Below are 144,179 nucleotides of genomic sequence, written 5' to 3' on the forward strand. Positions count from 1 at the left end.
AGAGCATGGGATGCCTTTTTGTTTCCTGATATCCTCTTTAATTTCTTTCATTAGGCTTTTATAGTTTTCATTAAGTAATTCATTTACATCTTTGGTTAAGTAATTCCTAAGTATTTTTTTCTTTTGGGGGCTATTACAAATGGGATCATTTTCTTGATTTGGCCTTCTGTTTGTGTATTGTTGACATATAAGAAGGCTACTGACTTTTGCAAGTTAATTTTGTATCCTGCCACTTTGCTAAAGTGGTTTATTATAAGTTCTAGAAGTTTGGGAGTGGAGTTTATTGGGTCATTCAGGTATAGGATCATGTCATCTGCAAATAGGGATAGTTTAATTTCTTCTTTCCCTATGTGGATCCCTTTGATGTCCTTTTCTTGCCTTATTGCTCTGGCTAAGGGTTCCAGCACTATATTGAAGAGAAATGGAGAGAGTGGGCATCCCTGTCTAGTTCCTGATTTTAAGGTAAATGGTTCCAGTCTTTCACCCTTTAGTATAATACTGGCTGTAGATTTGTCATACATGGATTTAATTATTTTGAGGAATATACCTCTTATTCATGTTTTTTTCTAGTGCTTTCAACATGAATAGATGTTGTATTTTGTCAAATGCCTTCTCTGTGTCCAGAGAAATTATCATATGATTCTTATCCTTAGCTCTATTGATGTGATGTATTACACTGATTGATTTGCGAATGTTAAACGAGCCTTGCATCTGTGGGGTGAAGCCTCCTTGATCATAGTGTATAATTTTTAAAATTTGTTTCTGGATTCTGTTGGCTAGTGTTTTATTGAAGAGTTTTGCGTCTCTGTTTATTAGAGAGATAGGTCTGTAGTTTTTTTTTTTTTTTTTTTTTTTTTTTTTGGTTGTTGTTGGGTCTTTCCCTGGTTTGGGGATGAGTATAATGTTAGCTTCATAAAAATCAGTTGGGGGCTGGAAGTTTGGCCTAGTGGTAGAGTGCTTGCCTAGCATGCACGAAGACCCGGGTTCGATTCCTTGGAACCACATACTTAGAAAAAGCCAGAAGTTATGCTGAGGCTCAAGTGGTAGAGCTCTAGCCTTGAGAAAAATCCAAGGACAGTGCTCAGGCCCTGAGCTTAAGCCCAGGACTGGCAAAAAAAAAAAAAAAAAAAAAAAGTTCGCTTTGCTCCTTCTGCTTCTATTTCTTGGAAGAGTATAGTTACTGCTTCATCCTTTAAACGTCTTGTAGAATTCCACAGTGAAACTGTCTGGACCTAGTCTCTTTTTGGTTGGCATTTTCCTGATTGCTTCCACTATTTCGTTGTATGAAATTGGTTTGTTCAGTTGGCTTATTTCTTCTTGGTTCAGTGTGGGTAGCCTATATTCATTTAAGAAATCATCCATTTCTGCTAAATTTTCTTGTTTCTTTGAATATATGCCCTGGAAGTACTTATTCATAATGGACTGAATTTCTTATCAGTCATGATTGTTCCCGTGAGGTCTCTAATCTTGTTTATTTGAGTCTCCCTTCTTCTTTTTTTGATTAATCATGCCAGGGGTCTGTCTATTTTGTCGACTCTTTAAAAGAACCAACTTTTTGATTTATTAATTTTATGTGTAGTAGATCTTATTTCAATCTTTATTTCTGATTTTATTTTTGTTATTTCTGTCCTAGTTGTTTTAGAATTAACTTTTTCTTGTTCCTCTAGGCCAGCAAGAATAACTTTTACAGTGAATTTAAACTGTATGTAATAACATGGATTCATCTCTGTTCAACAGTAATCAGTTGCACAGACAAATTTTTTTTTAATCCTCTTTTCCTCTTGATCTGTACCTCGTGTTGAGGACTTCCACTTACAATCCTACATACTGAGGAGGCTGAGACCTGAAGATCACGGTTTAAAGGAAAGTCCATGAAAGTCTTTTTTTTTTTTTTTTTTTTTTTATTTTCATGAAAGTCTTATCTTGAGTTAATTACAAAAAAGCTGGAAGTAGAGCTCTGGCTCAAGTGCATCAGTTCTGGGGCTTGAACCTAGGGCCTGGGCACTGCTCTTGGACACATTTTTGTTCAAGGCTGGCATTCTGCCACTTTAGCTAAAGCACCACTTCCAGCTTTTTCTGTGTATGTGACATTATAGCATTGAACCCAGGGCTTCGTGCATGGTAGGCAAGGACTCTAGCACTAGGCCACACTCCTGGCCCTAGTTGTATACTTTTATATGTATATATGTATAAGGGTAGGGTGCTCATTTCATATTCTGATTAACACTGAGCTTATGTATCAGTCTTCTTTGTGTTTGTTGCTTGACTTTTTTGCTTTGTCACTTGAGCCATACCTCTTATTTTTTTTGCTAGTTAACTGCTGTTAAGAGTATCATGGACTTTTTCCTGTGTGGGCTTTCCTGTGATTCTCAGATCTCAGCCTTGTGAGTACCTAGAATTATAGGTGAGTCACCTGCACCTGGCCCAGACTTTATTTTTGTCAGAGGATGTTAAAGTACTTCATTGTGGTTTTGTGTTTACCTGTTCATTTTTACCTGCCTCTTGGGGAAGGTTTTTTCTTTCTTTCTTTTGTGGGAGATCTTGGTGTTTCTAATAATAGATAGTTATTAAACATGAGCTGAAAATCCCATGAAATTGCAGGCATTATTGGAGCTGGCAAATCCACTCCAGGCTGTTCTGATGGTTAACTATCCTGACTGGGTGTTGGCCAGAGATAGCAGTTCCTTACCACTTAGACCTCTCCTGTAGGGATCTCACCATCTTCCTTCCCTTCGGGTGGTCCAGGAGAAAGGAAACTCAGTAGCGTGTAGTGCTTGTCTAACGTGCTCTGCACCATGCTCTTGGTCACCCTCACCAGCCTTTGTGCACGGCAAGGAGACAAGCACCGGATGGGAGCGCCAGGATGCCCAGAGCGTGGGGGCTTATTTTGGGGGTCACCCTGTGGTGTCACTTATGTTTCTGCAGTATCTGTACATAAGTAGAAGTTCTTCGTTTCAACGCACATTATCTAGATCTAGTTTCTTATAACTATTCCTTTTTATCTCATTGAATCTCATGGAAAATGACTTTTTTGCCTTTCGCATGTAGGTTCTTAATTCATCTATGTTGTGTTGTGATGTTACAAGGTAAGGAGCCTTGTTTTTGAACTTGGGGCCTCACATGGGCACTTAAACTTCCAGCTCAGGAGCCATCCCTGCGCCCACCCTTTCCATTTGCTTAATCACTTCAAGAATTATTTTATGAATCTTTTTTTTTCTTTTTTTATTGTCAGTCATGGGACTTGAACGCTGGGTCCGGGTGCTGTCCCTAAAGCTCTTTAGCTGAAGGCTACCACCCTACCCCTTGAGCCACAGCTCCACTTCAAGAATTATTTTAAAAGTCATCTTTGGGTTGGGAATGTGGCTTAGTAGTAGAATACTTGTCTAGCATGCATGAAGCCCTGGGTTTGATTCTTCAGTACTACATAAAAGGAAAAGCCAGAAGAGACAGGTCAGCAATACTTTTTTTTTTTTGTGGGTTGTGGAGCTTGAACTCAGGGTGTGGGCCTGAGCACTGTTCTTGAGCCTCTTTGTGCTGAAGGGTAGTGTCCTACCACTTGTATCACTTTTGGGTTTTGAGTGGTTAATTAGAAGAGTCAATCTCACAGGGATGTTTTTTGCCCAGGTTGGCTTCGAACCATAATCATCAGATCTCAGCCTTCTGAGTAGTTTACAGGCTAGTCGATTATAGGCGTGAGCCACCAGCACCTGGCTAGTAATACCATTTTGTCATTAAGTTTCTGAGTTTCTTAACTCGAATGAGTTTTTATATCTTGTAGGAGAGACATGTTATCACTCAAAGACCACTCCAAATCAATTATTCATTTTGACTTTGGCGAATCTTGCTCCAGACCCTGTCTGAAGTTCCAAGTTGTCGCCACAGACAATTACAGTAATTTTGTTCTTGAAAGCTATATGTGAAGCCAGATATGTTTTGTGGTGTGATGGTTCATTTTAGGTGTCAGGGTTAAGGGATAGCTGAAGCACTGGTAAAGCCTTTAATTCCAGTTAGCTAGCAAAAAACTAGAAATGGAGCCGTGGCTCATGTGGTAGAGGACCAGTCTTGAGTGGGAAAGCTGTGGGACTGCACCCAAGCCCCAAATTCAATGCCCAGTTCTAGCATAAAAACAAGACAAAAATCTTGGTCAGTCAAGGTTGTGTTATGGTTTTGTCTTCACGATGTCACCCTGACTGGACTTACAAGTATTGGTAACTACTGAAGGGTTATTTCTGGTTGTGTCTGTGAGGGTACTGCCAGAGGTTTGGGAAGGGAATGTCTTCAGAGTTCACTTAAGATGAGTTCAGTTTAGAGAGACTGGATACAAGTGTTTCACAAAAGATATATTTTCATTCATGACTATTTACAATCTTTCATATTTAAAGAATATCATACAACTGATACCCTCTGAAATGTTTCATGCTTTTTTTAAAAAAAACTCTTATTTACAGTTATCTGACATGAAATTACAACTAAACTAGCCAGATGCTCTATAGTAAATCGATCTCTTATATTGGCTGATCAACATTATAATAGCTATCCTTAATAATAAATTACTAATTTAAAAATCAGTAGTAATTTTAAACAGTTCATAAATAAGTGTGCTCTGTGCAGTGTACACATTTAACATCCACGGCTATCAAAAGCCTGTATATTCAGATTTACATGGTATCTGTTTATCAGATAAGCAAGTGGCAAAGCTTGACCTTCCGGTTCTGGACAGTGCTCAGAGCTCTGCCTGCTTCCCAGGAGGTTCCAGTTTTCGGGAGAGGGCAGTTAGAATCTGGTTGAACTTCTCGTATCTCTCCACCTGAGCAACCTCGGCACCCTTGCTGCCCCACAGCAACCGCATCTGGAACTCAGTCTTGAGGATCTCGCTCATTTCTTCATCTGGTTGAAAACCTAATCAAAATGAAAGGAAACAGGTAACCGGTTCTGCCAAAAACAGTGCTATACATGATGATTTGTTTAAAGTAGAATGGATATGAATTTACTTTTCCAGGTTTACTTGTCCACCTTCAAGAACCTGAGCAGCTTCAAAGAAAGACTAACAAGCCACTGAGACAAGCAGAAATGAAATTTGTGTAGAAGCCCTACGGGTGGACCAGTATGTATTTACTGTTTGGGCTGTGGAGGTTAAGGCAGTAAATGTACACAGTTTAGAACACTGCCTAGAAAGTTCTCTAATACTTCTTCATAGCCAATTCTTGTTTCTTCCCTAGGCCTGAACCAACCTCAGACCTGTTTTGTCTTCTCTACAAACTTGATATAAATGGAACTGGACAGTTGGCATTTTGTCAGGTTTCTCTGTTTGCTGGTCTGTTGCTGTATATTCCATATTATCCACTATGCATTGTTTTTGCTGAGGAGTATTTATTTTATGGCCGTAACAGGTTTTGTCTGGGGATAAAAAAATCAGGTGTTTCCAGGTTCTGCCTACTGTGAATAATGTTAGAAACTGGGCATACTTCCTTGTGGGGACATATGTCTTCATTTTTCTAGGAACACAATTACTGGATCATGTGATAAGTTCGTAAGAGTCATAAAGCCAGACACTGGTGGCTCATGCCCTATAACCCTAGCTACGCTGGAGGCTGATGGTTCAAAGCCTGCCTGGGTAGATAAGTCCGATTCACATCTTCAGTAAACTAAAAAGCCAGAAGAGAAGCTGTGATTCAAGTGTAGAACACTAGCCTTGAGCACAAAAACTTAGGGACAGCACCTGGGTCCTGAGTCCAAAATGTTAGTTTCATGTTACTTACTCTGGCAACAAATATAGTGTCTATTTCCTCCATGTACAGCCAATGTTTTTTGGTTTCATAGCCATTCTACATAGAATAGGGTAGCATCTCATTGTGACTCAAATTTACATTTCCCTAATGACTTATGAATTGTTTCATGTGGTTACCATTTGTCTATCTTCTCTCATCAGGTGTCCAAGTTTCTACGTTTTTCTGTTTAACTACTGTTTCCTCGATTTGTAAAAGGGCTGTGTATTTTGAGGATAAGTCATGTATCAGATAGACATTTACCAAATATTTTCCCCTAGTGTGTATCTCACTTTTCCACTTCATTTGTTTTGAAGAGAAAACTTTTTTTTTGGCCAGTCCTGGGACTTGAATTCAGGGAGGGCCTAAGCACTGTCCTTGGGCTTTCCCCAAGGCTGGGACTCTACCACTTGAGCCACAGCACCACTTTCAACTTTTTCTATGCATGTGATACCGAACCTTGGTCTTCGTGCATGCTAGGTAAGCACTCTACCACTAGGCCAAATCCTGTTCCAAGGGAAAACTTTTTGTGTGTGCCAGTCATTTTTGCCTAAACCAAAAGTACAAATTATGATTTTATTCAGAGGTTTTATACTTTAGTTTTTTTTTTTTTTTCCCTTGTGGGCCATGGGGCTTGAGCTTGGCCTGGGCACTGTCACTGGGCTCTTCAACTCAAGGCTACTGCCCTACCCTTGAGCCAAGCCCCACTTCCCATTTTCTAGAGGTTAATTGGAGATAAAAGTCTCAGGTCCTTTAGTGCCCGGGCTGGCTTTGAACCTTGATCCTCATATCTTACACTCCTGGTAGCTAGGATTTCAGGCGTGAGCCACTGGGCCCATCTACTTTAGCTTTTCTATTTTGTGTTGGATTGTTGTGTATTGTATGATGTAAGGATTCAGATGCTTTTGTGTGTGTGCTGGTACTGGGCCTTAAACTCAGGACTGTATGCTGTCCCTGAATTTGTGTGTTCTATGCTAGCTCCACTTCCAGCTTTTTGGTAATTTAACAGTCTCATGGATTTTCCTGCTTGGCTGGCTTTAAAACTCAATCTCATCTTTGTCTTGAGTACCTAAGATTATAGGTGTTGTGAGTCACTAGTACCTGGGTAGAAAAATTGTATTTTATCAGTGAATTATCTTGGCGCCTTTGTCAAAATCGATCAAGAACATTTACATATGCTTCTTTCTTGATCCACAGTCTGGCCTTAAGATCCTCAGGCAGGTCTGCTCAGGGAGGGACAAGTATGTGCTTCTCCTCCTTTACTAGTGTTAGAATATAACTATACCCTTGCCCCCCAGATCGAAGCATCTGGAGGTGGGTGAGAAAACCACGTCTACGGCACTGTTACCTACAGCATACTGTGCAGTCCCAAATTATGGTTCTTCAGCAGCAACCTTCTTTTAAAAGAAAATGATAGGCTTACTCTGTCCCACACAGCTCTGCAAGTTGTGGATCAAAGGGTAGGTCTTGGAAGAGTTTTTTCAATTAGCACCTGACCATTGTCATGGTTAGAGCCTATCCCCTCCACAGAAGCAGAGTGCCTCTCCCAGATGGAATCCTTCCTAAGCCACCATCCTGCATGGAGAGTGCTGGATTCCCATGGCTTAGGTTCCAAGCTGTCTTATGAATCTGTGTTTGCCTTCTGAAACGGAATCTCCCCTCTGTTTTATGGCTGACTATTGTGCTTATAAATCATTGGAATATTTTTCCTTTTTTTCAGTTTTCTCCACATGAGTCTGTGTTATTACACTGTCCTTCCCTTTTTTATTTTTTGCCGGGCCTGCGCAGTGTCCTCAAGCTACAGCCACAGTGTTACTTCTGGCTTTTTTGGTAATTTATTGGGGATGAGGGTCTCAGTCTTTCCTGCCCAGGCTGGCCTTGAATTGTGATCCTCACATCTTAGCCTCCTGAGTAGCTAGGATTACAGGCGTGAAGGCCCATGATAAATGTTTATGTTCACCAAGTGCTTACGAAAGCTCCCTTTACACAGCCTTCTCCCGGGCCAGATGCTCAGGGAAGCGCAGCTTACTGTCCAGTGTGGCTGCGAAGGAAGAGGAATACAGATGAAGTCTAGCTAAAACCCCTCTCTCCTTTTCTCAGTACTACCAACGAGGTTGGTGCCAGTGCTGGCTGCTCTTCCTTGCCCATCTTTTCAGGTTCTCCACCAGACACTACACACAGAACAGGACACCTGGGTCTTTGTATAGGGGAAAGTGGTCATTTCTTATAGATTTCTATTTTCCTCTTTTTTGTTTAGTTCCCAACCCTGGGACAAACAACAAAGGGTCTGGGTCTGGTAGCTTTTTCTAATTGTTCTGTCATTCATCCCAACTACAACAGCCAGCTCGTACCTGCCAGGACCCTCTCCGCATTCCTCCGGTAGCTGTCTGCAGCCTCAGCCATCGAACGGGCCGCGGCCAAGTGGTTCAGCATGATTTCACAGCTTTGATCGTTTTTTTCCCACATGTCAGTTCCTTCAAAAGTGACAGCCTGGCGCTCCATTAAGGTGACAAGAGGCATCAGCAGTGGAATGGATATGTTGTTAGGGGGGACACATGTAGTCGCTGAGGAACAAGGAGTACAAGGAGTAAAGTTTTCTGTTAGGTCTTGTTGAACATTAATCATAGAACAAAGTGACTCTCAGAGGCTTGTGTCGTCTTATGGCAACTGCAGACATTTCCTCTGATGGTGCTGTCATCTGCTCCCAACGCCTCCGGGAACCTCCCACAGCCCCGCACCGGACACAGCGCAAGGCCTCCCTGTGCCCCCCTCCCCTCCCCCACACTCACCTCGGCCCTCATGTAGAATCTTGCTGAAGGGCTTCAGCTGCTTTTCATAGAGAATGGCAGTCTGGGTGAAATGGTGCCTCAGTGCCATCCAAGTTTTTTCTAATCTGGTGATCTAGAAGCAAGAAAGGTGCTCCTAATTTAGAAAAGGCTATTTTATAAAAAAAACTATGTGGAATGGCCTTGTGCATGCTAAGCAAGCACTCCACCGCTAAGCCACATTCCTACTCCCCAAAAGCTCTATTTTTAAAAGTACCTTCCTGCTGGATGCCAGTGGCTGTAAAGACAGCTGCTCAGGAGGAGGGTAAGACCTGAGGACCAAGGTTCCTGGGCCGCCAGGAAGAGAAATCAGAGATTCATATCTTGGGTTTGTTAAGCTCAAGTGGTAGAGTGCTAGGTATGAGTGAAAAAAAGCTAAGGGACAACACAAGTTCTTGATTTCAAGCCCCAGTACTGGCACATACACACACAGTTAATAATAACATATGCATGGCAAAAATGTCCCAAGCAGTTGTAAATGAAAGAAATTACCTCACCATTTTGCTCTGATGACCCAGCCCAATAAACGAGCTCTTTGCCTGCTTGTGTGTGTGCACACACCTCTACACTGCCCCTCTTTTTGTTTTTGGTTTTTTTTGCCAGTCCTGGGCTTGAGCTCAGGGCCTGAGCACTGTCCTTGGACTTTCTCAAGGCTAGAGCTCTACCACTTGAGCCTCAGCACCACTTCCAGCTTTTTTCTATGTATGTGGTACGAAGGAATCGAACCCGGGTCTTCGTGCATGCTAGGCAAGCATTTTACCACTAGGCCAAACTCCTGACCCTACACTGCCCCTCTTTAAACACATCACACTGTAAACTGAGTTGTTCCTTGCTTGGAAATGATTCCACATCTATAGGTTGCATGTAAAGTAACTTTGTTTTCTTAAACTTGTGTATAATGCTACAACATATGGATAAACTGTAGTTAAGTGTAGATAGCTAAATGACCTTATGAGTTTTACAAATGTGTACCAGTGTGAAAATCTATAAGGTATATTTCCAGGAACTGCTGATGTGTTTTTAATACTAAGGCCAGCACTCTTAACAGTTGAGCTGTAGTTCTGTGGCTTTTTCATGATTAACTGGAATTAAGTCTCATGGACTTTCCTGCCCAGACTGGCTTTGAACCATATCTTCTGATCTCAGTCTCCACACAAACCAGCAAGTCTTACGATTCTACATGAGACTAGGGAACATGGTATTTGAAGCATTTCCTAATCCTCACAATACTATGATGCAGGTGAAGAGATCAGGCAGCAGCTCAGGATTTCCCAGCTGGTAAGTGGTAGAGGCTGATTCTTTTTCCTTGACCTCTATGTCCCCCTTTTCCTTCAAGATGAAGGGTTCACACCAGCAGATCTGTCCAACCATGGGCTCTCTTCTTGTGGCCCTGCCTTGCTTATGAACTCCTGACCACAGGTGTCTTTCCAAGAGAGGGCAGAGGCTGTCATAGTAGGGAGGTTTTTTTTTTTGCCAGTCCTGGGGTTTGAGCTCAGGGCCTGGATAGCATCCTGAGCTTGTTTTGCTCAAAAGGCTAGCACTGAATCACTTCAGCCACAGTACCACTTCTGGCTTTTTCTGTTTACGTGGTACTGAGGAACGGAACCCAGGGCTTCGTGCATGCTAGACAAGCACTCTCCCAGGCTTTCCCCCAGTTTGACACCTTCTTCATGGCTCACACGGAGGTGGGTATCCCTTCCTCTTACCCCTGTAACCAGTGAGAGTCTGCAGGAAAAAAAGGTTTGACATCGCTGGAGAGGAACCCTCCCACAGGCACTGGGCTTGGTTTGGTCCCTAACTGCTGCACACACAGAGTTCTTCCACACAGAGGAAGCTCTGGCCTGAGCTTTTACCCAGGGCTCTGCTGTCAAAATAAGCAGTTCTGGAGGAAGGAAAAGATGTAAATTTAAAATACTTAAATGTGGGTCTATAATTCTTAGCATGGTAGGAATCATGGAAATCAGGCAGCCCCTATGGATTGCTCATTTCAAATTAAAAACATCTCGAAAGCTCTTGTAACAACTGCAGTTGTTGAAGGAGCGGGTACTCTTGTTCAGCTTCTTGCTTTTTTAAGTTGATATTGCTTTAACTGGGGAAGTTAAGTTCCTTCCATGTTTTAACTTGCAGCACTTGTGATTATAGCTGTCTCTTTCAGTGCAACGGTGAGTTTTTAGTGAACTCCTGGCAAGATTTCACAGACTGTTTTTGACTCTGAAACTAAACCAGTAGCAGACTTGGCTTACACGACTGTCATTTCAAACGAGTTCCTCTACGAGGCTGGACACCAGTGGTTCACACCTGATATCCTAGCTAATCAAGGTTGAAAGCTAGCCTGGGCAGAAAAGTCCATGATATTTTTGTCTAATACAGATCAATTTCAAGGCCCCATTTTAGAAAATCTGTTAGGGAGCAAAATGGCAAGTGAGCAAGGGATCTGCCTCGGTTTCACCACACGCTGCAGCCAGGTGCCTCATTCCATCTGGTTCTCAGGAGCACGGATTGTTCCTGAGGGTAACTATTGTTAGTGTGCAACAACAAAGACAAAGCCCGCACTGTCAGCAGTTGCCCGCTGTTTTCATAAACACAACCAAAGGGCCTGGGCGCATGCTCTTGGTTGCTGCTAATGCACACAGCTTTTGCAAAGGTTCAGTTTAGCTTCTGAGGTTGACAAAACAGCCTGTCATTTGCCAGGCATGAGTGTGAAGACCTCTGTGGAGCCCGAAAGGCTGCACAATGCAGGTAGGTGCCTTACCTGAGGCATCTCCAGAGCCTTCATGATGGCTGAGAAAGAATAGAGATCTCCCATGGCCTCCTTCAGCTCCACGGCCACCTGGATGATCCTGTTGAGGGTGGCTGCTCGGTCCTCCAGGGAGCTGGTGCAGCCCAGGACGTCCACTGCAACGCCAATGGCCATCGTGCTGTGTCTGAGAGGGAGGAGGGCGTGCTCAGCCTCAGCTCAGTGAGACTGGGAGAAACAGGGCCAGAAACAGGGCTATGTGTGTGCCTACGGGCAGCTCAATCTGATCTCCGTAGAGGCCATCCTCAAGTGGTAGTGTGCCAGGGCCCAGGACTGGCTGAAGAGTGTGCTAGACAGTCAAAAGCTGCAGCTGCTTGACCTCCACTTCCACCATCAGAGGGGACCCCTACACACACAGCATCTCACCCTGAGGAGGCCACAAGCACTGAACCATGTGGGATTGGAAAGGCAGAAACATAAGACATGCTTGATCCAGGAGAGGGGTGCGAATGGAGCCAGGGATCTGCTACACATTCAGACTAATAAAGTTGTATCTCCACAAGCCTCCCTTTTCACATCTGAAACTCTTGGGGTCAACCTCACAGACCCTGGCAGGAAGCAGGGCGATCTCTTCTATAGTGACAACAAAACTATAAAGGGGGCCAGCCAGCGGCAGGAAACATGCATAGGCTGTAAATCCAGGCCCTGGGCTGGAATTGTCTGAATTCAACTGTCTCAGGCTGTGGGTGAGTGCTGGGGTGACTTTATGGCATGCTACTTAAATACAACAGGCCTTTGGAACCACATTGGCCTGAAAGTTCACAGCTGAACGTGTGGCTCCTCTGCCTTGTTCTGTCCCAGGTGAGGAGCAACCCTTGGCTGGTACCTAACTGCTCTGCCAGCCTTGGGAAGAGATGGCTAATGGGGAGGGGCATACCTGGCTCCCTCCAATCATTTCTTCTGCCTCCTTTTGTTTATATGTCCCCTTCTCTCTCCCTGGACTAGTCTTGTCTTTCTCCATTGAAGATGGACATGTTAGGTCTTACATAAGTCATTGGTAGTAGTCGCTGAAGAGCTGTTTTGTCGTGTTAACACTCCATGCAGTGTTACAGCAGATTCTATGTCCCTGGCCTAGGTGCAGCAGGTACTCCCCACAAACAGCAATTAGGGAGAAGAAAAGGCCAAGGGTGTTGACAGGAGTGAAGTCAGGAAACAGCCAAGAGAAAAGCTCTGAACCTGGCCACAGCCTGGCCCAGAGCCCATGCACACCCCCCCAATAATCCTGTTAAATAAGGCCTGGCACCTGGGACATTCAGGCTGAGCTGTGTCTAGGGAGAAGTGGGAGTGCAGGGATGACCATGCAGTCCAGAGACCAGACAGGAAGTTGGTGGAACTGAGAAGCCAGGTCATTGGGCTCCCTTAGGAAAAGTAGGGCAATTTAGAAGTCAGGTCTATAATTTCCTGCAGCATTACACCATGGGTGTGCCTCAAAGTCTGTTGGCCTCTCCCTCCCTCCCTCCCTTACCAACCTTATATAGTTGACCAGAGGCATCTGTGGCTAGGAGGTCAAAGCACCTCCAAAATGCCTGGGTCACTTTAGTTTTCAGTCATGGGGCTTGAACCTGGGGCCTGGGCTCGGTCCCTGAGCATTTTGCCCATGGCCAGCACTCGATTACTCTGAGCTACATTGCCACTTTGGGGTGTCTGGTAATGAACTGGAAGTAAGAATCTCATGGGATTTTCCTTCCTGGGCTGGCTTTGAACTAAGATTCTCAGATCTCAGCCTCTTGAGTATCTAGGATTACAGGCGTGAGCCACTGCACTCAGCTCTCTGAGCCTTTTCACTCAAGGCTGTGTGCTATGACTTTGAGCCACAGTGCCACTACAAGTTTTTTAGTGGTTAACTGAAGATAAAAATCTCAGAGACTTTCCTCCTGGTCTGGCTTTGAGCCTCCGATGCTCATATCTTAGCTTGGATTGTAAGTGTGAGCCACTGGTACCTGGCTAAATCTTGTACCTTTAAAACACTTACCTTGCTCAGATACTAAGGGCCTTGGCTTTTCCTAAGAAGCAGGTGAAGAATATTCTGACGCCTGGCACCCCTCACCCCCATCTATCCCTTAACGAAATGGTTGAAAACTTCCCAGCTTTTCCCATCTCCCACCTAATTACTCAACCTTAAACTCCAAAGTGACAAAGGCTTGCAGCTCAAGAGTCTGCTGTACAGCAGGGAACCACTGACCTCAGCCAATCTCCCCATCCACCCTGGTGTTCTTGTCGCAGACTTGTCTCCAGGAATTCTCTGGCTCAGCTCTCTGAGAAGAGCCTCCGGGTACCAACCATGCAGAGCCCTGGGGCAGGGTGACTGCCTCAAGGAGTGGAAAGGGTAGGAAATACGACCGTGCTGCTCACCTTTCCATGATGTCCAGGCGCAGCTGGTGCCCATGAGGCAAGGTGAGGAGTTCCAGCCCGGAGCTCACGCCCATGTTTCTTTTCACCTCTTCTGAGACTTCAAGTATCCTGACAACCTGTGGGAGGCCAAGTTCAAATTCAGGAAGAAAGGACTGGAAATGCTCTTTAAGTGTTGAATTAATGTGAAAAAATGATTCTTACATATTTGTGTTAGTACACACACACACAGACGTAACAAAGTCTAGGGGAAACTCCTAAACTGGCCTGCAGACCTGCTATGTGTTCTTGTCCAGCAAAAGAACAATTTACTTGCATGAGGCTTTGGTCTGACACAGGCTGGATCCTGCCGGCAGCAGGAAGACCCTCCCCTGCAGAGAGGCAGCAGAACCCCACCCCTGCTCGCCTCAGCCCCAGGCTTTGACATTCATGTTTTCACTTCACAGCCAGCGCTGGCTGCTGTTGCCCAGAATGACGCCTCTCCTGGGTGCAGCTCATACAATGTACGTCTGGAAACTATTAAAACCATCTAGTGATTAAAAACCTTATTGTCTCAAACATACCCGTGGCTGCCTCCTGAGAGCGTTTCCTTGAAAGAAAATCTTTGTGTTCTAAGCAGTCCTTACCACATCTCAATTCTATATTGTAATCAGTTTCTCAAAATAAGGCATTTAGCTAGCTATTCACAGATTACTGTGCGTTCAGTTGACACCCTACACCAGAGTCAGTATGTCTCTGAAACAAACTGGACAGTTCCTCTCCTGCATCTGGTGGGCTGTCATTATCCCAGGCGTATGACTGGTACAGATATCCTCATAATAGACCTCAAACAAGCATCTGGAATGCAGCTGCTGTTATTAACCCTGACCTGTAACTGCTGTGGTTGAGCAAAGGAAAACTACTGTCAGCCCTGGGAGAGAAGCTTGCAGGACAGGCTGTCCAGCAGCAGACCCCAGAACAGGATGCAGAATCCTCAGTGCATTCTCAATTCTGCTCACTGGCCTAAATTTCCCCATTTGTAACACAACTACTAAGTTTGTCTTTCTCGAGGACTTTGCCAATTATTTTTTAAGACTAAACCCCCAAAAGCTATTTGAAAATCTAAGTTGTGAGTCACCAGACCCCGTGTAAGGGGAAGATTCTAGCTAGATTTTGGCAGAGACAGTACCTTAACCACCTTGCCAAGAGGCAGCTCAGAAAGCAGGCCTTGCATGTGGAAAAAAAAAGCCCCTAAACTTGGGGGACAGGGTCAGTTGTGGAGCTTGAATTCAGGGCCTAGACATTGTCCTTGAGCTCTTTTGCTCAATTCTAGTTCTCTATCACTTTGAGCCATAGTTCCACTTTCCAGTTTTCTGGTGGTTAATTGGAAGGAAGAGTCTCACTGAATAACCTCCTCAAGTGTTAAGGCAGGTGCTACTGGTGCCCGGCTTGCATTTCCTTATGAGCATCCATGCTTGAAAGTAGGATTCTTATATGGTATTTGTATACACACACACACACACACCCAGTGTAGACAGCGAGCCTGTCAGAGGTTTCAAGCCTGTGTCTTTTGAACGAGTTCTAATCTGTAGACTCCAAGGATTAGACATGGATTCAGTTTTGTCCTGAAATTATTACCAGGCATTCTAGAATCCCATTTTTTCCCCCCAGTCCTGGGCTCTTTTAGCTCAGGGCCTGGGCACCATCTTTGGGCTTTCTCAAGGCTACCGCTCTACCACTTGAACCACAGCACCACTTCTGCCTTTTCTATGTATGTGGCATCCAAGAATGGAACCCGGGTCTTCATGCATGCTAGGCAAGCACTCTACCAGTAGGCCAAACTCCCAGCCCTGGGATCCCAATTTTGAAATCAAGAGGGTTCCAGTGTCTCTTGTGTCACTATGTCTCTGGGTCCCTTTCCTGGGGCTGTACCTGCTTGCCTGGACTGAGCTATAATCCAAGGCGACCCACAGCCTGACTGGAGGACCTAGGTTAGGTCTCAGGACATACCAAGGAAGGAGCACTCACCTATGGCAGGCTGAATCCACAGGACAGGGTAGCACAGGTGCCTAACAAGGTGTTTCAGCCTCTCCCTGCTCTCCATCTTGTCACCCTAGCTGCTGAATTTCTGGGTTCTCTCATTTATTTCGCCCAGTGGCCTCAGAGGCTGCTGTGGTGATCCAGGGCCAGCCTTCCTCTCTAGTGTCACTGGGCCTTCTAGAATGCAATGACATTGTCCGGCTTGCGAATGGTCTCTGCTGCCCCTGCACAGAGAACTCAGATCTACACCCCTACTTTCATGGGTCTGCCCCTCAGTTACTGGTAGTGTTTTGCCCACAGAGACGCAGTGTGAGCCTCAAGGTAGAAACTTAGAAACTTCAAAGGAAAGGCTCTCCCTATTCTACCCCAGTCCCATCCCCTCTACCCTGCACATGGAATCCTGTTGAGTCGGCCTCTTTCCCCATGGCTTCCGCATCTCCACATACATATCCCGTTGCTAGCTGCCGTACTTTCTCCATTTACCTGTCATCTATGCAGACTGCCAACTCATCCTGGAACCCCTCTCTGCCCTCAGACCTCACCGAGGGACCACCACCTGTGCAGAGACTTCCCAGAGGGTCTGTGGCTCAAGTTCCCAAATTGCCCTCTCCCTCACCTTCCTTCTCCCTCTCTTCCTCCTCTTCCTCCCCTTCCCCCCCTGCCCCCATGCCAGTCCTGGGGCTCGAACTCAGGGTCTGGATGCTGTCTCTGGGCTTTTTTGCTCAAGGTTAGAGCTCTACAACTTACACCACAGCTCTACTTCTTGCTTTCTGGTGGTTAATTGGAACTAAGAGTTCCATGGCCAGACTCATGGCCTGGCTGGCTGTGACCACAATCCTCAGATCTCAGCCTCCTAAGTAGCTAAGATTACAGGCGTGGGCCACCTGTACATGGCCACTGTCCTCCTTTACCTCCAGTGTGGTCCCCTTCAAGGAAGAGGCTATGTGCTAGCCTGGCATACTACAGAAGCACACCTAATAAATGTTTACACACACGGTAGAACAGGCAAGCTGCCCAGGGTGATGGTGGCTCACGCCTGTAATCCTAGCTACTGAGGAGGCTGGGATCTGAGGATCAAGGTTCAAAGCCAGCTGGGGCACAAAAGGACCTGAGACTCTCATCTCCAATTAACCTCTAGAAAATGGGAAGTGGGGCTTGGCTCAAGGGTAGGGTGGTAGCCTTGAGCTGAAGAGCTCTGGGACAGTGCCCAGACCCAGAGTTCAAGTCCCATGACACACACACACACAAAGAAAAGAAAGAGCCCGTCATGGAGCGGATGTATCAACTGTGGGATTTAGACTCAGGCAGTTCGTGTGCAGAGGCCAAGCTCCAAAACTACATAGCCTCACTTCCAGGGGCAAAGACAAGAAGGTGGGAGAATAGCTGTGTTCTAGAAGCATTGGTGTGGAAGGCGCCTCTGTACAGGCTTGGAGGGGCTCTCAGCTCCTCACCTGGCCCGCTTGGACTCTGTCAGGCAGAGCCCCCAGCCTTCATGACCCCCCTCACTGTTCTAGGGGCCTTAATGAGAATCAGCACCCAGGCTGTGGGCATATGGGCCTCAGATGCTGCCCAGCGCCAGTGCCTGGCACCTGGTGGCCCTGTCTGGCTGTGTTTGAGGAGGGGGAAGTCAGGGACACTGGTTCTAGGGGGAGAATAGGAAGTAGTGGAGGAAGGGGATTGCACATAGCCCCAGGCTCCGGTGGGGCTGGGAAAGTCCAATCTGGCTCCTCCTTACTTTTGAGGGACCCAAGCCCCTCTCAGAGATGCCCAAAGGCAGACAGCACAATCTCCAGTTGAGATCAAGTAAGTTCCCACTCAAGCTCTCATTTCTTGGCTGTCAAAGGCTATGGAAGGTTGTAGACTTCCTGCAGCGAGCAGGCATCTCCTCCCCCTGACTGTCAACAAGCCCTGTCCAAGACACAGAATTCCTTTCCTGGGGGAATGCAGCTGTTGTCAGCCAGGTCCAGGTTTCCACCAAGAGCTTCCTGTACAGAGGTCAGACAGGTTCCCAGCAGGTTATGACAAATGTCCCTGCATGGCCCTTCCCTCAGATCTGGAGCCCAGCGGGATGGACTTGCTGAGTCAGAAATCTTCAGGCCAGGGGCCAGGGGCCAGAAGCGTGGCCTAGTAGAAGAGTGCTTGCCTAGCATGCAGAAAGCTCTGGGTTTGATTCCTCGTACCACATAATAAAAAGCTGGAAATGGTGCTGTGGCTCAAGTGGTAGTGTAGTACCTTGAGAAGGTCCAAGGACAGTGCCCAAGCTGTGAGTTCAAGCCCCAGAACAGGAAGGAAGGAAGGAAGGAAGGAAGGAAGGAAGGAAGGAAGGAAGGAAGGAAGGAAGGAAGGAAGGAAGGAAAAGAAACTATCCGTCTTTTTACCTCCTGACAGGTTTAGTTTGCTTTCAAGTAAGGTGTGTGACAAAGCAAATTATCACTGCCAAGGCCACCTGGCAGCAAGCCTTGCTTTTCCAGAGCAGCCATTTCCTGGCTTCATTCTCAGGGCTTGCTGAGCAGCACCTCCTCCCAGCCTAAGCAGTGGGGTTCACTGGTTACTAAGTCTCCAGAGCACTTCTTGCTTTCAGGGCAATCAGCAGTTACTTAATGTCCCCTGTGGCTGCGTGGTCAATTCCTTAATCAACTCCAGAACTTCTGGGGAGTTCTCAGGGGCTGGATTTCTAGACACGATTCCTGACTTGGGAAGAAAATCCAGTTCTTAAATAAGCCTTGACCTCTGAAGCTGGAGTTCCCTTACCTGTAAATTAAATGGGGCTTTAAATATATTTTTTAAAGGATTTAAATTTCACTGAGGCCTTATCAAATACCAAGGGACAAACTGGGCTCCAGTGGCTCATGCCTATAATCCAGCCTGGGCAGGAAAAGCTATGAGATTCTTTTGTGTGTGTGTGTGTGGGGGGGGTGTCAGGGGGCTTGAACTCGGCCTGGGCGTTGTCCCTGAGCTCTTCAGTTTAAGGCTACCCCTACCCTTGAGCCAATCCTCACTTCCCATTTTTTAGAAGTTAACTGGATATGAGTCTCAGGTCCTTACGTGCCTGGGCTGGTTTTGAACCTTGATCCTCAGATCTCAGCCTCCTGAGTAGCTAGGATTACAGGTGTGAACCACTGGTTGAGATCCTTATCTCCACTCAACCAGCACCACCAAAAAAAAAAAAAAAAAAGCTGGAAATGGAGCTGTGATTCAAGTGGTAGAGCATTAGTCTTGAGCAAAAGAAGCGCAGGACTGAGGACTGAGTGCAGACCCTGAGTTTAACCCAGGACTGGCAAACACAAAACAACTCGCCCAGGAACAGGCAATTAAAACTGAGGAGGTAGGCTGAGGTCTCTCACCCCAGCCTGTGACACTGGTGATCTAGACTTTTCTCTCTGAAGGATAAGGCTTCTTAGAAGCTACTTTGAACAAAATGCCACCAAACCTGAAACAACTATTTCCTTTCAAAAGTAATGAAATTCAGGTAGTGGAGGCTCATACTTGTAAGGCTAGCTTACTCCCAGGAGGATGAGATCGTGGTTCAAAGCCAACCTGGGCAGAAAAGTTCAGAGGACTATCTCTAGGGCTGGGAATGGGGGTTAGTGGTAGAGTGCTTGCCCAGCATGCATTAAGCCCTGGGTTTGATTCCTCCGTACCATCTAAACAGAAAAAGCTGGAAGTGGTGCTCCGGCTCAAGTGGTAGAAGTGCTAGCGTTGAGTGGAAGCAGCTCAAGGACAGTGCCCAGGCCCTAAGGTCAAGCCCAGGGACTCGGGCGGTGGAGTGGGGAGAGAGACATCTCCAATTAACACAGGAAATGTCAGAAGTGCAGGTGTGATTCAAGTGGTAGAGCCCTAGGCTTGAGCCCAACAATGAAGCAAGGGCATGAGGCCCTGAGTTCAAGCTCCAGTACTGGCATTCCATATACAAACACACAGTCAATGATGTTAGCACACCGATTCCGTGTTACAGAATGTCTGCTACGATGCGTTGTGCAATAAAAGACTGAGTGCAATATAGAATCTCCAGGCAACGGCAGTGTGTGCTAAACAAGTGATGCTTACATGTGTGTGTTTGTGAGTGGAGCGAATGGTAATGTAGCATTGTCACATATACCAAGTGCTGTCAATGGCGATTACTAGTTAACTAGATTTTGTGATCTGTCTTTTCGCCTAATCTACATCTTATAATTTTTCTACATTGAAAACACACACAAAACAACACAACCCACAAACCCATTAAGGTAAAGATCCTAAGGACCATTTTAGTGGCAACAAATATGTAATGTATACGAATAATATATAATAAAAATTTTTAAAAGCAAGGCCTGGCTGCCTCAGAAATGATATTTTGCCCACGGAATCTGCTCTCCTTTGCCTCCAGCTTTACCTGTTCTGAATGGAGTTGAGGCCAAGGGAGAATTTTTGTTGTTGTTGCTGTTGGTGGTTTGGCTTGAACTTGAGACCTAGACACTGTCCCTAAGCCTCTTTATGCTCAAGGCTAGCATTCTACCACTTGAGTCACAGTGCCACTTCCACATTTTGCACAGTTAATGGGAACCATAATCCTCAGATCTCAGATCCTGAGTAGCTAGGATTACAGGTGAGAGCCTACAGCGCCCCGCTCCGAGGGAGAATTTTTAAACACCTACACGGGAGAAGGAGGATTCTGCAGTAGCTCCGGTCACCAGCAGGACTGGACTCGGGCCCAGTCCGGGGCTCCATCTGTCCAGGGTGAAGTTTATAAGCTGCTGTTGGACAAAGATTACCCATTATGGTTCCCACTCTGTAAACCAGTCCCACACCTGTGCTATATCAGACAAATTCTCAGAGCAAAGCACCTAAGCGGGAAAGCACAGCAAGGTCAGAGAGGTCAGAGAGGCAGCCAGACAGACTCCCTCAGAAGGCGGCAGGGAAGGGATCACGCACCTTGCAGTCCATGTGCAGCATGTGCTGGGCAATGAGCGTGGGGTCGTGGTGGGTGAACAGCTCTTTCGCATGCTTCAGCATGGCCGTTTCCAGGGGTTTGTTCTCCGGAGGGAGGAGCTTAGACTGGAAGTCATTGGGCCGGAATGAGGACACAGTCTCCATGAGGGGCTTCACAAACTCTGTCTTGTCTTCCTGCTCCTTGTCCATCTGGGTCACCACTGGCTCCCAAGGCCTGGCTCCATCGTCCCCATCAAGAATCAAGTAGTTGATGCCAGAGTTCCGGGGACCCGGTGCCCCATTCTGCCTGGCAGTCAGCAGCTCTGCATGGCTGTCTGGGGCACCTGAGGACAGCTTTGCCCCCCGGTCGCATCTGGTGGCAAATGCTGGGTTCAGCTCACAGTAGTTGGCCTCTGAGTTGAGCCAGGCAGACGGAGAAGGTGGCGCCTTGAGGAAGGGCACCTTGCAGGGCTTCGGGGGTGGCTTGGGGCACAGCTGGCTGTCGGATCCCCGCAGAGCCTCCCCTGCCCGAGTGTCTGAGGAGACCCTCCGGACCAGCGCGGGGCTCAACGTGGGCTCGCTTCCAGTCCTGAACACGGGTGAGTTTGTGTCCATGCCTGGGCATGGGGGAGGGAGCTTGCCGCCTACGGAGAAGAGAAGGTCACAGAAACATTAGCTGAATGGAGAACAGGAAGCAAATGAAACTCGAGAGACAGCTGCCTGTCCTGCCTCACTCGCTCTGTGCTCTTGGAAAACAGCGGACTCCCCACACCCAGCCTACAACTACCAGAGGGTTAATAAGGCCCCACCCTACATTTCTGGGCCAATTCTAAATTTCTGAAGCTGTGTGTGCAGGTGTAGGTATAGGGGTGTGTGCGTGTGTGTGTGTCTGTGTCTGTGTGTGTGTCCTGGGGCTCTGTCTGGGAGCTGTCTCTGAGCTTTCATGTTCAAGGCTGCCACTCTACCACTTGAGCCAAAGCTCGACTTTTGGCTTATAGGTGACTCATTGCACATAAGAGTCTCATGGACTTTTCTGGCCTGGCTAGCTTCAAACTGTAATCCTCAGAACTCAGACTCCTAAACAGCTAGAATTCCAGGTGTGCCTGGCATCCACCCAGCTACATCATTTTATGGTCACTGAGGTTGGGAAACACAGTTCAGGAAAACACGAAGGACAATGGTGAGTAATACAAGAGTTTCTCACCCTAAGAAACAGAAGTCTCAGAGGGCCCTGAGTCATTCTCAGGCAGAGCCAGAGCAGATCCCAGCCAGCATTAAGGACAGCTTACTAGCGGGGCCACTGGGACACAGGGCCACTGGGACAACTCCTTAGGTGACAGAAATACTTCACAAAGGGGGCACTGGGAAAAGTTCAATTTGTGGCTCCCAGGAAAGTTACTTGTAAAAAGAACAAAAGCAGGGCTGGGAGTTTGGCCTAGTGGTTAAAGTGCTTGCCTAGCATGCATGAAGACCTGGGTTCCATTCCTTGGTACCACATACATAGAAAAAGCCGGAAGTGGTGCTGTGGCTCAAGTGGTAGAGCACTAGCCTTGAGAAAGTCCAAGGACAGTGCTCAGGCCCCAGGATTGGAAAAAAAACAAAACAAAACCCTCTTCCTCCATTAACGTAACTGCTTACTGGATTTCCACACCCTCTTCCTTATCATTCTCTCTTGGAAGGAGACCAGAGAAGGGCAGTTCCCATGGACAACTGCTGTGCCCCGGCCAGTCCAACCCAAAAACCTTAAGAGGGGACTGAAGGAGTGAGCACTTTTTTTTTTTTTAAAGACTGCTAGTTATCCAATGGGAACCATAAAACTTGATGCGGATTCTCCTTCATTAACCTCTTTGTGCCTCAGTTTCCAGAAATAATCATGCCTGCTTACAGTAAGCATGAAGTACCCAGCTGAGTGTGTGGAAAGCAGAGCCTCCCCAGTCCTTTCCCCTCCAGGCTGCCATCATGGAGGTTTAAGACACAGTGACTTGATGACACGAGGCAGGCACCTGAAGAAAACGGGGCTCCCACCGCCCCCTCCTCCCTGGCATTCCCACAGACCTACCGATGGGCAGGTGACTCTCGGACTGGTGAGCTTTGAGGACCAATGCCCGCCGGTCCTGCATGTGATCGAGGCAGGCAGGCTGGCTGCCACTCTTCTCTTTATTCCTGACGCCAAAGACAAACAGGGCAGAAACGTGTCATTAAGTAGTAAAACCTTTAGGCAACGTCATGGAAACTAAAGAAAAAAAAAACCCAAAACCCAAAAAAACCCAAACCCAGCAAAGCAAAGCAACACCACTTGCCCAGAACCCGCACAGGCAAGCAATGTCCACGGAGGAGGACTGGCTGGCAAGGCCATTCATAAAGGCCGGCTGTGTGCTCCATCCCACAGCCCGTGACTGGGGCAGCTAAGTCCTAGGCTGCCTCCTCTGAGCCCCTCCATCCTCATCAACAGAGCAGAGTAAGAGCTTCATGATATGCCAGGGAGGATCGGGTGGGATGTATACTTTTAACAGAGCCTAAAATGACTTTCAGACCCCTGGGGGAAGGACTTGGGGAAGGAATGTGAACACGCACGTTCCACCATGCTCTTGTGTCAGCTGGAAGGAAGTTGGGGGTTTTTCTTTCCCGCCATCACCTTGGACTCCTGGATGCTGGCCTACTGACTGATTGCTCCCCCCCCCTCCCTTAGAAAAGCCACCCATTACTGTGCACAGCTACTTCGGGGAGGAATGAAGGTGATTTTTGACACATTTGCCAGCATTCTTTCTGCAACTTTTCTAACTCCACTTGGGAACTGCTCTAACGAGCGCTGGCAATGGCTCGGCCTTGCTGGAGGAAAAGGCACGGCACCAGGCAAGTTGGCCTGAACTTTAGCTGGCCCTCCCAGAAACACAGATCATTCTACATTACAGAAATGGTGAAGGTCTTCTCCTACCTTTGCCAGCATCAGACAAACCAAACCAATAAAACCCCTAAACTCCAAACAGAGATAGTCCAGCAACCGATAAGGCAAGACCCAGGGCAAATTCCAAAAGGAAATGGCTTCTGAGAAATTATATTTGAGCAGTGATCACAGAGGTCAGACTCCAGGAGCCCAGGGCTGGGAAGGCAGAACACAACCTGGCTGGCAAGGCACACCTTTGCTGAGGCCTGGCCAGCCAACCAGAGGGCCTGACGTCAGGGTGGGGTGGCCCTGCGCCAGAGCTGACGTGTGGGAGCCACTGAAGAAGGGCAGGACAGGGGTACGGCAGGAAGGGGATGGGCCATCAAGGCCATCATTCATGCCCAGCCCACCCCTAGCTCCACCTGGGTTTCTGGGCCTGCTGCCTGTGCCAGGTGATAATGGGCTCCACATACCAGAAAGCAGCAGCGTGTCATGCCACTTCATTCACTTAGAGATTTCTACTTAGTGATTTCTACTTCGTTGTTGTTGTTGGTGGTCGTGGGGCTTGAACTTTGGGCCTTGGAGCTGTCCCTGAACTCTTCAGCTCAAGGCTAGTACTCTACCACTTTGAACCACAGCACCACATCTGCTTTTCTGGTGATTAACTGGAGATAAGAGTCTCAGGGAGTTTTGTGCCTGGTCTGGCTTTGAACCTCGATCGCAGATCTCAACCTCTTAAGTAGCTACGATTGCAGACATGAGCCACCAGTGCCCAGTTGATCCCAGTTCAAAGTGAGGCTAGCCAGAAAAGTCCATGGGACTCATCTCCAATTAGCCACTAAAAAGCAGGAAGGGGAGCTATGGCTGAAGAGACAGAATACCAGCCTTGAGCAGAAAAGCTAATGGAGAGCACCCAGGCCCTGAGTTCAAGCTCCCAAACCAGCACAAAAAAATAAATAAAAAGAAGACTATTTTTAAATCCAAACCCTGGTAATGCAGTGGGCAAGCTTTGAAGGCACAAGTGGAGGGGTGAGAATTTGAGGACAGCCTGGGTTTTATGATGAAACTGCCTCAAAACAACCAAGATCAACCAAAAATCAACAAGAAACACCTTTTTTTTGAACATGGACTATTGGGAGCTTCCACGTCACTGATGAAATGAGTAAACTCTCATCCCAATGACCACCCGACTCCCTATCCCCAGCAGGCAGTAAAGTACACCTCCCCCCAACCAAAAAGTTCACAAGTCTCTTTATATTTTTTGTTGTTGTTGCTGGTCTTGGGTCTTGAACTCGGCCTGGGCACTGTCCCTGAGCTCTTTCACTGAAGTCTAGCTTTCTACCACATTGAGCCACAGGTCCACTTCTGGTTTTATGGTGGTTGACTGGAGATAAAGTGTCTCACGGACTTTCCTGCCTAGACTGACTTTGAACCATGATCCTCAGATCTCAGCTTCTTGAATAGCTAGGATTTGCAGGCAGGAGCCACCAGTGCCCAGCTTCCCTTTGTGTTTGAAGGGATCTCACCTCCAAGTCTACTAAGAAGTAGAGGGTTTCTAAATAACTGCCTTCCACTCCTGGGGGTAATAATAACAGGATCACTGGCTCTTACCTGCACTTACTGTGTCTGCATTGTACTAAGTGCATAGCCCACATTTAACCCTCACAGCTGCATCTTTCTGCAGAAAGATGGAGAGGCCCAGAGAAGTAGAGGCATTTGCTTGGGTTTGCACAGCTGGCCAGGAGGGAGCCAGCATGGCAACCGTGGTGTTCCTCAACCAGAGGCTGACTAACAGGCCCCCGCCTCTGGGAGAACACAGTTGTAATTTGCATGACTCACAGAGTCCTATATTTTGCAAAAAAAAAATTTTTTGCAGTATATAAATTACAGTTTATGGCTGTTTCCCCCTCCAGATCCAAAAAGAAAGCTAGTGAGTAGAATAAACATGTCTGTTTACGAATGGAAGCTCAGAAGTAGGGAGCCAGGGCCGTCCTCCCTCATCCCACCTCTCTCTCCAGCAGCCCAGGGCGCTCAGCTCCGAGACAGACAGGTCTTACACAAATCCAGGAGCACGGCCTGGTATTGAGGCCCTCGTTTCCAACCTCAACTCATTGTTCTATCTCTCCCCACAAGCGGCACATCCCAGTCCTCCAGATCTCACCAGTTCGGAGACAGCCGTCCCTCTGAGCCACGCCTTCAAGTCCTGACTCTTGGCCACAGCCACACCAGGAGCGAGCCCCCAGTCCCTGACCACTCTCCATCCCTTCTCTGGATCCCTTGTCTCCAGGCTCCTCTGTCTTTTGCTGTGTCCCTCCTGCCTCCACCCCTGGGCTGGGAAATCACTGTGCACAGCCATGTGACAGCTGCTGCACTCACAATGGCACTCTTACATCTCCTATCGTGCCTCTAGCATCAGCCTGTGCCCCCCTTGCCTCCCCACTCAAGTCTTGATACCCCCAAAGAGGTTCTAACCCACCTGAGGAGGTTCCCCTTGGATAGGCTCTGCTCTCGGGCCTGGATGCCTCCCACAGTGAGACTTAGCCTTCTGGCCATGTCGAGTCTTCCTTCAGTGAGGCTGCTCTCCTGGGCCCGGCTCGGGGAGGTGCCATAGCGCTCCTCCAGGCACCGCAGGGGCGCCGTCCTGTTGATGGGTTGGAAGATGATGGCGCCGCTCTGCTGGGAGACAGGCCGCCGGTTGCCCACGTAGGAGCGCACCAGGCCCGGGATGGAGTCGAAGCTCTCCATCTCGAACTGGTACTGCACTCGGCTGTAGGCCTCACTGAGCCGCAGAACTGTCCGGTGGATCTTGAAGTGCTGAGCAAGGTTTTTCCACTGACAGGTCAGGACAAAGTTTCCAGGGCTGGACAGGGAGTCCCGAACTAAGAAATCACCGTCTCTCTGCACGAGGTTTTCAGACACCTGTGGACCAAAGACAGCATGACCATCTCTTCTTTAGCTAACCGAGGGTCACGTTCAAAGACCACAACTGACAGGCACAGAGGTGCCACCCACCATCCCAGCCCTGGACAGGCTCAAACAGGTGGATCCCAAGTTCAAAGCCAGACTGGGCCATGTAATGAAAAAAAGAACCATTGAGTGACCTCTGTGAATGTGGCGGCAGCGCTGTGGGTGTGAGACACAGCGGTGACGACGCAGACACCCCCAGGGACCTTCTATTTTTAGTGCAGTGCCTCAATCCTAGGATAAACAGCAACGGGCATTGTATGTCAGACATTGAGAAAGAAAACTGTGACGTGTTTGTGAGGGCTGTGCCTCAGAAGTGGGTGGTCAGGGCAGGGCCCCCAAATGACACAAACTTCAAGGACGGAAAACAACAGAAAGAGAAGAGAAAATATGTGCTTGGTGGGTCTGATCCTCTCTCCTAAGCAGTGGAGGGAGGATGAGGGTCTTTTAGTCTCCAGAAGTCCTCCACTGAGTCCTCTCCTAAGAGGCGGGTCTCTGGAGGGAGGAAGCTCCCACAGGAGGGCTGGGACATCAGGAATGGTGTGGATTCTGGACATGGCCGGCAACCTGGTAAGAAGGCTGGAACAAGGCCAGGTTGGGGTCCCTCATCTCAGTTACTGTGAGGACTGTGGATCTGCATATGGAGCATATGCAAATCACGAGCGCAGTGGCTACTGAAGGATGCTGTGATGATGTTGGCTGCACGGGAAGTGTTTATGCTGTGCCTGGGTTTGTAGTCTGACATGACTGTAGTCAGCGACATGACTGGACAAGTTACATCATTGCTCTGTGGCTCTGTTTTATCATCCATAAAATGGGGAGAATGCTATCACCTACAGAGGCGCCATAAAGGTGCAAAGGGATAAAGTATTATTATCATTACAGTGCTCAGTTATGCAGGCTGGAGGGACAGATTACTGCATACACAGGGTGGTGGGCTGACTGGGAGCTGAACACACTTGGACAATTTTTTTCTGGGATTATTTTCCCCCCAACATTCAATCAGTGGTATGCTTCTGTTAGCTTAGAATAATATGCTGCCATGGTTACCTTAAAATTGCATCTTTGCCTTAAAAATATTTTTTGTAGGGCTGGGAGTTTGGCCTAGTGGCAGAGTACTTGCCTAGCATGCATAAAGACCCAGGTTAAATTCCTCAGTACCACATATATAGAAAAAGCCAGAAGTGGTGCTATGGCTCAAGCGATAGAGCTCTAGCCTTGAGAAAAATTCAAGGACAGTGCTCAGTCCGTGAGCTCAAGCCCACGACTGGCCAAAAAAAAAAAAAAGAAAAAAAAAGTTTTTTGCAGAGAAATTTCATTTCTTGGAATGGAGCCTGTGGAAATAATTATAGGTTCGAACATAGTAGTTATCTTAAAGGGAGTTGGTCAGTGCAATAAAAATCCCCAAGTGTCCAATAATGCATCATGCTATAGACACATGTACAGACTTCACAGCACGGGAGAATTCCTATACTTATCCGGGAATAAAGGAACCAGGTTACAAAGAACCTGCGTATGATCTCCATAATTAAGGAGAGTGTGTGTGTGTAGAGAGAGAATGTATATGCTTGTAATGGAGATCTCCAGGACAGTTTCGTGTGTGTGTGTATTCTTTTTTTGCTGGGGGGTATTAGAGATTGACCCCTAGGCATCAAATACTCTACTACCTCAGCCATGTGCCTCCACCCTGATAATATTTTCTACTATCAATTTTAAACTTAAATAAAAAAGCAAGGTCAAGATCAGAAAAGGAAAAAGCTTCCTTTTCTCTCCACCCTCCCTATCTCCCCACTTCCAGTCATGCTATTTTTTGGTTAATGAATGGCCAGCTCAAGTTAACAAAAAAAAAAACTCAAGGAAAATATTCTATTTCAAGCTCTGCAGAATATCATGTGTCAATTTTTGATAGTATTAAGTAAAAACATTCACGGCAATCACACAGATGAGAAATACCCAAAGGAAGGGTCTAGGGTTGTTGGTTTAATTTCTTGCCTTACCCATTTCTGGATCATGGGTCATAGTTCATGGGTCATCGGTGTGTGAATACTTGCTGGTCCCAATAAAGCAGAGAGGGCCTCAAAGACTGTCCCACTATCCTGTCACCTGAAGGCAAACCACTGCCTTAAAAAGGAATCAGTTCCAAGAAGGAGTGCTGGCTGCTAGCCAGGAGCTCAATTATCTCCAACCCCAGGAACCCTGGCTTTTCCTGTGTGGCTCACTAGACTTGTGGAAGTGGATCTGGGCCCCCAACCTTCCCTCTTCCCAAGGTCTCCTGAGAGATGCTTAGGGAGCCACACAGTCCTCGCTGGATTAATCAGGACTTGCTCCCCAAAGCCCTGGACAGAGACACTGAAGGGCCCTCCTTCTGGCCTTGTCCAGGGACACTCAGGTACCTGGCGGGGAATGCGGCCATGGTACCAGGCGTGACTGCGCAGGTCCTCGCTGCTCAGCAACAGCTCCTCCTCCAGCTCCTTCTTCAGCCTCTCAGGGGTCCGGTCCATCACATGCCTCTCCTTGGAAAACTGCAACACAGAGTCCACAGTGACCTCACCCCATCCAGGCTGAGATGATGCCCACCTGGCCAGGCCCCTGCTGCGCTAAGCAGACCAGTGCATGCCTAGGGGTGCCCTCAGGGAGGGGAGCCAGATAAAGACAGCAATTGGCTGTGACTTTTCACTTCACAGGCTGCAGCTCTGATGACAGTCTATGCCAGCAGTAGAGCTGGGAAGAAGAGTGGTGGCACAGAGCCCGGCTAGCCTGCTGGGTTCCACGAACGTTCCTTCTCCCCCTCCAGAACAGGGGGCAGGGAAGGATGGCAGTTCTTGATGGGGCCTTTGACTTTGGTGCTATTTTTGAGGCTGGCAATAATGGCTGTGAGTTTAAGTTCAGGAATTAATTTTATCTTTAGAAAATTTTAGAATACTTGGACATAGCAATTTATGCCTCTTGAACTAATATTAGGAGTCTAAATTTATATTTTGTATAACCACGCCCCCCCCGCATCGCCCTTTTCTTGATCTCCTCTCTCTTTTCTAGAACTCATGCAATTCTCCTGCCTCAGTCTCCTGAATGCTGAAATTTCAGACATGCACTAACATAACTGTAATTTTTTTTAAGTATTTCTGCTGGGTGCTGGTAGTTCACACCTGTAGTCCTACATACTGAGGAGCCTGAGATGTGAGGGTCATAGTGCGAGGCCAGCCCAGGCAGGAAATTCTGTTGAGACTTTTATTTCCAATAAACTACTCAGAAAAAGCCAGAAATGGTGCTGTGGTCCAAGTGGTTGAACACTAGCCTTGAGCAAAAGAAGCTCCAAGCCCAGAGATCAAGCCCCAGGACCAGAAAGAAAGAAAGAAACAAACAAACAAAAAAACCCGAAGTATTTCTAATACATTATTTTATTGTGACAAACTAGAAACAGGATCTTAAAATGAAAACCTGGTCCCTTCCCTCTGGTTTGATAACACCTCACAGCAGCCATGCAGGGGGTTCCGGGTAGGTAACACGGCTTCAAGTTTTATTAAAATCACATCTACTTAATCCTAGCTACTTAGGAATCCGAGATCTGAGGATTGCCAGTTAGGGCTAACAAAGCTGAGAGACTTATCTCCAATTAGCCAGCAAAAAAGCAGAACTGGGGCTGGGAATATAGCTTAGTGATAGAGTACTGGCCTAGCATGCATGAAGCCCTGGGTTCTATTCGTCAGTACTATATAAACAGAAAAAGCCGTAAGTGGTGCTGTGGCTCAAGTGGTAGAATGTTAGCCTTGACCAAAAGAAGGTTAAGGGCAGTGTCCAGACCCTGAGTTCAAGCCCCAGGACACATGGACACAGACACACACATACACTCACTCTATGAGCTTTGAAAATAACATGCTTTCTGAGCTTTGGGACAGTATGAGATTTTTTTTTGACAGTCCCAGGGCTTAAACTCAGGGCCTGAGCACTGTCCTTGGGCTTTCTCAAGGCTAGCGCTCTACCACTTGAACCATAACACCATTTCTGGATTTTTCTATGTATGTGGTACCAAGGAATGGAACCCTGGTCTTCATGTATGCTAGGCGAGCACTCTACCACTAAGCCAAACTCCCAGCCACTATGAGATTTTTGTCATAGTGTTATCCACCTTAGAAATCCCAGTTAGAGCATACATTTAAAAACTACCAAACCAAGCCAGCATGGTGGCTCACACCTGTAATTCTAGCTACTCAGGAGGCTGAGATCTGAGGATCCCGATTCAAAGCCAACCTGAGCACTAAAGTCGTGGGACTTGTATCTCCAATTAACCACTAGAAAACTGGAAGTGCCCCTGTGGCTCAAGGGTACGGTGGTAGCCTTGAGCTAAAAAGTTCAGGGACAATACCCAGGCCCAGAGTTCAAGTCCCATGACTGGGTAAAACAAACAAAACAAAACAACAACAACAACAAAAAACCTACCAAACCAAAACCTTTTTATTTTGGTGATGGTCCTGAACTCAGGGCCTTGGTGCTGTCCCTGAGCTTTTGTGCTCAAGGCTAGCATTCCACTATTTTGAGCCACAGCTCCATTTCTGGCTTTTTTTGGGGGGTGGGGTAGGGGGGAAGAGTTAATTGTAGATAAGAATCTCACAGACTTTCCCTGCCAGGACTGGCTTTGAGTTGCTATCCTCAGATCTCAGCCTCCTGAGAGCTAGGATTACAGGTAAGAGCCACTGGTGCCTGCATTTTGAAAGGGAAGAAGACAAAGGAGGAGGAAAGAGAGGGTAACTCAAGGGAGAGTAGGTGAGAGCAAAGAGCTTTCATTCAGGCCAGGGAGGGCTGGCTCTGCCAGGTGGGGTCTGCTGGGGGCCCCAGAGGTGCTGTGGGCACGGTCTGATGCAAGTGAAGGAGAGCCTGAGGCAAGCCGCCTCATACGGCAGCCTCATGATTAAACAGTGGTTATTTGGAGGGTGTGGTTGTCTTCTAGAACTTTCACTTACTGTCTAATCACATATATTAATGCAACCTTTTACATTCTCCCCCCAACTGCATACATTTGTAAGACCTTGATCTTGCCACCTGCGATCCCACCACTATACTTGAGTGCACTGATGGCTGCAAACCACCTGGTAGGGTGAACACTGAAGAAAATTTAGCAAGCTGGGTGTGGCAGAGCACGTCTACAATCCCAATATTTAGGAGGCTGAGGCGGGAGGATTGAAAGCTTGGGGCCAACCTGAACTACTAACAAGATTGTATCTCAATTTCTTTTCTCAAAATGCATCCACTTAATACTTTGAGAATTTTATGATTGATATTTATGCTCCTTTGGAAATCAAAGATGAGATTCTTGTTGGGTGCTGGTGGTTCATGTCTTGAGCTACTCAGGAGACTGAGAGCTAAGGATCATGGTTCAGTAAGTCTGTGACTCTTAGCTCATCAATTAACCACAAAAAAAAATCCACAAATGGTGCTATAGCTCAAGTGGTAGAGTACTATCCTTGAACAAAAGAGCTCAGGGCCAGTATCTAGGCTTTTGAGTTCAAGCCTCAGAACTAGCACAAAAAGAAAACAGTAAGGGCCAGAATGAGTGAAACCCTGGTAGATAATTGGCATGAGTGTTAACTGTCACAGCAGACAGATCAGGAGTGGTGGCCCTGGTTCTGTAACTACAGGTTGAAGGCAGGAGAGGCACAGGGCTGGGGTGGGAAGCCATCTGGGAAAGCAGCTTCACCAGTGCTTTATACAGGGCTGGCAGGGTCCAGCTCCACAGGCTGAACTGCTGTCAGCTGGCTGGACCTGCTCTGAGTACCAGGAAGATCACTGCGAATCTGGAAGAACATCTCTGCGGCCTCACATCCCCCGGCAAGTCCGAACTTGACAGGCTAGAATACATGGCCCCAGGAGAGGCTGAAAAACACGTTCTGGAGGCACAGAGCCAGCTCAGCGGACGTGCTGAGAAACCTGATTAACTCTGAAACTCACGCTCACAGCTCTCTGAGGACCAAAAAAACCCTGTTTCAGCCTCAGAAGAATGGAAAGCAGGGTGTCCTGCAACATCCGAGCCTGCATTTCAGATCAGGCACAAAGGCGGCCTGGGCATGCCAGGACACATGCTTCTAAACCAGGGGATGAGTGGAGATGCCAGGCACTGTGAAAGCCCTGCAAGGACCCTCAGAAGGGCTGACGCTGTCTGCATGTCAGAGACAGTTCAGAGAATTTGAGAACGATGCCATCTGCATTGTGAGGAATACTTGTTTAACTCTACCCTGGTCAGTAAGAACAGCAGAGTTCCCACAGAATTTTAAGTTGTACAGATCCCGCCCCATCATTGCAACCAAGCAATTCACCAGGCAGGGAGAGCTGTGCAGTAGGCAGCTCGCATTTCCATCTCATCCCTGCCCCTCCTAGATTTCCCCACTCTCTATTCTGTGGCTTTTTCTCCTGTGTTAAAATGAGAAGAATCTAGGAAAGTTCTGGGAAGAGCTCTGGGAGGTCTTGAGGAGGTGGGTGGGGCTGCAAAAAGACAAGAATAGGACAATTTGTTTGCTGTTTTAATTATCTCATGGCTTGGGGTAGGGGTAGGGAGAAGCCAGGCTATCCTGGAAGTCCCCATCCTCCGGCCTCTACTTCCCATGAGCTGGGATGACACACCTGGATGAGTCTGGTTAATTTTCTTTTCCCCAGTCATAGGCCTTGAACTTGAGGCCTGGGCCCTGTCCCTGAATTTTGTGGGTAGCACTCTACCACATAAGCCACAGCTCCATTTCCAGTTTTTTGGTCATTAATTGGACATAAGAGTCTCATCGACTTTTGAACCACAATCCTCAGATCTCAACATCCTGAGTAGCTAGGATTACAGGTGGGAGCCACCAGCCTGGCTCTAGTTTAATTTTATTATTGTTATTATTATTATTATTTTGTCGGTAGTGGGACTTGAACTCTGCCCTGGGCACTGTTCCTGAGCAGTTCAGCTCAAGGCTACTGCCCTATCCCTTGGCCCAGGCATTGTCTCTGAGCTCTTCCTCTACCCCTTGAGCCACAGGGGCACTTCCAGTTTTCTAGTGGTTAACTGGAGATAAGAGTCTCATGGACTTTTTAGTGCCTTGGCTGGCTTTGAAGTGCAATCCTCAGATCTCAACCTCTTGAGTAGCTAGGATTACAGGTGTGAGACACTGTGTCCAGCTTTAGTTTCATTTTAAGTAATAAAAAAATGAACCAATGAATGTTATATGATGAAGATAGGGCTGAAGTATGCAATGGTACAATAAAGGATACATTTTTGTTTTGCTTTTGTGCCAGACCTGGGGTTTTAATTCGGGGACTGGGTGCTGTTTCTGAGCTGTTTTTTGCTCAAAGATAGTACTCTATCACTTGAGTGACAGTGGCCACTTCTGGCATTTTCTGGCATTTTCTATTGGGTACAAGTTTCAGACATTCTTTCTCTGGCTGGCTTTGAGCAGTGATCCTCAGATCACCGCCTCCTGAGTAGCTAGGATTACAGGCCTGAGCCACCAGTGCCTGCCTAAGAGTCATGTTTTATATATGTGCACTCATCTACCTCAGAATCCAGAGGTCAAAACTTGTCCCCTCTACAAAGCCTGCTTTCTTCTGTTATTTCACCTGACCTCATTTTTCAAACAGAACCCTAGAATCAGCTTGTGTGAGTGAAGACACTTCTGACTCCACCTCTTTTCCTGAGATTGACATGAGATGAAGACTTTCTTTAGGCCCCCCCCCCCATCTTGTACTGGCCCTGTTCACCCTTCCACTTGAAGCATGCTCTCTGTAAGTCCCAGGGAGCAGAACCAGATCCTTCCTGTAAACTAAACGTGCCCACACCCTGAGCTCTGGCTCAGATGTGGGGACATATGGATATGAGGCACCCGGGCTTAACTGGCAGAAGAATGAATGATGGGATGGCGTGCTCAAGGTGACAGAAGGGGGTCCGTGCCTAAAACTCTGAGGGCATCTCAGTTTCTTTCTATGTGAAGACTGCCAAAGCCTGTCTGAGGCTGCCAAAGCCTGGACCTGTTCCCACAGACACCTAGCCCACACCTCCCGCACTCTGTACCCTCGGCTGTGGAGGTTTGTTTTTACTGAATTTGAAAATTTGAGATAAATTTCTAGCCATTTATTTTATGACCAAGGCTGGAAATGAACTGGTTGGAAATGAAGCAAAAGCAGGGGAAAGGAGAGGAAGAAGGACGAGGAGTGTGGGGCACTGGAGTTTCCAGGATGCTCAGCTCAGGAGTATCTGGCCACAGCACCAGAATGCCATTAGTGCCCTCAAACAAAAGCCTCCTTTCTTCAGCCGTGGAGAGTTTAACAGATTAAGGGAGAAGTCAGCAGCAGTTCAAGCTTCTCCTCGGGGTGTTGTAGCTCACCATTGCACAGCTCAGATTTTTAAAGAAATCTCATCCATAAGTTACAATCACAAGCAGAAGTATAAAAAGGGCATACTGGAGCCAGCAGCTTGTAGCTCTTGCTTATAATCCTATCTACTCACATGGCTGAGATCAGAGGATGTGGTTCAAAGCTAGCTCAGACAGGAAAAGCCATGACACGCGCATCTCCAAATTACGCCCAAAAGCCAGAAGTGGACCTGTGGCTCAAAGTGATGAGTGCTAGCCTTGAACAAAAAAAAGCTTGGGGACAGCGTCTAGGCCCTGAGTTCGAGTCCCATGACCACCCCCACCCTTCTCTACCCCTCAAAAAAGTCTGGAGCTCTAGATCAGGCTGTAAAGTTGGCTTAATTTGTAAGCATGGCCCACGTGCGCAGCTCAGGCTGGGAATTCACTGTGGTGCCCAAGGCGGAGGGAGAATGCAGGCGTCCAAAACGACAGACACTCCACTCTGAGCCTCTGAACTCTAGTGAGACTTACAGTAACATAAAGCCTGGCTCAGTGTTCCTAACAAATGCTCTAATTATTTAGAGATATTTGAACTCCACTCTCTGAAGGGTCTTCAAAAACCAAGACACAGAGCCTTCTGCAGGCTGCTACTTTGAGGCTGTTCTGAAAGAACCCAACCAAAATGAAGTTCTATCGCTTGCTTCTGTCTTCTCTTGAATATCAAGCCATGGCCAAGTTTATAGCCAAACTCCAAAGTATAAATGAAGGACTTTCTAGGACATGATGGGAGAGTGGCTCAGTGGTTAGAGTGTTAGATAATGAGCAAAAGCCTTAGAGTTCAGATTTTGGCCGCCTCCTGCCTCCCGCCCCGAAAAAAGACTGATAGGAATTTTCCAGTAAAACAAAAAAAAAAAAAACAAAAAACAAACCTGCCTAAGCTGATCATGAACTTTCACTCCAAATGAGTAAGTCACAAGGACTTACCCTATCCAAAAACCAAAACATTTAAACCCAGTTCTCAACAAGCTTTAAGCCCAGTAACTTTTAGTATAAACCCTTCAATATGTTAATCAGGCAGAGGGATGGAGCTGGGAATGGTAGTACATGCCTGCCACCCCAGTTCTCAGGAGACTGAGGCAGAAGGATCACAATTTTGAAGCCAGCCAGGACTATCTAGAAAGCTCTGGGCTAGCCTGGAATGCATAGGAAGACTATGTTTGTTTAAAAAAAAGAAAGGAAAAAATCCTAACTACTCAGGAGGCTTTGATCTGAGGATTGTGTTTCCAAACCAGCTGTGGCAAGAAAGTCTATGAGACTCCTATCTCCAATTAACGACCAAAGAGGTATGGTACAAATGGGAGAGTACTAGCCTTGAGCAAAAAAGCTTAAAGACAGCACCCAGGCTCAGAGTTCAAGCCCCAGGACTGGCACATACACAAAAAGTAAAACAGAGATGTTATTCATGGCAATTCTAAATCCCTGTAATGTAATGATGAGTGACAGCATTGTTTCACCTTTTATGGACACTACCCACTTTGTGGCTAACTAAAAATACCTTACTTGAATCCAAAGGTAGGTGAAGGAAAATATGAACTCCCACTGGGGTGAGAAGGCTATTCAAACAGTTCCTTGTGCTAGCAGATGCCCAAAAGCCAAAGTCTTTCCTTAAATCAACAATTAGCTTCGTAAATAAAAGTCAAATGTTATATCCCTATTTGGTAAACAGAGCCAAACGGGAGCATTGGCACTTCTTCCAGCCAGGTGGACGAGGACAGCCCAGTGCACGACAGCAATGCAGGAAGGTCACCGTGGCTGTGGGATTCCTGTGCATTGGTTACAAGTTGCCCGGCAGATGGCAATAAAACGTCATAGAAAGGGGTGACTTGGAGAAGCATGAGCCATGGTCCCTTTGTCTTCATGGTGTTGGGCTCACCCAGAAGAACATTCTGGCCTCATCTGGGTGCCAGGCTCGGAGCCTGCTCAACCAGGTCCTTTCGCCTCCATAGGTAGCCTCCTCATCCCATTCCCCACCCTGCTGGGCCATGGTTCTGCAGAAACAAGCAGGAGTGTGATAGTCTCTGAACCCTGTGACTGTTGAACCCCAAAGCCTTGCGGAATGGCCGCGGAGGCAGGGGGGAGGCAGGGGGAGAAGGCCTGCACACCCGACCGTGGCCACTGACTTAGAGAATGAACAGTAGTAAACAGTCCTGTGTTCTAATTACGTGGACCCTTCAGAGGCAGGGGTCCCAGAGAGGCTCCACAGGCCCCTACTAAGTGTTCACATTCTGGAACACTTCCATTAACCAGATGAGAACGCGTAAGTACCTTGACAGTATGAATCTCTCTTCCAAATCCTAGAATCGCATCTCTGACAAACTCTGCAGATGGGCTGAGATGACATTTTGCCATTTTATAATGAAACCTGTGCATCTCACCATCAACCCGATTCCCACTCCAGTGCCATTAAAAATGGATTCACAGTTTGCTCTTAAATTAAGATGCTTCGTTTTCCTTCTGTATATGATTTTCCTTTTCACAGGCGAATGATTACACGCCGACAAGAAAATGCCATCTAAATCCCCAGAGAATCCAACTGCAAGTGATTTCATTTGATTCATTACTAAACCTTATCAAACTCTTATCAAAAGAGGCCCAGAATTCATGAATATGAAATATGAAAAGATCCACCAAACTCTTTTGCTTATCAAGGTTCTGAGAAATTCCCATTAAAATTCTGCTACCCGTGTGTGCAGACTACAGAGACTAATTTAATTGCAATTTAGGCAACTTAATCCTACATCCAAACTCATCACATTACAGTCACACTGACTGGAGCGTGGGCTCCCTTTTGATGCTAAGCTGCCTTTACCTTCATCCTCCTGCATCTTCTGGGCTTGGTCTCATTTCTGTCCTGCCAGATCCAGATCTGGGAAGCTATTGCTTTGGGGCTCAGTTTTGCTTTGAGGAGACATCAAAGTCCTGCATAGTATTCTTCACTGACCTCAAAGTTGAACATTCGAGGGGGAAATCCAAGCTTTCATACCAGGAAATACGACTTCCTGCAGGATGCCAGTGGCTCACACTGGTAAGCTTAGCTACTCAGGAGGCTGAGATCTGAGGACCTCAGCTTGAAGCCAGCTTGGGCAGGAAAGTCCATGAGACTTTTGTCTCCAGTTAACCAGCAGAAGTGGAGCTGTGGCTCAAATGGTAGCATGCTAGCCATGAGCGAAAAAGCTTAGGGAGAGCGCTCAGGCCGTGAGGACTGGGGAAAAAAAAAATAGCATCTTTCATCCATGCATTAGGAAAATTGCTCACCGAGTCTAGCCACTCAAAGACCTCCTTCCACCTGACTTGGCCCCCCCAAGGGTTTCTTCATCCTGTTTTGATCTTGACAAAATATTTACTTACGGGACACTCAGAGCTCAGCTCCAAGAGGCCCACCTTTCCCTGCTGACAGACACAGATGCCACTTCTTGAAGGCTACTTGTTAATACCTGGGCCTGTGGTAGGCCTCAGGTGGTATCTCCTGTCTAGAATAAATTCAGATGCTGACTTCCATAGCAAGTCAGCAGAGAAACTGACACATAACCCACCCGGGACACGGCCCAACTCTCTCCCCTCAAGGAGGAGACAAAGGTCATTTGGTTACATTTACTCATTTATAGGGCCAATGAAATGATAGGCTTCAAATAAAATCTAAGTACCAATTTGACCTCTTGAAAATCTTTAAACTATTTGGTCCCTTTAACTAGTAAGACTTCTTTGCCTCATGGGGTTGGCACATGGACAATAAGAAAATGCAACTGAAATTCTACCCAGAATCTGGCCATGAGATAGCACTCAGTGATGGTAGTGTAGTGCTTTGAACATCTATAGAGAATGAAACACACACACATTACACTCATATACATTTTACAAAGAATGAAAAAAAATAAAAACTTCCCTAACTAAGGTCCTGAGAACAAAGTAGAAACATAGTTCAAAGTGCCATTTCAAGCCAGAAATTTTGATCACTGGTAATGTGATCCTATTAAGTCAGCATCTTAATGCAAATTATATTTTGATACATAGCTATTTACCAAAATAGACGTCCCATATGCCCATCAATAATGTCACAGCAGAGCCCAGTGGCTCATGTCTGTGATCCTAGCTACTTGGGAAGCTTGGGATCTGAGGATTGCAGTTCAAAGCCAGCCCTGACAGAAAAGCCTATTGGACTCATATCCAATTAGCCAGAAAGTAGAGCTGTGGATACAGTGGTAGAGTACCACTTCTTTAGTTAAAAAGCTGAGGGACATTGCCTAAGCCCCAAACCCAAGCCCAAGAACCAGAACACACACACACACACACACACACACACACACACACATCAGAAAATTAATAACAACTTAGTTCAAACACTGTCCTTTTCTTATTTCATCTGAATGAATGGGATACTGCTGAATCAACAAAATGAATCATAGCTGAAAGACACTGGGATTGTAATTAGAAGCAAAAACAAGATATGCCAAACACACAGAGTAAAAGCCAAAGATTCAAATCATCTTCCAGTTTGGGGTTGGAATAAATGACTTTGGAATGTTCTCTTCAGAAAAGCACCATGACTAACAACTGCCTTAGAACTCTGCTGTGGTCGGGCTGGGAGTTTGGCCGAGTGGTAGAGTGCTTGCCTAGCATGCAAGAAGACCTGGGTTCAATTCCTAGGCACCACATATATAGAAAAAGCCATAAGTGGTGATGTGATTCAAGCGATAGGGGCTTAAAAAGGCCTAAGAACAGTGCTCAGGCCCTGAGTTCAGTCCCCAGGACTGGCAAAAAACAAAACAAAAACTCTGCTGTGGGACAAAGTGCATCACATGTCAGTGCTAAGCACATAGTAGGTGTGCAGTAAAACCAAATGCTTCCTCACAAGATTTTGGCCAAGTACCCAACCTCACCACTTTCAGTATAGAACTTGCAGGTCACTTTAAAGATGTGTGTCAGGGCTGGGATATAGTTCTGAGGCCAAATGCTTCCCTAGCAAGTGTAAGGTCCTGGGTTCGATTCCTAATATAAAAAAAGACAAAAAACCCTCAAACAACAACAAAAAAGGTGTTTGTCCCGTCTCCAGTAGAACTCAAACCATTTGATACCCACATAGCTTATATTTTACAAAGCAGAAACACCATACCAGATGTTATGGAAAAAGCTAGAGAGTTATAAGCCAGCCATGGACAAGAAACTCAACAAATACAATTCATATCTTATGAATCCAGAGGTGCCTAGAGCCAAACAGCTTACAAGAGTGTATTGCAGAGCCAGGGGCTGGTGGCTCACTCCTATAATCATAACTATTCAAGAAGCTGAGACATGAGGATCATGGTTCAAAGCCAGCCCAGGCAATAAAGTCTGTGTGACTCTTATCTCCAATTAACCACCAGAAAACAAAGTGGAGCTGTGGCTCAAAGTGGTAGAGTGCTAGCCTTAAGCAAAAAAGCTCAGGGACAGTGTCCAGGCCCTAAGTTCAAGCCCCACTACTGACAAAAAAGAAAAAAAAAAAAAGGAACATACGTCACAAGAGAAAGCAGGAGTGAGGCTCTGTCTATCCATGATTTGTTCAGTCTCATGGAATTAGGGTTTCACTGAGACCTGAGCTTCTAGAAGTACATTAAAAAACAAATACAGGGCCGGGACTTTGGCCTAGTGGTTAAAGTGCTTGCCTAGCATGCATGAAGACCCGGGTTCGATTCCTCGGTACCACATATAGAAAAAAGCCGGAAGTGGTGCTGAGGCTCAAGTGGTAGAGTGCTAGCCTTGAGAAAGTCCAAGGACAGTGCTCAGGCCCTGAGCTCAAGCCCAGGACTGGCAAAAAAAAAAAAAACAAATACAGAAAATATTTAGACTGCAGAGGGCTTGGGGAGAACATGAGGGCTGTGCTGCAATGTCTGAAAGTTTGGGCTGTTACTGTCGCAACGTGACTGCTCTGATATTCATAGTTCACATCTAGGATTCCTTCTGTCTTATTCTGGGTGTCCAGTTGGCCTCAAAATAGACATGCTCTTGGTCTGAAATGTGAAGGGTACTGTGTCCATTTACTTTCAGAACAAGGTAGATGTTGCATATACAGCAATAAGACTACCAGCCATTAGATCTGCTCAAATATAGGATTATATTGCCATAAAGACACAGTATACTCCTATAGCTAGAAATCACCTTTTTTTGTGAAGATTTAGGAGAGAAGCAGCTACTAAGATATTCTAAGCAAGAGGTAATGAGGCCTCAGTTAATTTAAAAAAAAAGAGTTAAAGCCAAATGTTGGTAGCTCACACCTATAATCCTAGCTACTCAGGAGGCTGAGATCTGATGATTCTAAGCCAGCCTGAGCAGAAAGGTCTGTGAGAATCTTATGTCCTAATAATCACGAAAAGCTAGAAGTGGCACTGTGGCTCAAGTGGTAGGGTGCTAGCCTTCAGCAAGAAAAGTGCCTGAGGTCTAGCCACAGGAGTAACACATGCACATGCACATGTACACGTACACACATACACACACAGAGGAGATAACAGAGAAAAAAAGGAGACAGATGAGAGACTTATCTGGAAAGACAAATGAACCATTAGCATCCAATAGAGAGCATGAGAGGGAAACAGGTTTCTAGAAGAGTTGCTCATCAGTCCTTGAGGCGCAGGTGCTGATTAGAGACACAGCCTGAGCACAATCTGGGTATGGGGGGTGGGCTGTCTCACCTCACCTGAGAGGTGGAATGGCGCCTAAGAACAGCGCTGGGGGAATCCTGATATTTAAGACACAGAGTATAGAATAGGAAGAAAAGACGATGCAGGGAAGGACAGGAGAGTAAGGCGGGCGCTAGGCTCAGTGGTTTCAGGAAGGGAAAGTCCACAAGGTTCCCACAGCATTCCACTAGAATCAGAACTAGACGACATCCCCTGAGCTCTGCAAGGTGCAGGTGGCTATTAGGCGAAGGTCTAAGCAGCCTGGAGAGGAAGCAGGTCTTGTTGTTTTACCTGTCCTGGGGCTTGAACTCTGGGCTTATATGCTGCGCCTGAGCTTTTGTGCTAGAGGCTAGTGCTCTACCACTTGAGCCACGGCTCCACTTCCCATAGGTAATTGGAGATACAGTGCCAGGTAACAGGGCTGAGGGCTCCATGTCCTGCTGCCACAGAGGCAGGTGCTTACCCAGGCCTCTGAGACATGCAGTGCCTCCCTGCAGTCCAGGAGGCGCTGAACCCATGAACAGGATTTTCCCAGGGTCCCGTCCTGCCTCTCTGCCTTCCACTCAGACCTCTTCAATGAAAACAAGTCATTGGCTGGGCTCCACACTCAGGGGTTTGTCAGGGTCACGGCGCCTGCCCAGTACCCTGATGCCGAAACCAGATGCACTTGGCTCCCAGACGCCGACAGAATGCAGTTAAGGTTCTTTAACTTACAAAAAAAAAGTGCTGAGATTTTCTTTTTCCTCTAATCTGGAATGTTGGAGAAATAAATGAGCAGCTAGCAGCCACCACCAGCCATGAGGAAGGGTGAATCAATGGAAAGACATTTCCCATATGGCTTTCTACCTTGGGGACTTGGTGCATTTGCCCCATGCCAAGGGCAACAGGGCGTTGCCCATGCTGGAGGGGCTGCTGCTACCCAGGCTGGTGATCCCATAGACCCAAAGTCCGCCTTGGGCCAGGGGGAAGGGGGAGGGGTGGCTTCACCACATACACTTCCACAGAGAAAGGCAGCTAGCACCAAGGACCTGGTGCTCTAGGGATGGCTAAATCTGTGTGTACACATCTGTACGTGTGTGCGCACACAGACAGACACACACGCACAGATACACTGCAGGAGAACAACAGAAACAGCTTAAAAATAAAACACAAGGACATGACTTAAGACCTTCCCACTGTATAGCAGCAGCCCTTCAGGACTGCAAAGACACCCTGAGGAGACTCTACTGTTTACCATCTGCAGCTGCCCCTGGACCACTGTAGGATGGCAGGTTTCAGCTCTTCTTTAGCCCACATCAACCAACCAATTTGTCACCCAAAACACAGGGGCCCGTTGTCAACTCCTAAATGTGGTCTGTTTGGGCTTCTTACCACATTCCTCCTGGAGCGCAGAAGGCCTTAACAGTGGTCCTGCCACGGGCTTGTACCACTCTCTAGCCACAGCTGGCGGTCCCAAGCGTCCCCATTGCTGAGGGTGCAATGAGGAGGTAAGTCCATGTGGACGTTGACCTCAAACACTGTGCACTCCTGGTAAGGGATGCCTGGCAGGGGTAACTCCTAACTCCGCTGCTTTTCTGACTGTGTCATTCACCAAGCTTCCCTGTGAACCACCTTAGCAGCCCAGTTTTCGAAGCTTCCTTCAACAGCATAGTCTTTTCTAGCTCTGAGCTGCTGGGTCTGCTCCCCTTGGGTTGGAATGCTGCTTCTTTCCTCTTCTACATGCACCTAAGTCCTGGATTACTCAAAAGAGAAAAATAAAACCCCACCTACCAGGTTACCTGTTCTATAAAATGCAATCTCATATCCACCTGAAGCCCCCTGAGGCTCACGCTGTCTTCCAAGGGCTGGACTATAAAACAAAGCTTTAATGCATACAGCTGCATCCTCTTTCAAGCTTCAATTATCTTAATCCGGCTGTTTGGGGACAGGCTGTTTTTGAGCCCTGGAAAGGTCACATTGCACTGCCCTGCGCAATCCACAGAACTTGTTTTGAGGTTCTGGTGAGACAACACAGAAACTCAGCCACAGTAAAGCCTTTTAGAAATATAATGAAATGATACTCTGACCCAACATTCCCATGGCAATCTTTTGAAGATCCTGCTCAACTGGTACTTCTCATTCTTTCTCTACCAGCCCACCTCACCTGAAAGTGATGGCAGAGACGGCACCACAATTTTCTCAAATTCAGCTTTTGAATTTGAGTGTGCTCTGTTGACATGATGCATCTGAAATAGCATTACCAGTTTCTTGTAGGCATGGTTTTCTTTTGCCTCTGCCCTCCACAAAACAAAAAACAAACAAAAAAACTCCTTGAACTTTTTCCTTCCCAGTATCAGGGTTTGAATTCAAGTGTTTCACATTTGCTTGGCTAGTGCTCTACTACCTGATGCCTGATGGAAGGCTCTTGGACTTTTTGGGGGTGGGAGGGGGTAAGGGGTGGGGGTGGGGATCAACTATGGGTCTTAAACTCAGGGCCTGGGTGCTGCTGTCTGAGCTTTTTCGCTTAAGGTTAGTACTGAGCCATAGCTCCACTTGGGTTTTCTGGTGATTAATTGGAGATAAGAATCTCACAGACTTTCCTTTCCCAGACTCCTGAGTAGCTAGGGTTATAAGCATGAGCCACTGGTGCCTAGCTGGCCCACTCATTTTTTTTTTTTTTTAAATGAAATGACTGCCTTTGGGAAACTGAAAAGTTAGAACCCTCAGCTGGACAAAAATATCTCGTATTTGTCATCTTCTCTCCAGGAGGGCCAGCAATGTATGTATAATTCTGATCCTTCCCTCTAGTTTGGCCTCCCATTTAATTTCTTCCCAGGGTCATTGTACACAAGTCTTAAATCCAGCCTAGTTTCTGCAACACCTCTGCAAAGAAGATCTTACTCCCTGAATGTTCCAGGGTGACTGGTGTCCTATGGAACGAAGAGCTTTTTATATTTTTGGTTTTCTTCCCATACAACCAACACTATTTATAACATCCTACTTTCTCTAGAGATGATATGGATTAGACCAAATGGAAAGTTACCATGGCTACCGCAGTGTTATTTTTGATATGAGAAATCCATGCCAAGAGAAGCAGTGTACATGGTCAAGAATCGGAGCTTTTATTTCCACTTTGTTATCAGGCAATCAATCCCAATTTCATTTTGCAACTCTAATTGCAAGAGAAACTAATTATGAGCTTCAAGACCTGAAACCTCTAATTAAGGCGGGAGTCAATAAAAATGATCTGGCATTATCATTGGGCCAACAGGATGAAAGATTAAGACCGAGCAGACTGCTTTCCTAGGTAACTAAGCTAATCAAACCAGGGGGAGCTGGGTGTTGGCAGCTCAGCTACTCAGGAGGCTGAGATCTGAGGATTGAGGTTCAAAGCCAGAACATGCAGGAAAGTCCAAAAGACTCATCTCCAATTAACCATCAGAAAACCAGAACTAAAGCTGTAGCTCCAAGTGACAAAGCACTAGCCTTGAGCAAAGGAGTTCATAGAGTGCTCAGCCCTGAGTTTAAGCTTTATGACTGACATGGGGGTTACATATGAAGAACAGGAAGTTGGAATTGAAGGCTCCACTTTCTGATGAGTGAATAGGTCCAGGCCATTCTTTGTGTGTGTCAAAGCTGTCAACCAACTAGAACTGATTCAGGAGGCCAGAGTAAGAAGGAGGGCATTTCTTGAAACATTCACCCACAGGAGTGATGATAGTGGGGAGAAAGGGCAGCCTAAAGAATGGATGCTTCAAATTAGCCCGTTCCAGGGCCTTGCTACGCAGGCCTCGAGAAAAGAGTAGAAATACAGAGTCTCACTGCTCAGATCCAGATATTTATGGACTGACTCCTCACATACCAAACGATGAGCTGTACTTGTCTGAATCCACATAAATTGGCTTATAGTGGGATTTCTATTAGGAGAAGAATTTACTGCCAATCTCTGAAGCGCACAGTTCCCTCTGGGACCTCCCCATCTATCTTTGACAGTTTAAAAATCCTATTAATGGCATGACATCATCTGCCCCAAGCGAGAACAATCCATATTTAGTCCCCAAGTCACAGGCTCCTCACATCACCCCGCTGGGCTCTAGGAAAAGAAAAGGATTCTAAAGTCAAGTAGGGGTATTGTGAGCCCATGCCAAATTATTCATCCTCTTCCCAACATCTTGACAAAGAGACATACAAATAAACTTGCCTGAATGTTGAAACGACCCTCTGAACACTCCAAGTAGGCAGCAAAATTAGAGATGGCCTACCCACTTTTCATTTAGCATTTTCTTTCCTTTTTTTTTTTTTTTTTTTTTTTTTGCCAGCCCTGGGCTTGGGCTCAGGGCCTGAGCACTGTCCTTGGACTTTCTCAAGGCTAGAGCTCTACCACTTGAGCCTCAGCACCACTTCCGGCTTTTTGCTATGCATGTGGTACCTAGGAATCGAACCCGGGTCTTTGTGCATGCTAGGCAAGCACTCTACCACTAGGCCAAACTCCCAGCCCTCATTTAGCATTTTATTTTCTTTTTTGTGTCAGTCCTGGGGGTTGAACTCAGGGCCTGGGCACTGTCCCTAAGCTTTTGTGCTCAAGACTGGCTCTCTAGCCCTTGAGACCAGCTCAACTTTTGACTTTTTTTCTGCTGGTGAACTGGAGATAAAAGCGCTTCATGGACTTTCTTGCTGGCTTTGAACTATGATCCTCAGATTTTCAGCCTCCTGAGTAGCCAGCATTATAAATGTGAACCTCCAGCACCAGGCTGAGCACTTATTTTTCTACAATCAGGGCTTTTCCCTGTAACAGGTTGTTTCCTGACATTTTTCTTTTATAAAGCATTATGAAAAAGAAAGGAGGACATAACAGCCTCATTAATGTCTTCTGGCCCTCAGGGGAGGGAGGGCTGCCTTTGCTTAGGGTGGAAGGATTCCTTGAGAGCCTTCGGACTTCTGTTTCCCAGAAGGAAAGGAAGTTAGTTCATGGTCTCACTGGGGCTGGCAAAATATTTTTTTAAGACAGACAAATCCCAGGATGAGTGGAAGCCCATGCTAATCTTAATACTCAGTGGGTCATAGGCAGGCAACCTAGAATCCAGGCCTTGTTTTGAGTTACTCAAAGTTTTCAGAATATTTCCCTCAAGATAGTGTATTGATAGATCAGATTCTGAAAAAAAAAAAAAGTCACTAGTACTCTTTATCACATCGCCAAGGTTAAAAGTCGAGTGGGGGCGGGGAAGAACAATCTATTTCTGAATCCTGAAATGTTTGGGGAGCTGGGTACCATCTAAAAGGAGATATATTTTGTGGTTTCTGTATATCATATACATGATTAACAGATAATAGATCCTGAGGTTATTAAGTAGAACACTTCACAGAGAGAGAAAACAGAAAAACAGCTCTGTCATCTTGAACTACCTCGGTGTAAAATTCCAGCTCAAGGAAACAATAAGCTACGAACAATACAAATTCATCCCAAATACAGGCAAGAAACCCCGGCTGGACCCCTGACTCCCCTTCCAGAGTGGGGGGATACAGCTAGGAGTTACAAAGAGCTATCAGCCAAAACAAGCACCTGTCTTTACAGTTAGCAAGCCAACTAACTTTTTCTAGCGTCCTTTAGAAAACCAATGTTTTCAACAGCCCGGGAATTACAGATGAACCTCATCTCCGAACCACACCTACCTTGATTCCCAGGAAAGATTTGCGTTGGTAGAAGCAGCAAAGAGCTGCAGAGAGGGTGTGGAAGGCATTGCATTCTGTAGGCATCTTTCAGACTTCAGTTCTGGGTACCAGTCACCTTCTTTAGGGTTAAAAGGAAGGGGCACCTGATGGCAGAGCCCTGGTCTTGCCACCTCTGTCCACAGCCAGCGTCTCCTTCTCACAGGCCAGTCTGGGACTTTTCTCTTCTGAAGCCAATATGATCCACTCGCTCAATTCTGGCAGGCTGGTGTCCAGCCTGCCATGCACACAGTGCCAGAAATTCTCATGTGACCAGACTTGCTTTCTGATGAAATTCTAACCCCTCTTAGAAGAGGCCTTTAGCTTTAAGCTGTCCTCTAATGTAGAGACCCAGCAGAAATCATTAAGCCCCCCCACCCCCACCTTTCCTGCTTTGGACTGAATCGCACAGCACCACACAACCTGCTGGCTTTGTCTGTTTGCTTGTTACCAAGCACCTAGGGGGAGAGGACCCCAGGATAAGCTGTACACATCACACGGCTGTGTTAGGACACAGTGGCTCCTTTGAGCAAAGGCGGTGGCCAAAAAGTAACCAGGGGGTGGCATTCCCTGAGTGCCATCTCAGGGGTCCTGAGGACAGGCAGGACCGCAGGCACACCCCCAGAGCTGTTTGTTTTTAATTAGTATGTTCTGGTAGTCAGCCTGCAGCTGATAACGTTGGCACAGCCATCACTATTGGCAAAGCAATATTGCCTTTTGGTGGTGTTTAATTAGCAAGTCTGTCAGCAAACACCCTGAGCAATCTCTACCCCGCCCACCTGGTGGATGGGACTGCGCTGCCTCCCAACCCAACTGCCTGCCCCATACCCCTTCGTTCTTTTATTAAGTCCTTTACTTTCATGACTGATTTTTTGTTTTATTTTGTTTGGGGGGCGGGTGTCTCATGGAACTCAGGGCCTGGCACTGTCCCTGAGCTTTTTCACTCAAGGCTAGTGCCCTACTATTTTGAGCCACAGCACTACTTCCATTTTTCTGGAGGCTGATTGGGGATAAAAGTCTCATGGACTTTCCTGCACAGGCTGGCTTTGAACTATGATCCTCAGATCTCAGCCTCCTGAGTAGCTAGGACTACAGGCATAAGCCACCTGGCCCTCGTCGTGACCCATCTTAACTTGAATTACTGGCTTCATCGAACCACATCCGGCACAAACCTGTGTCCAATGCAGTCAAATGAGGAAGTGAGGCCTTTCTACAGTCCTGTGTGAAGGAGGCCTTCACTCCTACCCCGAACTCCTTCAGAGAAAAGGAACTGCCTTCTACTTCTACTTATGCTCAACTAGTGTGCATATTGGGTTTCATTTAAAAAAAAAATCAAATCCAGGTGTTTTTGTTCTTTTTTTTGTTTTTGCCTGTAGCTCTTCCTCTCCTCTACCATTCCAAATATTAACTTTGTGGCTCTCATACATGGAATGTGTCCTGGAGATTTCTACAACCACATGCAGGCAGGAACTTATAATAAAGAAGAGAGAGTGATTCGCACCAGGAAGAGCAGTATTGAGGAGGCATGAGGGAGGAATGAGAAACATCCAGTGAGATTAGGCCAGGTTGTCCAGAGGCCTTTGGACTAGGTCTGACTGAAAACAGAGAGCTGTTTGTTCAGGGAGCAGCTCCTGTGCTTGGACAGGAAGATGGAGGACTACAAGCTCACACCTTCCCAGAAGGCACCAGTGGCTCACACCTGTAATCCTAGCTTCTCAGACAGAAGGCTGAGATCTGAGGGTGGAAGTTCGAAGCCAGCCTGGGCAGCAAAGTCTGTGAGATTCTGATCTAATAAACTTCTCAAAAAAAAAGGGGGGGGCAGGGGGGAGGGGGCTATAAGTGAAATTGAGGCTGAAATCTGAGGATTATGGTTCAAAGCTATCTTGGCTGGTTGCCCCAGGACTGACACACACACAGACAAAAAGAAAAAGAGTTTAGGTTAGGAGAAGGCTGGCATCTTTGAGCTGAGTCCATTGCTTGTCTAATTAAGGGGATGATGGCAGGATCTATTCTCCCCCCACCCTCTCTCTCCAGTCCTGGGGCTTGAACTCTGGGCCTGGGTTCTGTCCCTGCGCATCTTTTGCTCATGACTAACCTCTACCACTTGAGCCACAGTGTTATCACTTTCAGCTTTTTTCTGAGTACTTCACTGGAGGTAAGAGTCTCACAGACTTTTCTGCATAGGCTGGCCTTAAACCATGATCCTCAGACCTCAGTGTCCTGAAAACCTAGGAGAGTACAGGTGTGAGCCACTGGTATCCAGTGTTCTGTTTGCTCTTGTTTCTACCAGATGGTGTCAAAGGGTAAATTTCCAGGAGCACATTGGTGGAGATGACTCATCAAAAGGCTAAGAGCCACCAAGGAAGGGATCCAGCCTTTACCTTGCTGCCATCCTTTTGGCAGAAATGACCATCTCTTTCAGGCTAAAAAACCTTTCCTCCCAGGCCAGGGAAAGGGAAGGAAGTGGTCCTTGAACTCTAAATAGAAATAGCTTGAGGTTCTTCTGACAACAGTATCTTAATTATATTTTTCTCCCCAAAGCAAAAGAAAATGCATTCCTGAAAACAGATATACAGGTAATTCAGACATATAAACTGCACAAAATTGTGTAGTAAAATGCATCAGAGCCAGAGTGAAAACATAACAAAAGACATTTGGGTCACTGGGGGGGGGGGGGGGGGGGGGGGGGGGGGGGGAGTCATACCTCTATCACCTAAGGCTTTCTCTGTGTGTACTCTAAGAAACTTCTCCAAAATGGCCAAGATTAAAGAATTGCATGATCTGATTGGGTAATAGTTTACTAAGCAAGTTTTGTTTTTTGTTCTACACCAAAAATTCTCTCTGGAGCAGCACTCAAAAAGCCTTAATCAATTTTCTTCCAAAATGGCCAAGGACACAGAGACGAAAATAACATGTTGTTACTGCAGTGAAAGATGATAATTGCATGAATTCCCAAAGTGCCCTCTGCTGACTTGTTATGCTTTTAAATGTCTCCTATCCACACTGATCAATTCCCACACATTATCTCCACAATGATTATTCTATTCTAGGAACACAGAAACAGAAGACCAGAATGGGGTGTCACTCTGCAGAGAACAAAGAGTCAGGGACCCCAACCTCCAACTTCACAGAGTCCAGTAAGCAACGGAAGCAACGAATAATGAGATTTTCATAATGTCTTATAATTGTGTTCAATGGCACACTCTCTTGGTGCTTTAGTACAAGGGACTTGGGGTTTTGGGGGGGGCCTGGGAGGTAAAGGCACTTGTGAAGGTAGGAAGGGGACAGGTAGTAGGCACAGAGCTCAGGAAAGATGCTATGGTGTTCTGTAGTGCCCCCCTCTGGCCATCTGAGAGACAGGCTCCTCTGTGTCAAGGAAAACATCTATCATGTGATAAAGCAGGGCTGGGTGGCCAGGTAATCTGAGAAAATCCTCATTCCTCAAGTCAAATGTTGTCCTGCCCCTCAAAATCCCCAGAAAAAGAGTCAAGACAAGAAAGGAAGCCCCCCTCTGCCACCACAAAAGCACTTCTCTCAATGACAGGCCTCCCTTGGGCAACGCTAATGCTAACCTGCCCAGCTCAGTAACCATAGAAACAGGAGCTGCCTGCCAGCCACATTCAGCAGACGTACGCTTCCTTGTTGCTGGTGGTCTTGGCTGCCAGGGATGAGAGTCCCTTTTCCCAAAGTGCCACAGCCCCCCACTAGCAGCAATGTGGCAGAAACAGACCCACCTTCCTTGGCAGGATTTAGGGAAAAGATATGCCAGCAAGCTGTCTGCTTTCCACTGCTGTCTGTAGCCCCCCCACCCCTTCTCCAGGGTCACCCCAGAAACAGGGTGCTGAGCCTTATATAGGAGGACTCTCGATCACTGTCAAGCAGTTCTGTGGATGGGGGGACACTGCCTATGGCAGGTAAACTATGGGACACTGATCCAAGGCTGCAAGGCCTAGTTCAGCTCTGCTCCAGTGAATTCTCAGAACGTCAAATGTCAGTCACCCCAACTGAATGGCAACACAGACTCTTCATACCACACACTCTTACAGACACCACACCAAACAACGAGGCTTCTGTCTAGTGGGCTCTGGCGCGCGCGCGCGCACACACACACACACACACACACACACACACACACACACACACACACACACACACACACACACACACACACACACACACACACACACACACACACACACACACACACCCCCCCCCCCCCCCCCCCCCCCCCCCCCCCCCTATCTTTTTCTTTTTGTTCCTACCAAGCCAGTGATCTGGCTCTTTGTGAACAAAGACAGCTTTAACAAATGAGGGATTAAGGCCAAGGGAACCAGCTCCATTCCCTGCTGCCCACAGGAGAAAGGAGAGGCTACGTGGCCTCAGGCACCAGTGTGGTATTACAGCTCCCCCAGGAGCAGTGTGGTCGGGTAGTGCCTGTAGGAAGAGGCAGAATTATGGACAGCTCTGTCACCACAGCATTTGCAGACACCTGTCCTCCGTTGTCTGATTCTCTGTAGACACCCAATGGTCCCTGACTTCACAGCTTCCAAGAGAACCATACAACCATGTTGTATTTCACTTTCACTATACTAGCCATTATGTGAGACAGTCAATATTTTCTTTGTGTTAGATGGCTTGCCTAATTCTAGCTGCTGTAAGTGTTCTGAGCACTAGGCTGAGCTAGGGGATTTGGCAGGCTAGTCATATCAAGTGCCTTTGGAGAGGAGGTGCCAGTACTGGAGGTTAAGCTCAGGACCTGGAAGGTTTCCCTTTGAATTTCTGCTCAACGCGACTGCTCTACACACCACTGAGCCACTGCTCCACTTCCAGCTTTTTTTTTTTTTCGTGGTTAACTGGAGATTAAAAAAAAAAAAGTCTCATGGACTCATGTGTTGGGAGCCAGAGTGGAATCAAACTGTACCTTGATTTGCATCAGACAATGGCTTTATTGTCTTATTGTTTTCTGGCCTTATTCTGTTTAAATGACCTGAGATTTACCATATGAATGTAACACCTGGAAGTTCCCTGGTTTCAAGAAGGGATAGAAGGCTGGAGTTGACAATAAACGGGGGAGCAGTTTTTACCTGGGCTGCAGACCTCCCGGACCGATGTGTTTGTCTCTCTTCTATTTTTTGAGTCCCTGCCCCCTATTTCAGGAACCCCAATTTGCTGCCGGTAGGCTCTGGCATCTGGCGCCCGAACAGGGACCCTGAAAATCTGGGACGACGTGAGAGGGCGGGAGGCTGTATTGTCCAGAGTAAAAATTATGGGTCAAGTTAATAGCCATAGGTCATATGTACCGATCTTAACAGGCCTACTTGAAGCCCACGGAACATGGGTGGAAAAAGGGGTGCTTCAGAGCTTCCTACAGTTTGTCGAGGAGGCATGCCCGAGGTTTATAGAGGAGGAATTCCAAAAAACCTGGCAGCGGATAGGAAAAGGAATTCAAGATTATTATAATGTATATGGCCCCGAAAAGACCCCAGTAGAGGCTATTAATGTATGGAATTTAGTAAGTGAATGCATAGATCCTCAACATGAGAATGCTGAACTTAATCTTGAATTAAGGGAAATTTATGAATTAAAGGACCCTTCTGAAAAATCTGAGGCTGAGCCATATGCCGCAGCCCAAGAGAGTCTAAGTGAGATCTTGAAAAGGAAACAACAACCAGTAGATATTGAGTATCAGAATTCAGATTTGAATATCAAGGAGGAAAGTTATGATGAGCCAATGGAGGACCGGATAGCTACGATGGAGAAGTTAGAAGAAATCCTACATCTTCTATCGAAAATGGGGATAGAGCAGAGAGCCCCCCCAGAAGTAGGAAAGAAATATGACCCTCAGGCCACTATGGTGTCTGATTCTAAACCTTACCCCTCACACCCACTGCCTCCGGCTGCAGCCTTATGACCTCAATCCCTTTTTCAACCTTTAGGCAAGCCTAAAGGCCCTAGCAACAAGTCCCTTTTAACAGGCACTACAACCAGGCACAGTGTATCGCAATTAAACAGAATAGGGCCATAAAACAATAAGACAATAAAGCCATTGTCTGATGCAAATCAAGGTACAATTTGATTCCACTCTGGCTCCCAACACTCATGGAGTCTGGCTTTGAACCTTGAGCCTCAGATTTCAGCCTCCTGAGCACTTAGGATTGTAGGCCTGAGCCACCTGAACTTAACTCATGTTCATTTTTGACTTAAGATATCTTAAATTTATGACAGGCTTTTGCTACATCACCCCATTGTACATGGAGAGCCATTTGTAAGCCCAACACAAAGCTGCTGCTGGGTCCGCCTTCCCAGCACAGGACTGAGGGAACAGAACTGGGAAGCCATTGAGAGAGAAGGCTGGGGAAGAGGCCTGGGAGAGCAGCTAGAGTTGCAGAAGACAGTCCTATAAACATTCCTAAGTACATAGCAATGCCTTGGTCTCAGTGGGCAGAGGGCAGGCAAGGCTGACTGAGCTCTGGGCTGCTTTGGATACAGCTGTGGCCATGCTGTTTGCCTGCCCTGGTGGACACAGAGCATTTAGGAGTATTTGCTACATATCTCTATCTGACAGTTTCCTCAGATTTCTCAGGGGAGGTGAGAGAAGATGGCAGTTAAATGGCCTCTTTCCGGAAACAGTATTGATCTGCTCAGCACACACAGAGATAAAGGACCATCTTCACAAAACAGCTTGTCCCTCAGTCCTGCCCTTCCTTCTACATTGTATCTCACAAGCTCACCTTCCTGCTTTTCTTTTCCCTCCCTCCTTCCTTCCCCCTTTTCTTTGCCTCCCTCCCTCCTTTCCTTTTGTGCCAATACTGGAGCTTGAACTCAGAGCCTGGGTGCTGTCTGAGCTTGCTCTTTGCTCAAGGCTGGCATTCTACCACTTGAACCACAGCTCTACTTCCATTTTTTGGGGGGGGGGGTTGGGATAATACATTGAGGGGTTACAGTTACATTTGTCAGGTAGTAGGTGCCATTACTTCACACACATTGATACCCCTTCTCATGTTTTTGTCCCCATTTCCCTCCCCTCACTCCCTACTTCCAGCTTTTTCTGGTGATTAATTGAAGAGTCCCACAGATTTTCCTGCCCAGGCTGGCTTTGAACTGCAAGCCCTCAGATCTTACCTTCCTAAGTAGCTGGGATTACGGGCATGAGCCACTAGTACCCAGTTACAAGGTTCATTTCCTGATGTGTGGCATTAAGATAAAACTCACAGTATGCACACACAAGACAGAATTCCACCTCTTGGAAATCACATACTCAGACACGTATCTGTAAGCCTTGACTCTCTATGTGCCTTCTCCCAGGGCAAAGGGCACAGACTATAATATTTTAGATAACCTTCCAGGGGACATCTACATCCCCTGAAGCCTCAGCACACTCCTGAGTCACTTCCTTCCATTCTACACACTGGACACCTCACACCACAGCAAGCATTGATTTCTTCTTCCCAGCTCCCAGGTTGTTTTTGTACATTCTCTTTCCTTTCCTCCCACTTTTGGTAAAGGTGTCTGCTACATAAACAGCCAATAGGCAAGGACACCAAAAGTACCACTGAGGCACACCGTGGTGATGCAGCGAATGGCAAGACACAGGAACCATGTCAGGATGACTCTGCCGCCAGCAGCACCACTCTCCTGCCCCTTGCTCTGCCTCTCAGGAATAGGTCCCTCAACTGGCATCTTGAGCTGTGAGAGAGGCACCTGCCCCTCTCACAGAGGAGAGTCTCTCTCACAGCCTCTAGAGAAGACTGGAGCCATGCTCTAGACTAGCAGGGATGAAGAACCTTTCTACTGCCAAAGGCCATCTGGATATTTATGACATCATTCCTGAGCCATAGGAAATGATCAGTGTGCGCAGACTGAGCTGTGGGAGACGATGACGAGAAGTATGCACACTGTCAAGTAGCAAGTGCTTCCGTGGGCCCTCCCTGCTCTGGACCCAGGCTGGATTCTTGAACACGATCTCAGGTTGCTCTCCAAACTTAGCAAGTTCTTTCATATACATGTGCCAGTACTGGGGCTTGAACTCAGAGCCTGGGTGCTGACCTGAGCTTTGTCCACTCAAGTTCAGCACTCTTCCAGCTTCTTTGGTGGTTAATTGGAAATAAGAGTCTCATGGACTTTCCTGCCCAGGCTGGCTTTGTGAACCACGATCCTCAGATCTCAGCCGCCTGAGTAGTTGGATTACAGGTGTGAACTATTAGTGCTGGGTTTACAAGGTTCTTACGGGCATCAGGTGGGATAACATACAGAGCCTAGCACTCCCATATGGTAGACGGCGCTGTGAATCCCTTTGAAGGAACAACTATCCCTGGTCTGCTATGCTGGGCAAAGACCTGCACCCCTACAGAAGAGGGTGGATAGTACCTTCAATCACCCACTAGCACCAGCTGGTACTTAGATTCCCGAATCTTCAAAACCAGGGAAGAAAGAGGAGACGGTTGCCAGGTGCTGGTGGTTCAAGCCTGTCATCCTAGCTACTCAGGAGGCTGAGATCTGAGGATTGAGATCTAAAACCAGCCCAAGCAGCAAAGTCTGAGACTCTTATCTTCAATTAATCATCAGATGTAGTGCTGTGGCTCAAGTGGGAGAGCATTAGCCTTGAGCTGAGGAACTCAGGGATAGTGCCCAGGCCCTGAGTTCAAGCCCCACAACTGGGGAGTGGAGGGAGAAAGGAAATAGTTAAGAAAGTAAACATTAGTGAAGTAAACATTAGTCCTTATACTTAAAAAGTGCCCATTAAAATTACATAAATGGTCTCAGTCACACATGTTCAGATGGCAATTGACTTTATGGTAACAGGAAGCATATGTATCCAGTGTATCCAACATTTGCCCGTGGTGCCCTCCAGAGGAGATGGACCACCCCTGTACAAACCTGTAGATCCCCACTGTGGGATCTGCGGGACATCTGCCTTTTCTATTGCCTGGCACCAAGCTGGCCTCAGAGCTGACATCTGGACCGGCTGCATAGCCAGATTCTCACTCCTTCAGCTCTTCACTCAGCTCTCTCCAGGCTGGGTGGTTTTTGTCTTGGCAACAGATCTTCCTTTGTGCTTAAGAGTCCCTAGAGAGCTCAGTGGCCCACATTACTGGTATGTCTTGACACTAGAACCACACTTTATCCAGCCCCACACAGGCTGTGCCCTCTCTGCCCAGGGGCCATCTTTAGACTGTGTCCCCCCCACCAGCCCCGTGCCCTCTCTGCCTGAGCCTCTTTCTCTGAGTCCCCAGTGACTGGAATCTGTCAGTCATACATTGTGTGTTCTTCCCACCCAACTTCCACCTAGAAAGGCTGCCAGATGTCTGGGTAGATAGCCAGCCCTGGAGGGTGGGATCCTGGGAGTGGGGGCAGGGCTGGCACCAGGACAGAGAAAAATCAGGACTAACTGCCTGACCAGAGAAAAAGAATCCCTTCTCTGTTGCCAGCAATTGTTAGCCACCCAAATGAGACACTTGAGTAGGGTTTAATGGCACCCTCCCTTTTTTTTCCATGGTCCTAAGTTGTGTTGATCCTGGTCACTTGTCACCTTGTGACCTACTGTCTAACTCCATATTCCACTAAGATAACCACGGGAATTCATCCAGATTAGGATTCCTTACTAGGTCCATGTGGGGGGGATGGAGTGGGGCTTCCATGAGCTCCTAGTTATTGTGCATAAATTGTTGTGTGACTGTGCATTGAGATCAGTCCTACTTGATTCTCCAAGACTTGTGTGACCTAAAAGCCTCACTGATCCAGGAAGCCCTTAGTGGCCAGGGGAAGGAGGGAGGGGATGAGGGAGAGAGGGAAGGAGTGGAGGAGGGAGGGAGGGGAAGAGGGGGAAATGAAAGAGGGAGGGAGGGGGAAGAGAGAAAACACCTGGAGGCTGTGAACGGGACTGAGAACAGTAAGGGAAAATGCTTACTACTTTGAACACAGCTAGGCTTGGCAGGGCAGTGACTGGTAAGAGAACTCAGTTAACCTTGACACAGCAGTATCCTGACTCCTTCCCTGGAGAGGAGGGAGCCAACGGGGAGCACCACCTCTGACCTTCCGTGAATCCCTCCACACCTAGCACTTGGGAGAACCTGCTGGGGAAGACAGTGGTCGTCCATCTTTCCACCTCACCTAGCAGGAGCCAGCATTGCTACAAAACATTGCGTCATGGCATCCATTAGATGCTCACACGAGGGGATGTGCATGATGGCCTCCTCTACCCGTGTCATCAAATGGCTCTTAGAGTTAATAATTAAAATGAGGCAGGACCTGGCTCGGTGGGATATGATCATGAACACACAGCCCACAGCTGGTTGCTAGGAGCATTCCCCTCAGAGACAGCAGACAGGAAGGAGTAGGGCATGGACACACATCCCAGAACCAGGAGGCTGCAAACCCTCAGCTCACAGGTGTTGACTGCAGGCTAAGACAACGCCTTTGTCAAGCATGGAGAGCCTGACCTGTGCCCCTTTCTCATGGGGAAAGGGCCCACAAGCCTGAAGTGATCACCAGTCAGTTTCCTCACTTCCTTGAGTACTGTCTGCTGAAGTAGCACTCAGAGGAAAACATCTGCCTCTCCCAGTACTCAGGGTGTATACGGATTCTTTCTGCCCATGGTTCCAAGGACAATACAAGCCCTGGTCTGGAGCGTGAATCCTACCAGCTGGGTAGAGGGAGGACTACTAGGGTAGTGATTGCCTAGACAATTCTCAGGAATGTGGAGCTGAGATAATGAAGTAATAATAGATGTGGGAGTATTCCAAGGCCAAAGTACAGGTCATAGGGAACTGAGCCACAGCCCGCAAGATAACCCCTCTAGAACCATGCCAGACCTGACAAGCTGTAAGTCAGCATGTATTCACCACATAAATTATCCAGACGGGATAAACTAGAGAAAGCTAGGCACAGGATACACAGACAGACACAAACACACACCCACACACACACAAAATACACAATGAAACCACACTCTTCTTAAAAGAAAAGAGGGTCTGGTATTCGTGGCTCATGCTTGTAAAGTGTAGCTACTCAGGAAGCTGTGAGCTCAGGATTGTGGTTGGAAGACAGCCAAAGTTATAAAATCCATGATAAAATTCTTAAATTCAGGGGCCGGGAATTTGGCCTAGTGGTAGAGTGCTTGCCTAGCATGCATGAAGACCCAGGTTCGATTCCTCAGTACCACATACATTAAAAAAAAAAAAAAAGCTGGAAATGGTGCTGAGGCTCAAGTGGTAGAGTTCTAGCCTTGAGAAAAATCCAAGGACAGTGCTCAGGCCCTGAGGTTAAGCCCAGGACTGGCAAAAAAAAAAAAAAAAAAAAATCTTAAATTCAATTAATTACCCAGAAAGCTGGAAATGGAGCTGTGGCTCAAGTGGTAGAACTCTAGCCTTGAACAAAAGAGTTCAAGGACAGTACCCAGATCCTGAATTTAGGCCTGTAATCAGCACCTCATAAATAAAAATAAAGAGGAGGGAGAGGAGTTAAGAAAGCAATAGAGCCGGACGAGGTAGCTCACACCTGTAATCCTAGCTATTCAGGAGGCTGAGATCTAAAGATCAAGGTTCAAAGCCAGCCCAGGCACAAAAGGACATAAGACTCTTATCTCCAATTAACTAGAAAATGGGAAGAGGGGCTTGGCTCAAGAGTAGGGTGGTAGCCTTGAGCTGAAGATTTCAGGGACAGTGCCTAGGCCAAGTTCAAGCCCCATGACCCACAAAAAAATAAATAAAATAAAAAAGAAATCAATAGAGATGAATTTAATCAAAATTCACTATGTATATCAATGTAAATATTAAAATGAAGCCCCTTTGTATACTTCATGAAATAAAATAAAAAATAGCATAGGGAGTAGGAAAATATTCCTGCAAAAATCAACATCCCTGTGCTAACATATTATATATGTACCCCAATAAACAAATAATGAGAAAAAACTAGTATACTTTGCTTCTGAAAATTCAGGGAAGAATTGATGTAAATAGCTGGTAGTTGGTAGTTGGTTATTACATGATATATTCAACAGATAGCATGTATATACATGTTTGACATAGATCTGACAACATTGAACACTGACTCATGTGTCCATGAGTGGACACATGATCATTGTGAAACCAATCAGAGTTTCCCTGGGATTTTTCAAATTAGAATGACCAGAGAAGGTCCTATGCCATACACCATAAATTTTAAAGCTATAAAACTAATAGCAGGGCAAGCCCTGTTCTCTAAGCATGGAGAAGCTGGTCTGAGAGAATGGAGCTGATAGGTAAGAGACCATGGGCCCTCTCCACATCCTCCTTCCCAGAGTGAGTCAGGAATCCACACCACTCCACAGGGCTATTTCTAGTGGTAAGTTCCTCACTTGTCAGTGGGAGTTCACAGGCTTATTAGAGTAAGATCAAATCTTGAGATCAAAATCCTAAAAGAAGATCCCTTCGCCAGGAGGCCGAGATCTGGAGGGTCTTTGGAAATAGTAAAGGATGGAATAGCCCTCACTTGTATACTCATTTAGTACAAATGTCAAAAACCCCTCAAAACCTTGAGGTTAAGATGTAACAGTGTCCGGCTCTGCTGGACTTTATGGGAATGTGATTTTCACATCTGAGAAATGAATGCCAACAAGAAAATGAGCCCACATAACCTGATGTTCCATGGAAAGATGGTATCTCGTGTACCTGTTTACATCAGGGCAGTCCACTGACCTGTCAGCAACGGGTGGAAATGAGTGGTATTTCCCATCTACTGTAGGCCCCCCAAAAGGAAGGGAATTGTCTTCAGTTTTCCAGTACAGAGGATTCCTAAACTGTGGTGCATAGGCAAATATATCCTAGGTGTGCCAACCTATTCTAAACATATGCCTTTCTGCATATAAGTCCCAAAGACTTAAGAATCACACAAGCCTGGAGCACAGCCTACTGCACCAAGGTTACACTCCCCACTGGAGGAGCAGCTCTTCCATCCTCTGGCTCAGGAGTGCTCCCCCAGCCTGGGATAATGCTCAGAATACACGAATTCCCAGTGGTCACCACCTGGGCTCTCTTGGAGAAATCCTGAGACATCGGGCAGGAGGAGGTCTTGACTGTTCTGTCTAGGTGAAGACCAGGAGGAGGCAGAGAGGAGGGACTGGGCAGAATGGACTCACAGATCCCTGTCTCAAACACTCACCTGGGCCTGGGAAAAATCAAGACTGCAACGGGAGCCTGGCAGGCGCAGGAAGCAGCCATCAGCTTCATCATTGCTGCTGCACAGAAAGCTCTTTTGAGTCTATGAATGGAGGCTTTGTAGATGATGTTCTTGTCCACAGGCTAATAAATATGTGAAATGGCCTCTCAGACCAGGTTCCTGCAGTCTGGACACTAAGGTCATTCAAGACACAATTAGATGCCATCTGGACAGAGCTGGGACTCGAAAGGAAATTGCCTGGAAGGGCCAAACAGCATGTTCTCATTCCCAGGGTCTGACACATCCTTATCTTCATTCACATGAAGGGCGGGATGGCAGCCAGCCAGCGAGTCCACACTGGGGCCCAGTATGAGCAAGGGTGACCGGCAGTTAATAAAGGCTAAGCTCGCAAGAATGTTCCACTCCAGCCTGTCCCAAGTAAATTTATCCCTTCAAGGAGTTTATCCCTCAGCTGAACTTTCACATCCAAATAGAGTGTCTCTGCCATAAACCGATTTTCACTGTCTTAATACACAGCAATAAGAGCAGAACCACCAGTGCTGGTCCAGCTCTGTATAGCAGATCATGAGCAGTGACTCAGTTATGTTATACAGACTTGGTATTGGCTTCACAATTCACTTCATTGTAAGAAACAGGCCCACAGCTAAGAGCCTTGTAGAATACATTCTCATTCTCCTTTCGCTCTCCCTCCCTCTCTCACTGGGGTTAGAACTCAGGGTCTCATACTTGCTTGCTCAGATGGCATTCTACTACCTGAGACATACCTCCAGCCTTACTTTTCCTGGATGGTTATTTTGAAGCTGAAATCTAATACACTTTTTCTGCCTAGGCTGGCCTCCAACTGTGATCCTCTATATTTCAGCCTCCTGAGTAATTGGAATCACAAGTTTAAGCCACTGCACCTGGCATCAATATTTTCTTACTTTTTTTTTTTTTTTGCCAGTTCTGGGCCTTGAACTCAGGGCCTGAGCACTGTCCTTCGGCTTTCTCAAGGCTAGACTTCTACCACTTGAGCCTCAGCATCACTTCCGGCTTTTTTCTATGTAGGTGGTACCGGGGAATCGAACCCAGGTCTTCATGCATGCTAGGCAAGCACTCTACCACTAGGCCAAACTCCCGGCCCCTTTCTTACTTTTTAAAAATGTATTTAGTATCTTCTCTATATTTATCATCAGGGTCTTACATAAGTGCAATGGTTGGTGTAGGTTGAGTTAGGGGAAAAAACATTAGTAGGAGAACTATGAGTTTGGGTAAGTGTTGTGTCATCTTCTAGGCTCTTTAAGAGCCACGTCCTCCCTCTGCACTAGGGACTTGGTGTGCTCAGTAGTCCTGGGGGCTCTCAAGGGGTTCTAAAGTTACTTACATAATAGTAACATGAAGACTGTTTAGCTCTAGGCACTTAGGCGGGAAAAGCCACACTGGGTGATGTGGTAGTACCCTAGGAGGAAGCAGGGAAGTAGCTCACAGCCCCTACACTTGCTGGGACACACGTATAAGAAAAAGCAGCCGTTTCCACCACAGTAGTCCTCTGATTAACAGAAAGGGTTCATCTCTGGGGAGCTTGGGCTCGGTCCTGAGTCTCTGGGGCTGGGTGAGTCTCTGTGTGCGGGGCAGGGCGGGGGGCTCAGGCTACATGCCAGAAACCCAAGGTAAAGCCTGCCTAGGGGCAGAACGATGGACGATGGCAGAGTGCTGAACACCATTCCACTTCAAAGACGGGCTGACAGATACCCACTCGGGTATCTGCCTGGCAGACATGTAAAAATGAACAAAGCTGGCTTGGGACTTCCAGGAAAACAACTGGCACAGCTTCTTGCCAATGAGGAAAACCCGCCAAGTGGAGATCTGAACTTGGGGAAAACTCACACCACCAGGCCTCTGACAGTTTGCCTAACCCTTAATGACGTCTAATGAGCTCAATGGTGATATTAGTTACATAATGAAGTATGTTAACGTTTAGAAGATCAACCTAAAGCCAGGCACTGGTGGCTTACACCTGTAATCCTAGCTGAGAGCTGAGGATTGAGATGCAAAGCCAGCTCAAGCAGAAAAGTCCAGGGGAGAGGGAGGGAGGGAGGAAGAGAGAGAAAGAACAGGTCCCGGGGCTTACACTCAGGGTCTGGGCACTGTGAATTTGTTTTTTGCTCAAGCCTAGTGCTCTACCACTTTGTGACACAGCACCATTTGTGGCTTTTTGGTGATTAGAGGTAAGAGTCTGATAGCCTTTCTGCCCAGGCTGGCTTCAAACTGTGATCTTCAGATCTCAGCCTCCTAAGTAGCTAGGATTACAGGTACAAGCCACTCACACCTGGCTCTAGGAGATTTTTTTTATCTCCAATTAACCCAAAGCCAGAAATGGAAGTGTGGCTTGAGTAGTACGAGACTACCTGGCATAGTGTGAAAAAAGGCAAGTGAGAGGATAAGGTCCTGAGTTCCAGCCCCATTAAACACAAGAAGAAGAAGGAAGAAAGAAGAGATTAAATGTACTTAACACATAGGGAGTTGATCCACTTAGACTGCAAGAGAAATCAATAGATAAAGACTCCAGCTAGGTTTGAATGTCCACAGTGTAGTGTGCCTTTAAGGAAGGGGCAGCATGTTAAGTCTAGCCTAGTATCACAGGAGAAGGTCTATGTCATTTGAAAAGATTTCAAAATACATCTCATTTCCCTTTTTGAACTATGCATCTATATGAAGCCAGATTTTCTCCTGAGTCCAACACCAAAACACATCATAGGACAGATAGAAGGCAAAAGCAGAAGAGCCAAACTGGGTTCTACTACATCAGATGCTTCAGAGGTCTTCAAAAACACAAGGCCTGGGGTTGGGGGGAGGGAAATGGGGAAAAAACAAGAGAAGGGGTAACAATGTGTGAGAAGTATAATGTAACTGTAACTCCTCTATACACTGCAATAAAAAAAATTTAAAAAACAGGGGCTGGGAGTTTGGCCTAGTGGTTAAAGTGCTTGCCTGGCATGCACGAAGACCCGAGTTCAATTCCTCAGTACCACATACATAGAAAAAAGCCAGAAGTGGTGTTGAGGTTCAAGTGATAAAGTGCTGGCCTTGAGAAAGTCCAAGGACAGTGCTCAAGCTCTGAGCTCAAGCCCACAACTGGCAAAAAATAAATAAATAAATAAATAAATAAATAAAAAACAAAACAAAATAACAACAACAAAAAACACAAGGCCTTTCTTCCCACCAAACTTCATTTGTCTGGAAAAATGATTAAAGTAAGCCGAGTGCAGTGGCTCACACCTGTAATCCTAGCTACTCAGAAGGCTGAGATATGAGTATCTCGGTTCAAAGCCAGCCGGGCACTAAAGACTGTGAAAATTTTATCTCCAATAAAGTACTAGAAAACAGGAAGTGGAGCCAGGTAAAGTGGCTCAAGCCTGTAATCTCAGCTACTCAGGAGGCTGAGATATGAGGATGAAGGTTCAAAGCCAGCCCCGGACAGTAAAGAATGTGAAACTCTTATCTCCAATTAACCTCTAGAAAATGGGAAGTAGAGCCTGGCTCAAGGGTAGGGTGGTAGCCTTGAGCTGAAGAGCTCAGGGACAGTGCCTAGGCCCAGTTTAAGCCCCACAACCCACTGGGGGGGGGGGAGAAAGAAAAGGAAAGGAAAGGAAACGGGAAATGGGGCTGCAGCTCAAGGTAGTTTTAAATGAGTAAAATGCATTCAGCACAAAGTATTCATTAAATAAAAACTGATCCTATAAACATTTAACTATTCCTCCATTTTAGTCCTAACACTGTATAAATAGTTCTAACCTATATAGCAAAATATTTTTTAGGACTTTCAGAAAAGAATGGAGAGACCAAAGAATTTAGGAATTCTTCTCTAATATATTATTTGTTTTAGATGGTTTTGATTAGGCCCTAAGTGTTCAGTCACTCTATGGAATAAACAGCTACATACAGGTGGGTGAGTGACAATAGCTCCTGCCACAATCTTAGCTACTCAGGAAGGTGAGACGCAATTTGAAACCAGCTTGGGGAGGGAAGTCAATGAGACTTGTATCTCTAATTTAACCACCAAATAATCACAAGTGATGTGGTTCAAGTGGTAGAGTACTGTTCTTGAGCAGAAAATCTCAGTACCCAGGCCCCGAGTTCAAGCCCCAAACAAAATACTCAGCTTCTCCCCTCCAGTGAGGAAGGACACACACAGTTCCACAGGCTCAAGGCTTCCTCATCAAACTCCAATGGCAATGGCTGTGTTCTGCCTCCCCTAATTCCAACTTCCTTCCTGACCTGCCACTCAGGTTATCAACTGTCACGTCACAAGTCCAAAGCAAGCTCTTCCAAGGAGAAGTCTTACTTAACACAGGTAGAACTTCAGCTGAACTGAAGCCTCCCAACCCAAACCACATACATACCACAGTTCTTCCTTCTAGACTATTAATTATCCTAATAACATGCCTTCGCATTATAAGATATAATATATCTAAGGTCAATGAGCTACTTGCCTTTTAAGTATCATAAACATACAATTTTTTCCCTGAAGTTAAAATATATTATTACATTTCATACCCAAATTTTTAGAAACTGAATTGCAATTAGGGCTATACTGTCATGGCGCTTGGTCATCACTAGAGGGCAGAGTTTAACAGCAAACAATTCTATCTTTTAAAAACCCGGCCTAGCATTTGGTAGTATCTGTTGGGTCCCTCAGCTTTCCTATGCCTTCAAGATGCCATGATTATATTTCTGAAAACTTTATGACAACATCTGCAACCCCACAATATTCATCCGGAATAAAACTGGCAAAAGAAGATAGAGTGGGGGCTAGGTGTGGGAATGTCCTGGCTGTTTTGAAGTAAGAACACCTAAGAAGTTCTGGAAGACTCTCAGAAATGTCAGTGTTGTTTTGACAAATGTAAAGAGTTTTGGAATAACCTCACTCCCTCTCCCTTCATATGATCATTGGGTCACCAAATATTTATGAGAACAAGGTCCTCTCCCATGGAGAGTTCACAAAAGCAAACACAAGTAGGAATGGGGTAGAGAGAGGCTGCCTCCAACAGGGGATCAGGGAGGGTCTTCATTGGAGACATGGAGCACTGCAGTGGCCAGTTCTAATGAGTATTTACTTGGTGCTAATTACACACAGGCTCAGGGCTAAAGGGTTTGCGTGAGTTCCCACACTGACTCTACAATCTCCTGTTTACTGTTAAGGCAAATGAGTTTCAGAGAATTTCAGTAACTTGTCAGAAAATTCCTACCATCAAAATTGACTAAGAGCTGGAAGCTGGTGGCTCATACCTTTAATCCTGGCTACTCAGGAAGCAGAGATCTGAGGATCACAGTTCAAAGCCAGCCCAGGCAGAAAGGTCCAGGAGACTCATCTCCAATTAACCACCAGAAAGCCGGAAGTGGTTCAATTTGGTGGAGTGTTAGCCTTGAGTAAAAGAGCTGAGGGACAACACCTTGAGTTCATGCCCCATGAGTGGCACCCCCCCCCAAGAAAAAGATGAGGCTTTGTATTCATAAGCTTATCAGGACTTCTGTGATCAATTATCACACCCCTGGGACTTGAAGATTTAAAAAAATATACTTTCACAGAGTGGTAATTTCCACTCTGTGGAGACTTTCAGACATTCAAAGTCTGAAATGGGGCATCAAGGGGATGCCCTCCCCTCTTCCTAGTGTCTGCCTCTGTTGCACCCCAGCATGCTCCTGTTCTGCCTCTACAAGTCTAAATTCCTTCCCTGGGGCCCCACGCAAGGCATTAGGGCTCATAGTATAAAGTAGAGGTTCAACTGATGTTCCATTTGTAGATCTGCAAAGGTCTTATTCACAAATACTGGGTAAGAATTTCAACAGATGTGTGTGTGTGTGTGTGTGTTGTTACTAGGGCTTAAACTTAGAGCCTAAGCACTTTCACTTAGTTTTTTTGCTCAAGGCTGGTACCACTTCAGCCACAGTTCTACTTCTGGCCAATAGGAGATAGAATTTCAGAGGCAGGACCAGGAGTTTGGCCTAGTGGTTAAAGTGCTTGCCTAGCATGCACGAAGACCCGGGTTCGATTCCTTGGTACCACATACATAGAAAAAAGCCGGAAGTGGTGCTGAGGCTCAAGTGGTAGAGCTCTAGCCTTGAGAAAGCCCAAGGACAGTGCTCAAGCCCTGAGCTCAAGCCCAGGACTGGCAAAAAAAAAAAAAAAAAAAAGAATTTCAGAGGCTTTCCTGTCCAGGTCAGCTTTGAACTGCAATCCTCAGATCTCAGCCTGAAGAGCAGCTACAATTCCAGGCGTAAGCCACTGGAATCAACTGCCTGGCTCAACAGATCTTTTTGAAAGACCTTAACTTGATTGTAACTACGAAAACACTTTCTAAGTAATGCCACATGCACATTCCCTAGGGGTTAGTATTCTTACATGCATTTGGGGGGATGCAGTTCAGCTGACACATTCTGGTACTACTGTAAAACATTCAGCTTCTGGCTGCCTTAGACCCTTCCAGGCCAAAGGACAAGTAAAGGAAGACCTGGAGCCACGCACAAGGCCAGACCCGGGGTTTTCAGAAGAATGGTGTATCTTAAGCCAAGGAGGGCTTGTGCCAGATCAGGCCTCACAATAGAGCGAGCATCCAGAGGGCAGCTCTGGGCTTCAGCCTAGTCTCAAGGAGAGCCTGCCAGTGTCTTATGCCTGTAATCCTAGCTACTCAGGAGGCTGAGATCTCAGGATTGTGCTTTAAAGCCAGCCCAGATAGGCAAGTCCAGGAGACTTTCTCTAATTGACCACCAAAAATTTGGAAGTGGAGTTGTGGCTCAGAAAAGCCAAAGAGAATTTACTTCTGGCTCAGGACACAAGCAAATTCATCTCAGGCTGCTCTGGCTTGCACAGTGAGCTAGTCAGGCCAGCCCCAACAGGAGCAGTCAAGGCTAAGGCCCCAGGCTGCACCCACCCTCCTCTTCATCCCACCAGCCTAAGAATGCTGCTTGGAATTGAGGGGTCTGCCCTATAAGACACTGAGATGTGTTCAAATCCTGCAGTGTTGGGACAGCCTTGTCTGTGGTCAGGAGAATCCCAGGCAAGCCCAGGACTGGCTGCTAGGTCTGTAGGGAAGATGAAGTCAATGCCAATAACTCAAGGTTGCATAATGTCAGTGGCTGAGCCATAAGGAGCCAAACTTTGAGAAGTCTGGCTACTCATCTCTGGGGAGACAAAGCAGGAAGGGGGAGGGGGACCGTCTACAGGAGGGGTCAGTGAACATTTCCTGGGGGTTCTGCTAGTTTCTGGGTTCAAATTGTCACGAAGTCTCCTGCATCCTGGAAGCTGGCACCGGCAACGCTATCTAATGGTGGCCTGCCTGTGTGCCAAGTACATTTTAAGTGTATACTCACAATGTGAATTTTGTGTACTTTTGCTCCTTTTGAATTTTTTTTGGTCTGTTGTGGGGCTTGAATGGGAGTCCTAGGTCCTGTCTCTGAGCTCTTTTGCCCAAGGCTAGCACTCTACCATTTGAGCCATAGCACCACTTCCCTTTTTTTTTTTTTAATTTTGACATTTCTTATAATTGTTACTTAAAAGAATGGGAAATATGGGCCAGAGCAAGGCCTAGTGGTAAACTGCTGGCCTAGCACGCATGCCACTTCCAATTTCTGAGTGTCAATTGAAGAGTCTCATCAACTTTCCTGCCTAGGTTGGCTTCGATCTGTGATCCTCTGAGGAGCCAGGTGTACAGGCATGAGTCACCAGTGCCCAGCCTAATTTTTTTTTTAAATTAACATCCATGTTTAGCCACATGCGGATGGCTCATGCCTATAACCATCCTACTACTCAGAAATTGACATCTGAGCATGATGGTTAAAAGCCAGCTGGAGCAAGAAAAGTCCATAAGCCTACCTTCAGTTAAGTAGCAAAAAGCTACAATTAGAGGGGTAGCTTAACTGGTAGAGTTCTAGCTGTAAGTGAGAAAAGTTAACAGTGCCCAGACCCTGAGTTCAAGCCCCAGCACCAACCCTCACCCCCAACCTCCCTTGATACTGTATTCTCTTTCTAATCAAGTCCACCATCACTGATGCAACTCATCTTACACCAGAAACTTCCCCTATTGAGGCACAGCACTTAGGGGCTTAAAATAGGTTTTTTCACTTGCTTTTCCATGTGAAGCTACTTGAGTCTAATTTGCATTCAGAAGCCGGGCTCCCTTTTTAGCACAGCGTACTGGCTCTGACAATCGCCTAGTTGTGTAACTACCACCACAATCAGGTGTTTCTATTTCTATTCCCCCAGGAAGTTCCTTTTAGCAGAACAACTCTTCCCCATCCCCTTCCCACCACAGACGTGCTGCTCATCAAAGTTTTGCCTTCATCAGGATCATGCAATGGAATTATGGGAATAGCTGACTGCTGAGTTCTCTCCAGCATACAATACATTTGAGACTCATCCATTCTTGAGTGTGTAGCTATAGTTCGTTTCTTATGACATTCAGGGAGGGTCCCGTTTTTGTTCCCGGATGTTCAGGTTGCTGCCATTTTTGTTATAGTGAATGACTTCATGACAAACAATTCACAGTCAGACCTTCCCTAAGGCATGTTTTTTTCACAAACTCTACTACTTTAAGTTCCCACTTCTGGTTTTCTGGTAGTTAATTAGAATCTTACAGACTTTCCTGTCTTTGAGCCATGCTCCTCAGATGTCAGCCTGAGCCACCGGTGCCTGGCTACCAGAAGCTTTTACTTTTCCCAATTGGCCACATTTTCACAATGCAGAGATTGCGCTGAATGAGAGGTCAACCTGCTTGGCCTCAGCAATTTTCTAAATACTGTGGTCACTCTGAATCTCCCAAAAATATCTGCAGAGCACACTCTGGGGGGCGGCCTGGGCAAGGCTGACCACGGGTTGGAACATTTCCTGCAGAGAGCCAGGGCTGTGGGGTATTTGCACATTCAGGCAAAAACTTGCATAGCCAGCCAATCAGGCTATTATTTGGTTCATAGAACTTGTTAAAATCTCACGGAATGTACAGCGTGCCATTGTTTTCCTAAGTCCCTTTCATGACTGCGAGCTGGCTAATTCCGGGCAGGCTAGCCTGTTTGCCTGCTCTAAGAAAAGGCTTTCTTCAAACACAGCTATTTAACCGTGACCATGGCTGCTCCACATCCCACCGGGGCAGGGGGTCCTCCCACTGCCTCCCAGCCCCAGCCAGGGCACTTATTTTTAGTGCTAGAATTTGCATAATTACTTTTCTGTTCATCTGCTGGGTGACCTAATGTGCCCCCAGCAGACTGCAGGAACCGGCCTTGCTGAGATCTGAGCCTGCAGATGGGGAAGACTCTTCGAAAAGGCATAGTAACTCCATAAAATTTTCTAGATGGTTCTAGAAAAAGGCAAGGCTCAGTTCTCATTCAGCACTACAGCTCCAATGCTTCCTTTTTCTCCTCCTAACCTTCAAAGTGGGCTCAGAGGCTGCAGCCATTTCCCAAGGCTTCACAAAGGGACTAACCAGAATCCCGCAAGCTGGTGACAAAGGGGACATTCCTTCACCCTCAGTCCAGCCAGGGACAAAGGCAGCATTCCACCGGAGGGACCAGAGGGACGGGAGGGAGAGAGTCCCTGTGGGTTGCCTGGAGAGCCCAGCTTTGGTCCACAGCCATTGTGCCGATCAGCTGCTGCCCACCACAGAGCGCTAATTTGAAAAAAACAGCATCTCCAAGTTTCTTTTCTACTTCCCTAGGTTTTCCAATTTAGCTTTCTTAACGACCATTTCTTTCTTAATGGAAATTCTATAATAAGCACTTTCCTTGGGGCCAGGAGTTTGGTCTAGTGGTAGAGTGCTTGCCTAGCATGCACAAAGACCAGGGTTCGATTCCTCAGTACCACATACATAGAAAAAAGCCAGAAGAGGTGCTGAGGCTTAGTGGTAGAGCTCTAGCCTTGAAAAAGTCCAAGGACAGTGCTCAGGCCCTGAGCTCAAGCCCAGGACTGGCCAAAAAAAAAAAATGCTCACCAATTCCTTCCTCTAAAAACAGTAAGCTTTAAAATATCTTCAGATAAAAGGCTCTTCCCTAATGTAATGCCAGCCTGGGTACAAAGAGGAGACAGAACCAAAATAAACTAATTTATAAAATTTAGTAGAAGGAGTAATTCCTTAAATGTGAAGAAAAAAGCTCTAAGAAAAAATAAAAGAATAAACAAAGAAAGGGGGGAAATAAGATGATTGGGGGGGGTGGGGAGAAGGGAAGTGGGGACATAAACATGAAAAGGAGTATCAGTGTGTGAGCAGTAGTGCACCTACCTGATGAATGTAACTGTAACCCCTCTACACATTATCCCAACAATAAAAAATAAAATAAAAAGACTGAACAAAGAGCTGGGTACAGTGATTCAGGCCTGTAATCCTAGCTACTCAGGAGGCTGAGATCTGAGGATCAAGGTTCAAAGCCAGCCCGGGCACAAAAGGACCTGAGACTCTTATCTCCAATTAACCTCTAGAAAATGGGAAGTGGGGCTTGGATCAAGGGGTAGGGCAGTAGCCTTAAGTTGAAGAGCTCAGGGACAGCGCCCAGGCCTAGTTCAAGCCCCATGACCCACCCACCCCCCCAAAAAATCAAGCAAACAGAAACTCTTCCTTTCTGGCTTATTATGGGTATCTATCTTCCTTCCCCAAAATATTAAGCTAGAAGGATCAAGAAGATCCCATGCTGAAGATTTCTAGCTGTGGCAGAGCCCATAGAGAAATTGGAAGAAAAGTCAGTATAGTACAGCTCCCTTCCTGGTATAATTCAGTCACTGTTGGATTATTACTTGGGAAGTACATGGAGCCATTACCAATTATTAACATCTTAGCACAGCTAGTTAATCGCATTTCTTAAATCAATACCTGACAGGTCTAAGAAGCTAGACACACATAATGGGGGTAGAAATATGGCAGAACCCCACAGAGACATTAAATTGAGCAGATAGAGCCCTCCAGAGGACCAAACTACATCAGTTATGCCCAGGCCACTGCCTCTGAAAGCTCTTTCCTCCTATTTAAGAAAAAAAAAAAAAAAAAAACTGGTTTTATTGAGGGTAAGGTATGCTAGGTACGCAGAGGAAAATTCCAGAGCCCCACACCGCAAACCAAGTCCCAAACTACAAACGAAAAGAATTTGTTAAAATCAGACCTTCAAGATGATCGAGTTTTTATATTGCAGGGGGAAAAAAAACCCACAAGGGTAGAAAAGAACTAAGGAAACAAAGATTGAGAAGAAAAACAAGAAAGCAAAACCCAGAAAAATCTCAAGGGCAGATTTAGAGATGAAAACAGTGGAGATTCCAAATTCCTGGGCTATTTTGGATCTTCTATTTGTTTTCTTATCACGTCCAAACATCAAATCAAACCTTTCAGGTCTATGTACTGTGGGGAGGGTAAAGGAGGGCAGGAGAAAGAGGGGGAACCAGGAGGCCAGCCTGTTGGACCAAGCAAAAGAACCCCCAAACAGAATTTTACTTGAATGGGATTAAAATTGCATTGTTACAGAGCTAGAAAAAATTTATGTATGAAAAATACTAGCCTTACACTGAGTGCAAATAATACAAGCATGTAAAGATGTGATCATTTGTGATGTTACTTGTAAAAAATACAGATCTTTTGAAGTGTTTAAAGAAATAGTACTTTATATTCTTTATCATATCACTTTTTGTAAGTGTTGAAGATATTCCTGTTTATTTTTCTATGTTCTGTTTTGTAGTCTTAAGAAGTATTTTGAATATATTCTGAATAAGAGTAAATGCCCTACATGGTGTGATGCTGCATTCTATATAAAACTGTGTATATTAAAAAAAAAAAGAACCCCCAAACAGCCCTGGGGCTCCTGGGCCTCTCCACTATGCACTGAGGACGGTAGCTAAGCAACGGACAAACTGTTTCCCTTCCATTCCGCTTTCATGTGGCGCAGTACAAAACCTGTGGGGAGTGAGGAGGGTACAGAATACAAACTGGGCAGAACTGAATTCTGGATTCCTATGCTCCCAGCTCTGGCCTGCATTGATGCTGTGGTCTACTCAGACCTGGTAGCTAGGGGGGTCAGCTCCCCCTTGTCTCCTTTTGTGCCTTATCTTCCCCAGGCTCAATGGGGCACGGCACACACTCACACTGGTCTCCCCTCTTCCTCTGGGCACTGGAAAGGAGGTGAACATGGCGGTAGCCTCATGATATGCTGTCTGCTGCCCACGTGAAGCTCAGGCAGGGACCAGACCATCATCACTGAATGGGGAATTCCTAAACATGTGGCATCCTGATGATGAAGATGATGATTAGGCTTTTAATAAATGTGACCTTATCAGCAGGCCTTCCATGAGATATTACATAGAACTCATGCTTTCCTCCACGCTCCAAGGCACGGGGTACCTGGAGACAGGAGGGAAGATCAGTCAAAGGGCGCCATGGCCCACCATGACCTCACCTCCATCTTTCTTCAGCCACCCTCTCGTCACCAGGCACCACTGGCCCTGGTTTATGAGACTTCGTGGCATCATTATCCAGGCTCCAAAGGGCAACTGAGTCTGTTACGTGCTGCAACCAACCTGGCCCCAGCCCAAGATGACTGACATGTACAACTCTCTGGACCTTCAGGTCAGAGGCCTCTGTGACTTGCTTTCGGAGCTTTGTAGTCCCTGGAGGCAAGAGGAAACAGCCCCACATCGCCCCAACCAGTGCCCAAATCATTCCAACACACTCAGGGCCAAGTATGAAGGGAAAATAATTTGTAGTTAGGTGGTGGTGGCTTATAGCTAAACTCAGGATTCTGAGATTTGAAAATCAAGGCAGAGGCATCTGTGAGACTCCAATCAACCAGCAAGAACTCAGAAGTAAAGGTGTGGCTCAAGCAGGAGAGTGCCAGCCTTGAGCAGAAAAAAGCTGAGCTCCAAATCCTTAGATCAAACCCTGGTTTGGGCACCCACCCATTTGAACATATGCACCTACACATACACACTTTTTTTGTGGTGCATTGAGAAGGAACCAACTATTTAAGGCAGATTAGGAGGAAAGAGTAATCCATACAATACCTTAAGAAACCTTTGAGCAGCGAGGTGGCTCTCGCCTGTAATCCTAGCTACTCAGGAGACTGAGATCTGAGGACCGCAGTTCAAAGCCAGCCCTGGCACTAAAGTCTGTGAGACTCTTATTTCCAATTAACCACAAGAAAACGGGAAGTGGGGTTGTGGCTCAAGGGGTAGGGCCATAGCCTTGAGCTGAAGAGCTCAGGGACAGCGCCCACATCCAGAGTTCAAGCCCCAAGGCCAACAACAAAAAAGAAACCTTTGAAATTAGACCTAAGACCCACTTAGCCTCCAAAGCAAAATCCCATCCACTCTCACCACTAGAGCAACGCGCAGGGTGCTGAAGCCATTCTATCCCAGCTGTTGATACAGCACATCTTACGAGGGACATGCAATAGCTAAGTCGACCCTTCTTCTTATCCCTAAGGAATACATCTCAAGACCCCCAGTACATGCCCGAGGCTACAGACAGAGCCCTGTTCTCCATTTACTGTTTTTTGTTGTTGTTGTTTTTTGTAAATGCCTTGCAGTGTTGCCATGAAGTAAGGCATTCCCTGTGTCTTTCTGTGGTTAATGGCTTGCCCCTCTATCTTGGACATTGGGACTATTGAGTAACAAGGGTTACTTGTCACAAGCCCTGTGATGCTGTGATGGCTGAGATGGCCTCTGGGTGACCTACAGGAAGGCAATGTACACAGTGTGGCAATGCCAGACACAAGGGAGTCTCTGGTCCCACATGGGATGGAGTAGGACAGTGTGAGATTGCAGATGCTACTAAGAAAAGGGGATGGCTTACAAGTTAGCAATTGTTGATCTGGGGAATTTTTTTTCATTTGGTATTTGTAGGCCATGATTGACTGCAGGTAACAAACCCCACAGATCAGGAGTCAGATCTAAGGACTGTGGTTCAAAGTCTGTCTCCAACTAATCACAAAATCAAAACAAAACAAAAACAGAAATGGAGTTGTAGCTCAAGTGGTGGAGTAGTAACCTTGAGTGAAAAAGTTAAGGGACAGAACCCAGGTCCTGAGTTTCAGCCTCAGGACCAGTTAGTGTGCATGTGGGTGCACACACACATGTACACATGTACAGACACACAGACACACACACACACCCGATGGAGTTCAGTGATTTTTAAAGGGTTGGTGTAGCTTTATACCTGTATTAGCCCAGGGCACAGTTTTAATAATACAGCTAAGTAAAACCAGTCTATAAATAGCATCCCTTCATAAGTTACAATACACAGAAAAATATATGTAACTTGTATAGGAGAAACACAAACCCACCATTCCAAAAGGTGTGGTGGCCCCGTGGAATCAGGGCTGCACATTGGCTGCACTGAAAACAAAGCTCAGACCATTGGTCAGGTATAAGAGATTGGCAGAAATAACATCCACCTCCATGACCATCAGTTGTACCATCACCACCCATGTAATGAGCAATTGTTCTGGTGCTTTCTCCTCTCCCTGCCTCTGCTCTAAAGAGGAAGGGAGAACTAGAACGCTTGCGGAAGGGACAGATTACAAAGAAATGCTTTGAAACCAGGAGGCCATCCTGGGAACAAGGAAGACAAAAATCCTAATATATGTTATATGTAATATATAATACATACACATATTATATAACATATATATTATATAATTATATATTATATCATATATACACTAGCTTTTCTATAAATCCAACAGTGACAAGCCAGAGTTCTCTTTTCTATAGAAGGTACCAGATCTAATAGCAGTTGAAAAATAAAATAAGCAAATATGCATGCTCCCAAAGTGAGAGGAGGACAGAGGTGGAAAACAAAAATCTTATCTTTCTGTCCAGAAGGAAAATATTGTTTAGAAAGGCTAAATAATAGCTGCACTGGCTCTCTGCTCCATGGAAAACAGAGCTACTTCCTGGTCCCCGACTCAACATGGGAGTAGCTGAAGGGAAAGAAAAGGATAGCTCACAAAACCTCAGGGCCCTGGTTCCACTGAAGGTAAAAACAGTCCCACAACTTCTATCAGCCTTCCCCAAAGCCCATGTCTCTGAAGACTAGCATGAATCATAAGCTGGGAATGATGGAAGGTATAACACTGACCAAGATGTACTGACCAGATTGCACTCACAATCTGACACATTGAATTGAAACCTCTTTGAGGAACTATGTAAGATAGTTACTACAGATAGTTTAAAGATGAATCATTTAGCAACCAAACTACATTTCATTTGATGGCAACAAATAAAAATCATTTGTTGTCTGTTTACTCCACTTGGTGTGAATGTTCTCACACATCTTTGCCAAAATAATGTGCTTGGTTTTTGTGTGCTGGTCTGAGATTTTCTTTGGGAATATTACATATAGGAGCCATACCTTCCTTTATAAAAACTCTCAGTTTTTAAAACACACTGTGGCACAAAAGCAGAAAAAGACTGTAGATGTAAGATGACGACACAATATGCTTATAAAGTTTACCAAAGGACTAACAGAATGAAGTGTCCTCCCATCATTTCAGACCACTGAACCCACTTTCTACATAAGCCAGAATGCAGAATTCTTTGGCAAAACTGGGTTCGACATGGGCTAAAACAAATTTTTAAATCTACTATTGAGGCTAAATCCTGTTTTCTTACCTTCACATATTCCAGCGTTGGGTCTAGAAGATGAGGATCCCTAAAAGTGAAAAGAGAAATATGAGAAGATGTGCCAACAAGAATTCACCCTGTTATGTAAATTCATAAGCAAGGACCCCAACATCTTAGAGATACACATGGGTTGTCCAAACAGCATGATACCACAACCTCAGTCTGGAAGCCTCAGAATGACAGGCTGGGAATTCAAGATTCTCTGCAGCATAAACTAGTCTCCACATTTGGAGGAATGCTAGACACCAATGGTTTATACTTGTAATCCTAGTGTCTCAGGAGGCTGAGATTTAAGGACCGAAGTTCACAGCTAGCCCGGGCAGGAAAAGTCTGTGAAGCTCTTATCTCCAATTAACCATCCCCAAAAAGCCAGAAGTGGAGCCATGGCTCAAGTGTAGAGCACCACACTGGAACATGCAAGCTAAGGGCAGCACTTAGGCCCTGAGTTCAAGCCCCAGTGATTGCACACATGCATGCACATACACATACTGAGTTTGAGGCAAAAAAGCTGGGGTAAAAGGGAGAGGCAGAGGTGAGAGAGTGTGATGCCATTTTGACAGGAAGAAAATGGAGGTTCAAACAGGTGGGCAGCTGCCAAGGTTGCCCAGCCTGGGGATGAGGGACAGAATGGAGCTTCACATCTGCCATCTGCTTAACTGAATCCTCCTCTTCCTCCCACTGAGTGCCACCCATCTGCACCCTTCAATGTCCCCTCCCCTACCAGAATACTACAGGAAGATCAAGCAGCCATATTGGCAGCAGGGGGCAGAGACAGGGAGTCAGAGAAGGGTGACCAGACTGAAGGAAGATCTGACTAAGGCTCTAGGAGAGGGGGGAGACAAGAAGTTCCCCCATAACAAGGACAGCTGCCTACCCCCTTGGGAGAGGGCTTAAACTTCAGAACACTCAAACTCCCCACAAAGATGGCATCATCTTAGGACAGATGGCTTTCAGCCTTCAAGGCCCAGACTCTCTTTTATTGTTTTTACTTATATTTTTTTATTTTTTATTTTGCCAGTCCTGGGCTTGAGCTCAGGGCCTGAGCACTGTCCTTGGACTTTCTCAAGGCTAGAGCTCTACCACTTGAGCCTCAGCACCACTTCTGGCTTTTTTCTATGTACGTGGTTCCGAGGAATCGAACCTGGGTCTTCATGCATGCTAGGCAAGCACTTTAACCACTAGGCCAAACTCCTGGCCCCTTTATTGTTTTTATTAAATAATTTATTAACATTGATTTTTATATCATATTTCAATGACATGTTTAACAAATAAGTATTCAAGAAGAGAATCTCTATATACAATCACTGGTACTTAGATTTTAGAACATAATTAAAATTAGACTGAGGGTTTGTATGTCATAGATACATATTAATCTATGTAATAAAACATTATGTCTATAGTCATAAATTTTTATGTCTATGTAGTTGTGTTTATATTTCCAATACCATGTCCATAACACTGCGTACGCAAATATTGAGTCATCGCTCTTGTATTGTTTGGATCTAATAGCCACATATCGTGCCCAGCCTTTTCACCAACTTTTTGCTGGGTTGGACTTCATACTTTGATTCTCTCAATCCCTGCATCCCAGGTAAGCAGGGATTACAGGCCTGAGCCACTGCACCACGCCGCAGCAGACATTGTTAAACCAACATTAGTTTCTCCTAACTGTGCGAGCAGAGAGGTGATGGTGGCAGTGACTGTAGGCACAGTGTGGTGGCTGGCTTTGCACCCAGGTATCGCCATCTGTACCCACTGCTGCTTTCGCACCATTGCTTCAAATGTCAGCACAGTGAAAAGGTAAACAATCCCTCAGTGAAAAATAGGTTAGTGGAGACAGAAGGATAATGGTTCCAGGTCAGCGAGGGCCAAAATGTTAGAGAGACCTTATTTCAAAGAGCAAGCAGGCTCATGCCAGTTAACGGCAGCTGCACAAGAGGTGAAGAGAAGATGGACTGAGGCCAGCACTGGCAAAAGCACCAGCCTCTACCAGAAAAACAAACCAAAGCAAAAAGGGCTGGAGGTGAGGCTCAAGTGATTGGGGGCCTGTCTAGCAATTGCAAGACCCTGAGTTCAAGTTACTACCAAAAAAAAAAAAAAGAGTAAGCTGAGCATGGTGACTCACGCCTGTAATCCTAGCTACTTAGGAGATCTGAGGATCACGGTTCAAAGCCATCCCAGGCACTGAAGTCTGTGAGACTCTTATCTCCAATTAATCACCAGAAAACTGGAAGTGGTGCTATGGCTCAAGGGGTAGGGCGGTAGCCTTGAGCTCAAGAGCTCAGGGACAATGCCCAGGCCCAGAGTTCCATGTCCCACAGTGTCTGTCATTTTCCCCTCCCTTTTCATTAATTAATTACTAGTCTACACAGCAGGATTTGGTCCAACTACGCTTGCTTTTGTCTTTCAAAATCTTTCCTGCTGATCCATGATCCATCTTCAGTATTTATTATTTCCTTGCCATCATGAACTGGTTCTCACTTTTTTGACAAGTCTTCCCTAAAGAGCATAGGCTGGCTTCAAACCTGAGATCCTCCTGTCTCTGTCTCCTGAGTACTGGGCAAACAGGCATGTACCACCTGGTGTACTTAATACTTCCAACATCTATGACATGTTACACAACACTGTCTACACCCAACAGGATGAGAAAATGTTCCTAGGACTCTTTAGAGTCAAGCAAAAACTACACAAATGCCATGGGAAAAGCAATATAAGGCTGAGGCCCTAGCCATCACCAAACCCTCAGATGGAGCCCAAAGTAATCCATCACCAAACCCTCAGATGGAGCCCAAAGTAATCCATCACCAAACCCTCAGATGGAGCTGACACGGCTTCTTTTGGCAGACATAGATAGCATCCCTCAGCATCCTTCCACATCTCACCGCATCCCTCAGTGTCTCAGTTTCTCTCAGCCTGCGGTTTTTATGGAAAGGTCTTCAGCACAAAAAGCACTGCCAACAATTGCCTTGAAAGTTCAACTTTAACTTGACCAGCCAGTACCATATGCCTGTCTTCTCAAAGACAAGAACTTATCTGTTTAACAAAAAAATGTTCTAAAGACTCACCGTGGTCATCATAGAGCTAAATACCTCCAGGTCTCAAGTGAAAAAAGAGAAGACATAAACTGGGTGCTGGAAATCCTAGCTATACAGGCAAGAGGCTGGTATCTAAGGAGGAAGGTTCAAAGTCAGTCTGGGCAGAAATGTCCATGAGACTCTTTTCATTCCTTTGTCAGTTGTGGGACTTGCACTGAAGGCTTGGCCTCTGTACCTGAAATCACAGCACCACTTCCAGTTTTTGAGTGGTTAATTGGAAAATAAGAATCTCAAAGAGAATTTTCTGCCCAGGCTAGCTTTGAACTTCCATCCTCAGATCTCAGCTTCCTGAGTATTTAGGATTACAGGCATGAGCCACCAGTGCCCGGCTGTCTCCATTTCTAATTAACCACTGAAAAAGCTAGCTCTGGCCTTCTTGGTCCTGTCCCCAAGTGAACTAAGGCCTGTCCATTCTGTTCTGAGAGATGAATCTAACTGCTCACCCAACCCAGTGCAAGGAGTCAAAGGCGACCCCCCCCCCCCGGCTCCCGCAGCTTACCCTGCATGGGAGGGTGTGAAGAAGTATGCCATAATGCCAAAACTTTAAAAACCAATGCCCTGAACCAAATCTTAATGATACTTAAAAGTTGGCAGGCTGTCTCCCCCTTTCTCAACCAGCTACTCCATCCCAGCTCCTTCTCCCCAAATAAACACCCCTCCTGGTAAGCTAGAGGCATTGTCTTTGGCCTACAACTCTGTCTCCAACTTGAAACAGAATATCCAATTAGTCAGATAAGACTGCTGCTCACCACCCTTGATCTGCACACTGACAATTCTCCAAGAGAGATCAGTAAAAAACAAAGAATCTTGGCAATACAGTTTTTGGGTTTTTTTTTTTAATCCTATTTATTTTTGGCATTGGCCAATTTTGACTCCTCACCCTATAAGGCATGGTGAGGGCAGCTCTTTTTAGGAGTCCATTCTTGTAGACACCAGGGCCCCTGCATGGAGGGAGAGGTCCTGGGTGTGGGGAGGGCCCCTGTTGGGGGGGGGCAGCGGAGAGAGCCTTCTCCCCTGCTATAACTGGTGGGTGGGAGATAGGAGAGTGAAACTTGATTCTCCTTAGTTTTTAAGTTTATTCAGTTTTTTTTTTCTGTGTGTATTCTAGTTGTTTTTGTTTTGTTTTTCTGTATCCTACTTGCTCAAGTTCAAACCTGAGGAACTTAAGAGTCATGGAAATGATGTCTACTGTGTAGTTTCTCATTAGCAAACTAAATGATGTCCTCCCTCTTAAACGGACACTGGACATAAGTAGGCACCATTTTGAGAAGGGAGATTCATTCTCCTCCACAGCAAGAGTTCACTAGGCCACCATCTTTTCTGGAGATGTTCTCTGTCTTAAGTGAATTATTACCTCTTTAATTTAACCATTCAATAAATCACTGACCAGTAGTGTTTTTGGATATAGCCACAATAAAACAATCATTTGCTGGGCACCACTGGTTCATGCCTGTAATTCTAGCTACTCAGGAATCTGAGACCTGAAAGATCAAGATTCAAATCCAACCTGCAAGACTCCATCTTCAATCAATAAGCAAGATGCCAGACTGAATTGTGGCTTGAATGGTAGAGTGCCACTTGACCAAGACTGAGCAAGCAAGTGCCAGAAGGCCCAAGACCTTGAGTTTAAACCTCAACATCGGGAGAGGGGTGTATGTTGGCATGGAAAAAAAAGAAAAGTCACCTGTTTAAAATAAGATAATTATTTCTGATAAAGGATGGGAATGCTAGAAATTAGACCCAATTATTCCATTTAAGGATGGACTATTAAGGATAAATTCCATATACATCAGTAATTTGCAGAGTTGTTCCCTTGCCTGTATGTTGCATCTTTTTTTTTTTTTTTTTGCCAGTCCTGGGCTTGAGCTCGGGGCCTGAGCACTGTCCTTCGATTTTTCTCAAGGCTTGAGCCTCAGCACCACTTCCGGTTTTTTCTAAGTGTGTGGTACCAAGGAACCGAACCCGGGTCTTCATGCATGCTAGGCAAGCACTCTACCACTAGGCCAACTCCCGGCCCCTGTATGTTGCATCTTAGCCACCAAGTTGGATGGATGGATACACTCTTCTACAAGATCAACACCCCCAAAGGCAGATTGTCTTTTCATGTAAGCACTTTCCACCCTTCTCCTCTGCTCAGTGTCTGGTGCTAATGCACTTCTGTTCACACTGACAACACTCCTCACAGGCAGGGCCTCCCCAGACTCTCCCCTGCTTTGCCACCTGCTCTCCACAGCAGCTGAGTCATCTGCACTGACACTCTGTCTCTTAACACTTGGCATCCTCAGATTGCTCCCAGCTTGCCACAACAAATCCAGTGTGTGGCTCAGAGCTGGATTTTTTTTTTTTTGCCAGTCCTGGGGCTTGAACTCAGGGCCTGAGCATTGTCCTTGCTCAAGGCTAGCATTCTGCCACTTGAGCCACAGTGCCACTTCCAGTTTCTGTGTATATGGTATGGAGGAATCGAACCTAGGGTTTCGTGCATGTGAGATGAGCACTTTACCACTTAGGCTATGCTCCCAGCCAGAATTTTTCTTTTCTAAAGGAAAATCCCTACTAGGTTCCAGTGGCTCACACTGGAATCAGTCCTTGCTACTCAAGAGGCTGAAATCTGAGGATCACAGTTTGAAGTCAGCCCTAGGCAGAAAAGTCCATGAGACTCAATCTTCAATTAGCAAAAAGAAGCTGGATCAGTGAGGGCTGGCAGGGTACATTTTGGGAACAAAAAAAGCCAAGTAAGAACAAGAGGCCTGGAGTTCAAGCCTCAGTAACAGCACATAAAGAAGTTGGGCATTAGTAGCTCATGCCTATAATCCTAGCTACTTAGAAAGCTAGGTCCCAGGCTAGCATTCTACCACTTGAGCCATAGCTGCACTTCCAGCTTTTTTGGTTTACTGGAAACAAGAGTCTCATGGACTGTTCCTACCCAGGCTAACTTTGAATTGTGATTCTAAGAAGATCTCAGGCTGGTGAGTAGCTGGGATTATAGGCATGAGCCAGGGGTACCTGGCCATGAGAGTCTTATCGCCAATAATCTATATTAAAAAAAAAAAAAAAAGCTGGAAGTGAAGTTGTGGCTCCAATGGTAGAGTGCTGGTCTTGTGCCAAAAGCAGCTCTGGACAGTGCACAGGCCATGAGTTCAAGCCTCAGGACAGGCACAAAGAACAGAAAAGAAAAAGAAAGGGAAAGGGAGAAGGGGGAGGGGGGAGGGAGGGAAGGAGGGAGGGAGGGAGAGAGAGAGGGGGGGGAGGGGGAGGGGGAGAGGGGGAGAGGGGGAGAGGGGGAGACAGAAAGAAAGGAAGAAGGAAGAAAAGGGAAAAAAAGGAAAAGAAAAAGCAACTCTCCATGGAGCAATGAGCAAAGCAGATGTGCTAGGTATCAAAGGGGAAAAGGGAAGCTCTGGCATCTTGTGGGTGAATGACAGGATATGGATGGACCAGTGTCAGAAGACAGGGACAGGGGCATGGCGTACAGCCTTGAGAAGCTTCCTAAGTGAGAATCCATCAGTCCTGGTAAATAACTGGCTTGGGTGGGTGAAAGGCAGAGCGGTAAGAATCCTTACACACTCCCTCCCCTAGGGAATGGGACAGACAGCATCCAGCAAGCACTCAGGGCGTGTTTGGTGAATTAGCACACATCTCAGTCACCACAATCCCTTAAACTCTTGGGATCTGAGCAGACAACTGCCGTTTCACGTGCTGGCAGGGCCCCAACATGGCTGTCGCTGAGCTGAGTGGCCTCGGATGCACGCTCTGCCCTCACAGCTGCAAAGTTACTTTATAAGAAAGTTGTTTTCATCCTTCAAACACTTCCCATAGAGCACAAGGAAACATGGCAAACATGTAAGGCATTCCTACACACCCACAAAAATACTTAACTCATAAAGGAAAGGCTGAAACAACAAAAACAGGTAGCTGTGCAATTACGGCCAAGAGTGTCCCATGCAGTCCTTTGCTTTCCTCACCTCCGCCCTGGAGAGCTGCCAGTGCTGTGTCCTCCTTCCCTGGATCAGATGTCCCTGCGGACAGGGCTACTTCTGTGTCACTTACTCTGTACCAAGCCTTTAGTACCAGCCACAGAGTGCACAGAGCCAGTGAATACAGGAGCAGGACAAGAACAGAGCGGTGAATAGAAACCACCCTAAATACTTTGTTACATTTATAGAATCCAATTAAAGCTTTACAAATTAGAAATGGCTACTATGGGGCTTGCATTTGCTCAATATGGTAAATCAGAGCATCTAAACACTGTAAATAATAGCTCAGGTACCAGTGGCTCATATCTATAATTCTAGCTACACAGGAAGCTGAGATCTGAGGATCATTGTTCAACACTAGCCAGGCAAAATTAGTGAAGGTGAGGTTCTTGTCTCCAATTAAATCCCCTTCCTTCCCCCCCCCTCAAAAAAAAGCCAGAAATGGAGCTGTGGTTCAAGCAGTGGGACAATACCCAGGCCCCGAGTCCAGGCTCAGGACTGGCACAAAAACAAAACACCTAAATAACAATTAGATTACAAATATATTGTTAAAAACATTGTTGAAGTCACGAGAGGGAAATTCTCACAGATATTAAAACAACAAAAACAAGAAACAAATCAAAAGCACAAAACATCAACAACAACAAAAGCAAGCGGCTCTGCTGGCTCCCACTGGTATTCTAGCTACTCATGAGGCTGAGATCTGAGCACTGGGGTTCAAAGGCAGTTCAAATAGACAAGACTCAGACCCTTATCTCCAATTAAGTAGCAAAAAGCCAGAAGTAAAGGTGTGGCTCAAGTGGTAGCATGGTAGCCATGAGTAAAAAAGCCAACGAAGAAGCTCTGAGTTCAAGTCCCAGTACCAGTGTGCCCACACAGGGAGCCTGCATAGTGCCTGAGGCATTCAAAGTGAGCACTCTGCCCCTGGGAGAAAAGAAGGGGCATGTCACAAAAACAAAACACACTCCAGTCTAGGGAACCAAGAAATTAGAGAAAAGAGAACAACAGCAGTAGTTAACAGTCTCCTCTAAGAAGCTGTAACCTCCTAAGAGTCTTCATGTTAAGAAGACTCAAATTCCCACTACTCACTTTGACAGAAAATAAGTCCCAAACTGAGCAATTATAATTATCTAGATTGTTGGTACTCATTAGGAAGAGAACAGTGTAAATGCCTCATACAGGACAATTTTCTCAACAAAATGCTACTCAGCATATTCACAAATGTCACTAAATATAAATTATCTATAAGAAATAAGAAATAATCATCTATACACCATGCTTAAGTAAGCCAAAAATAGCAATGGAGAATAGCAATGGACTGAAAATTTCCAGAGACCCTGGGTAAGAAAAAAATCAGATACAGGCTATAAAACAACATCTGAAAACCAGATGTGGTGGCTCACGCCTGTAATCCTAGGTATTCAAGAGGCTGAGATCTTTGGATCTCATTTCAAAGCCAGCCTGGGCACTAAATATCATGAAACTCTTATCACCAATTAACCACTAGAAAACAGAAGTAGCGTCATGGCTCATGGGGTAGGGTGGTAGCCTTAAGCTGAAGAGCTCAGGGACAGTGCCCAGGCCCAGAGTCTAAGCGGCACAACTGATCCCCCCACCCCCAAAAAAGTCTGATATGTTTTAAGAAAAGATAAAATTAAATGTGATCCATGAATAGACATGTAGCTATAAAAATACTAGGAAATGGAGCTGAGGGTCAAGCAGTAGAATGCCAGTCTTCAGCAGAAAAACTAAGATTGGGAAAGTCCTGAGTTTTCTGGGAGGAAGAAAACTTTGAAATAACATACTCTAATTGCTAGAGATATAAATAAATAAATAAATAAAGCCAGGTGTGGTAGCATATGTCTGTAATCCCAAACTTTGGAGAAGACAAGAAGATTGTGAGTTCAAGGTCAGCACAACTTTATCTAAAAAACCCAAGGGTTAGGGATATAGATCAGAGTGCTTGCCTACCATGCACAAGGCTCAGAGTTCTATCTATAGGAAATTAAAGGAAAGAAAGTGTAAAACTCAATGACTAGGTTAAGTAACAGATGACTGCAGAAAATATTTATGAATTTAAGCCAAAATTGCAAAATTATTGGGCCGGGAGAGTGGCCTAGTGGTAGAGTGCTTGCTTGCATGCACGAAGACCTGGGTTCGAGGCTGAGGCAGGAAGAATGCTCTGATTAAGCAAGGGAAAAATAAAGTGAAATTACCTGCAATTATACTGCCATTGTTATGCCTAAAAGAACTGGAAGCAAGGTCTCAAAGAGCTATTTGTATACTTCTGTTCATAGAAGAATTATTTATGAAAGCTTCTGAAACTAGACACAACTTGGCACCAGTGGCTCATACCTATAATCCTAGCTACTCAGGAAACTGAGACTTGAGTATCATAGTTTGAAACCAGCCTAGACAGAAATTTGTGAGACTCATCTCCAATATACTACTTTTTAAAAGCAGCAAGTGGTACAGTGGCTCAAATGGTAGAGTGGTAGCCTTGAGCCCAAAAACTCAAAGACAGCACCCAGTCCCCCAAGTTCAAGGCCCATAACTGGTCAAACAAGTCAATAGCCAAACAGAATCCAAGTATCTATCAATGGATGAATGGATCAGCAAAATAACATATATGCCCAATAAATATAATTTGGCTTTATAAAGGAAGGAGATCCTGACACAGGTAAACCCCAAAGTGAAAGCAGCAAGCTATAGAAGGACAGGATGGGGCCGGGAGTTTGGCCTAGTGGCCTAGCATGCATGAAGACCTGGTTCGATTCCTTGGTATCACATACATAGAAAAAAGCCGGAAGTGGTGCTGAGGCTCAAGTGGTAGAGCTCTAGCCTTGAGAAAGTCCAAGGACAGGGCTCAGGCCCTGAGCTCAAGCCCAGGACTGGCAAAAAAAAAAAAAAAAAGAAAGAAAGAAAGGGGCCGGGAGTTTGGCCTAGTGGTTTAAAGTGCTTGCCTAGCATGCATAAAGACCCGGGTTCGATTCCTTGGTACCACATATATAGAAAAAAGCCAGAAGTGGTGCTGAGGCTCAAGTGGTAGAGCTCTAGCCTTGAGAAAGTCCAAGGACAGTGCTCAGGCCCTGAGCTCAAGCCCAGGACTGGCAAAAGAAAAAAAAAAGAAAAAAGAAAGAAAAAGGACAGGGTGGGATCCTGCTTATATGAGGTTCATAAGATAGTCAGATTCGCTGAGACAGAAAGTAGAATGAAGTTTCCACACTGCAGGGGGGTAGGGTAAATGAAGAGCTGTTGGATTTTAATAGATGACCAGTTTTGCCAGAAGCAGAGTTCTGCAAATTAGCTTCACAACAGTGTTAATGTACTTATTAACACTACTGAACTGTATACTTAAAAATGGCTTAGATGAAATAAGCCAGGCATGAGACGCACACTAAATGATCTCAGTCATAAGCGGATCTAAAAAAGGTCATTGTATGAGTAGGTTACCAGAGCCTGCGGAGAGGAGAGAGGGAGGGGTGGGTAAACAAGGTGTTGGCTTTGGTGTGAGTTTTCTGTTGTTTTGGGTTTTCTTGTTTTTAGTAATATCTGTCGTTTGAACTCAGGATCTAGCACTTTGCACTGGAGTCAATTTTTGCCAGGCTTGCACTCGGGCCTCTATCCAGATTTTATGCTTCCCATCATAGCTGGAATGACAGATATGTGCCATCATGCAGACTTTTTCTATTGGGATGAGGTCTCACGAACTGTTTTTTGTTTGTATGAGCTAGCCTAGGACCTCCCGATTTTGGCTTCTCAACTAGCTGGGATTATAGGCGTGAGCCACTGTGTCCATACAGGTATGTTTACTTTTTTTTTTTTTGGATGAGGTAATATAAAGGTATTTTTTTAAGTAACCACTCAATGAGTAGTAGAGTATATTTTCAAGAGGATAATTTAACTGGGCATCAATGGCTCATTCCTGTAACCTTAGCTACTCAGGAGACTGAGACCTGAGGATCACAGTTTAAAGCTAGCCCAAGTATGGAAGTCTGTGACTCTTATCTCCAATTAACCACCAAAAAAGCTAGAAGTAGAGCTGTGACTCAAGTGGTAGAACACCAGCCTTGAACAACAACAAAAAAACTCAAAGAATAGCATCCAGGACCAGCACAACAAATAAATACAATTTAAAATAATGAAAATCCATAGCCTTTATATGCATATGCATACACACACACACACATACACACACACACACACACAGAGTACAGAATTATAGGCTAAGAAGCTGGGCACAGTGGCTCACACCTGTAATCCAGGCTACTCAGGAAGCCGAGATCTGAGGATGGCAGTTCAAAGCCAGCCAGGGCACCAAAGTCTGTGAGACTCTTATCTCCAATTAACCACCAGAAGACTGGAGGTGGTGCTCAAGGCAGTAGCCTTGAGCTGAAGAGATCATGGACCTAGGCCCAATAGGCTAAGAGACAGGTAAAAACCTCATTATATTGCTAAGCACAATAATTGTAATTAAATTCACAATTACAAGACATGTTTTCAGAATACAGGGTAGAGAACAGGTAGGATCCAGTTAAAGCTACATTTTGAAGGCAACATATAAAGGAAGCCTGGAAATCGTCAGTTCAACTGAAGACAAAAGAACAAAGAAAACAAAACAATGAAGACAGACGAATGGAAATGAGATGAGAAAAGAATGATGTCCCAAGTCTTTCTCCCCAGCAGGTCTTAACAAAATATCTCTAACAGGTATAATCTGGATGACAGAGCATTTAACACTACAAAAACTGAAAAGAGAAGAGGCACAGTTAAGAGTGCAAGGACAAACTACTAAAATTAAAAAAACAAAAATAAAGCCAGGTACGGTGACATATGTCTGTAATCCCAATACTTAGTGAGATGGAGACAAGAGGATCCTGAGTTCAAGGCCAGCTTGAGTTACATAGCAAGATCTTTTCTCAAGACACCAAAGGTTGTGCATGCTTGCAGAACACACGTTAAGGCACTATGGTCCATCCCTAGGTTCTTGGCGCAGGAGGATGGGGTGACTATAATCCATTAAAATATAAAACTCAGACTAACTGTAGAACGCTTGATGCAAAGAAATGTCAACGCTTAGGGAAGATAAGCAAATTCTGGAGAAAAACCAATCTCATAACCACTTTTTTTTTTTTAATTGAATCTGGAAGCCAAGCTACTCAGTACTCTAAGATCTGAGGACAATGGTTTGAAGCCAACTCAGGCAGAAAAGTCCCCCTGAGACTCTTATTTCCAACTAACCACCAGAAAACTGGAAGTGGCCCTGTAGCTCTAAGTGGTAGAATGCTAGCCTTTAGCAAAAGAGCTCAGAGACAGTGCCCAGGCCCTGAGTTCAAGCCTCACAACCAACAACAGCAACAAACAGAAGAGACAATAGTAGGTTTTAAACCTATTAAGATTTTTGTACTTACTGGGCAATAATCCTATTATAATAGGATTATATTTTATGTATCACTATATAATTCAAAGTATAATCATATCCTATTAGATAAGATTACTACATGGGCCATTCTAGCATTCTCATCTTTTTCTTTAGATGGCATCCACGATTCTAAGATCTTGTCCCTCTTACCAGCCTTAACTTCTCCTTCACTCCAACAAGTGCAAACTATTTGGAATTCTCCAAATCAGCAGTCCTGGAGGCCCCATGTTAAGGTTATTCTTACGTCCTGCGGCCACTCCCTGTACACCCATATTACTAACACAGATCAGCTGGTGGAATGAACATAAAATGTCAAAACTCATGTGACAGTAGTTTCAATCTCATCTACTGTTCACAGTGATCTCCTAGTCCAGTAAGGGAGAGACATAGAACACACCATAGATGAGACGTGGACTAGGAGATCACTGAGAACCATATCTGTATTTCATTCACTGTGGCCTCTCCAGGGCAGAGTTGCTCAATCATTGTTGGTTTGTAGGGCTGAAGCAGGGCTCAAGGGGTAGACCACCTGCCTTAAAAGCATGAGGTCCTGAATTCAAACTCTAGTAATTACAAAACACAATAAAAAAAAACATTTGTTGGGCCGGGAGCATAGCCTAGTGGTAGAGTGCTCACCTAGCATGCATGAAGCTCTGGGTTCGAGTCCTCAGTACCACATACACAGAAAAAGTCGCAAGTGGTGCTGTGGCTCAAGTGGCAGAGTGCTAGCTTGAGCAAAAAGCGTATAAGCACAGTGCCCAGGCCCTGAGTTCAAGCCCCAGAACTGGCCAAAAAAGAAAAAAATGTTTCAATAAATGGTGTATGTGTCCTTCACTGTGCAAAAAAAAAAAAAAAAAAAAAAAAAAACACCTAGATCTTAGCTGGGTGCTATGGCTCACATCTTAGTTACTCAGGAGGCTGAGATCTGGGGATCTCGGTTCAAAGCTAGCCAGGGCACTAAAGAATGGGAGACTCTTATCTCAAATTAATCACTAGAAATGGGCAGTGGGGCTGTGGCTCAGGGGTTAGCCTTGAGCTGAAGAGCTCTGGGACAGCACCCAGGCCCAGAACTCAAGCCCCATGACCACCCACCTTCCCCCCCCCAAAATAAAACAACTAGATCTTGCTGGGCACTGGTGGCTCATGCCTGTAATCCTAGCTACTCAAGAGGCTGAGGTGTGAAGATTGCAATTTGAAACCAGCCCCAGCATACAAGTCTGTGAGACTCTTCAATTAGCCACCATCAAAAAGCCAGAAATGGAGCTGTAGTGCACATGCTAGAATTGTGGCTCAAGTGATGAGTGTCATCAACCTGGAAGAAATAAAAAGCTCAAAGACAGCACCCAGACCATGAGTTCAAGCCCAAAGAAACAAAAGACACACAGAGAGACTGACACAGAAACACAGGGGCGCATGTGCATGTACACACACACACACACCTATGAAGTTGGTGGCGTATTATTTGAAATAGTCTTGGTTATTTCAAAAGGAATGTAGCTTTAACAAAGACTACCATATTTCCAGGTGTGACACTTGTAAAATTATTCTGGTATCATTGCCTTGTAAATTGAATTAGAAGACATTCATTCTTCTACATCTTACAACATCTTTTATCTTGTTTGGTCAAGTATTCACTAGCAATTACCAAGATTAAGGTTAGTGCTTTTGTTTGCCTGTTTTCCTTCTTGGCTTACCCATGATTTGGGAAGCACCTAGTCATGAGTTCAGAAGGATGTCAGGTGCAATTTTTAATGAGTAAACCCACAAAGAAGCTTCATTGCTTTGGGGCAGAAGAATCAGCTTTCGCTCTTGATGTTGGAGCTAAAGCAATTCTCCAGCTGTGATCTGGGCCCAAAGAGGGACCACCACCTTTGTCTGGGTAGTAAACTTCAATGAATGCTCCTAAAATCACATTAGCTCCTCTGACAACCATACCATGCCACCAACTCATTCTGAGGCTGCTGCTGCTGCTACTCAAATCCTGAAGTTTTCTTTTTTTTTTTTAATGTATATAGTGCTATGAAACCAAAGTTGATGTTTCTATGTAATTATTGTTTGCCCTTGGGTGCAAATCTTTACAATGGTTTTTTTTTCTTACAGTTTCAAAATACTAAGCTCTTTGCTTGCCCAGTATTGAGGTTTGAAGTCAGAATCTCAAGCTCTCCTGTGGTTTTCTTTCACACAGTTGGAACTACACTATTTGAAACATGCTTCCAGTCTGGCTTTTTGCTGGTTAGAAATAAAGTCTCAAACATTCATGTGCAGGCTAGCTTTGAACTGTGTTCCTCCTGGTCCCAGATTCCTGAGAAGATGGGATTACAGGCATGAGCCACTAGTGCTTGGCTCCAACGTCTTTCTTTTGTATGTCATGCCTTCTCATTATGACAAGATTCATGTCATCCAGCCACATGAACTAAGATTTCTCAGAATGAGGCTGAGTCTCCACCAGGCTACTCTCAAGGAACTAGCAAGTCTTGAACCTTTGCCACACTGCCTTCTCTTTAAAAGAAACTTGAGAATATTTACCTGTGTCTTTCCAGTAGTTGACATCCAATACTCATCGACAATGGCTGGGCTGGCTTCATAACCTGAACCTTATTTATTTATTTATTTGTGAGTCTTAGGGCTTGATCTCAAGGCCTGGGCACTATCCAAGTTCTTTTGCTCATAGCTAACACTTCACTACTCTGAGCTACAGGCCTGTTTCCATTTTTTATTTATTGTAAAGGTGATTGGGGAGGGGGCATTATAGTTACATAAGGTAATGAACACATTTCTTTTTAAACACTGTTACCCCCCCTTCCCAAATTGTTAAGTTCATTTCTAACATAGTGTCTAGGGTGGGTATCACTGTTGCATTAATACACCCTGCATCCTGCTGTTTCTGTGACTCCCTTTCCAGGCCATGGATCAAATAAGTTTATATACAAGACAAAGAATGCAGAAAGTTTATATATAAGACAAAGAGTGCAGAAAACTAAAAAGAAAAAAATAGAAATTACTGCACACATGACATAATAAGAACCTCTTGTTTCTAATTTTTGGAGTTTATTTTGCCCCTCAGTAGATGAATGAGTCAAGAAGATGTGGCATATATACACAATGGAATTCTACACACAACAGAATTCTATGCTTCCGTCAGAAAGAATGGCATTGCCCCATTCGTAAGGAAATGGAAAGACATGGAAAAAATTATACTAAGTGAAGCAAGCCAAGCCCAAAGGAATATAGGTTTCATGATTTCCCTCATTTGTAATAACTAGAATATGCCTGAAATTCTTAGCAGGGGCTCACAATAGGCCAATCCCTAAATACGTAGGATCTTATATAACAAAATGTATCACAATAAACTCCATTTCCAGTTTTCTGATGGTTTAATTTGTGTTACGAGTCTCACTTTCCTACCCAGGCTAGCTTTGAACCATGATCCTCAGATCGGAGCCTCCTGAGTGCCTAGGATTACAGGCGTGAGCCACTAGTCCCTGGCATATTAGGGTCTCTTTCATAGCTTTATCTACTCCAGGACAACAATTCTTCCTTCATATGTGTCCCATTCTTCCCAATCAGACAAGTCATTTCCTGGGTAGAAAAAGCACAAGACAAGCAGACACTCAGTGAGAGGGGGTGGTTTTTCACATCCTCTTCTCTGGTCTTCCTCTTTGTAACTTCACTTCTGAAAGCCTTTTTTGTTGCCTTGGGCCATCTTTTCACAGCCCTCTGTTCACAAAGCACTATTTTCTGTTACAGCTCAGAGCTATCCTCTAATGTGGTGCCTGATCACCTGACCCAACATTTCCCCCTGTCCTGAGTCCAAGGTTAGGACAGCACAGGGGAGACTGGACCTGAGGGAAGGGTAATCAACCAAAGTACCACTTTTGCCATCAAGCCAGGGAGAAAAGGAAAGCTGTTAAGTGGCTAAGGTCAGAGGTTAAGAATAGCAGACTCAAACTGGAGGTCATTTAATAGAGTGGGGATAAATACAGGTGCTTTGTAGAAGGTTCGAAATGGCCATTCCCTTTCTCCTAGAGCTAGACTCCTGACATGACAAGACCCAGTTTCTCTGCCTGAATCTCCAGCCCTGGGCACAAGGCCTGGCATGTAAAGGATGCTTGATTTTACTCATGAATGAACGAACAAATGAATGTGATAGCAGGGCTGGCTCTCCACTCCACAGGAGGAATCTGGAAATAAAGAGCCACCTCTCAACCTTCAGAGCCTTCTTCTTATATTCACAGTAGGTTCTAAATGAAGCTATATTTGATTGTAAAGCCTGGGTGCTTCTCAGCACCTGTTTCTCTCTGGGAGCCAATTCCTGTTCCCATGAGTCAGTTTCTAACTCAAAGGAGAAAGCTCATGTGTTCATGAAAAGCAATTACATTACCTTTCCAGGCAGTTTCCTCAGTCACGTTACAATACCACCATTTAAATATCCCGCCTGCCCACACCAAGATGGGTAGCATAGGAATCCAAATGTTTTTTCTTTTTTTGGGGGGGAGGGGGAATCGGTCATGGGGCTTGAATTCTGGGCCTGGGCGCCACTGTCCCTGAGCTCTTTTAGCTCAAGGCTAGCACTCTACCACTTTGGGCTATAAATTCACTTTGGTTTTCTAGTGTTTAATAGAGATAGGAATGTCCTGGACTTTCCTGCCCTGGCTGGCCTTGAACCATGAACCTCAGCTCTCAGCCTCTTGAGTAGCTAGGATTACAGACGTAAACCACTACGCCTGGCTCTAGTATTTTTTGTTGTTTTTTTAACCAAAGAAAAGAAAAATAACAGAAAAAAAAAAAGAGGCATGGGTTAATGTATGCTCAGCAGAATTCTGGTGACGGCATTCCACTAACAGCAGCTATTGAAATCTTAACTTGGCAGCTATCAAGCTGAATAGAGGAAGAACAAGAGCCACTGTATCAAGGCCAGTGTGTCTCTTGGCAGGCACTGAGGGTCTGGCATGAAGAAATCATCAGGCTGCAGGCTGCTAAGCCTGATAGACATAGCACTTTTGATCAAAGCAGATACTTTGTTTGCCTGGTATCTATCTGTCCTACTTCAGCTCCCATCCACCTCTATCCGGGCTACTCCCCACCCCCTTTCATTCCAAGGCAGAGCTAAAGTGCTAAGGCTTGAGACAATACCCTAGGGTCTCTGGTAGGAAGAACTTTAAAACCAGACAAAGGGAAAATGCCTTCCAGGGTCTCACACTGGTTCTTAAGATGCAAGTGCAGCCCTTAGCATTCCACAGCAGAAACTTGAATGACAGCTACCCATGTCCATACAGCTCCTGTCGGTAGCCTTAGCAGGGTCACAGGCCCACAGGAAACATGGCCCTAGGAACATGTCCGCCTAAACCAAATAAAATGTAATAAAAGCCATGGCTCTCATCTCTAATCCTAACTCCTCAAGAGGCTGAGATCTGAGGATTACAGTTCAAGGACTGCCTGGGCAGGAAAGTCTATAAGACCACCCAGAAAGCTAGAAGAGGAGCTGTGGCCCAAGTGGTAGAGAAGATAAAGCTCAGGAACAGCACTCAGGCTCTGAGGTCAAGCCCAAGAACTGGAACCAAAAATACAAACAAGAAGTAATGAAAAATGTTATTTGACTTATTATAAACTTAAAAGACTGGATTCTATTACCTTAAACAGAAGAAAACAACAACAAAAGGTCCTTTGAACACCAACTGTATTTAGATCCCAGCTTATCTCTCTTGCTTCTAAATTCTCAGGTTCCCTGTGGATCGTGGAAAGGGTACAGTGGTGTAGGCATTAGGGCTGAATCTTGGTGTTCCTTTCTTGGTCTTTATAGGATTCTACATGGTTGGTTTTTTTTGTTGTTGTTGTTTTGCCAGTCCCGGGGATTGTGCTCAGGGCCTGAGCACTGTCCTTGGACTTTCTCAAGGCTAGAGCTAAACCACTTGAGCCACAGCACCACTTCTAGCCTTTTCTATGTATGTGGTACTGAGGAATAGAACTGGGCCTTTGTGCATGCTAGGCAAGCACTCTACCACTAGGCCAAAATCCCAGCCCTTTCTATGGCTTTATTTTCAAGTCTACACAAATTCCTAACTTTTAGCCAGATGCAGTGGCTCATGTCTGTAATCCTAGTACTCAAGAGGCTGAGATCTGAGAATCAGTGTTCAAAGCCAGTCCAGGCACTAAGAAGTCTGTGAGACTCTTATCTTCAATTAATTACCAGGGAAAAAAAAAAAAAAAAAAACAACGGGGTAGGGCAGGGTAGGCCTTGAGATGAAGAGCTCAGGGGCAATGCCCAAGCCCAGAACTCAAGTCTCATGACAGACAAAAAAAAAAAATTCCTAACTTTTTGCCTTTCACAACAGACATCTCTTTAGAGCTCCAGACTCATGAAACTCAGTCTTGGTCAGAACTTCTGGGGGCCCCAGTGCATCCCAAACCTGGCATACTCCAAGACAAAGAAACTTTCAACTATCGTAGATTTAGCATCACCCTCTTTGCCAAGGAAAAGCACAGAAGCAGTGTAATGAACCCTAACCCTGTGCTTTTCCCAATTATCTGTCAGAACACCACCCCACAATCCAGCTGCCACTTTCTCACTCCTCCAACACCCCTAGATCTTAAATCCACTCAAGATGTTTCTTCTGCTGTCACCAAGCCCCCACCTGCACCCTCTGCTTCAAGAACCATCTCCTGTTCCCATCCCAACCCTCTTCCCCACTAGTCTGTCCTTCCAGAGAGACAAAACAATCTAACACCTCAATCTGACCATGTCACTTCCTTGCTGAAAACTCTTCAGACATTTCCCTTGGCCATACAGACAAAATCTAGACTCCACAACAAGGTCCAAGAGACCAGCGCTGTCCATAGAAAAGCAAGGTTGAGCCATACCCACAATTTACTTTTTTTTTTCCTAGCAGCCAATTTCAAAAGAAAAACAAGTGAAGTTAATTTTAATGTGTTATTTAACCTAGAATTTCAAAGATATTACCATTTTAATACACGGTAACAGATTATTGAGCTGTGTATGCATGCGCGCACACATGCACACACACACACACACCCATAATACTGGGACTTGAACTAAGGGCCCAGGTGTTCTCCCTTAGCTTTTCTCTCAAGACTAGTGTCTCGAGACTAATATTCTACCACTCTGAGCCCAGCTCAACGTGCGTGATGATTTGGAGTATAAGACTTTCCTGCTGAGGCTGGCTTTGTACTATGATCCTTGTATCTCAACCACCTGTATAGCTAGGATTACAACTTGAACCACCCAGCTTTATAAACTTTTTATTGCCTTAAATGTTTCTTCCAGGCTTTTCTCCTTAGATTGACCCTAGACAGTCTCTTCCTGTCTCATTTTATACTTCAGTAGTTTTTTTGGGTTTTAATTGTTGTTGTTTTGGTCATGGGGTTTGAACTTGGCCTGGGCACTGTCCCTGGGCTCTTCAGCTCAAGGCTACCACCCTACCCTTGAGCCACAGCCCCACTTCCTGTTTTCTAGTGATTAATTGGAGATAAGAGTCTCACAGTCGTATTGCCCAGGCTGGCTTTGAACCTTGATCCTCAGATCTCAGCCTCCTGAATAACTGGGATTACAGGTGTGAGCCACCACACCTGGCTACTTCAGTAGTTTTCAATACATTTGTCCCAGTGTCCACTGGACTGGGAGCTCTAGCCACATCTACTTCATTCTCCACTGTGCATCTGATACCCAGCACCAGGCATGGCACAAATAAAGCGTAATAAGTATGCATCAAGAACTAAAAGGCACAGACATTGATATCAATTAAGAACAAGACAACCAGGCAGGAGAGGCCAGCTCATGGGGACAGATCTGCCCTGTGCCTTGCTATACCAGTGAACTGGGAGTGCTAGCCAACTCATTGCTGTAGGGCAGATACAGAGAAAGGGCTCCCAGCCAGACCATGTCAACATGTGGGAAACTTTCTCTCTCAGAGGCTGCTGGCAACAAACATAATCTCAGCTTATGAGGAAGAAGTAGGAACCTCCTAACTTCTATCTTCCTTGAGGAAGAAAGAATGGGAGGGAAGAAAGGAAAGAAGAGAGGAAGGAAAGAAGGAAGCAAGCAAACCAACCAGTTTGAGTCCCTTCTCCATGCCAGTTCACACGTGACTATATATAAACTTGACCCTTTGAGGCTGAGAAAGGTAAAATAATTTACCCATAGTCACAAAGCTTCCAGGTCTGGCTTCAGACTCTGTGTGAAGATTCCCAGGAGTTTCCTTTGAAAGCCATGACTATATCAATATCCCAGCAAAGACCTCCAGAACCTCCAGGCTCAGGGATCCCAGCAGAACTGAGGAGCAGAAAAATAAACAGCTTGTGATGAGGGGAGTTAAGAGCAGTCATGTGACCTGCTCAATGTGGATTCCCACCAGGTAGACCAGGCTCAGGTGTGAAAGCCAGAAAACCAAGCCAGGTGCTGATGGCTCACTCCTGTAATCCTGGCTACTCAGGAGGCTGGGATGTCAGTGGCCAGATTCAAAGTCAGCTCAAGCAAATGAAGCTGAGAGGCTTTTTTTCCAGTCTGAGGCTTGAACTCAGGGCCTGGGCACTGTCCTTGGGCTTTTTCAAGGCTAGAACTCTACCACCTGAGCCACAGCACCACTTCTGGCTCTTTTTTTTTTTTTTGCCAGTCCTGGGCTTGAGCTCAGGTCCTGAGCACTATCCTTGGACTTTCTCAAGGCTAGAGCTGTACCACTTGAGCCTCAGCACCACTTCTGGCTTTTTTCTATGTATGTGGTACCAAGGAATCGATCCCAGGTCTTCATGCATGTTAGGCAAGCACTTTAACCACTAGGCCAAACTCCCGGCCCCCACTTCTGGCTTTTTCTATGTATGTGGTACTGAGGAATCAAACCTGGGTCTTCATGCATGCTACGCAAACACTCTACCACTAGGCCAAACTCCCAGACCTGAGACTATCTCCAATTAACTACCAAAAGGCTGGGATTGGAGCTGTGGCTCGATTGGTAAAACTCCAGCCTTGAGTGAAAAAAGCTAAAGGCAAGAGCCCAGGCCCTGAGTTCAAACCCCAATACTGGCACAAAAAAAGAACATATATGCTTATCTTTGGGGTCCCTGAGAAATCTTGATAGTGTGTTCCACGTCCTACAACTAATCTCTCGAGGGGAGACTGAGTGGTGACCATTAGAAAGAGTGGCATGCTGTGGACAGAGGGTATTCAGCCATCCATCCAAGCCTGTGGACAACAGCACATTCTGGTCAGACTGGATGACTCCTGCGTCCACGTGACAGGAGCATGAGTAATGACTGAGCACCATAGCTCATCTCCCGCTTCCCCAAACGCCTCACGTCCACAGTGGGACATCATCAAGGAAGGGGATTAAAAGTCTGAGCTTGTTAAGTCCTTTGTGAGAGAGCTGAGAAAATAAGAGGTAAACAAGTCTGCCCTAGGGGCTGGAGGACGGTGAGAAACCCCCACTCACCACTCAACAAGGATGCATTGTGTAATTCTCTGATATCTCTTAGTTGTGATTTGTAATCAGAGACAGAGAAAGACAGAAATGGGAGACACACATAGAGAGAGGCAGAGATAGAGACATACAGGAAGAGACAGAAAAGTGACAGACATAGAGAGACTGAGACAGACACAGAGACAATGAAAGAGAGAGGCAGAGAAAGGAGAAATAAAAACAGTGCTTTCGTTTTCCCCTAGAACAGCTGAGAATGCACAGCTCCCAACCTTTGGGTTCAAATCATCCTTGTCAGCAAAGGATTAAGGGCTACCATCAGACAGCTGGCTGACCTGCAGGCCTTTCCCATTCTCTGGGCTTCTTCAAGCCAGGAGCAGCCAAGACACAGGAGCTGAGACCACCTCTGACCCAGCTACCCCTGGCCTCAGCACATCAGGGTCATCAGAGCCAGGTCACCGGGGCCACCACCCTGGGAATGCATCCAGCCATCCATTACAGCTGCTTTCCAGCATCGGTGGGCATTTCCAAACAACAGTAAAACTCAACCTACGAGCCCTTTCTAGAGACATTCTTTAACCCTGAGTTATTAAAAAGCCGTTGTCAACCCAGTAGCTCAATACATATACCTTTTATTATATAGAATCTATTCATCTATTATATAGTTTTTAAAAAACAAACCCTAAATCCACTGGGTGCTGATGATGGCTCACAATTGTTTTGTAATCTTAGCTACCCAGGAGGCTGAGATATGATGGTCAAAGTTCAAAACCAGCTGGGGCAGGAGACTCTGAGCAATCTTATCTCCAGCTAGTTGAGCTGTGGCTCCAGTGGAAAAGTATCAGCCTTGAGTGAATAAGCTAAGGAACAGTGCCCAGGTCCTGAGTGCAAGTCTCTGTTCTGACACAAAATTGATTAAATCAAACTCTAAAGTATGACTTTTCCCCTCCATGAAAAGCTTCCAACTGCAGACAGCAGGTAACACCTGTGCAGGCATGAACCAAGGATACCTGTATGTACATTTCACTTTGCAGAGCTTCTGACTGGATTTCAAAGGCTGGGTCCTCTCTTGCTTTCTCAAGGAGAAGGCAGTCATTACAGAACTTGATGGTTCTAAGCAACTTCTCAGATGAGGCCACTGGCACAGCCCAGGGTTGGGTCTTTTGAGATAGTGTTTTAGAGACAAGTGCGTAGATCCTGAACCTTATACCATGGCTGCAGACTTTGAGGATCTGATGCTGTAACATGGTAGGTTACTCAATGGCCTGTCTCTTGGGATAATTCTGCAGACTTTCTGGCCACTGTGTTACAACACTTGTGGACGAGTCAGCTCCCCTCATGCAAGCCAAGGAAACACTACTTTGTCCCGCCACTTGCTCCCAAGGCACAAGGAATTAGGCTTACGCAGCTGTTGCCAGGCCTGGAGCCTCCACCAACCCAGGCAGGAAAGGACCTGAACAGTCTCCAAGCATGATCTCTCAGCTCTGCTGGCAACATACAGGTTCTAACAGGATCGGGTCCCCTCTCAGCCCCAGGAAGGTCCCGGATTCAATACAAATTCATCCTTAAAGATCAATGAATCAACACAACGGCAGCCAACAATGCTCATGTCAAAAGGGAATCCTGCCTCCAGAAAAGGTTGATTCTGCTTTTGGAACAAAGGCTCCTTCTGTGACACTACGCAGCAGGTCTGAGAACTCCCCGGCTTCTAGCTCTGGCCACCTTTCAAAACCACAAATACATCCAAGGGCAGCCAAGACTAGAAAGTGAAGAGATATGGTCTCAAAGAGAGAAGATCAACTCCCTCTTTTAGGTCTGTCTTCTGCCTGGCTCCTGGCGATCGGTGTTCCATTATTTGCCATTCCCTCCCCGCCCCCAGCCCTGCCTGCCAACCACATGTCCAACGGTCACACAAGAGACATACCTGAGCCTACAAGAAGACAGCTCAAAGGAAGCCCAGAACTGGCAGCGATGTGCTTAGGGCACTGCGAAGCACTGTGTTAGGAAGCCCTTCCAGCACCTAATTAAAGCTCATCATCCACAGGGGTACAAAATTAGGTATCTCAACTTCCTGAACCTGTTTGCCCAACTGTACCTGATGGTGATAATGATGCGATCTGCTATGTCTCTCTCACGAAGAAACAGATGAATGTATCCTTTTAAGTTTGTGTGTGTGTGTGTGTGTGTGTGTGTGTGTGTGTGGTAGTAACCTGTCAGGATTAGCGGTTCAGATTCTCTTTTTATTTTTTGTGAAACGACATATTTAACCTGCTTGACCACCCGTGTATGGTGTTTTCCTGGTGAACAGGACGACCTGTGTGCCGTGCTCTCCTTTAAAAGCTCAGCCCCACGGAAGGTCTGGGCTGCTGTCTATCAGCCTGAAGATAGAGCAGCCACTGTGGCGTGATTAAATTGACTCCTAGCTCCGTTCACTGAGTGCTGGTGACTCTATTGCTGGGAGGTCCAGGGACCCCAAAATGACTAGGGTATAACTCTGTGTGTGTGTGCATGCACACACACGAGTTCCTGCGTGCACTCGTATCAGGGCTTGAACTCAGAGCTTACTTAGGCTCTCACATGACTTTTTCGCTCAAGACTGGCACTCTACTACTTGACCCATATCTCTACTTCGAACTTTTTACTATTAATTGGAAGTAAGAGTGCCTAGGTTGGCTTCATATGGCAATCCTCGGATCTTAGCCTCCTCAGTATTTAGGATTACATGTGTGAGCTACTGGCACCTGGCTCTTTTTAAGTTATTTTAAAACTAAGTTGGGAGCTAGGCACAGTGGCTCAAGCCTATAATCCTAGCTACTAAGGAGGCTGAGATCTGAGGATCACAGTTCAAAGGGTTCAAAGCTGGCCCGAGCACTAAAGACCTTGAGACTCTTATCTCCAATTAACCTCTAGAAAACGGGGAAGTGTTGCTCAAAGTGGTATAGAATGCTAGCCTTGAGCTGAAAAGCTCAGGGACAGTGCTCAAGCCCAGAGTTCAAGCCCCACAACTGACAAAAAAAATCAGGAAGGCATTCCCTCCCCTCTCCCCCAGTATGGGGTTTGAATTCAGCGCACTGTATTGCTAGGAAGGTACTCTACCACGTGAGCCATACCTCTAGCCTTTTTTGCTTTATTTTTCTGTTAAAGATTGCCTAGAGTGCAGTTCTTCATTTATGTTTCTTATGAAGCTGAGATGACAGGCGTGTACCACTATACCCAATTGAATTAGGAAGTTTTTTTATTTGTTTTGGCCTAGGTTGATCTTGAACCCCAAGCCTCCTGATAACTACCTTTCTAGTCGCTATGCTTACAGCCATGAGCTGCCTGTGGCAATAAGAAAACTTTAAAAACATGTTGGGGAAACAGTTGTTAATAATACAAAGTCAAACTTTATGATCCTTTGACATACAACCTTCAATCGTCTCTTTCAGCAAATATTTGAAGGAAGTGTATTTGTTACTTCTTATATTCATTTTAAATCATAAGGTATTTTAAGTTCAGGGAAAAAAATATGTGAATTTGGGTTAATCTAGCTCTGGCTAGTAAACAAATCTTAAACTAGCAGTCTTTGGAAGCATTTCTTGGAAGCCTGGACTTCAAACTCAGGTCTCATGTCCACCCTCTGATAAGATGTTTTACAGAGATTTGACCTCTGTCCAGATTAGTTTTCAAATCCAAAAGCTTTGAACTTCTGGCAGGCTGGTAGCTGGAACTTGGATGTTTATGAAGAACTTCCTCAAGAAACGAGCGTGACTCCATTACCATCTCCTCAGCAGCCTCCTTGTGAGAGCTGGCATCTAGCCAGGCAGAGCTTCACAGCTTCGAGGCGTGCACTGAGAACTGTCTGTGTCTGGTACGTAGCAGATACCTAGCTCAATGAAGAGTTCAAGTTGATAAAACAACAACAAAAACCAGGTCCACAGTAAGCCAGCAGTGGTTTCTGACTCCATATCGGGTATAGCCTGATGCTGATGTTTATTTTGGCAGACCAAAGTTGTCTTTGCTGCTCACCTTCTGTATCTTTGCCCATTCGGTACCAGTAATGCCATGGTCACAAAACTGTGCATAAGTGGCATACGTGGGCACCTCATATTTGCCTAAATCATCATCAGGCTTCCTGCTAGTTCTGAGCTAAGAAGCCACCCATGTAGATTTTTCAGAGCAAGTCCAACTCCCAGAACACCCCGGGGGAGACCTTCTGCTATGGCATTCGAATTATCTCTGAGTTCTCTAATACTATGGCAGCATACCTAAGCTTTCAACATTCTTTCTTTCTTTTCTTTTCTTTTTTTTTTGGTCCTGGGCCTGGGTGCTGTCCCTGAGCTCTTCAGCTTAAAGTTACCACCCTACCCTTGGGCCACAGTGCAACTCCCTGTTTTCTGTTGGTAAATTGGAGGTAAGAGTCTCACAGACTTTAGTGCCAGGGCTGGCTTTGAACCACGATCCTTAGATTTCAGCCTCCTGAGTAACTAGGATTGTAGATGTGAGCCACCTTGCCTGGCTCAACTTCCTTTCTTCTTACACTACTATAATTATGAAACTAGAACCAATTCTGAACTCTAAGCTGCCTTGTCTTTCACCCATGTCTGTACTAAACTCCTCACAACTAGCTATGTACCCAGGCACAGGTCCTACCAGCTTTCTTTAGGGGTTTCAAACGTACTGACTTTGACCTATTTCCACTTCTTTCCACTCCGTTTTCCTAGGCCTAAAACAGCCTCCAAAGATCATGGGTGGCTTTCGCTATACAAGTCTTACTTATCAGTTCCTCAAAGACCTGTCCACTTCATCCAACACAAACAGACCAATGTGTAATAAATCTCTAGAATGCCAATCTATTTCTTCTATAGCATTTACTATCATTTGCCATTGTCTTATTTACTTGTTAATAAGATCTGTCGCTGGAACATTAAATTCTGGGAGGATACTGTGCCCTATTAGTTCGCATATTTTTTCCCACCCTATAAAAGAGAAAAGGCAGATTACTGCAATTTAGCTATTAGAATGTTTTGTGTCCAACCAGTCTTTCATTACTTAGAGAGATTAGTATTTATCACCTGGCAAAATGCTAGGGCCCATAAAAATCACTGTACTAGTCAAGTACCAGTGGTTCATGCCTGTAATCCTAGCTATGCAAGAGGCTAAGATCTGGCTCAAAGGCAGCCCAGGCAAGAAAATCTATGCGACTTTTTTTCCAATTAAGTAACCAAAAAAACAACACAAAAGCCAGAAGTAGAGTTGTGGCTCAAGTGGTAGCTTTGAGCAAAGAAACCTCAGAGGCAGTGTCCAGGTCCTGAGTCCAAGCCCCAAGACTGGCAAAAAAAAAAAAAAAAATAAGGCCAGGTGAGGTGGCTCACGTCTATAATCCTAGTTACTCAGGAGGCTGAGGATCAAGGATCAAAGCCAGCCCGGGCAGCAAAGAATATGAGACTCTTATCTCCAAGTAACTATTAGAAAATCTGAAGTGGGGCTGTGTCTCAAGGTTAAGGCAGTAGCCTGAGGCTGAAGAGCTCAGGGACAATACCCAGGCCCAGGGGTAGGGTGGTAGCCTTGCGTAGAAGAGCTCTTTGGCAGCGCCCAAGCCCAGAGTTCAAACTCCACAGCCAACAACAACAAAAAAGAAGCCAAGAGAAATGAACATCTCTACATTAAGTCTTGCCCTAATGAATGAGGCCTAACACAACTATACCATTACCAAACAAACAAAAAAGAAAGAAAAGCACAGAACAGGCACACAAACACACACAAAATCAAAATCATTGTACTGTAATTTACATAGATGGTCAATAGCGATATATTGAGCCAAAAAATAAGGTACAATCAAAGTGGCTTCTTTGCTACCAGGCTAGCCATTTTTACCTACTAGCATCACAGATTGCTAAACTTCTCCAACCGGAAAAGGAGTGCAGTTCTTAAACTAGCTCTAACAAGCAGAAACGAATCATAGCCTGATCATAACAAACCTAGAGGAGCAGCATTTACAACTGTAAGTCTTATTTCCTGACACCAGCTCTGCAGGCAGCCATCAATTCTTCTCTTGTGGTATCATGAAGCGGTCCTAATGATGCATCTACATAGCATGTAGACAACTAAACACATGAGATATGGATCCTGATACTTCTATACAAGTAAGTAAATGTAGCCCAAGAATCTCATGTCATAATTTCTTTTTAGTGTTTCATTATAAGGTTCTTTATGGTATAGAAATTAGATTTGAAAACATTCTCAAATGTTAGATATTGGTGATATTGACCAAGAAGCATTCTACTCATAACCTGACTTATGGAATTGTAACCTGTTTGTATAACTATTAAAGCTTGAGCTAATGATGCCAGACTTGTATGTAGTTTTAAAATAAGATTCCTTAGTTTTGAAAAGCACGAACCAAAACATCTCTGTAAATGAGATTTACTTCAAAACAATACCACAGGAGGGAAAGTAGGAAACATAGACCGAACAGTACTGCCCATGCATTTGATAACTGCTAAACATAGACAGAAAGCTATCTGCTAACTTTGTACATATCTGACTACTTTTCAAGACCCATAAATGACACTGGTGAAATGACAGAAGTTACCTGAAGGCAAAGGTCTCAGCTTTCCAGTCGTGGAGTGGGTTTTCCAGGATGACATCCTGGATAAGAGGCGAGCTCTGGCGTGGAGATTTGGTGTGTGGCAGAGTGCCCATGTGGCTGGCGTTATCAGAGGACCTGATGGGAGGCGGGCCCTTCTTCTTCCGTGGAAGGGTGCCATGTAGAGACACGTCTTGATAGGCATCTGTGCGATGCTCCACAGGAGGGGACTTGCTGCTCAGAAGGTCCATGGACGAGGCCAAGGGGAACTGGTGATTCACTGGCATATTTCGGGGAAGGCTTGCAAATTTTCCTGCAGCCATGATTCTCAATTCTAAGAAGAGGAAAAAAGAATGAAGGACAAAGCTAAGATACTCCTGTAAGAACAGACTTCCTCCTTACAAGGGAAAAGAGAACTGTGCCATATAATAAAAGAAAATTTCACTAAGTTTTAGTGGTATCACCAGCCAAACCAGACAAATCTTAGTTTACTCTTCTCTTGCTTTCAGGATTCTGTAGAGGAATTCACTCAGATTGACAGTGAAATCATAAGAGCGACAAACACACTTCAGACTTGTGGAAAAGCACTCAAGGCAGTCCATGGACAGAAAAGCACAAGTAAGCCAGGTGTGGAAAATTTATCCACTCAGGAGACTGAGATCTGAGGATCATGACTGAAAACTAGCCCAGGCAAGAAAGTCCATGCTTATCTCCAATTAACCAGCAAAAAGCCAGAAGGAGCTCTGGCTCAAGTAGTAAAGCACTAGCTTTGAGCAAAGATGTTAAGGGACAGCACCCAGGCCCTGAGTTCAAGCCCCAGGACTATCATTAAATAAATGAATGAATGAATAAATAAATAAGAAAATAAGAAAATCATAACAAAAAAAAGATTAGAGGGCGGGAAGTTTGGCCTAGGGTTAGAGTGCTTGCCTAGCATGCAGGAAGACCCAAGTCCCATTCCTCGGTACCATACACACAGAAAAGCCAGAAGTGGTGCTGTGGCTCAAGTGGTAGAGCACTAGCCTTGAGGAAAGTCCAAGGATAGTGCTCAGGCCCTGAGTTGAGTCACTAGGACTGGCAAAAAAAAAAAAAAAAAGATTAGAAAGTAATTACCACCCCAGAAAATGTTATTATAAATGGTTAGATAATTAGTACACATATTATCACCACTTTGCAAATGATAAGAACAGGCAGAGATGGCTGGAATTCTTCAGCTGCTCCAACATCTCTAATGCCAGTTAGAAATACTCAGAGTGATGGAACAGAGCTTTTCTGGCAAAGACCTGATGCTTATAAATCAGTGTACTCTAATGAATGAAGACAGGCTAGGGTCAGGGGCCAGAGGTAAGCTATTCTGGCACTATCAGTGAGCAAAAGAAAGTCACTGGTGTGACGACCTCTGGTCCAATGTCCAATGGCCCCAGAGGGGTCAGGAATCTGCTTGCCACCAGCAAGGTTAAGCAATCAATGCTCAAGGCTGCCTGTAACATCAGGGAAGAAGAAAAAAGGAAGAAAAGCAGAGGGGATGGACCTGAAGTATCTGGGAAAAGAGGAACAAACATGACCAGTATGATTTATCCAAAAAAAAAAGATCACCTTGAGCAAAATCAATGCCCTCTGTTTCCTCAAAACAAAACTGAACTATGCCAAATTATGCAAGAGTATTTCAAAACAGGAGGAAAATAAACAGGAGAATCAGGACAATCTTCTGTAGACATAAGGCCCGGAAGTTATCCCATGCTAGCATATCACTGCAGGAAGCTGAGCCCAGTGCACAGCCTTCAGAAGAGCCCTGGTTCCTGCCTGGCCTCCTGTCCTGCACACTTATTGCTCTCACCAGCCTTCCACAGTGCTGGTCAGGGAAGTGCTCTGAAAAAAATCACTTCATAGCACCGCTAAGAAAGGAATTGGAAACCAGGTGCTGGTGGCTCATGCCTATAATGATAGCTACACAGGAGGCTTAGATCTGAGGATCTCAGTTCAATGCCAGCCTGGACATGAAAGTCTGTGAGACTCTTTATTAACCACCAAATAAAACTGGAGGTGGAGGTGTGGCCCAAGTGGTAGAGTATTAGCCTTGAGAAAAAAAAAAGCTCAGGGACAGAGCCCAGGCCCTGAGTTCAAACCCCAGTATCAGCACAAGAAAAAAAAAAGAAAAGAAGGAAAGGGAGGGAGGGAGGGAGGGAGGGGAAAGAACTGGAGACTTGAGATAAGACTTTAAGACCAACACTAACAGAAGTAGTACTAGAACAAAGATAGTACAATGTTCACAGGAAACAAACTTTGTGTGCAAAAGGCCATACCTAATTTACTATTTGTGCATGAAGCAGAGAACTGGGAAGTTTGCTAGAAAAACCCCTTACTCAAGGAATCTTGTCCTGACCCATTCCTCTGTTCTTTTCCAGGCCTGGTAATTGTGAAGCATATCTGTTTCATGTCCAACTGGGACCACACAGAAGGCCTGGCTCATAGGGGGTGCAGAACAATAGGGCTGTAAGTCTGGGTGACGGCCCCTCCTGGTTCTGGCCAGTACCTGGCACACTGTCAGCACTCACTCAATGGTAATCATTGTTATTAAAAAAAGAAACCATACTCCCCTGCCCCATTCCACCTGACAACCCCCCCCACCCACCATACCATGACGCAAACCAAGATCCCCACCCCATCTGCACACAGGCATTTGCACACGCATACACGCACACGCGCACACACACACCACATCTGTGAAATGTCTCTGTTTAAGCTGTCAGCACCTTTCAGCTTCACAGACAGGCTTAGGGCCTGGGGACATGCCAGTAGCTCCCTGCTCATACTCTGTTTCCAAGAGTATGAAGAGCTAAAGGCTACCCCAGTCCCAGTGTCTATGGTTACCCATTTCCTCTGGACGCCCAAGATCAATTTACACTTCGAGACTGAGCTGAAATGCTCTAATGCCTGACACAAGTGAAGACTCACAGTTACTCTCTGGTTACAAAATTATTAATTTATTTATTATTAATTTATTTTTGCCAACCCTGGGGCTTGAACTCAGGGTCTGGGCATTGTCCTTGGACACTTTTTACTCAAGGCTAGTGCTCTACCACTTGAGCCACAGCACCACTTCTGGCTTTTTTTATGTATGTGGTACCAAGGAATTGAACCCAGGTCTTCGTGCATGCTAGGCGAGCACTCTACCACTAGGCCACATTCCTGGCCCCTTTATCTTTAATTCCACAAACATTTAAGGGCCTGTTCCGTATACAACATATAAAGAAACAAAAAATAATCAAGTCCAGACCCCAACTATGAACTCTATTAAGAGACAGAGACTAGAAGTCAATAACAGCAAGCTCCAGGTGGAAAAAAGTCATTAATGTTGACCAAAGGACTCCAAGAGGATTTCAGAAAAAGTAATCATAAAGAAAAACAAAGTATAGTGGGGGCGGGCACAGTGGCTCACGCCTAGCTACTTAGGAGGCTGAGATCTGAGGATCAAGGTTCAAAGCCAGCAGGGGCACAAAAGAACCTAAGACTCTTATCTCCAATTATCCAATTAACTTCTAGAAAATGGGAAAATGGGAAGTGGGGCTTGACTCAAGGGTATGGCGGTGGCCTTGAGCTGAAATGCTCAGGGACAATGCCCAGTCCAGGCCGAGTTCAAGCCGCATGACCGCCCCCACCCCCCACATACACACAAAAGAAAAAGTGTGTGTGTGTGTGCGTGAGAGAGAGAGAGAGAGAGAGAGAGAGAGAGAGAGAGAGAGAGAGAGAGAGAGAGAGAGAGAGAGAGAGAGAGAGAGAGATTATTACTGGGGCTTGAATTCTCCCTCACCTTTCTCCACTCAGGGCTGGTGCTCTTATCACCTGAGCCACACGTTCAGTTCTGGCTTTTGATAGTTGATTGAAGATAAATAATCTAGTGGAGCTGGGGAGTTAGGCCTTGTGGTAGAGTGCTTGCCTTGCACACATGAAGCCTTGGGTTTGATTCCATATATACAGAAAAAGCCAGAATTGGTGCTGTGGCTCACATGGTAAAGCACTAGCCTTGAACAAGCTCAAAGACAGTGTCCAGACACTGAGTTCAAGCCCCAGGACCGGCAAAAAAAAAAAAAAAAAGACCATCATCTGGATGGGAGTTTGACCTAGTGGTAGAGTGCTTGCCAAAATGCACGAAGACCTGGGTTCAATTCCTCAGTACTACATACACAGAAAAGACTGGAAGTGGTGCCATAGCTCAAGTGGCAGAGCGCTACCTTTGAGAAGCCTAAGGAAAGTGCTCAGGCCTGAGTTAAAGCCCGTGACTAACAAAACAAGAATCGAGTGGAGCTGGGTGAGATGGCTCATGCCTGTAACCTAGCAACTCAGAAGGCTGAGATCTGAGGAGCCATTCAAAGCCAGTCAGCTGGTTCTGAACTGCAGTCATCACACCTCATCCTCTTGAGTCACTAGGACTGTAGATATGAGACACTGGCGCTCAACAGAGACTAAAATGTTGAAAAGCTGCTGTTTGCAGGGGAAAGCCTTCCAAGAAGACACCATGGCCACACAGGCAGGAGAAGAGGAAATGTCTCCACAGACAAGCCTACTGCGAACCATGTGACATTGAAACAGGGAAAACGATCATGAGGTCCTGAAGGTTCTGTCAGTGTCTAAACTTGACTGCAAGTGCTAAAGAAGACCTGGGAGAGAGGGACAGAATAAAGCTGGCACCAGGTAATTCTGAAGAGAATGGAAAGCGCAGCAGGGAGGGCAGGCAAGCAGATGCAACTGAGAAAAGAGAAAGAGGGAAATGTTACAGTATCTTGGACCAGCCCACCATGCTGACTACCGCCCAGGGGAGGGTCTTGCCTATTTTACAACAAACTGCCAAAAGAGAGGAGGAAAAGATGGGAATGGGCAGGGGTAACGTAAAACAACAGCCCAGAGACCTGAACACAGACAATCAACCGGTTACCAGATCCCTCCACTCACTCTCCTGAGTGGCCTCTACTTTCTCCTTGCTAAATAAACTCTCCAGTACCTTCCCATAACTGTGCTCGTGGATCCTGGTTTTCTTTCTATACTGCCAGAGAACAAGAAGCAACCCCGCTCATGCATCACAGTCATCCATCAAGAGTGATGAAAAATGCTGAGCTAGGACAGTGCCCGAGGAAGGGAAAGGAAGGGCAAAGGGAAGAGACACTGACAGCTCAAGGCCTCTGCCCCAGAGGAAGGCCACAGCCACAAGAGGATGACGCCATACTGTTATCCTGCCAGCCAATACTGGGGGGTGGGGACAGCAGGAGGGGGGCACCCAGCTCACTGCTGGGGCTGCTGAGTATAAGGTACCAGGGGACAGGTTGGTCTAGGAGGAGGTTAGATACTGGTAGGTACAGGTAGAAGCAAAGGCAAATGTAGACTTTTAAGTCATCAACCCAAACCAAAGGAGATCTATGAGCTTCTTATTATCCAGTGTATCCATACATAGTATTCCCCTCTCCTCTTTCTTATTGTCACCATGGAGGATGTAAGCCTATTAGGACCAGAGAAGGAAATGAGTTCTGAAGACATAAAATAGCCGTTCTCAACCTGGCTACATGTAAGCATCCCATCTTTTCAAATCTTGACACCCAAACCACAACCCAGAGCAAGAAGTCAGAATGTCTGCAAGAAGGGCACCAGCTTAATAGAACTCCATGGTCTTGTCCAAAGTGCAGTGAGGAGGTGGGGCTGATAAACACAGGATCCTTTGAGACTACTCAATGAGAGGAGAAGGCATATCCTGCGGGCAGTAGAAGCAGACATCCGTGAATTCATTCAGCACACAGTTGTGGAGCTAGCTCTATGTGCTAGGTGTGGGGAACATCAAACAAGACAGAAGTGGACCCTCTTGCCATCTTGTTCATGAAAACTCTGGACACAGTGACATAAAGAAACAGTCATAAACTGTGAGTGGTTCCCAGTCTATGTTTCCATTTGAGGAGATGTTTACTCACTTTGAAACATTTTCTCCCTGGGCTTACCATGTACCAGGGCTGAGGCTATAAGCTAGATAAGGTTCTGTTCTCCCACAGCCTACATTGTGATGGGAGAATCCAAACAACACAAACAAGAAGCTAAGCCATGAGGGGTAGCAGAGGCTCACACCTGTAATCCTAGTAAGGCTGAGATCGTAGGATCTCGGCTCAAAGCCAGCCTGGGCACAAAAGTCCATGAGACTCTTCTCTCCAATCAACAACCAGAAAACTGGAAGTGGTACTGTGGCTCAAGTGGTAGACTGCTGGCCTTGAGCTGAAGAGCTCAGGGACAGCACCCAGACCCAGAGTCCAAGCCCCACGATCAAAGAAGAAGAAAAAGGTGGAGAGGGGATGGGGGAGGAGGGGCAGGAGGGGGAAAGAAGAGGAAGGAAAGGGGAGGAGGAGGAAGAAAAGCAAGCAAGCAGCAGCAGTTAAGCCAAGGAAAAACTGAATGGTAAGTGCTCTAAAAATAAATTTTTTTAAAAAAAGAGGAGAAACAAGCCAACATAAGATCAGAAGGGAGTTTCATCCAGGCAGAGAAATGATTGCATTCCAACAAATGCAAAGGCCCTGAGGTAGGAACCATCTGCAAGAACAAAAGGGCAGAGATTCTATCTAGATTCTGGCGGCCTTGTTTTTTCCACTTAGCGATGTTTCTTTTGATGTCCTTAGTCATTATATACTGTTCGTGTACTAGCTGCTTTTTAAAAATCAAAACTGTGTATTTGCTCACACCTGTAATCTTAGCTACTCAGGAGGCTGAGATCTGAGGATCATGGTTCAAAGCCAGCCCAGGCACAGAAGGACCTGAGACTCTTTATCTCCAATTAACTCTAGAAAACAGGAAATCGGGCTTGGCTCAAAGATAGGGCGACAGCCTTGAGCTGAAAAGCTCAGGGACAGTGCCCAGGCCCAGGGGTAGGGCGACAGCCTTGAGCTGAATAGCTCAGAGAAAGTGCCCAAGCCCAGAGTTTAAGCCCCAAGACCCACAAAAACAAAACAAACAAAGAAACTAGAAGTGGAGCTGTGGCTCAAAGTGTTAGGGCACTAGCCTTGAACAAAAGAGTTCAAGCACAATGCTCAGGCCCTGAGTTCAAGCCCAACCACAAAAACAAAAAAATCTGCATACTGTAGAACTTAAGCCTTGGAGAGTCAGCTATCAGCTATTTCACACCTCTACTCTGCCTCCTTTACTAGCTTGGGACATGTTACTTGCCTGACAGATTCTCTTCTGTAAAGTGTGTAACAATATTTACTTTATTATTGTGAAAATTTATTTGTGTATATAAAGCCCCTGCCATCCTCAACAAACAGCACACTTGGTCGAAGCAGGGCAAGGGCTTCGTCTGTCTGTTTGCTCACTGTAGCTCTACTTCAGTGGGAGGTCACAAAGTCAACTGCAGCTGGGAAAGATGAGGAGAGAGATGCTTAAACAGGTGTGAACACACCAAGCTGATAAGACATGGGCCCTGCTGTGGACACAAGACACACCAAGTAAAATATATGCAGGCTTGGAAAGAAACACCAGTGAGACTGTGCCCATCTCTCTGTGGACTGAAGCCCAAAGCCAGATCTTCAAATACACACAAAGGTCAAAGATTCCTGCTATATGGATGAAGTAAGTGTGAATGTTAAGGGCAAGAAAGAGCTACACAAACGCTACAGGGCATGAAGCCTCCCTAAATCTGGTCAGCAGCTGCGCTTTGAACTGTTGGTGAACAGGGCCCAACACACACGCGTTTCAAAGATAGATCAAAACAACTAAGCAAGTTGAGGCAGACAGAAGTAGTTCACTCATTTAGATTTTTCTTATTTCTGAAAGGGGATATTTCCAAGGTAAACTCATATATGGTTATCTGGTGGAGGCCCCAAGAACTTTCTATCATACTTTAAACTGAGGAGAGTCACCTCCCCTGCTGCTCTTTGTGTGACCATGACAGAGAATGAAGTGTTTGCATCTGTACCCTTCCATCTTCTCTGCAGAGCAAGACAGGGAGACGGGAGGGAACAGCCCCACAAGTAAAGGGAAACTAGTAAACTTCATGGTGAATGAAGTTTTTCTTGGTTTAGGAACTAAGACTATCTTCTTTATTTTTGAAGTACACTTATGAAGTCTAGCCAAATGACTGAAGTATGAATAATTATTCCACGGATTGTATTGCAAGCAGCCTCAAAACAGGGTTCTACAAAGTTAGTATTGATGACCAAGGCTGTTCCACCCCCCTCCCCCCATGTGAACAGGAGATGGTGATTTGGGTTAATCATCTTGGAAATGTCAGGCATCTCATCAGAAGCTGGAAAGTTGGGTTTGGTGCGACTGGCAATTTGGCAAGGCGGAGTGCGCCAGAGAAGCCTGGGCAAAACCATCTGCCACGCACGGTTAATGGGGCGGCCCCTCTGCACCCCAGCCTGCTCCCCTAAACAAGCTCTCTGCGCGGCGAGTCTCCAGGGGGATAACCCGCTCCCCACTGGCCGCCCCGTGGTCAGCGTTCCCTGTGTGCGGAGGTCTGTGGGGCCTTGGGAGATAAAAGTCAAGGCTTCAAAGAATCTAGGAATGCACGGTTCTGCATTCCGTGTGATTAAATCAAGGCTTCAAAGCAACAACAGGCACCAGACTGGGCACACGAGGCCCCAACCCCTGCGCACCTTGCTTCGAACCGCTGAGCACTCAGCCCAGAGCCGTGCAGTCGCCTCCAGCTCGCGCCAGCGCCCCAGCACCGCGGCCGCGCGGGCTTCGGAGCCCCTCGCCCGAGCGTCCACACTCGGTGCAACTGTTCCAAGGTGGCAGCGGCCACAGGGGGGCCTGAGGCGGGAACCCCCTTCCGGGAGTGTCCGCCCACCCAATCCCCTCGCTCCCCTCCCCAACTATTTATTCATCCCTTCCCCACAAAGGCGGCCGGAGTTAGTTACAGCAAACTTCCCACCTCCGAGCCCTGGGCTCCGGCCCAGACTGGGGCTTCGACCCCCGCCGGGATCGAGGGGGCCGGGGGGCCGGCGAGCCCCAGCCCGGGAAAGCGCTCAGCGCGGGCCGCGTCCCGGGGGTCCGGGGCGAGGGCGGCGGGCGCGCGCGGGGTCTCCCCGGCGTTCAGGGGTCCGGGGTGCGGAAGGGCGCAAGCAGCTCTCACCTCGGCCGCCCCACCCCAGTCTGCCTTACGGGGGAAGCCAGCGCGGCCCCACGTTCCCGGAGCCTAACTTTCCCCGACTAACTTCCCGGCCCTTCACGGTGGGGTGCGGGCGGAGGAGCGGCGCCCGGCTCGGACTCACCTCCCCGCGCGCTCGGCTCCGGTCCCGGGCTCACAGCCGTCCCGCGACCCGCGTCGCCCGGCCTGCGCAGCGGCTGCTCCCGGCGCGGAGGCGGCTCATGGTTGGCTGGGCGCGCGCCCGGGGCACTGGCGGCGGCGGCTCAGTCCCGCCCGGGTCTGGACTGGGCTCGGGCTCCGGCTGGGTCTCCGCGCCCCAGGCTCAGCCGCGGCCCCGTCCCCGCCCCGCAGCTGCCGGCGCGGCTCTGGCGGGCGGCGCGCGCGCGGCCCCCAGCTGGTTGGTGATCCGCGACCCGCGGCTCCACCCCGGCGAGCGGATTCGCGCGGCCCGGCCGAACCCCCGCGACGTTCACAGCGGAGACCCCGCCTGTCCCGCCCTCCCCGTCCGGATCCGAGGACGGGGAGTCCGCTCCGGTGCCTCCACAACTTAGATCCACGCCCCCTCCCTCCCCGAGCCCGCCCCCGTGACTTCATTACCCGCAGACCCGCCTGGCTGCGTCCACCTGCCCGCCCCAGCCTGGCGGGCTTCGGTGGGGCCACGGATCGTCGCGGCCTGCGCGCCTGGAGAACGGGCGCAGGTCGGGGGCGGCTCCCGGTGTGCGAGGTGGACAATTCACGTCCACGGGAGGACTCCACCCTGTCAGGCATCACACAGAAACCACAAGGGTAGGCCCAGTGGTCACTGGACAAAACGGATCTCCACCATATGGCCCTGTGACTTACGTCAAAGTTGTCTTGGTGGTGTTCGGAAAACAAGATAAACCTGTCCACTGGATATTGACATTAGAACTCCTGTTTATGGACGCACGTCATTAATGAAAAATCCAAACCAATTAGCCAGAAAATGTAATTTGGGCAACGCACATCCAAAAGAGGACTTGTATACAGAAGATACAAAGAACATTTATAAATCAGCAAGACTAAAGCAGAAAAGCCAACAAAAGTAGACAAAGCCCGAGGCTGGTGGCTCACACCTGTAATAAATCCTCGCTACTCAGGAGGCTGAGATCTGAGGCAGGAAAATCTGTGAGACTCTTAGCTCCAATTAGGCAGCAGAAAACCAGAAGTGGAGCTGTGGCTCCGAGTGGTAGAGCAAAAGAGTTCAGGGAGGGCACACAGGCCCTGAATTCAAGCCCCACATGGATCAAAAAAAAAGGGGGGGGTGAGCAGAATACTTCAGCAGACATTTCTCAAAACAGGATATCCAGACATTTCTAAATAATAACATGAAAATATTCTAAATTTAATTATCAGAAATGGTTGTTGAAATGGCAATGTTATCTTACTCCATACCCACCAGAGTGGCTGAAACCAGAAGGTCTGACACAATTGCTGGTCAGTCATTCCTTCTGTCCTACCTTCTCCTCTCTTGCCTCCCCCTCCCTTCTCTTTCCTCCTCCTCCTCCTTTTCCTTTGCTCCTCCTCCTCCATGATAGAGGATGGATCTACCCACTTGTCTCCTTTGTGCAAGAGCCTACCACTGAGCTGCATTGAGTCTTGTAATAAATCACATGGTATGTATGACCCAGCAATTTTACTGCAAAGATGTGTGCATTTACTCATCAAAAGATGTCTGAAATAGTTAGAACCTCCCTCTTTCTAAAAAGCCAAAAAGAAAGCAAACCAACATTTATAAGACAAACTGTACAGATGATTATTAGTAATAAAAATTGATAGCTGGGTGCAGTGGCTTGCACCTGGAATCCTAGCTACTCAGGAGACTGAGATCTGAGGATTACCGCTCAAAGCTAGTCTTTAGACCATGAGATTCTTATCTCCAATTAACCACTAGAATACTAGAAGTGGCACTGTGGCTCAAGGGGTAGGGTGGTAGCCTTGAGATGATGAGCTCAAGGACAATGCCCAGGCCTAGAGTTAAGTCCCACGACTGACAAAAAGAAAAAAGAAAAAAAAATGATGGATTGTTTCTACTCTCAATGAAATGAATGAACCTCATACACACAATGTTGAGTGACAGAAACTGGACAGGCTCTTCACTGTATAATTCTATTTATGTAAATCTTAAAAAAAAAGAAAAGTAAAAACACACCTAAGAGGTTAAAAAGGAAGATGGTATTAACTTGAATATACACTCACCTCCACAGATACCTCCTCTAAGACCAGATGCCAGGCTAGTCTGCTCCCAGACCATGTGATTGTGAGCCCACGATCTCTGGATTTGCTGATTGATGAAGAACTTTCTTTAACCAAAACAAAAAACAACCTTATAAATACTGGCCCAACGACCTACTTTTCAGATGCACAGACCCTAACACCTGGCCACAAGGATCATGAATAATCAGAGAAACGGGACACCAGCAAAGGAACAAATCAACCACCTTCCAGTAACGGACACAAAAGAAATGGAGATTTGTGAACTGCCAGGCACAATGTGAAATAAGCCAGGTGTGGTATTGTAGTAATCCCAATACTTCCGAGATTGAGGCAAAGGGGTCGTGAGTTCAAGGCAAGTCTTAGAATTACTGCATAGTCTTGTATAAAACAAGACCCTTGGCTCAAATAACTAAATTTTGTTGTTGTTTGTTTGGGTTTTTGTCAGTATTGAGGTCTGAACTCAGACTCTCAAGCTTGCTACACAAGCACGCTAGCACTTGAGCCATGCCCTGACGTAAACAGATTATATAAAAATGCTAAAACCTGAGCACAATCTTAAAGATTGTGAGGTCTGGTGAGTACAATTATCATTTAGATAGACAACTAAGTGAAACCAGGAAAACAATACAGGAATGAAATTAGAAGCCCAACAAAGAGCTGAGCTTCAAAGTTCCATAGAGAACTCTACAGGAGACTCAAGAAGCTAAAGGACTGGGGGTGTGGCAAAGTTTCACCATCTAAATGGACCACTCACCATGAAGAACTTTCAAAGTCAGCAGCACTTTTGCCCGGAAAGCCTCATTCTACACAATTGTTAGTATAAGCCACTCCCAAGTAAACTAAATGTGAACAGAGCTCTCAATCCTTGGCTGCTCACTGCCAAGCCCCCTTGACATCAGACTACAAGGCCATCCAACTCATCAGACTAGGAAATTCAATGGCAGCCAGAAATTTGGCCTAGTGGTTGAATGTTTGCCTAGCATGCATGAAGATCTGGGTTCAATTCCTGGGTATCACAAACACAGAAAAAAGCTAGAAGTGGGCCGGGAGTTTGGCCTAGTGGTAGAGTGCATGCCTAGCATGCACGAAGACCTGGGTTCAATTCCTTGGTACCACATACATAGAAAAAAGCCAGAAGTGGTGCTGAGGCTCGAGTGGTAGAGCTCTAGCCTTGGCCTAGTGGTAGAGTGCTTGCCTAGCATGCACGAAGACCGGGGTTCAATTCCTTGGTACCACATACATAGAAAAAAGCCAGAAGTGGTGCTGAGGCTCGAGTGGTAGAACTCTAGCCTTGAGAAAGCCCAAGGACAGTGCTCAGGCCCTGAGCTCAAGCCCAGGACTGACGAAAAAAAAAAAAGCTAGAAGTGGTGCTATCAAGTGATAGAGCTCTAGCTTTGAGAAAAAAGCCCAAGGACAGTGCTCAGGCCCTGAATTCAAACCTTAGGACTGGCAAAAAAAAAAAAAAAAAAAAAAAAAAGAAGAAGGAAAGAAAAAGAAATCCAATGGATTGGCCATTTGTCATTTCTGATCCTGTATCCCCAATCCTGTACGGTGTCCTTTACAAAAATAAGAGTTTGGTAAATAAAATGTAATGTTAACTTTGTTTTCCTATGTATTTTTTCCCAATTAGCCTCTAAACATCTGTAATATTTCTTTTTTTAGTTAATTGTTTTTATTGTTATAAAGAGGGGGTACCATTTTATAAGACAGATATTGAGTATATTTCTTTTTGGACAATGTTACCCTTAATATTTCTTTTGACTCTTCTACTTCTACAATACACATCCACAATAAATGTTCAATTTTAAAAAATAAGTTGGGCACCAGTAGCTCATGCATATAATTCTAGTTACTCAGAGACAATGCCTATGCCCTGAGTTCAAGCCCCACAGGACTGCCTCCGCCCCCCCACAAAATGAAATGACCACGTCACTTGTGGCTCATGCTTGTAATCCTAGCTACTCAGGAGGCTGAGATATAAGGATCATGTTTGAAGCCAGCCCCAGTAAGAAAATCTATGAGACTCTTATCTCCAATTAACCACAAAAGGCCAGAAGTGCAGCTGTTGCTCAAGTGTAGAGTAGTAGCAGTAAGCAAAAAATCTGAGGGGCAGGAGAGTGGCCTAGAGGTAGAATGCTTGCCTAGCATTCCTGGGTTCAATTCCTCAGTATCATATACACAGAAAAAAGCCAGAAGTGGTATTGTGGCTCAAGTGATAGAGTGCTAGCCTTGAGAAAGCTCACAAAAAGTGCCCAGGCCTTGAGTTCAAGCCCTAGGACTGGCAAAAAAATATAAAGAATAAATAAATCTAAGAGACAGTAACCAGGCCCTGAGGGTAAATCCCAGCACACACTCATGCATGCACACACACACACACACACACACACACACACAATTTCTAGAATTAAAATATCACTTAGTCAAAGAATATATAATTTGGGGGGCCAGGAATTTGACCTAGTGGTAAAAGTGCTTGCCTAGCATTCATGAAGACCTGGGTTTGATTCCTGGGTACCACATACAAAGAAAAAAGCCAGAAGTGGTGCTGTGGCTCAAGTGGTAGGGCTCCTGCCTTGAGAAAGCCCAAGGACTGGCAAAAAAAAAAAAAAAAAAGAATATGTAATTTGGTAATTTTCATAAGTGATGCCTTAGGGTTTGTGCCAATTTACACATAATAGCAATGTAAGAAAGCATCTATTTTTCCTGCAGTCTGACAAAAAGACATTTTTAAACTTTTGAATTTTTGTCAATGGGCAAAATGAAATACGAGTTTTAGATTAATTTTTATTTTGCTTTTAGAAAGTGAAGCTGCTTAATGTTTCATGTTTAGTAGTTTTTGTCTTTTTTGGGGGGATGGGGACATGGGGCTTGAACTCTAGGCCTGGGCGTTGTCTCTGAGCTCTTCAGCTCAAGGCTACTGCCCTACCCTTGAGCCAAGCCCCACTTCTCCTTTTCTGGAGATTAGATGGAGATAAGAGTCTCAGGTCCTTTTGTGCCCGGGTTGGCTTTGAACACTGATCCTCAGATCTCAGCCTCCTGAGTAGCTAGGATTACAGGCTTGAGCCACTGCACCTGGCTTTGCTTATTAATTTTTTTTTTGCTTTAATACTGTGTAATACTTTCTTTTGAGGTACTTTCTTTTGAGGCTCTTTTGAGGTAGACAGACCACCACTGCAGAGCATCATCAGACAGGAGATAAATACGTCCACGTACACCATGCAGCAAAATGAGGTAGAAATGGTTGCAGCTGGAGGAGAGGATCCCAAGCCCAAAGTGAGTGGGGGAAGCAGCAGGCCAGAATGCCCCGCCCACAACCAGTCCCTGGATTCTTTGGTATGCCCCCCACATTGCCAGGGCTGGAACTGCCCTGCCCCCCTGTCCTGTACCCCTGAGGTAGATGCCATAGACTGGGGGCTATCTTCTTGTGCAAAGCTCCCAAGCCTGGAGAACAAGGAGGGCCTAGCAGAGGAGGCAGTGGGACCCTGCTTATTAGTTTTTGAGAGCCTCTTTCCATATGAGAAAGCTTAGCTTTTTGTGCTGTAAATTATTTTCTAGTGGTAATATTTTAGAAGAGAGGTGTTGTATGCAGAGTATTGTTATTTTAGGAAGTTCATTCTGCTAGCAAGTAGAATGAAGGGAAATGGGAGACAAGGTGTGAACTTGACTTTGGCCTTGGCTGTATTATCTCGGGGAAGGGAGCTTCCACTAGCTGGGTGGCAGTGGGAATGAAAGGGAAAGACCAAGTCATTGGCCAGAATTAGTAATTAGCAGTGATACCATTAATAGTCACAACTGGCTTATGATCGCTTGGGGAACATGCCAAGTGCTGTAGAAGCTTTGAGCCCTAGGCTGGTACTAGGACAGCCCCACTGCGTAGAGAAAGGGGAGTTTTAAAGTCTCTTCCTCTAACTCCCAGCAGAGGATATGTGGCAGAGCAAAGCTAATCCCAGGCCTGCCTGACCCCAGCTGCGTGGCAGTAGCATGATGGGAAATGATGGACAGCCTTCCTTCTAAAGGCACAACACCTGCCTTAATGGCATAGACACAAGAGAACAGCTGTCTCTGAGCCTCGTGATATGCTGGGGATTAGAAACATGAGTATTTTCTAAGTTCATTCTTACACATAATCATCCTTCTAACTAAGTCTCTGCAAGTTAAAAGGGGAAATATCAGCCCCACTTTACAGATCCAAAAACACAGATTAAATAACTAGTCCAGCTCTGGTGTCTCATTCTCCGGAAAGCCTTCCTTCCCTCTCTACACAGGCCAGGTCCCCAGCTTCATGCACCACAGGAGCCTTTTCTCCCTGGAATTTGTCACTCTGGGTAATTACAGCTGTTCCTGTTGCTGCTGGTGAATACTGGTTGTTCTACAGATTTGAAGATCTGTTTGTTTGTTTGTTCCCAGTAAGGGACTTGGTACAGAATCATTACCAGTACTTGTTTATTGGATATAAAACTCCAAACCTTGGAAATGTAAACTAGTACAACCACTCTGGAAGGCAGTTTGGAGGTCCTCAAAAAACTAAAAACAGACCTTCCCTATGGCCCAGCCATACCACTCCTGGGCATCTAACCTGAGCATCATAACCCAGGATATGTTAAGGACACCTGCTCAGCTATGTTCATCCCCACACTATTCACAATAGTCAAGCAATGGAAACAACCCAGATGCCCCACTACAGATGAATGGATACAAAAAATGTGGTGTATATATATATAGATAGATAGATAGATAGATAGATAGATAGATAGATGTATATATATATATACATACACACACACATAATGGAATTCTACATAGCCAACAGACAAGATAAAAATAATGGTATTCACTGTGGCAAATTTAAGCCCCATCAGCCCGTTGTGTTCTTGCTGTTAGCACTGGTGGTCAGGAGATTGGACACATGAAGATTGAGCTGTTTGCAGGCGTTGTGCCCAAGACAGCCGAGAACTTTAGGCAGTTCTGCCCTGGGGAATTCAGAAAAGATGGAGTTCCAGTAGGGTACAAAGGGAGCACTTTCAGTGACTCGGATGGGGGAGAAGGTCAGGAGTCGCTGGATCCTCTCCATTTCTCCAGGGTCAACCCGCCTTCTACCCCACCCCCCACCCCCTTCAGACCAGAAACTCCACTCTGGACCTCTGCCTTTCCCATTGCTGGAGGTGCATTCGCTACAATGTTTCCTGTCTGCACCTGGCACCTGGTGTCCTCACGGACTGGGCCACCTCCCCATGTCCTCACTAACTCTTCCCCTACCTCCTCACTGACCACCCCCACCCTCACAGACTTCACTTCCTCGTAGTGTTTCTTATTACAATGGGGGCTCATCAGTCTCACCCAAGCTGGGACACCCTCTTGGGATATCTTTTATACCCTTTAGATGTTTTTCTACTCAGAGACTCCATAAAGCTAAAACGGCTCATCTTTTATTGCAATTATGTCTGGCCAAAGTATACGCTAGACAATTGGTCTCAATGGCCCCAAAATGGGACTTTGGATTATAATATTCTCAGGAATTTAGACAGTTTCTGCCGACGCAATGGTAAATGGCCAGAGGTTCTATATGTTCAGGCTTTCTTTGCTCTTCATGCTTACCCTTCTCTCCTACTCAACCTTCCCTAGCCTCCTGGCACAGGGGAAGCCTGTCCCTGCCAAATCACCTAAGAGCCTGGAGCCTCTTCCTATACCTAAAGTGTCTGATCCCCTGCTCAACATTAAAGACTCTGCTCCTCCTCCCCAAGCTCACACCCAATCCTGCATTGGTGGCTCCCAGCCTCCAGCAGCCCCCTTATTTCCTCTGCGAGAGGTGGCAGGGGCGGACGGAGTTTTTCATGCACAGGCCCCCTTTTCAATGACCCATCTTTCCCAGATCGAGAAATGACTGGGATCTTACTCCCAAGACCCTAATAGTTATACCAAAGAGTTTAAATACTTTGTTCAGACCTATGATCTCACTTAGCATGACTTATATACAGTCCTGTCCTCTACCCTTACCTCTGAAGAAAAGGAAAGGGTTTGGGTTGCAGCCTAGGCACATGCTGATGAAACCCACCGCCTAGACAATACTTTACCAGTAGGGGCAACAGCTGTGCCCAGGGAAGAGCCCAAATGGGATTGTGAAAATAATGTGCCTGGAAGGGTTAGCAGAAACAGGATGGTAACCTGCCTGGTAGCTGGCCTCCAGAAGGCAGCCCACCATGCAGTCAGCTATGATAAACTAAAGGAGGTTACCCAGAGACCCACTGAAAACCCTGCCGAATTTCTTGATCGCCTTACAGTGGCACTCCAGCGTTCTACTAAGCTGGACCCGGAGTCAAAAGAAGGTATAGTGGACCTTAATACCCATTTCATTTCCCAATCAGCTCCCAAAATTAAAAAAAAAAAAAAAAGTGGAAAAGAGCTGATGGCCCTCAACCCCCCCCCCCCCCAGGGAGATCTGGTGAACATGGCCTTTAAGGTTTTTAACAACCGGGAAGAACAGAAAAAGGCTGATAAGGCTGCCTTTAATAGGAAAAATTGCCAGCTCCTGGATGCTGCCCTTCAGGCTCCTCAAAGAAGAGGCGCCCAACACACACCACCCAGACCATGCTTCAAGTGTGACAAGGAAGGCCACTGGGCAAGGGCTTGCCCTACTCTACAACCACCATCTGGACCCTGCCAAAGTGTGGACAGCCGGGACGCTGGGGAGTCGACTATCCCTCCTCGTCTCTACAAGGTGGGCCATTCCCTCCCATACCCCCCACACATGGGGAGGAGCCCAACTTATCCGAGATGCTCAGCTTGGCAACGGAAGTGTGATGGTGCCCAGGGCCGCTGGGTCCCACAAGCATCACGATGGAGGAGCCCAGGGTGTGTCTCCAGGTTGCAGGCAAGATTATTCGTTGTTACTGAGTATTCCAGCCTGTCTTCCCCCCCCCCCCCCAGATCTCAGTGGTGGGTGTACATGGCCTTCTTACTTGCTCTGCAACTACCCATGTAGAATAGATAACTTTCCTTTTTTACATTCCTTTTTATTCTTACCCAGCTGTCCCATATCTAAGGCTCCCTGAGCCCCTTAAAGCCCTTTTCTTTCTCCCCCAGTTTTGCCTGAGGATCAAGTGTTTCTCAAGACCCTTAATCTGTCTGATTTACATCCTAAGTGGACAGGCCCTCATCAGGTCCTGCTGACCGCTCCCACACAGTTTAGCTCAACGGACAGCCACGGTGGTTTCTTCTGTCAAGAGTGAAAAAGGCTCCCGTTCTTGTCCCTTCTATGACTCCAAGGTGTCTTGCATCCTTGAAGAAGATGGCACCCCTGCCTCTTAAGACTTCTTTTGAATTTCATCCAAGGACACATATGCATGTTCACTACTCTCACTGCTCCTTCTGGATGGTCAGCATCCCCACCTTCTACCCTCAGTGTCGAAGCCCCTTGTCAGCAGGAAGTAGCCAGAAAGAGTCAGCGCCCCTTTACAACTATCAGAAGGCGGGAATGTTAGGTCCGACGGGAAGAAATGACTTCTTCCCTTGGCTCTCTCCCCCTGAACCCTGGAAATACCCACCCAGCACCTGTAACCCTAGCAACTGGCATGCTTGGGGACAGTGGGAGGTCCCCACTGAGGTATTTCCCCATCCTGTGAGATCACATCCACTTCCACTGTGGCTATACCCCTTCCCCTATATAATCTCTCACTTCCTGCCCTAAACTCTCTTGCTCGCCTTATTCCATCTTGGGCGGCAGGAACCTGCTCTTTCCTCACGCAATAAACCCTCTTCTTCTGAACTGTGTGGAGTTTCCTTTTGGCAGACCTTACACACAGAGTCATAAAGGATTTCATGATTAAGGGTGATTTTGTTAATGGAGATGGTACAGGAGTCGCCAGTATTTGCCGGGGGCCATTTGCCGATGAAAATTTTAAACTGAGACACTCAAGCCTACTTTCTGTGGCAAACAGTGGTCCCCGTACAAATGGATGCCAGTTCTTTATCACCGGCTTTTAAGTATGATTGGCTGTATGGAAAGCATGTAGTGTTTGGAAAAATCATTGATGGACTTCTAGTGATGAGAAAGACTGAGAATATTCCCACAGGCCCCAACAATAAGCCCAAATTGCCTGTGGTAATCTCACAGTATGGGGAGATGTAGTCCAGATGAAGACTGATTCAGGCTCTCCCGTGCCCTGGATGGCATTCTGACTTCTGGTATTGCTTTCCTACCCACTACTACCTCATTTGGTAAAGAGACCATGGAAGTGCACAGACTAGAACCAAGATTATATGTTTAAATTTTCAATTGTAAATAATTAAAAAAAAAAAAGGTGCATGGGGACCAGGAGTTTGGCCTAGTGGTAGAGTGCTTGCCTAGCATGCATGAAGCCCTGGGTTCGATTCCTCGGTACCACATACACAGAAAAGGCCAGAAGTGGTGCTGTGGCTCCAGTGATAGAGCTCTAGCCTTGAGGAAAGCCCAAGGACAGTGTTCAATCCTGAGTCCAAGCCCCAGGACTGGCAAAAAAAAAAAAAGGCACATGGTCTCCTTGATATGTGGATATTAATTCCAAACATTATAAGAGCAATGACTCAATATTCAGGTACTCAGGGTCATTGATATGATCTTGGAGATATAACTATAACTATGCAGACGTAAAAATCCTTGATGGGATATATACTGTATAGACATAATGTTATATTATCTAGATTGATATGTATCTATGTCACACAAACCCTCAGGTTCATTTTAATTTTGTTCTTAAATTTATATGTCAGTGATTGCATATAGAGATCCCATTGTTGAAGACTTATTTGCTAAACTTGACATTTGAAATATGTTGTAAAAAATTAATATTAATAAAATTAAAAAAAATCAAGTCCTTGCTTTGATGAACAACCAACAACCCATGAAATAGTAGCTTTTAATTATGACTACAGGTTGCTAAGTGAGATATTAAGTCTTCTCATCTCAAATTGGCATGTGACTCTAAAATTAGTGCAAGGACTGTAGTTCTATTGAAAAGGCTAACTGCTGTTATTTAACAAAGCTTCTATTAGTGACATGCATGTATACAGAATGTCCAAAGAGAAAGCTGTAGGTGGGACACAAAATACCCCAGATGAGGGAGCCTTGTGGTAGTGCTTGCCTAGCATGCATGAAGATCTGGGTTCCATTCCTCGGTACAACATACTTAGAAAAAAGCCAGAAGTGGTGCTGAGGCTCGGGTGGTAGAGCTAGAATTATAGTTCTTGAGCTTTCACTTAAAATTTTAAACTGCAAACCTCTAGGCTGCTTCACCCATGTGAAAGGACACCAGAGACTTCAGGGTCACACAGCAGGTGTGGGTGGAGTGTTCAGCCTCGAGTGGATTGGTTCTGGAGAGGTATTCGTTAAGTCCTGTCTCATGACAGCATGAGTTGACAGGCAACTACAGTGGTCACTGGCAGAAAGTACTTTACAGAAGACTGTCCCTGCATACACTAGTTCTGCCAAGCTCTGAGTAACAAGAACAGAGTGACAGAGGCTGACAGGAGCACAAGGAAGGCCACATAGAAAATCTGACTTGAACATCTGCCGACTTCCCTGACATTAATGTATCATGACACAGGAGCCCGCAGCCATGACATAGATGGGTGAGTGCTGCAGTGTTTTCAGGAGCATTTTTTTGGGTTCTTGCCACTTGAAGAACACACCATGGACTTGGTGTCAGCCTACCAGGCAGCAGGGGGTCAAGTCTGCACTCCTCTATGCTCTGCTTTGCTGGCTAGAGGGTTCCGTGCATGAGGGCCAACGCTTAGTGATTCTCGCTACATTCTTATCGAATAACTGGGGAGAGAACGAGAGAGATGTCAGACAATACAGACTCATTTTCTACACAAGGACCACCTGTGTCTGAGGACCCACGTTGAACCATCCGTGTCCTCTTTATGAACTTGTCCTTGCATTTCCCATTTCCCCATTCTCCATCTCCTCCTTCTCCCCCTCTCCTCTCACTCTCTCTCTCTTTCTCCTCCCCACTCCATTTTTTTTTTTTTTAAGGACAGGGTTTCACCATTTAGCTCAGGCTGGGCTCAAATTCTTAGTCATTCTACCTCTATCTCCTGAGTGCTGGGATTAGGGTATGTGCTGCCATGCCCCTCCCATTTACTCTCTCTCTCTCTCTTTCTCTTTCTCTCTCTCTTTTTGCCAGTCCTGGGGCTTGAACTCAGGGCATGAGCACTATCCTTGGGTTTTTTCTTCAAGGCTAGTGCTCTACCACTTGAGCCACAGCCCCACTTCCAGCTTTTTTCTACATATGTGGTACCGAGGAATTGAACCCCAGTCTTCGTGCATGCTAAGCAATCACTCTACCACTAAGCCAAACTCCCAGTTTATGTATGTTTTTTCTATGTATGGCTCTTCTTTTCCTCTTTCTTTCTTTCTTTCTTTCTTTCTTTCTTTCTTTCTTTCTTTCTTTCTTTCTTTCCTTCCTTCCTTCCTTCCTTCTTTCCTTCTTTCTTTTCTTTCTTTCTTTTTTTGCCAGTCCTGAGCTTGAGCTCAGGACCTGAACACTGTCCTTGGGCTTTCTCAAGGCTAGAGCTCTACCACTTGAGCCTTAGCACCACTTCCAGCTTTTTCTATGTATGTAGTACTGAGGAATCGAACCCGGTCTTCGTGGTGCTAGGCAAGCACTTTAACCACTAGGCCAAACTCCCAGCCCCAATTTTTCTTTTCATTCTTTCTTTCTTTCTTTCTTTCTTTCTTTCTTTCTTTCTTTCTTTCTTTCTTTCTCTCTTTCTTCCTCCTCTTCCTCCTCCTCCTCTTCTTCTTCTCCTTCCTCTTGCAGTTTCTTGCCAGGCATGGTGGCTCATGCTTGCAATCCTAGCTACTCAGGAGGCTGAGATCTGAGGATCAAAGTTCAGAGCCAGCCAGGACACTACTGACTGTGAGACTCTTATCTCCAATTAACCACTAGAAAACCGGAAGTGGTGCTGTGGTTCCAGGGGTGGGGCAGTAGACTTGAGCTGAAAAGCTCAGGGACAGCACCCAGGCTGAGTTCAAGCCCCAACCACCACCACCAACACCAACAAAAGCAGCTTCTTACTCATTTGTTTCTACATTAATTCCACAAGGGCAAGGAAAATAACATAAAAATATCTCTGGATAATTATAGAATTCTGAGTGATTTTAAATTTCTTCCTTTATATAACTTTCATTTTTCCCCTTAGTATGTAATAATATTTTTACTTAAAATTGAAAATATTATTTAAAAAAAAATTGGGCTGGCTTAGTGGTAGAGTGCTTGCCTCGCATGCATGAAGCCCTGGGTTTGATTCCTCAGTACCAATTAAACAGAAAAAACTCACTCTTGTTAGCCTTGAACAAAAGAAGATCATGAACAGTGTCCAGGCCCTGAGTTCAAGCTCCAATATTGGCAACGCAAAAAAGAAAAAAGAAGAATCAATTGTACATGTTGCCCAGAAAAGGTATGACTGACCTTAGGAGAAATGAAAATAGTGCCAGCCCCTCCCATCTAGAAACAGCACTGATGCGATGAAAAGTGAGGAAGGAAATTACAACACATGCTCCCCTCTGTTCTGTGGGGGAGCAGGGAAGGCAGCAAGGGAGCTACTGGGGAGCCAGGCGCTGGTGGCTCACGCCGAGAATCCTAGATACTCAGGAGTCTGAGATCTGCAGTTCACAGTTCAAAGTCAGCCTGGACAGGAAAGTCCATGAGACTCTTATCTCCAATTAACCACCAAAAGTGGTGCTGTGGCTCAACGTAGTAGAGTGCTAAGCCTTGAGCAGAAGAGCTCAGGGATGGTGCCATGAGCTTAAGCTCTGAGTTCAAGACCTACAACCAATAATAATAATAATATCAATAACAGCACAAGACAAGGATGTGTATATACATATATATGCATATACAAACTTTACTATGGAAATGCAGGGAAAAGAAAGTGCATGCAAAACCTAGTGGCCACTTGTCTGCCACCTTGAGTTGTGACAGGAAAAGGCTTAGTGCAGAAGCTGCAGACTGCCCAACAGTGGTGGTGGCAGGGAGGAAATGAAGAAGGAAAGTGGCTGGCTGGAAGAAATAGCGACTACCAGTTCTCCTATCTAAAAGGAGCCAGAGGAACAGAAAACCCCGACTTGCTCAGCTGTACTTACCCAATCTGCAAGAACAAAAGTTGGTTTTCAGGCATTCACTGACAGCACGGGTACCTTTAACAACCTTCAGGACAGTTTATCTCCAGAGGGATGAATTATAGTCCAGCTCATCCACACCATGGTACATGCTGTGCCACTGATAAGGAGGAAAGTCCACAGAAAGATGCTGTGAAATAGCAAATGAAAGCAAGTTGCCCTTTTGAGTCAAAGACAACCGCACATACCTGCAGTACCAGCTACTCAGAAGGCTGAGGCAGGAGGCTTGAACCCAAAAATTTGAAGCCTGTGAGAGTAACATAATGAAATTCAGTCTCATTTGTTTCAATTTTTCCATTTTTATGTGAATGTAAAGATTAGAAAATCCTGCATATTCTGTGCAGTTATGTGAGATTACGCACAAAACATCTGGCAGAATTCCCCTCTATCAGAATTGTTTGACAAGAGCATTTCCTTCACAATGTTCTGAACCAATTTTTCCCAGTGGGCACCAATTACCTTCATATTTATTTATTTATTTATGTATTTATTTTTGTGCCGGTACCCGTGCTTGAACTCAGGGCCTTGCACTCTCAAGTTTTTTTTTTTTTCCTCAAAGCTAATGCTCTACCACTTGAGCTGCACCTCTACTTCTGACCTCTCCCCCACATCCCCATTTAATTGGAGATAAGTTTCTTGGATTTATCTGCCTCAGTTGGTTTTGATCCACCATCCTCAGATCTCAACCTCCTGTGTAGCTAGAGATTACAGGTACAAATCACTGGCACCAGGTTTTAAAATAGTTTATATGGTTTTCTTTATGTGCCAGAGTCTGTCCTGAGAGCCCCATGTTTATTAACTCACTTGACTTTCAAGGTAGCAATACTACCAGTCCTCTTTTCTTTCTTTCTCTCTCTCTCTCTCTCTCTCTCTCTCTCTCTCTCTTTATTTATTTATTTTTTTTTTTTGTCGGTCCTGGGGCTTGAACTCTGGGCCTGGGCCCTGTCCCTGAGCTCTACAGCTCAAGGCTACTGCTCTATCCCTGGAGCCACAGCCCTACTTCCTGTTTTCTAGTAATTAATTGGAGATAAGAGTTTCTTAGACTTTAGCGCTTGGGCTGGCTTTGAACCTCCATCCTCACATCTCACCCTCCTGAGTAGCTAGGGTTATAGGCATGAGCCACTCCTCTTAGCTCCAGTCCCATTTTCTAAAAGAGAGGACACAGCCTCTGCCCAGGGGGTCAGCAGTAGAAAAAGAAACTGAGCTTTGGACTCATGCTATCTGTCTTAGACTTTGTGCTCTTAATCACTAAGTAATAGGGCCTTGAAAAGATTAAATAAACCAGACGTACTGACGCAGGCCTGTAATCCTCGTACTCAGGAGGCTTGCTAGACTGAAGCCAGACTGGGCTGCATACTAAGACCCTATCTCATAAAATTAAAACCCATAAAGATGATGAAGAAATAGCATTGCTTGTAGAAATGTGTGTGTCATTTTTATTAGACGTGTGTCTTACTTGTTGGCCAGCTTCCCACCTAAAACATGGGCAAATGTGATCAGTGCCACTTAGTGGGCACTTCTCTATGGAGATTAAGTTATTAGCCCATTAACATGTACTAATTTTACTGGCTGGTTTCTTGATTGACAGCTTTTTTTTTTGGTCGATCATGGGATTTGAACTCTGGGCCTCGGCATTATCCCTGAGCTCTTTAGCACAAGATTATCAACCTTCTCATCCACAGTGACACTTCAATCCTCAGATCTCAGTCTCCTGAGTAGCTAGGATTACAGGCGTGAGCTACCTTGCCTGACTTGGTTGACAGCTTTATAGCCTCTGGTGCTTCAGGAATTAAATGGAAAGGGGGTTGGTGGACATGACTGGCAAAATGGGAAATGCTCAGTTAGCACAGATTTATTTTCCTTCCTGGACTGTCTTTGAACCTCGATTCTCAGCTCTCAGACTCTTGAATAGCAAGGGTTACAGGCATGAGTCCCCGCACCATGCCTAGACTACTCTATTTTTAGACTATTCTACTGCACACTTGAAAAAAAAAAAAGATTGCAATAAAAAGTTAAAATGAATGCTTAGAAGCTCATTGGAATGCAAGTGTGTGAAAAGTGCTATTACAATGGAGACAATTGTGTCTGCTGGTTCATCTGAAAAAAAATGAATTATGTACAACCTGAGACACCACCTCCTAAGTCATGAGGTGATTTCCATGTAGCCCTTAGCTGCTGGAGAGTGAATATATTAGAATAGTATATTGGAAACATCAGTACAGTCATTTCCTCTCTGATACCTTCACAGATAGGCTGTCTTTCCAACACACACACACACACACACACACACACACTTGGTGTGAACTCTCCCCTTGGGTGACAATCCCTGACTGAATCCAGAGTAACACAGACCAGCTTAGAGCCATACCCTTAGAATAGTCTGCATGTCTGCAATGAGGTCGTAGGGAATGACTGCAATGAGATGCAAAGCCTGGAAAGTCCTCCGGGAGGAAACAGCTAGAATTTGAATAATAACAGCTAGTACACTGGGACCAAAGCCTGCCATGCACCATTTCAGCCCATCTTTTGGTGGAAGAGGAAGTTAGTCAACCCATTTTAAGAGCTGAGAACATGAAAACACAGAGGCAGAGGGGTTGGCTGAGTTCACAGAGCTAAGGTGTAGAGGCCCCTAGATTACACATGCTCACTCTGTTGAGCCTGGGCTCCCCACAGGAGTAGGAAAGTTTGGATGTAACTGCTTGAACATGACATGGGATGGCAAAGTGAGTTCTAAAGAGTGTGAAGCATGGCTGAGTACCAGTGGCTCATACCTATAATCCTAGCTATTCAGGAGGCTGGGATCTAAGGATCACAGTTCAAAGCCAGTTGTGGCATGTGATTTACTTCCAATTAAGAACACACACACACACACACACACACACCCCAGAAGTGGATTTATGGCTTAAAGTGGTAGAGCATTACACTTGAACAAAAAAGTTCAGGGGCAGTGCCCAGGCCCTAAGTTCAAGCCCCAAGACCAGTACCCCCTAAAAAAGGAGTTGAGCATTGAGCATGGTATAATCCTTGCTACTTAGAAGGCTGAGATCTGAGAAAAGCCAGCTTGGGCAGGAAAATCCCTGAGCCTCTTATCTCCAATTAGCCATCAAAAAACCAGAAGTGTAGCTGAGGCTTAAGTGACAGAGCCCTAGCCTTGAGCCAAAGAGATCAGGGACAGTGCCCAGGCCCAGAACTCAAGTGCCACAACTGACAAAAACATTTTAAAAGGAGCTGTAAGTGGAGGTGTGGTTCAAGTGGTAGAATGCCACTTGAGCAAAAATAGCTAAATGAGAGCACTAAATTATGAGTTCAAACCACTGTATGGGCTTGAAAAAAATGGGGGGGGATAGCAACAGTACTGGGAGGTGGGGCACAAGTGCTGAGCTGGGGGACAAACAAGGATTAGGGGTAATGGAGCAGTGTGTGGCCCTTGGCAGACTTATGGTGGATATTTATGAGACACGGGCTGGGAGCAGGAGGGCAGTGGTGGAGATCCTCCTGCATACTCGGGGTGCATGTGAACGTCCTTCCATGGCAGAACACCAGGCAGATGGCTCACAGGTGTGAGACACCATGTCCCAGGCTGTGTTCTGAGGCTCTTCTTATCCCAAGCGCAGTGGCACTAGTCAGAAATGATGCCTGAGAAGCTGCATTTTAACAAGCCTCCTGGGTGGTTTGGCTGAGGCACTACCTGGGCTCAACTCCTTAATGGAAGGTGCCAGCTACCATCCTGGGGCTGCATGCGGTGTGTGTGTGGGGGGGAGGGGAATCCTTTTCTTTCCTGCCCTGAATTTGGGGGAAGTGAGCCCTCCAAAGCTGGGGGTTGAAGTGGCCTTGCCTTCCCCCCTGTGCCCATCCTTCTGTGTGGGCACAGGAGGCAGGTGGTTCAGCTGTCAGCATTTCCAGGAAGAGGGACGCCCCCCACCCCCGTGTGATCCCTGTGTGACCTCTTCTGTCTCAGATTTAAGACCACAGAAGGAGTGAGAGTACCTCTTCCTACAGAGGTGACAAATGTGCGCATGGAAGGAAACGGTGAGTCATGGTGACTGCTCTGCAGTGACTCAAGGCCACCTTTCTCCGGGGACTCTATGCCGGCTGATTCAATTTCTGGTTTCTGTTTCTTAATTCAGAGTATGTGGTTAATGAACCCTTAAAATTTTTTCTGTAAATGCTAAGTGCTGAGAACCCCAGATCAGATGGATTTTTAACCTTGAAAGCACTTCTTAAAAAAAAAAAATCCTCTTATTACCTTACTATTAAAGGGCTGGGCACTGGTGCTGGTGGCTCATAACTGTAATCCTAGCTACTCAGATGGCTGAGAGCTGGAGATCACTGTTTGAAGCCAGCCTAGGCAGGAAAGTCTATGAGACTCTTCTCTCCAATTAATCACCAGAACACTGGAAGTGGCACTATAGCTCAAAGTGATAGAGCGTTAGCCTTGAAAAAAAGAGCTCAGGGACAGCACCTCACCCCTGCCTGGTCCAAGCCCCACAATCACCACCACCACAACAACAACAACAAAAGTTAAAAATACAGGACAGGTAAGATGCCTTTATGAACAAATACAGCTTTCTGTACAGCTCAGCAATCTACCTCTACCTGGCCCTCCTATCTGCGCTGGGCAGGTAGAGTGTGACTGCCATGAGTACGGTTCTGTCTAGTGCTGGCACTCCATGCACTCTGCCTAGGGAATCCTCACATCAGCTCTTTGAAGTGGGTTATCATCACCTCGATGTTATGGATGAAGACATGGAGGCCTGCAGAAGTTGCTCAAGGCTAGAGGGTATGAGGAGATTAGAATACAGAAATTGTAAAGTCCTGGTCTTGCTCTTTTCCAGTGTCATCTGGCTCCTTGTTAGATTTCAGGTAAGGGTTATACATGGAGACAGCAGGAAAAAGAGCTTCCTTGGAGCACTGAAGTGCCAATTACACAAGCTCCTGTCAGCTTAGTGCCAAGTCCAGAGTCCTGACACACCCTTGTGAATCATTAAGAGGCAGAGGGGGAAACTGAGGCCACATGTCCTGACCATTTGCTCCCGAGACTCATCAGGATGATGACACAGCCAGGACACAGAAGACAGGGAAGATGGACGAAAGAAAAGAGCAGCCAGGGAGTTGACCAGTACCAGCCGCACTGAGCTGTAAAGTAGACAACTCAGAAGATGAATTTGAGACCCAAGTCCAGACCCCGTGAAGTTCAAGGGTGCAGTATTCAGCCATTTCCCATCAAGACACCATGAAAGTGAGCCTGCTATGTGGTTCTTTCATGGTGGAGCTCTCCAGGGACCCAGAGTCCCCATCATGGGGTTCAGACTGCTATGATGGTGGCCGGTCCTGACACAGAGTGCTTCATATCCTCACCCTGAGCCCACCACAAATGGGAGCTCTCCATGCCTGCATGCCCATTCCAGTCCTCTCCCCATGGCTCTCCTTCCTCTTCTCTCTCCTCCCTTCCTCTCCCCTTCTCTATCCATTCTGCATATTCCTTTCCCTGCATTTGAGCACATGAATCTTCCTGGCAGCAGTGTTCTCAAGCTTGCCTGGTTATTCAAAATTGGAAAAAAAAAAAAAAGTCACCTGAGGAACCTGAGCATATCCCCAGGCTCTTCTCCCAAGGTCTCTCACTGGAGACCCTGTGTTTGACAAGATGCTGTATTTGAGGAACATTAGACTATCCTTCTGTTATTACCCACCAAACAGACCCTGTTCCTGAATTTATCCAGGAGATGGCTGCAGTCCTCAAAATCACTCTTGTCCTGTGAGAAGAACCCAAAGCTTCATCCTCAAAGTAAACCTACCTCCCAATGGCAGTGAGTGAGCTGCACAGGTCTCCATTTCCCCTGCTCAACCCCTGGCCTGTGCCTAGCCTCATCATAGCTTGGCTCTGCCACTCTGCAAGAGCTTCTTCCACCCTCTTCTCTCATTAAGCCCCTCCTAGGGGTTTCTCTTCCTTCTCTACCTATTGGGAAATCTATGATTGATCATATGAGCTGGTTTGTTACTGTGTTTGAACTCAGATACTTCTGTACTTAAAGCCTTTTGTTCCTTGATTCCATCTTCTCCTTTCTATACCCAAAAACTTAATATCTGAAATCTCTGATGCTATCATACAATCTTGCAAGCTTGTCCCAACACAAATCTTAGATGTGCAATCTTGGCCATGAGGCCAGCAGCCCTCAGCTTCTCACTCGATCTTCCTCTACAGTAGAGCCAGCAACATGGTACCTTCGCCTCTTATCCACTCCATCTCAGATGGAGGCTTGATGCCTCACTCCTTAGAGTTCAGTATCAAACTCCCCCCATTACCTCCTTCACTCCATCAATCACACTCTCTCCTTCCTGTTATCTCAGCTGGTTGGTTAGCTTAACCAATCTAGCTGCTCAGGTTCAGGTTTCCTTCATGTTTATTTATCTGCCATCTTTCTCCAACCTCTCTTCTTCTTTCCATCAGTGGCCCTGTGGCTCCCAGAACTTGCCTCTGTGGCAGGCCCTTGCAAAGACTTTGCATGGATAGGACTCAGATCTGTGCCACCATAATTCATGAATCTTCCTGTACTCATCACCTCTCAGATTCTGTTTCTTTCTGCTCTTCTCTTGCCTCTCCATCTGTTTTCAGTTCATTTTTTCTGCTGGACTTCTGTCTCCAACCACCTTGAAAATGGGTACATGTGATCCTGAACTCGCCCTCCGTAGATAACTTCTGCAGTGTTGCTACAACTGGCTTTCTTTCTTTCTTTTTTTGTGGGTCATGGGGTTTGAACTCTGGGCCTGGGCATTGTCTCTGAGCTCTTCAGCTCAAGGCTATCACCTATTCCTTGATCCATAGCCCCACTTCCCATTTTTCTAGTGATTAATTGGAGATAAGAATCTCACAGACTTCAGTGCCCAGGTGGCTTTGAACTTCGATCCTCAGATCTCAGCCTTTTGAGTAGCTAGGATTACAGGTGTGAGCCACCATGCCCAGCTACAACTAGCTTTCTGAGCTTTATGCTTTATACTCAAGTGGTATGTGAAAAGCCAGTTCTTCCTCCTCCTCCTCCTCCTCCTCCTCCTTTATTCCCATTTGTCAGGGTGGCACCTTCACCTTGCTGATTTCCCAAGCTAGAACCACAGGAACCCTCTTGGACCATGGTCTCTGTCTAATACCACTCCCACACAAACACATATAGCCCTCCATTCAGCAGGGGCTGGGGACATCATGCTAACTAGGGCTGGGACACATGCCCTCCTTTCCCTTGCCCATTATCCCCCAAGCCAGATGGCCCTCTCTCTCTCACTTGCCTCCTTTATAATCTCCTAGCCACTCTCCTTCCACCCATCCTGCCCTTATCCTGCTCATCGTTTACTCAATCACTTGAGTGATGTTTTTAGGACATAAGCCCAATTCCATCTCTCCATCACACATGCCTGTCAAGAATTTCCACCGTTTAGAGGTTTCGGTGCACATTTCTCAGGATGGTTCCCCTAAACACATCACTTGGTGCCATGTCTCTATGCTCTTAGCCCAGTAGTTCCCTATCTCCCTCCTCAGGTATCACGATTCCCACAACTCCCTTTCTTGCTCTTCCAGCTGAGTGTGCTCCACAAAATGGCTCTGTAAGCTAGGTGTCAGTTGGCTCTTCCCTGTAATCCCCACTACTCAGGAAGCTGAGACCTGAGGATTATGGTTTGAAGCCAGACCAAGCAAGAAAGTCTGTGAGACTCTTATCTCCACTTAATCACCACAAAGCTAGAAGTGGAGCTGTGGCTCAAGTGGTAGAGCACTAACTTTGCGCAAAAAAGCTCAGGGACAGAACCTGGGCCCTGAGTTCAAACCCCAGGAACAGCACACACACACACACACACACACACACACATTTTCTGAGGAACCCTATTTTCTATTGGCAAATTCAGTTAGTAACTGGAAGAGAGGACTTGTAGGTAGTTTATAGTGTTCCAGTCTGTCAGCTCTGGTTGCTATCAAAGTGCCTAGACTTGGCTCCTCCTTGTCCTTGTGGCTAGGTCTGACGCCAGCCCTCTCCTTCGCGGGCCTCTCACAGTGAAACCTGGAGACCACCCAGTGATCAGCCCAGCTCCAGCTCAACTTCTTGGAGGGAGTGGCCACACCTGGCTATTGGCAAAACTTCCAGAAACTTGGCTTCAAAGTATTCACATCTAAACAGGTGGTCCAGGTATTCTGGCAGGGACGAAGTTTCAAAGGTGTGAGATAGAATCGTAAAATTCCATGTCTCCAGGCCACCATGAGCCCCAGGAACTAGGTCGCCTGTGAGGAGCGCTTTGGGTGGGAGGGAAGGCCCACCTGTCAGAGCAGAACTGTTTTTAAATTAACTTTCAGAATATTTCTGGAAGGAGAGGCAAAAAGGCCGAGGTGGACGCCAGCACCTCTGGGACTCTGCTCCCTCTTAAGGGTGTGCTGGCCTCCACCTCTGGATGTGCAGCCTCTCTGATCCCAGAGAGATAGCATTCCATGGGGTCCTCCCAGTGCAAGCCAGACCTTGAGGGATTACAAGCCCCTTCCAACAAAAGGCCGGGAGCCTAGCAACCATAAAACCTTAGGAGGTGCAGTGGAGGCTAGAGAAGAGAATTCAGAGGAGCCAGCAGAAGAAGAAATAGCATGGCCAATGCAGGCCATTAAAATGAAGAGAAAACAGAAAGCAGGACTGCCACACAGTTGTGCATGCTATTTACTGCACAAAGCTGCTCAGCCAAGGGGAACACAGAAATGTCGCTGGGGTGTCCAACTGGCAGGTGGCCTATCCTGGTGCAGGAGCTTCTAATCTGGGAGCCTGCACCCTCTGGGGTTGTCATGTTGTGGATAGAGAAGGCACACTGGCTTAGGAGGAAATAAGAATCCAGGCCCTGACAAGATGTTAAGGGCTTTGGGAACCCTAAGGACTGCACTGAGTGGGGGCTCAGAATTTTTATCCACTCAATATATCCATGATTGTGCCTCTTCACACCCCCATTCTGTCTACTTCCTCCTTGCCCGCCTCAGCCCCAAGGCCTCTGTGGCCGAAAAGGAAAAAGCAGTATACCTAATGTTCCCTTCAAGAGAGGAGGCATCTTCAGTCTGCCTGTGATCTGGACTGGCCTGTCCTCAACTGAGATGCTGGCATTGGCAGGCAAAGCCACTGCCTTGTGGCTGAAAGCCAGGTAAGAAGGGGCCATTCGGTTTTCCCTTTTTTGTTCTCTTCTTATTATAAATCTTCCTCTTAGCAGTATCCACTATGGATTGCAGCCCACAGGTTCTAACCTGCCTGGAACTTCTAGGAAGATGGCAGTCTTCTTCTGAAAGCACACCACATTTGTGCACTAGGTGGACAGGCAACTGGAGAACCTTTCAGACACGGAGGTGGGGAGATGGCCTGAGGAGGAGATTAACGTTCCTGAGTCTCTGTTCTGTGCAGTAGATTTACCATTACATGTCGCTCCCTATCACCCCGACAGACAAGCCTCACTGTCTACATTCTATATGGGGAGAGCCTGGCCGGCTAATAAGTCACTAGGGTCTTTATTCACATTGCATCTCATGCAAGGGAAAGGAACTCAAAATAGTAAAAAGAAACAGAAGAAGTTGGCAGAATTCTGCTTGAGCAATGACATCAGTTCCCTACTCTCTTTTCTCTTCCCATTCATACTTCCAGAACATTCTCAGAGAGCCCAAGTGTTATGGACAATTATATACTTTGTCTCCCCAATCTGGTCCCTAGACTTTCTGTGCAGGTGAAATCACAGCATTCAAGGTGTCCTTTGTGAAGAGGGCAAGGTGCTGAACAAAGAACTGAGTGAGTCTCCCCTCCCCCTCCACACTCAACTACAACCAGGAAGAATCTGCTTCCTCTAGCACCGTCTCTCAGAGGATGACTGCCAAGACCCACGGTTTACTTCATACAACATGAGGAGGAAGATGCATCCTACATGAGAGCCAAGCTTTAGATCATAGCCAAGCATTGTTCTCCAGTCATGGTACAGAGATTCATTTTATACACACACACAGAGAGACAGAGAAAGAGAGAGAGAGAGAGAGAGAGAGAGAGAGAGAGAGAGAGAGAGAGAGAGAGAGAGAGAGAGAGAGAGAGAGAGAGAAGCGAGAGAGAGAGAGAGAGACAGAGACAGAGAGAGAGACAGAGAGAGAGACAGAGAGAGAGAGAGAGTGAGTGAGTATAAATGAAGAAACAAAGATGAAGTCGCTTGTCCAAACTCTCCTAGCTCCTATAAAGAGGAGTCGTCTTCTGGAAGCTAGTCTACCTCTCAAGATCAGCATTCTGAGATGCCCTACCTCAGGTCTCAGAACAGAAACAGATCTCAAGAACCCAGAATCTTTCCTCCACCCCGAAGGTGGGCCCATCTGAAACTCCAGTAGTATGCTTCTTAGCATAGCAGATTTTAGAGCTCACCTACTACTTCAAAGCAGGGAATTCCCAAATGTGTCTTTATCTGGAGGGAGCCTGGACAGACATCTGCACAGTACCCCTGCTGGCTGGGCTTCCCTCTATGGGTTAATCTTAGCATCTTCACCTCTCCCCTGCTCAGCTGGCAGAAGCCCACAGCTGGGGGTGGGGGGAGGGAAATGGAACCCTGTGCATCCAGCAGAGCTCCAGCAACCACCCAGAAGACTCCCTGCAAAGACAGCAAAAACGTTGATAATCTTTCCCAGACAGGATTCTCCTGTGCTGAACAAACAGACCCACTTGGGAGTCATCTTTGAGAATGACAGGAAGAAACATGATGTCAGTGAAGAGGTTTTGATTCTCCAGCCTAGTGATGGGGAAGAGGCTTGTTCCTATACATAGTGGCAGTGGCCCCAGGGGTAGGGCATGGGGAGTCTGTAGTGGACACGGCCTGTGAGCGGCGATGGCGAGACCCAGCCTAAGGACTGACCTCTGCTGCTCAAAGCCCTGTGGCATTGTACAATTCCATCCGCATTTTCTGCTCCTCGGTTTTCTCTCTGTGAAGGATTTGGCACTTGCTTTGGCCTGTGAGGATCAGACACAACGATGCCCGGGATCTACAGGGCATGGGAGCTAAGCCACTATAAACACAACCATCACCAGGCCATGCTCCAGGTTCAATTAGGTGACCCAAACACACCTTCAGGAAAGGTGAGAGGGGCCTGAGTGACCAGCGCCAGTGCTGTGAAAGTTGATGTAAGCATGTCAAGAGTGACTGCTCCCTTAGCCAGGCATGGTGGCTCATGGCTGTAATCCTAGGAGGCTGAGATCTGAGGATCACGGTTCAAAGCCAGCCCAGGCACTGTAGAGGGTAAGGCTCTTATCTCCAATTAACCACTAGAAAACTGGAAGTGGAGCTGAGGCTCAGGGGGCAGGGTGGTTGCCTTGAGCTGAAGAGCTCAGGAACAGCACCCAGGCTCAGAGTCCAAGTCCAAGGACTGACAAAGAAAAAAAAAAAGTGACTGTTCTTTTGGGCTGGGAATGTGACTTAATGGTAGAGTATTTTACTAACATGCATGAAGCCCTGGGATCCATTCCACAGTACCACAGCCCCAGCAATGCCAGGTACAGGGCAGCTCTTTGAAAAGGTGTAAGGCCAAACTAGCAAGTGTTTATGATTTATTTACTTATTTTGTCAGTCATGGGGCTTGAACTCAGGGCCTGGGTGTTGTCCCTGAGCATTTCAGGTCAAGGCTACCACCCAAATCCTTGAGCACCACTTCCAGTTTTCTAGTGGTTAATTGGAAATACGGGTCTCACAAACTTTAGTGCCCAAGCTGGCTTTGAACTGCAATCCTTGGATCTCAGCTTCCTGAGTAGTTAGGATTATAGGTGTGAGCCACTGTGTCCAGCTCAGCTAGTATTTATAAAAGCTGGAAATAATGCAAAGCCACTAGGACCCACCGAGGAGAAGAATGAAGTAAATGTCACCTGTCCACTCCACCAGGTCCTGCCTGACAGATTGGCTTTCTCTGTCCCTACCTCATGTCCACTTTCCTGCCCTGGCCTCAGAGCCCCTTTCCAAAGATGATTTTTGCCTCTTTGTGGTGGCCACAGGCCTTAAAGACTAGAGGATTCCACTGGGCTCATTATCTCTTGGTGACTCACCAGTCAGGCATCAGATGCCTGAGGCTTCAAAGCCATTTCCTGTGTCCCCAAGAAGCCAGGCATACCAGGGAACCTCATCTTCATGCTGTAGGGACAGGACAGGACTTGGACACAGACTGTAGTCAGTGGCCTGGCTAGGAGGTCAGGGGTGGGCCCAAGGTTGGGGTAAGTCAGAGCAGTTTCTAGTAGATAAAGCACGGGGTACCTTATTCCCCTTGCCCCCCCAAACCCAGAATCCCAAATGCATGCTAGGAGTGCAATTCTCAGGGCAGAAAGTTTAAGGACCAGAGCTTAGTGGTAGAGTGCTCGCCTAGCATTCATGAAGCTCTGGGCTCAAGCAAACCAAAGGCACATTCTTACACACTTCCTGCCTCCCAGACAAACCCATATGGACTCCTTCTTGAAGCTGAGCCCCTGCTACTGCATCCTTTCTACACTCCCAGGCTCCAGTTTGGTGTTCTGAGAACAAAATGTGTGTCTGGCACCAGATGGGGGTGGGGGAAAGGTAGGTGCCTAGGGAGTGAGAATGTGGACAAGAAATCCAAGCTCGGCAACCACAAAGAAGTCTTACAAACAACTTCAGCCTAATTGTCTCTTGTCTGTGCCACCAAGTTATGATCTCAAGCCCGGGTCAGGGGAAGGTCAGGACAGCTTGGCACAGCAAGACCAATCTGGTGCCCAGACTTGACAATGGACTAGCTCAGTGGAAGTGGCTGCCTTGACCACTAGACCCAACAGTACAGCCAGGCTGCTGGTTCATGTCCCAGATCCCTCACGGGGAACAGCCTGCAGGAGAAGGGGGGCCCATTCTTCTGAATAACTCTGCCAACTGGGTCTCATCTCTCTCAGAGGCAGATTCCAAGGCAATGCACTTTCTTAAGAGGTCAGGTAACCACCTCTATACACCTGAACAAAACCAGCCAGGTCCCAGCGCTCTGTGGGTACTTGGCATTGAATATCAGGGCAACCTCCCTGCCCATTCCCACAGGAAGGAGAGGGTTGTTCCCACCTCACTTTTAATATCCAGAGTCCTGCACTCCCATCTATGTGATAGGCAGGCGCTACCCACACACTTCACCTGCTGGGCACTTGACCTGGGCCAGGCCTGAGCTGTGGTCTTAGGTCCGCAGAAGAGAAGGGCCCAGAACCTGCGAAGGCAGCTGCTTCTTGTAGTTCTGGCTGGCTTGGCCTGTATCTCATGAAAAAGCTCACAGGTAGGCTCTGCTTTAATGCAACCATGGGCTACTTGGAAATGAATTTCTGGAGAGGTTAATCATACACACAATTTGAATAGTAAGGAATTTCATTTGACAGTGTGTGTGTGTGTGAGTATTGTGTTTATTGTTTGTTTTGCCAGTCCTGGGACTTGAATTCAGGGCCTGAGCACTGTCCTGGGGCTTTCTCAAGGTTGGAGCTCTACCATATGAGCCACAGCACCACTTCTGGCGTTTTTATATATGTAATGCTAAGGAACGAACCCGGGTCTTTGTGCATGCTAGGCAAGCACTCTACTGCTAAGCCAAACTCCTGGCCCATGTGTTGTGTATAAAGACCTCTATAGGCTTTCAAATTATACGTACATAAAATAATAACCTATTGTACATGCATATTATATATTTTGGTTTACAAAGTGCTTTTATGGACCTATTCATTCATTTATTCATCCAATATCTTAATGAGGCACTGCAAAGAGCTGACATGAGACCCTCATAAGCAAGGGCCAGGAGTTTGGCCTAGTGGTACAGTGTTTGCCTAGCATGCACGAAGACCCTGGTTTGAGTCCTCGATACCACATACATAGCAAAAAGCCAGAAGTGGTGCTGAGGCTCAAGTGGTAAAGTGCTAGCCTTGAGAAAGTCCAAGGACAGTGCTCAGGTCCTGAGTTCAAAGCCCAGGATTGGCAAAAAAAAAAAAAAAAGACAGGCAAATAAGCTGGGCACTGGTGGCTCACATCTGTCATCCTAGCTACTCGAGAGGCTGCAACCTGAGGACCATGGTTTGAAGCCAGTCCCAGCAGAAGAGTCTATGAGGCTCTTATCTTCAATTAGCCAGCAAAAAGCCAAAAGTAGAGGTGTGTCTCAAATGGTAGAGTACCAGCCTTGAGGGTAAAAAGCCAAGTAAGGGCTCTAAGTCCTGAGTTCTAGCCCCAGTACTAAGAAGTGGGACTTGAATTGCTTCTGCCTCCATTCAAAGTGGCTTCCACAGCAAGGGAGACCTAGGGAATGGGGTTCTGGGGAGGGGAGGTGTTCCTTACCTGTCCAGAGCTCCCGCATCTGGACAGATCTTGGGCATCCAGAGGGCAGATACTGCGCCTGCAGTGACAATCATGGTTGCCCACCCTCATTGAGCTTGACCTTGACTGTAGGCAAGGGTGACCTGTGTGTTCTTGGGTCCCTCATATGGAAAAGAATGAAAGAATGAAGCAGTGAAACAGACAGACCTCCCAGGCAGAGCTGGAATGTGATTTCAGATAACTCTTTGCTCCCAGCACCCACAAACCATTGCCTAAGGAGCTTAAATAAAATACATCTTCAACCCCCTCCACCTGTGCCAGGCTCCCTTATCAAATTCCATCACCTTATTTAGACCTTTTCCTCTGTGGGGAACCAATAAAGTGTGTGGGGGGGGAGATGGAACTCAACCTTTTTGTTTCCCTTCCAGCAGCAACTACCTTCTAAGGTGGTCCATTTTGGGGTACAGGTTCAGAGCACCCCAACACACCAGATACACATTTGCCTGGAGCCTCTGCTAACCTGACACCCACTTGCCTTTTAGCCCTCTGTGTGGCTGCCTTTCTTCATGACTGAAATGAAGAGAATTATGATTACCTACTGTTCTACCTCTTGGTGCTGTCTGGGGGAATTAAAGAAGTTAAAGTTATCATATAACCTATAGGTTATGGTTGTCACAAAGGAAGGAAAAGGGAAGAGCTGGCCATATCCAAACCCAGTCCCGCAGCTGTGATCAAGTGTGGACCCTGCAGTCACCCTGGAGCCTCCACAGGTCGGTCAGAGGGTTTTCGCTGTCCCAGAGGAACATCACCCCACAGTGCTGCCAGCGTGTTACCCTGCTGCCAGCCTGCTTCCTACCTTGCCTCTCCATGGCCTCCAGTCAGGGTGGGTCGGCTCCTATGGAAAAGGAAGGAAGGGGAATTGTGAGAAGAGGAAGTTAGAGTCTTTCCGTCATTTGGAAGGCAGGAACCAGAACCAGCTCTGGCTCTTCCCTGGTTGGAGCCAAGTTCAGGGTCTAACATCACCATCCCACCTAGATGTTTCTTTGACTCTTGTCTCAACAGCTGAGGATTTAATTCTAAGTAAAAGTGACTCACAGGATAGCAGTTTCTTTATTTGCTAGGGATGGAAATCAGCCATTCTCCTAGGTAAAAGAAGGTATTACATTTTTAAGAGGAGGAGAGAGAGGACAGTCTAGGAGCTATATTCACTTCACCAGTCATAAAGGGATGCCATTTAACCTCTCTGTGACTCACTGTTCTCAGCTGCAAAATGGAGACATTAATAATACCTGTATCATAGATGATGACAAGGGCTAAATGAGTTGCTAGCTGGATAGAGCTTAGAACTATGCCCGAAGGAACACAATAAGTGCTTATGTCAGGGTTGGATGAATAAATTTCAATAATGGGGCGTGGTCTACGTAAAATCTCTATGAAAACATTTCACAGTTTATTGAAAGGGAAGCAAATCACTGTCTTGTATACCCAGGTGTTGGTGGCTCACATCTGTAATCCCAGCTGCTTGGAAGGTGCAGAAGGTGACTGAGGTTCAAGGTTAGCTTGGGCCAAGTGTTAACAAGACCCCATCTCAACTCAGCGGGGCAAGGTGGTGGGGAATCTGACATCCTGGGCACATGGGAAGTATAAACAGAAAGACTGTGATCCACACTAGCTAGGGCATAAATGTGAGGCACAAATAACTGAAGTAAAAAGGGGCATGATTCAAGTGGTAAGTGACAGAGTGCCTGCTTACCAAGCTTGAGGCCCTAAGTTCAAACCCCAGTAATGCCAACAAAAAGAAAGAAATTGTTGTAATAATAATAATAATAAATGCATATAAATGAAAAAAACTGAAAAACAGATACATTAGCGGGGTGCTGGTGGCTCTCATCTATAACCCT

At 46.1% G+C, this 144,179-nt stretch overlaps 1 protein-coding gene and 1 pseudogene across 4 annotated transcripts; one reads left to right on the top strand and one right to left on the bottom strand.

Annotated features, from left to right (window-relative positions):
* Window positions 1-4,689: 4,689 nt before the first annotated feature.
* Bcar3 (BCAR3 adaptor protein, NSP family member) lies at window positions 4,690-113,919 on the bottom strand. Of its 4 annotated transcripts, none has more exons than XM_090334219.1 (12): window positions 113,722-113,919; window positions 104,489-104,816; window positions 75,987-76,026; window positions 28,905-29,033; window positions 26,024-26,466; window positions 22,723-22,826; window positions 20,667-21,307; window positions 13,740-13,855; window positions 11,343-11,514; window positions 8,555-8,666; window positions 8,117-8,329; window positions 4,690-4,899 (listed from the first exon to the last, which is right to left on the bottom strand). In XM_090334219.1, exons 2-12 carry the CDS (start codon window positions 104,803-104,805, stop codon window positions 4,724-4,726), a joined length of 2,463 nt encoding a protein of 820 aa, XP_090190345.1. In that variant the 5' UTR covers window positions 104,806-104,816; window positions 113,722-113,919; the 3' UTR covers window positions 4,690-4,723. The 4 variants fall into 4 exon arrangements, with proteins under 4 accessions (XP_090190345.1, XP_090190346.1, XP_090190347.1 ...); XM_090334220.1 differs by lacking the exon at window positions 113,722-113,919 and adding an exon at window positions 96,642-96,776 and having other exon boundaries at window positions 104,489-104,541; XM_090334221.1 differs by lacking the exons at window positions 75,987-76,026; window positions 104,489-104,816; window positions 113,722-113,919 and adding an exon at window positions 60,356-60,661.
* A 6,737-nt stretch (window positions 113,920-120,656) lies between these two features.
* LOC150061334 (peptidyl-prolyl cis-trans isomerase H pseudogene) lies at window positions 120,657-123,957 on the top strand (annotated as a pseudogene).
* Window positions 123,958-144,179: the final 20,222 nt, after the last annotated feature.

Source organism: Megascapheus bottae, chromosome 6 (genome assembly GCF_031878675.1).
Source record: "Megascapheus bottae isolate mThoBot1 chromosome 6, mThoBot2.hap1, whole genome shotgun sequence".
Classification (NCBI taxonomy): domain Eukaryota; kingdom Metazoa; phylum Chordata; class Mammalia; order Rodentia; family Geomyidae; genus Megascapheus; species Megascapheus bottae.

Coding starts and splice junctions, on each gene's coding strand:
- Bcar3 (XM_090334219.1), bottom strand. CDS start 104,805: ATGGCTGCAGGAAAATTTGCAAGCCTTCCCCGAAATATGCCAGTGAAT. Junction 29,034..75,986: donor CAACGCTGGAATATGTGAAG/GTAAGAAAACAG, acceptor TCTGTGTTGCAG/TTTTCCAAGGAGAGGCATGT. Junction 13,856..20,666: donor TGCTGCACATGGACTGCAAG/GTGCGTGATCCC, acceptor GGCCTCCCACAG/GTTGTCAGGATACTTGAAGT.